Source organism: Ictalurus punctatus, chromosome 13 (assembly GCF_001660625.3).
Source record: "Ictalurus punctatus breed USDA103 chromosome 13, Coco_2.0, whole genome shotgun sequence".
Classification (NCBI taxonomy): Eukaryota; Metazoa; Chordata; class Actinopteri; order Siluriformes; family Ictaluridae; genus Ictalurus; species Ictalurus punctatus.
Window position 1 is genome coordinate 25,797,999 of NC_030428.2, and position 144,179 is coordinate 25,942,177.

General features: G+C 37.7%; 2 long non-coding RNA genes across 2 annotated transcripts; one reads left to right on the forward strand and one right to left on the reverse strand.

Annotated features, from left to right (window-relative positions):
• Nucleotides 1-40,894: 40,894 nt before the first annotated feature.
• On the reverse strand, nt 40,895-43,674 carry LOC124628846 (uncharacterized). Its single transcript, XR_006983572.2, has 4 exons — nt 43,607-43,674; nt 43,321-43,373; nt 41,441-41,499; nt 40,895-40,933 (listed from the first exon to the last, which is right to left on the reverse strand). It is a non-coding gene; the product is annotated as an uncharacterized LOC124628846 (long non-coding RNA).
• Nucleotides 43,675-49,434: 5,760 nt separating this feature from the next.
• On the forward strand, nt 49,435-116,454 carry LOC124628832 (uncharacterized). The gene is made up of 4 exons (XR_006983547.2): nt 49,435-49,457; nt 70,544-70,749; nt 114,447-114,720; nt 116,147-116,454. It is a non-coding gene; the product is annotated as an uncharacterized LOC124628832 (long non-coding RNA).
• Nucleotides 116,455-144,179: the final 27,725 nt, after the last annotated feature.

The window sequence follows — 144,179 nt, forward strand, 5'->3', positions numbered from 1 at the left end:
TCTCTGTCTTGTTTCCTCAGGCTCAACGAGAGATGGTAGGCGGCAGCTCAGTGCCAAGACAGAGCTCTTGAACTACAGAGAATGTTGTTAGTGCTCTCTAGGCAACCTGACTTGGGTAGACTGAGAGGTCTGTATACGCATAGTAAAAGAAAGGGAAGCTTGTGCTTCGCCCGGATCATCTCACAATCTGTACTGTACATCTACGCACATTTTTGGCTAACTATGCCAGCTTGCCTTTAGGAATTTGGCTGTTGTAACTGACCTCTTACGATATCGATGTTTCAGCTTCCTGAGAAACAGGATCATGTTAACTTTCTTCATTTCCACTCCATAGGTGTCAGACACCATTTTTTTAGTATAACCAGGACATATTCCACAAGATTTCTCTAGTTTTCATCTATTTCTAAGTAGCAATGTGTAAAACAGGTAGAAGTAGCCATGTAGATCAGCCAGGTAAGTGTGATTCCGTGATTGGTCAGACATTTTTGTTCCACTGATATAACATTCACAAATATGTACATAAAAAGCATTTTAAATACAGTTTCCTTCACATGTGAAAGTTCCAGATAAAGCACTTAGCATTAATAATACTGTAGCAACAGCACTAAACTGCATTTTGGCCTGTCCCATCTCACTATAACGACATATTTCATACCCTCAACAATTTTTTTTCCTGCATTAATCTGTGAATCTATTTAACATCTCATGCTTGAAACATCCTTTTCTAAAAACTCTCCATTATAGGTTATGAAAACTATACATTTCAGTTCATTTAGTTACACGTGTCAGCTGAACACATTCACCCGTATGAGCAGGAAGCTACATCATCATAGAGTATTTTGGATTTGCTCAAAAAAAAAAAAATCCTACAAGATTATAACGATGGTTTAAATGAACTTGAACTAGACATAATTCATTGTATTTCAAGGGTGGCATCTACCACCATGTGCTACTGATATAACCACACCCTTTTCTCCACTGTAAAAATATACTTATATCTCCTTCAGACATAATGAATTGAGATTTTACAGCTGATATTAAAATATCATTTTTGTATTAGTTTGTTCTAAATTATTTACAGACAAATGCATCCCTATAATGCATGGAGGTGAGGGTTCAAATCCCGTCTCCGGCCTGTGCGCGGAGTTTGCATGTTCTCCCCGTGCTTTGGAGGTTTCCTCCGGGTACTCCTGTTTCCTCCCCCAAAAGTCCAAAGACATGCATTGTAGGCTGATAGGCATTTCTGTGTGTGTGAATGGGTGCGTGATTGTGCCCTGCGATGTGTTCGAACCCCATCCAGGGTGTCCCCCACTTCGTGCCCTGAGTTCCCTGGGATAGGCTCCAGGCTCCCCCTGCGACCCTGTGTAGGGTAAGCGGTATAGAAAATGAATGGATGGATAGATATCCCAAAAAAGTGACAATCTGACCCTATTATTTCCAAATTATTTTTGTTCTCCTTCACTCAGGTCGATGAAAAACTTTCTTGTTTCCAAGATGCCTTTGAGAACTGATTTTCACTCTGTTCACAGACACTGATAGAAATAATACGGTGTTTTCAATTTTGTGCTTTTTATTCGATTTTATTTTTTACTGAAGATAAATAATTCTGCATGAGCGATGTTTTGGAGGCTGCCATAAAAAAAAAATTTGCAAGGCACTTACGAGCATTAGAGCAGTCGAGGAGAGCTTGAGGAGACGATGGATGTTTCAATCTGCGTTTTTTTTTGTGTGTGTGGAAATATCAATTTAATGAAGGTCATCCCTGAGCCGACGCCGTTAAGAAAGAGTGCTGACAAATGGCGCAGTCACCGCAGCATTTTGTGCCATGTCAGTGATGAGGCATGCTGCAGCTGATGGCCTTCCTCAACCATCAGTCTATATTACACCATCTGCCATCAGCTAAGACAGAGTTAGCCATACATCAAATAGAGGATTTAGAGAAAGACATCAAGAATATAACTCCATTTATAACGTTCGGTTACACGGAGCTGGTGCATGGGGTTGGGGGGCGGAGTGCAAATCGTCTAGAAGTGCTTTTCATCTTCAGTGATTTTCTTCAGAGGTGTATATAGCATTGACCAACTATAGACTGACAACTGTGATGAGGAGTCGTTTTGATTTCAGGCTAGACTGAGACGGCCTGGGGAAGAAAAAAAAAAAAAAAAAAAAAAAATCAACCCTCAGCACCAGTAGATGTCCTCAGCACACTGAGAGTACAGTATATGCACCTTTTTTGTGTGATACTATATATTCAAGCATAGAAACCATTTGAACAGTTAAACCTTAATCACAATTTGATTACTTGCTACATTTTTGCATCATTGATGATGGAGAGATTTGAGTCAAACATTTAAATAGCACTTTCTATGAAGCTCATATCCATAAATCATTATAACTATGCTTATAATTCCTAGTAAGCATATATATAACCTCTAATTAAGCCTAAAAAAAAATCTTTATATAATTCATTGATAAATCATGATAACCTGTTATGGCTGCTTGTGATCTTAACTGGTGTCATCACTTAAACTAATGTAAACGTTACATTATTCCTCATTATAAATTGTAAGACAGTACTAACATAGTTTTTTTGTAATGTGATATAATGAATTACTTTAAGTGATTAATTAGAACAATAAATGCAGACACATTATTGAAGTTTGAAAGCTTTGAAGTAAAAATAATGGAAGGTTCTTACAATGGCTATAAAAGGTGAAGCAAAAGAATGGTACTAAGATAAATCATGTCAGATCTCTTTTCTCATCATTAATGTAGTATTGCAATGTAAACAAACGACAAATAGTCAAATAGTCATAGGGGAAGAAAAAAAAAATCCTTACAATTAGGGATGCACCGATACCACCTTTTTTCAGACCAAGTACAAGTACCGATATGAGTGCTTCACACTTTTCGGAATGCCCCACGTCTGAAGCATGTCATCAGGCGCACATGCTATGGCTTGGCCAGTGCGCGAACCCCTAAACTGCGTTGCTTGTAAAACGACTCTCTGGGGAGTGAAATCCTCATCAATCCACTGTGCTGGTAAACTTCTAAGAGACATTGGGCTGACACTGCTAGTCCAAATATTATTGGTGAAGCTGAAGTCCGAAATGTCCTGCAACAGGTTCCTGATGTGATTTTTCACCAAGTCATGCAGCTTTGGTAATGCGGTACCTGTAATGTGGTGACGGCTGGGAATCTCATACTTCAGCTCAAGTACACCAAGAAGACGACGAAATCCTGTATTATCTACAACTGACAACGGTTGGTCATCAAGAGCAATGAACTGGTTAAGAACTTGCCTGTGGGTTGTCTCTGGACATCTTCTCTCGCTTCTCCTGCGTTTGCTAGCATTAGCAAACTCTTTGCACTCGGCATTATGTTTGTTCTTTAGATGTTTAAACAAATTGCTTGTGTTAAATGAGCTATTTTGTACCCCTCCTCTTGACAGTTTAGCAGAGCAGAGTTTGCAGTCTGCTCTACTTTTATCATCATCACTTATCTTAAAATATCTCCAAATTGCTGACATTGCTCCTCTCGACTACCTGCTCAACTGACGAGAGTTTAGGCTGTGTCACGTTGTCATAAAGTGGTATTGGTGCGGTTGTATCTGGGTAGTTTTACAAGTACGAGTATGAGTACATGAGCACAGTATCGGGCCGACATCTGAGTACTGGTATCGGTGCATCCCTCCTTACAATAATCTGGTTGAATAAGTATTTTTTGTTTTTTGTTGAAGCAGCCATTGATTTTATTACACCACTCAGTCTTTTTGAGTAAGAGTCTATCAGGGTGGCACATCTTGACTTGGCAATATTTTCCCACTCTTTTTTACAAAAACATTCTAGAGCCATCACATTGTAAGGGTATCTCCTGTGCACAGCTCGCTTCAGGTCACCCCACAGATTTTTAGTTGGATTCAGGTCTGGGCTTTGGCTGGCTCATGCAAAAACGTTGGTCTTCTTTTGGTTAAGCAGTTCCTTTGTTGATTTGGATGTATGATTTGGGTCGTTGTCATGCTGAAAAGTGAAATCCCGTTTCATCTTCAGCTTACTAGCAGAGAATTGAAGGTTTTGCACTAAAATCTGCTGGTATTTCTAACTTTTCATGATTCCCTCCACCTCGATAAAAGCCCCAGTTCTGGCTGAAGAAAAGCAGCCCTAAAGCACGATGCTGCCGCCACCATGCTTCACTGTAGGTATGGTGTTCTTTTGGTGATGTGCTTTTTTTTTTTGCACCGAACAAACCTTTTGGAATTATATTATACCTTTTAATCTGTCTTATCAGATCACACATTTTGCCACATGGTTTGGGGTGATTTAGTTGGGCTTGGATGTTTTTTGTGAGAAAGAGCTTCCATCTAGCCACCCTACCCCATAGCCCAGACATGTGAAGAATATGAGAGATTGTTGTCACATACAGAGAGTAATCAGTACTTGTCAGATATTCCTGCAGTTCCTTTAAAGTTGCAATAGATCTCATGACAGCCTCCCTGGTAAGATTTTGTCTTGTCCTTTTGTAAATTTTGGAGGGACATCCTGTTCTTGATGATGTCACTGTGATGCTCCATTTTCTCCACTTCTTGATGATGGCCTTCACGGTGTTCCATCGTATATCTAATGTTTTGGAATTTTTTTTTGTTCGATTCCTTTTGACAGTGAGACCCTGTACAGCAGTGGTCCCTAACCCTCTTCCTTGAGAGCTACCCTCCTGCAGGTTTAACTTTCAACCAACATCTAACACACCGGTTTTAGTTGATCAAGACCTTTTAAGGCAATGATTAGATGGTCAGGTGGGCACGATTGAAGTTGGAGCTAAAGTCTTCAGGAAGATAGATCTCCAGGAACAGGGTTGATGACCACTGCTGTATAGGCTTTGTCAGCTCTTTGCAGACCATGGCTTCAGCAGTCTGATGAAACCAAGAAGATGTCAAGAAAATAATACAGATACATCTGATGTTTGCGGGTAATCCGAATAATTTCACTGATGACAGCTGCATAATGATTACTTTTGAACATGAGATTAAATGTGATTGGTTCATTCTGAACACAGCCATGTCACCCAGTTATAAAAGGGTGTGCACACTTATGCAACCAGGTTAATGTAACTTTTTTTTATTTTTCCTATTTTCTCCCTAAAATGTTTCTGATTGTTTTTCAGTTAATTTTTATGCATCGGAATTTTATATCGAATGTGCGAAAGGTTCTCACGGGCTCTATCTTAGTTTAATTAATTAATTTATTTATTTTTAACATCACAAAAATTTGCCATTTTAACAGGGGTGTGTAAACTTTTTATTTATTACAGATGCTTTATAATTATGTACAGGTCATTATTAGTTAGAAAGGTTGTGCTCATGCTTGAAATATAATGAATAGTGGCACAAATTAGCCTTTTTTAACAAACATTAAAGCTTTATGAGGCATTCAAGTTTAAAAATTTCATTACAAGACATTATTAGCAACTTACAAAAAGCACAGTTATAATGATTTATGAATATGACTACTCCATACAACTTTTTTTTCTCTCTTTTTGCCTGTAGCTAGACATCAAAATGCTTCCAATTCTCTGGTTTTGCTTTTTTTCCCCCCCACACCTTTCCACCACCACACATGCCAGTATATTCTTATGTTAAATCTGGGTTTTGTATCTCAGATAAAATCCAAGACCTGATCAATATCTACAGGGCAAGATAGACTAGAAAGAAGACTAAATTACTTATTTGCACGGCTTTGATGCCAAACAAATGAATCTTTGGGATCGATACAGGATCAGGTGATGAGTAGGGGGCGACACTCCTAGACTCTGTGGCGTATCTGGGTTTCTGCCTTAAACAGTAGCACATTCATCATGGAGTCCGTAGAGAATACCCTCTGTCCTGCTGAGTCTCATTTTTTCTCTCCAGTTTTGGTTCATGTGGGGGTAATAGAGCAAGATATTGCTTCAGAGCACTCCAAAAAAAGTAATAACTATTCTACTATATGACTAGCACCAGCATAGCACCATTTACAGAGTCCTAAAAACTCATTTGTATTGATAGCACTCTCATATTTTTTCTACTATTACCAACTTTCCATACACTTTAAGCCTTTTCCTTTTTACCCTAGGCTCACACTAGGAAGTGACAGGCGAGCAATCATTATATTTATTTATTTTAAACGTATTTAGAGCAAAGATTTCAGCAACAAGTGACATACGAACTCAGATTTTCTCAATTCTAGACGAATTGACCAAACCTATTAAGTGTGTAGTCAGATGTCTTTTAATTTCCCCACTCATGACTTTAGTTCCTACCTGCAGTTAATTCCCATTCACTGTCTGATGCACAAATTAGACGAAAAACTTACAACCATGATTTCATCTTATCCTGTCTCCTATAACATGGCATTACATGTGTCTAGAAATGTTTTGAAAAAAAGAAGAAAAAAAAAAAGAAGCTTGGAAATGAGTAACAGAGATCATTGCTTCCTCTGGGAAGCATACATACAGTACCCTCCACTAATATTGGCACCCTTGGTAAATATGAGCAAATAGGTTGTGAAAAACTGTCTTTATTGTTTAACCTTTTGATCTTTTGTTCATGCTATCATGGATATCAAACAATTGCAAACAATATTGTTAGGTATAAGTGTGCAACAATTATTGGCATCCTTTTAGTCAATATTTTTTGCTGCCTCCCTTTGCCAAGATAACAGCTCTGAGTCTTCTCCTATAATACCTGATGAGGTTGGAGAATACATGGCGAGGGATCTGAGAGCGTTCCTCCGTACAGAATCTCTCCAGATCCTTCACATTTTGAGGTCCACGTTGGTGGACTCTCCTCTTCAGTTCACCCCACAGGTTTTCTATGGGGTTCAGGTCAGGGGACTGGGATAGCCATGGCAGGAGCTTGATTTTGTGGTCAGTAAACCATTTTTGTGTTGATTTTGATGGATGTTTTGGATCATTGTCCTGCTGGAAGATCCAACCACGGCCCATTTGACGCTTTCTGGCAGAGGCAGTCAGGTTTTCATTTAATAGCTGTTGATATTTGATAGAGTCCATGATGCCATGTATCCTAACAAAATGTCCAGGTCATATGGCTGAAAAACAGACCCAAAACATTAAAGATCCACCTCCATATTTACCTGTGGGCATGAGGTACTTTTCCATATGGCTACCTCTCTGTGTGCACCAAAACCACCTCTGGTGTTTATTACCAAAAAGCTCTAAAGCTCACAGAACCTGATCCCATTTGAAGTTCCAGTAGTGTTGGCAAACTGAAGATGCTCGAGTTTGTTTTTGGATGAGAGTAGAGGCTTTTTTCTTGAAACCCTTCCAAACACCTTGTGGTGATGTAGGTGACTTCGGATTGTAGTTTTGGAGACTTTCTGACCCCAAGACGCAACTACCTTCTGCAGTTCTCCAGCTGTGATCCTTGGAGATTTTTTATCCACTCGAACTGTCCTCTTCACAGTACATTGACACGATATAGACACACGTCCAATTCCAGGTTGATTCATAACATTTCCACTTGACTGGAACTTCTTAATTATTGCCCTGATGGTGGAAATGGGCATTTTCAATGCTTTTGGTGTATTCTTATAGACACTTCCCATTTTGTGAAGCTCAACAACCTTTTGCCGCACATCATAGCTATACTCCTTGGTCTTACCCATTATTATGAATGACTAAGGGAATTTTGCCTATGTGTTACCTCATATTTATACTCCTGTGAAACTGGAAGTCATGGCTGAACACTTTCCTGTTCCTAGTCACCCAGGTGTACTAAAAAAAATGTAAAATATCAATGCAAATATACTTCAAATATATTTTTCCTCATATGAATTAATAAAGGTGTAAATAATTGTTGAAGAGCAGAGTAGTTTTGTGATTTTTTTTTTTTTTTAACAAATGCTCAAAAGTTTAAACAATAAAGACAATTTTCATGGCCTTCTTTGTTCATATTTACCAAGGGTTGTTATTATTAGTAGAGGGAATTGTAGCTAACAGCTATCATGTTCGTCAGAGAATGAAGCTAATACAAAGCCTAGCATGTAACCAAACAATTGTAAATCAAAACAATTTTAAAACAGATTAGCACATTGTTTAGTTTGTGTTTAACTAGTTGTTTATTTTATTTTATTTATTTATTTATTTAAAAAAAATCTCGAACTCTAAGGTTACACACACCTTGTCAATATGTCAAGATTTTGTGCATCTATATTTGAACACTGTGGCCAAAAGGAAATTGAGAATTGTTTGTTTTTAGGCTATTCTCTTATAGCAATAAATTGACAGCTCTTATGCAGCCAGGTTGGGATGATGAGCTGTAACCATGCTAATTGCATTCTCTCAGGCTAGTTTTGTTAATTCAATCTCTTTAGCGATTACAAACAAAATGGAATAAGAGTTCCACCGGCTATGGTTAATTTCCTTTGCATTTGTTTCTTGCATATATAAATGATTTAAAACCTATCACTAACCTTTTTTTCCCCCCTATTTTAAGAGCACAACAAAATGGCATTGTGGATAGCTCATTACCAACACAAACCTATTAATAGAAATGTATATATTGCAGAAAGCAACAGATATGAAAAGCTAATACCTAGGTTATGATTATATTTTTAACCTTAAAGAATGGATCCAGAACTCTTTTTAGGGTTTCAGAAAAGGTTCCACCAACAGAGCTTTGCATACATATTCACCACCTTGAACTTTTCCACATTTTGTAGTGTTGGAACTGGAACTGAAGTGGACTTAATTGGGAAGCAATGAATCTACACAAAATAGCCCATAATACTGAAGTCTGAAAAAAAAATCAATATCGTGTGCAAAACTATTTACAAAAAAAAAAAAAAAGGGAAAAGGGAAAAGCTGATTGCATAATTGTTCACTCCATAAATTAGGTCTGGTGCAACAAGTTTCCATTTGAGATGACATAATTAAAAGAGTCTATCTGTGTACAACTAAACCTCTTAGAATGCATTTTTTTTTTTTTACAATTTTTATTATAAGATCATACCCAAATAAACAATGCGTTGAAGACCAAAGACCTATGAAAACAACTCCTGAGTAAAAGGTTCTGGAAAAGTGGTCCAAGTAAAAGTTGGTTAACAAAAGCACCAAATTTTAACATAGGACAGAACATCATTGAATCCTTTATTAAAATATGAAAAATGCATGAATATCATACGCTGCCTAGAGGAGGTGGTCCTCAAAAAGTTAGTGAGGAGGTAGACAGGGGATTAGTCAGAGAAGTAGCAGAGTTCATTTCAGTTCCAGATTACTACAAATTGTAGAAAAGGCCAGAAAAGGTCAGGGGGGTAAATACTTACTCAAAGCGCTGAAAAAGTCCTTTAGAAAGCTACATTCTTGGAAAAAAGAGTTCTTGAAGTTGTTCTTTGGATAGTTAATCATATAGCATTTAAAACGTCCATTTTTGGGTTATACATAGAAGGCATCCTCAGAGGGATAAATCTTTATTTAAAAAAAAAAAAAATAATTCTGGAATTTGTACTCTGTGCTATCATATGCTGATGAGATTATATGCCAAAGCCTGAAACTGACCCACAGAACCTGTTATAGATTTTTTTCAAAGAGTATGTAAGTCAACTAAACTAAAATTTTTGTTGTCATTCCTATATACAAGTCGCATACATGGGAACAAAATATTGCTTCTTAAGGAAATGTGAGACGAGAGCAACAATGTAGAATTGATACACAGGACAGTGCATGCTAACTGGACAGGACAACAGATGTCACAAATTCTGAGACAGATGGATGTAATTGCGAGTAAAATCTTTATTTGCAGTCCAAATTGACAGGCAGAGTCTTAGTTAAAACAGCCACACGTCAGATGAGCAGGCAAACAAAGCAATATAGGGAAACTGGATCAAAAACACAGGAAAAGCCTGGGTTTCAGAGTGGTGCAACAGAAAAGCTTTTGCCCAATCAGCAGGAGATCACTGATGATTCCACAGCCATCTGTGCCCTGGAGTCCAGGAGAGCAAAACTGTCTGTGCTGTCTGGGTGGGAGGGGCATACTCTCTCTAATCTGTCAATCATGATGACACTAGTCAATGGTGGGTGTGTGTGAGCTCATGTATGTGGAAGAGGGTGGATAGCACTCTCCTCTGAGTGTGTTATGCTGCCATGTGAAAATAAATAAATAAATAAATAAATAAATAAATAAATAATGATAATAATAATAACAATTATTATTATTATTATTGTTATTATTATTATTATTATTATTATTATTATTATTATTATTATTTTATAACCTTCCAACTACAAGTGACCTTGGAACTCAGATTTTCTCAATTCTATGCAACTTGGGAATGATGTAAAGCACAGTCTGCAGACTTTTATACATAAAATGTATGCGTAAGGTCTCAGTAAAGGTATGTGTTAGCCTTCACAGTCCCTTCGCTTGCTGTTGTATGATAGGGGACAGCGGGGTGGTATATTAGAATTGGCCAAGACCACATTATGGACAAAATGGGGTTGGAAAAACAAATAAACAAACAAACAAGCATAGGAAAAGCAAGTGATCAAAACCAGGAAGAAGTACAGGAAATGCCGTGACCCTGAAGAAAGGACAAGCGGTATAGAAGATGGATGGATGGAAGTACAGGAAATGATGTTCCAAACTGTATTCCAAACTGTAAATAATGACAAAACCTCACAAAACACAGCGTGAAAGTTGTATAGTCTGGGTTGGGTTCAGATCAGGATGGAGAGCACTGCCTCCTAGATCAGGGGTGGAAGGTATCAACACAATTGTCTGTAAATTGTAGACTCGATTTTAAAAAGTGTCTCTCAAAAGCAAAAGTGTCCCATAGAAGTGTTTTAAAGTGTAGTTGTCAGTGACGGGTTCTATATCTAAACCGTGAGGCCCTAAACAATCCTTGAAGCTTTTCTTAAACATTAAGTGTTATGTTCTCTGTGCTATTTTAAGTGTCATGTTGTTTACTTAATAAAATACAGTACCTTGTTCAATTCTTAGTAAAATGGCATTTGGAAATTCACAGATTTAGACTGAGATAGAGACAGAATGTCCCGCCACCCATCCCAAAGTCACCTACAGTAGGCATTCATGACTGAAGGCCAGAACATTTTTTTGTCATTATTTATGCCATCAGGGGTATTCCTGAGGACGAGATGTGATAAGACCCCCTACGGTATGAACTGCAGGCAACCTTTTCTGCTCCAACACTGCTGAACATATAGGGCTGAGTGCTATCGTTTGTCTTCTGATGAAAGCTGCTGACCCTTTGCTCGGCTCCACGAGGCTGCCACCTGTAATGCTAGGACCTGTTCTGTGCTTTTATTACTGGACATTGTATAACATGTTTCTTTTAAAATATTAACAACAGTGACTGTGTTCTCATTTTGGGGTCACAGAGATATTGAACATTTCCTTCTGGAGCAATGAGAATGAGCTTTTTTGCACCCTCATAACTGAAGTTGAATGAAATTGAAATCCGGGGAATCTTAATGAGGTGGGCAGTCAATATGCTGGCTGAACATTTCTCACACTGATGCTTTTACTGTCCTGCAAAACCACAGGCATGATATGTTAACTGATAACACTTCCATCTACTAATGCTCGGTCTCGCGGGTTCAATGATCTGTTTCCATTAGAAATGAATGCATTTTGAATGGCAAAGCTCATAATTCCATAGTACCAATCTGAAGGAGGCTTAATAAAGCTCCCATTTGTCGTGCATGCATTATTAGGTTAGAATCAGCAAAGCGAGAGTTGAGACTATAATATCACTCCCTCTACATCCATTTAACATAGTTCGCGGTGGCTAGCAACTCCAAGATGACATCAGAGATGGCATCTCAAGTCGAGTCAAATCAAGTGGCTTTTATTGTCATTTCAACCATATACAGTACACAGTGAAACAAAAAAGCGTTTATGGTGCTACATAAAACAATACACTGACCACATGAGACAACACATAACTAAATAAGACCTACACATTCTACACGTGTGTGTGTGTGTGTGTGTGTGTGTGTGTGTGTGTGTGTGTGTGTGTGAATCCAGTCTCAGAGTTTTGTGGAGTCTGATGGCTTAGGGGAAGAAACTGTTACACAGCCTGGCCATGAGGGCCCGGACGCTTCGATACCTTTTTCCAGATGGCAGGAGGGTGAAGAGATTGTGTGAGGGGTGTGTGAGCGAATGCAGGAGAGAGACCCATATGATCTGCTCAGATGCCCTCACTGTCTGCTGCAGGGTCTTGCGATCCCTCCAATATGGTGCAATTTCTGAACCAGGCAGTGATTAAGCTGCTCAGGATGCTCTCAATAGTTCCTCTGTAGAACCTGGTGAGGATGAGGGGTATATGATTGGCTTTTTTCAGCCTTCACAAAAAGTAAATACGCTACTGAGCTTTCTTAGTTATGGAGCTGGTGTTGAGGGACCCGGTGAGGTTCTCTGCCAGGTGAACACCAAAGAATTTGGTGCTCTTGACGATCTCCATGGAGGAGCTGTCGATGTTCACTGGAGAGTGCTTCCTCCATGCTCTTCTGAAGTCAACAACCATCTCTTTTGTTTGTTCCACATTCAGAGAGCTGTTGTTGGCTCTGCACCAGTCTGTTAGCCACTACATCTCCTCTCTGTATGCTGACTCGTTGTTCTTGCTGTTGAGACCCACCACGGTTGTGTCATCAGTGAACTTGATGATGTGATTGGACCTGTTTATTGCTGCACAGTCATGAGTCAGCAGCGTGAGCAGTGGTGGACTAAGATCACAGCCCTAGGGGGCCCCAGTGCTCAGTGTGCTGGTGCTGGAGATGTTGTTCCTGATCCTGAGTGACTGAGGTCTCCCAGTCAGGAAGTCCAGGAATCAGTTGCAGAGGAAGGTGTTCAAGACCAGCAGGTTCAGCTTTCCAATCAGGTGCCGAGGAAAGATTTTGTTGAATGCTTAACTGAAGTCTATGAACAGCATTCAAACGTAAGTGTCCTTTTTGCCCAGGTGGTTGAAAGTCAGATGTAGGGTGGTGGCGAAGGCATCATGTGTTGAGTGGTTGGTACCATATGCGAATTGCAGGGGGTCCAGTGAGGGGGGCAGCAGGGTCTTGATGTGCCTCTTGATGAGCCTCTCGAAGCATTTTGGCATTTTTAAAGCTCTACTCAAGACACACGTTTTTAAACTTGCATTTGACTGCTGATGTCTGTTTATTATTATTTTATAATTATTAATATTATTATTAACATTGTTGTTGTTCTTATTAACTTTTATATGTTTTATTTTTCTGTGTACTGCTTATTTTGTGTACAGCGCCTTGAGAAGCTGCTTTTAAAGGCAATTTATAAAATAAAGTTTATTATTATTATTATTATTTCATGATGATGGGTGTGAGTGCAACAGGACGGTAGTCATTGATGCAGGACAATGAACACTTCTTTAGCATGGGGACAATGGTGTTGCCATTGAAGCACACTGGAACAACAGCCATGCTCAGATAGATGTTTAAGATATCAGCGAGAACATCTGCCAGCTGGTCTGCACATCCTCTGAGGAGTGAGCCAGGAATGTTTTCTGGTCTAGCAGATTTCCCTGGTTTGACTCTCCGTAGAGTTTCTCACATCAGCCATGGTTAGACACAGCACCTAGTCATTGGTAGGAGGGGTGGTCTTCCTCAGCGTCACATCATTTTGGACCTCAAACCAAATGTAGGAGTTGTTCAGCACATCTGGAAGGGAGGCATCACTGTCACAAGTGGGTGATGTCCTGTAGTTACTGATGGCCTGAATGCCCCGCATTCAGGTCCGTAGAACTGCATGCACCTCCATGGCTTCTGGTTCGAGCATGTGGTGATGGTCTTGGAGATAGTGATGTCATCAATGCACTTGCTGATTTAGCTGGTCACTGATGCCATGTATTCCTCAAAGTTGGTGGAGTCGCTGTCAGTTGTAGCTTCCCTGAGCATGTGCCAGTCAGTGTCAGGTCAGAAGAGCCAGGTTCAGGTTTTCACCTTCTTCAAAACCGGTCTGACGAGCAGTCTGTATGCTGGGATTAGCATAACAGAGATGTTGTCTGAGTAGCTGAGGTGGGGGCAGGGCTCCGCCTGGTACACGCTGGAGATCCATCCATCCATTTTCTATACTACTTATCCTACTGGGTCATGGGGAACCTGGAGCCTATTTCAGGGAGCATGGGGCACAAGGCAGGGTACACCTTGGATGGGGTGCCAACTCATCGCAGGGCACACTCACATGCATGTCTTTGGATTGGGGGAGGAAACCAGAGTACACAGAGGAAACCCTTGCAGCACAGGGAGAACATGTAAACTCCAGACACACAGGGCCACAGCGGGAATCAAATCCCAAACCCTGAAGGTGTGAGGCGAACATACAAACCACTAAGTGCGACAAAAAAAACCAAAAAACATATAATTTCCAGACTTTTATATCAAAAATGTTGCGTAGTGTATTTTACATTAATTTCCCCATATTTTCAATTATTCCTGACAATCAAAAAAATTATTTTGATTGTTTGATTGCATGTAAATTGATGTATGATATTTATAAAGAAAACAGAAAAAAGCATGGTATGGCATTTTCCCCCCATCATTTCCATCTCCTCCTACACCGTCTTTTATTTTCTCTATTGATTAGTCTCAGTAATGTAGCACAAGCCCACATTGATCCCAAGAACTGCTTTCTATTTCCACCATTTGCAAGCTTTTAGATCTGTATTTTTCCTTTCATACATAAAAGCTGGTTTTGCATTGCTCCTTGTCATATTATCCATTATAGCAGACCGTTAACAAAGACAGATTACTTCTGAAAGTCTCTAGGTTTATACCGCTAGAGTATCATGTTTCTAGTAAAAGCATATTGTTTTATAGATGTGAGGAGAAAAAGTAATTTGGAGTAAGACAACTCCAGTTGGTGTAACTCTGGCACAATAGCCGAGCGTTTCTGGAGTAAAACATACTTAGTACAACAGTACAGATGCTCACTAATGGCTTTCTGGATTTACTGTAGTCTCAGTGGGAGTCATGTGTCTGAGGCCAAGTCATAGAATCCACCTTTTATTTTATACTTCATTACTTGTTTTTATACCGCACCTTATTTCACCTTCATTTCAACTTTCCTGACTTTCTCAGCCTCTTGTATTCCTATACACAAGGCTAAATTGCATGAACCTTGTAAAAAGTAAATGCCAATTATCTGCTTATTTGTTTAATACACAACTATTACATTCTTCTTCTTCTTCTTCTTCTTCTTATTTATGTAAATGGAAAAAAAGTTAGATGCGAGATATAGTTGGGTATAGTTTAGATGTGGCATTTGCACAAAATATGTGCCAGTCACATTAACATACAGTATTGTAGGTGTCACATAATTGTGATGCCAGTGTAGGCTTTTTATTTTACAATGTAAAAAAACAGCAAAACGATCTTTAATAATGATGAACTTGAAGCACACGGCATGAAGCAGACAGACACTAAGCAATGAAACACGGAAACATCGGGACTTAAATAACAAAACTAATCAAGGTGAAACTGAAAACAGTTCTGCACCTTGCTATCTAAGTGAACTGCTTCGCCCCTACAACCTGACACGCTCTCTCAGGTCCTCTGGGCTCGGACTCCTCTCTGTCCCTAGATCTCGTCTCTCCACTATGGGTGTCAGGTCTTTCAATGTTGTAGAATCCAAAATCTGGAATTCACTCCCTCTGACTCTTCGCAGCATCACATCCATCTCCGAGTTCAAATCCCAACTTAAAACATATCTGTTCTCTCCGTGTAATTTGTCCTAATGTGTTGCTATGCATTTTTCTCTCACTGACTGTTCTATCTGTATGGTGTTTTTTCATTTTCTGTGTCTGATCATTGTTTTTCATATTTTATGTTTGTCCAAGATTGTCCATTGTTTATGTTTTATTGTATTGATATTGTAAAGCGTCCTTGAGCTCTGGAAAGGTGCTATATAAATTACATTATTATTATTATTATTATTATTATTATTATTATTATTATTATTATTATTATATAATAGGAGTAACAAGGTAGTACCAGTGGATTCTGGGAAATGGAGTCTCTGGAAACTGATTTCATCACTGTAACTGGTGCTGACGTGACAAAAGGCCAGAGTGAAATATAACGACAGTTTTGCTTCAGGCTGCTTGTACAGGGATCCTAGAGAGATACTTTAACTCAGTTAACACACCATGTGTCTGAAATGGCCGACTCCCTACTAACTATACACTGTATTCCCTACGCTATATCATTAAGACATTCATATGTTGGTGTGCATGGTTAGATTCCCAATTGTCCTAGACATTCTGAACTACTTCTTATTTCAGACATGGATAACTGTTGATAACTCTCTAACTAGTGCACTATAAAGTGAATCAGATGATCTAGAGGAATTCCAAGACTAAGCTAACAAGAAAAGAACTGTGTTGGAACAAATTTATGAATAGATTTAGTGAACGTAACGTAATTTTTAAGAACAAACTGGATAACTGTTGTGTATGAAAGACATCATGTGTCTGAAACAGCAGGATAAATGAACACATCTTGTAAATCTGGGATTCATAAAAGAGTAAGTGTAGCAAAATCAGCCATATGGTACAAAACCAACTGTTTAAGAAGCAGGATCTCACGTGTGATATTAGCCACAAAATGAGGGAGCAGGGAATACTTTCAGTCATGAAGCAAATGGTGTTAAACAGATTAAAACTCTCAAGAGGGTTTACCACAAAACACTCATAAGCCTTAAGAAGAGAAAGGCCTGGTTGAAAGGAATATATAACAAGCCTGTAGAGTTTTACAACAAACTCGTTGGTGATTGCAGCAAATGTTATAGCATTTAACCTTTGTAAACCCTTATTGTTTTGGGGGAAAAAATCACATTAAATATAAGACAACATGAAATACATAAACATAAACCATCAAAATGTCTTAAATCTTAGACATCAATTTAAGCCTTAAAAAGGTTTCTTAGAGGACAGGCTCTCTTCAATTAGTAACAGGGTTGATATTCCAAATATTTCAGGTATACTTTTCCTGGTTCGCTCTGTGGCCGTCGGACAAGCTAGGCTTGGTAACTCCACAAGCCTTCACTATGACAAATCCCAGGGAAGAGAGACGTCAGTTGATCTGTGGTGTCTGATCTGATCTGTGCAGAGGTGGAAGAGGAATTCTGTATTAGGACAGTATCTATGTGCAAGCAGGGAGCTTGGACTAATTGGGACCATACAACTGCCAGTAAGATCACGGGAAAGAGCTTTAGAAGTCAGAACCAGCTAGACTCACGTTTATAATCCAGTCAATGTATGATGCCCTCCCAAGCCCATCCAACCTGCATTGCTGGGGTCTAACCAACACCCCAGCATGTCCACTGTACCTGAGAAGAGGTTCCTTGGAGCACGTCTTGAGCTGCTGCCAGAAAATCTTGGGATAGGGGAGGTACAGGTGGTGCCAAGATTGGGTGTTGAAGGCAGTAGCTGACACTATCTGCACTGAAATAGAACAGAGCAAACATCTGCTCAAAAGGCACAACATCGCCTTTTGTCAGGGTGGGAGAAAAACCTCAGGCAGAGATCATGGATTCAACTGTGCTGCAAGCCTAAGATCATGACTGGCAGCTGAAGGGAACGGACCCAGGGAAGCAGCTGAAGTTTCCAGACCACACTGCAAGGATGACACTGTTTGACCAGATTTGGTCTTAACATCTGAGTGTTCTGAGCAATTGATTATGTTGGAATGCAGTGTCCCCCGGGAAGACCGTATAGAGGAGGTTCATCACTGATGATGTGTCCAAGTCGCACCATCTGGTGTTTCAAGAGACTAGGAAAACTTATTTTTCATAATCTACAATGGATGACCAATGGAAAAGGATGCTTCAAGCATAACATCCATGTTAAATGGATTCACACATTAATTCATTAATGCAAAATAATCAGATTTTTTGAAGTATTTAATAATTATATTTCAGTGTGAAGTGAAGTTAAAGTGGTCAGGGACAGTTTCCTAAGTGCTATAGATTTTTTAGGTTTTTATGAATGTTTTAAGTTATTCATCTAAAACATGCACTTTGCATTTAGTTTGCATACAGACTGGTAAATGTAATAGACACAAATGACACCATAGTCATACAGTAGGAACCATCCACATGCACAAGATGGCTGAAGATTAACATTGAAGTTAAAGTTAACACAAAAAAATATCTTGTTGCTGTAAATTAAATTTCTTTGTTGTCTTCCTTTTGCCCTAAGGATACGCACAAGTGCAATTTTTTTGCACTTGACTATACAGTAGATGTTGCGACTGGGATTTTTAATTTTCTACCGTTGTCTCCTGACACTCCCTGTAATAATGTGCCACTCTGTATGTGTGCAAAATTAGCCTAAGATCTCATATCCTTTTTTTTTTTTTTTTGAGTCAAGCTCAGAGGACTTTTTCGCTTTCGTGGTGCTGACCTGATAGGACTAAAATGACAATTTTAACATAAGAAGTCATCTTGCCTGAGCCTCCTGTGATGAGACACGATATTCACTCTTCCTTTTTTCATGATGGGCTTTGAGGAGAATCAAGAGAAATGTCCCATCACCACAGGAAGAGAATCCACTTACTGCTGTCACAATGACATTCAACACTCAGATATCGGCTGTACACTGCAAGACTGAAATAAATCCAGAGAAATCTGATGGGGAGCATAAAAAAAGAACCAAAAATGGTTGAAGTTCTAACTCGTTTGTCTGGGTGATGGAAAAAGTCTCAAATGGGATTATAGGAGAATATAGTTACATGGTCCTGTGTGCATATGTGCCTTAAGAAAGTCTATAAATGTTTTTCAGTAGTGGTGTAACACAACTCCACTATCTCTATCTGCAGGTGGACTTAAAGCCGGAGTGGGTGTGGCCTAAACTGGAAGTTTATTTATTTATTTTTATTTTTTTCAATTAAATAGCGATTTTACCAAAAAATGGAAAAGGGTCAAAATGGTAGCAACATTAGCATGATGTGTGAATTCTGGTCCTGACAGTTCCTCAACCTCAGCTGTATTGTGCCAGTTCATAACTGGTCTCAACAGCTCTGAATGGTAGCTACTCTTTCTTTTTTTAATCCTGCTTGTGCAGTTTATTATTTATTGTTGTATCTGTGTGCAACATTTAACAAGCTTAGGTGTTTCTATTTACCTATATATATATATATATATATATATATATATATATATATATATATATATATATATATATATATATATATATATATAAGAAAAACTATTAGCCTAATTTGAACCACTGCAACCCTGATCAGGCAGTTACTAAGGATGAATAAATAAATGCTGTAAATACTGCATTCTTTGCCCACAAGCTTTGCCCTGCTCGCTTGCTCTTGCGTGAATATAAAAACCTCACCTAACTTTTTTTGTTATTGTTGTTGAATCCTACAGAATCCCAGTCCCACTGCACACCACTAGTCTCAACCAGAGTTTTGGACTAGTTTGGCATCTATGTTTGAGTTTATGGACTACAAAAAATTAAGTTGCACCAAATAGCATAGTTATAGCTTAAAACCTATACCTGCCTATAAATAAATAAAAACTAAACAAAACTAAACAGTAATTCTTTATTAGTAGTAGTTTTTATTTTATTTTGTGAGAAACAATGATTTCTCTTTGTGGGAAGTTCTTTTGTCACCAGGCATGGCCACACCACTGAAATATTCTCATTGTAAAGGCAAGAGTTGATATGGATTTTGTAAAAATGAGACAAACCTTGAGTAATGTTAGACTGAAAAAGATTTAGGATTACCTTTATACCCTGACTTACAATCGAGTGTATGCTCAGCTTGTGCAGCCACCCAGGAACAACAAACAGCTTAGTGAGTTCAGAATGTCACCAAAATGTACAAAATGCAATGCAATTTCCATAATTATATATATATATTAATCAGAAGAGATTCCGCTCCCAAATTTTAAGTAATTACACACAAAAACAAATTAAAAAAAAAAAAGAAACCCTCCTCTGGGCATTCTGAATTTGTCTGGGTGGTGATTTGAAACCAGCATTTTGCAGAATTATAAGAATGCTTTTGTCTTCTTTTCTCCTTCCATCCTTGCTACATTAAAAATGTGAGAAATTGTGTGTAATTTTGATTCATGACTGAAGGCAATTTTCCAAAAAAAAAAAAAAAAAAAGCCATTCAGGTGTTCTTCTTAAAGCATTCATATCTGTTGAATAAGCTGTCTTTTTCTCAAATCTTTCTGCAAAAGATAAATGCCAGATTTGATTTGAGGGGATTAAAATGGACACTATGAAACAGCCAGAGTATATATAACCAAGGTGTAACACAAGTGAACTTTGCAATGAGTGTATGTAAACCCTGTGCTTTTATTGTCCTGAAACAGGAAGAACAATCCAGGTGAACAACTGAACTAAAATACTTGTGATGGTGACTTCTGTTGGCACGCGCACACACACACACACACACACACACACACACCCCTGCACTTTCAAAAATATAGCTACCAAATTGTACCTTTCCTTGTCCCTGGGGTGGTACCATCAAGGATACTACTTCTGTATGTTTAGCATATATATTTTATCTGGAAATGTGAATATAGAGATAGATAGAGTGTACATTATTGATCCCTAAGGGGAAAATTAGGTAACAAAGTGCAACAGACTGAGAAAAAGAACAAGAAAGGTCAGGAAAGTATAAACGAAATAGTGGAATTTGCACAAGCAGGAAAAAAACAAAGCAAACAAAAACACAAAAATCCATAAAAACAAGTATAACATGACACATTGCTGCAAGAGGCTGCTACTCATGCAGCGCCAGAAATAAGAATGAGTATTCTTTTAAAAATATCAAAAGGTATAACTCTACTAATGTATATTATTCTAAAAGGGTAATATACCACATGCACATTCCCAGGGAAAATATACAGTACCTACTAGTTTAAAAAGATGGTAACACCCTAGTGCCAACTAAATAACAGATTATTACATTTATTACTGTGTGTGGGGCAATTTAGCACAGCCAATCCACCCACTGGCATGTTTCTGGGAAGTGGGAGGAAACCAGGCTCCTGATTGGCCCTTTGCATACATGATTGGATACCTCTGATATTCAGTACCTGCTTTATCCTGGTCAGGGTCATAGTGGATTTTGGGGACCCTGATCGTGAGGCAGGACTACACCCTGGATGCGATGCCAGTCCATCACAAGGCACCACTAACACACACATTCACACACTTATTAACTAGGGGGGATTTAGCATAGACTATACACCTACTGACATGTTTTGGGGAGGTGAAGAAACCTGGAGAACTGGGCAGAAACCCATGCTGCCACATGGGGGAACTCAAGCTCTGGATCTTAAAGAGGATGCTGGAACTGTGAGGCAGCAATGCTACCCAGTTCTCCAACATAACAGCAGTAACCAGACATTTTTTATTTGGGACTCGAGTGATCCTTTGAAGAAATTATTCACAAACCTTTCTAAGGAGTGTGTGTGTTAAGATTTCACTGATAACACAGCCTCAGAATGAAATTATTGGACCAATGCAGCTGTTACCCTCTCAGTACCAAGCTCGGGAAGAGCTCACACAGATACAGAGTTCAGTGAAAGCTTCTTAGTTTAATGCTGATACACAGTGCATCCGGAAAGTATTCACAGCGCTTCACTTTTTCCACATTTTCTTATGTTACAGCCTTATTCCAAGATGGATTAAATTCATTATTTTCCTCAAAATTCTACAAACAATACCCCATAATGACAATGTGAAAGAAGTTTGTTTGAAATCTTTGCAAATTTATTAAAATTAAAAAACAAAAAAAAAGCACATGTACATAAGTATTCACAGCCTTTGCTCAATACTTTGTACTCAAAGACATTCAAAGACATTCACAGAGTTGTCCTGTAGCCACTCATTTGTTATCTTGGCTGTCTGTCTAGGGTCGTTGTCCTGTTGGAAGAGGAACCTTCACCCCAATCTGAGGTCCAAAGCGCTCTGGAGCAGGTTTTCATCAAGGATGTCTCTGTAAATTGCTGCATTCACCTTTCTCTCGATCCTGACTAGTCTCCCAGTTCCTGCGGCTGAAAAACATCCCCACAGCATGATGCTTCCACCACCATGCTTCACTGTAGGGATGGTATTGGCCAGGTGATGACTGGTGCCTGGTTTCCTCCAGACATGATGCTTGCCATTCAGGCCAAAGAGTTCAATCTTTGTTTCATCAGACCAGAAAACTTTGTTTCTCATGGTCTGAGAGTCCTTCAAGGGCCTTTTGGCAAACTCCAGGAGGGCTGTCATGTGCCTTTTACTGAGGAGTGGCTTCCGTCTGGCCAATCTACCATACAAGCATGATTGGTGGAGCGCTGGAGAGATGGTTGTTCTTCTGGAAGGTTCTCTTTTCTCCACAGAGACACGCTGGAGCTCTGTCAGAGTGACCATTGGGTTTTTGGTCACCTCCATGACTAAGGCCCTTCTTCTATGAACACTCAGTTTGGCCAGGTGGCCAGCTTTCGGAAGAGTCCTGGTGGTTCCAAACTTCTTCCATTTATGGATGCTGGAGGTCATTGTGCTCATTGGGACATTCAATGCTGCAGAAATCTTTCTGTACCCTTCCTCAGATCTGTGCCTCGATACAATTCTGTCTCGGTGGTCTACAGACAATTCCTTGGACTTCATGGCTTGGTTTGTGTTCTGACATGCATTGTTAACTGTGGGACCTTATATAGACAGGTGTGTGCCTTTCCAAATCATGTCCAATCAACTGAATTTACCACAGGTGGACTTCAATCGTTGCAGAAACATCAAGGATGATCAGTGGAAACAGGATGCACCTGACCTCAAATCTGAGTGTCATGGCAAAAGCTGTGAATACTTATGTACATGTGCTTTTTTTGTTTTTTATTTTTAATAAATTTGCAAATACTTCAAACAAACTTATGTGTATCTAATATGTGTACGTGTTAAGGTGAGATGAGAAGAGGCCCCCTAAGGGCTACTTGATAGCAGTATTGTCTCTTTTCACAGATTGGCAGTGCTTGATATGGCTGGCGTGAATCCACTGGGGTTGTGAATCCATCAGGACAGCAGTATGTGTAATGGCCACCACACGTGTAGGAAGGCCAAAGGCTGCTTCCACAACCTTTCGTGGATTCACACTTTTGATGAGAAGTCAGTCACCTGGAAGGAAAGGGTGAGTAGGCTCTTCTGTGGGTAAAGGGAGAGAAGCTGGCACATCACCATGCATACTAGTTAATTTTTCAATGAGAGCCTGAGTATAGTTGCTGACAATCATGTGCGGATCTCCTGTAAAACAAACACCTGGGTTATTACCCTTTGTTCATGGAGTGGCAAATGGTCTGCGCATAATGATCTCAAAAGGAGACAATTTTGTTTTCTGATTAGGTGCCATACGAATTTTGCATAAGACAGCAGGCAAAGGATCAACCCAATTGCTGGAGGGATTCTCTTAATGAGGTGGTTCTTGGGGACACTAGGTGGTGGTTATGCATCATGATTGGCGGTTTTTCCTTGTACATTTACTCTAGCACAGGTCAGATATGCATCAAGAAGTAATTTAACAGTTTTGCGAGTGTCTCAAATACAAAACCTTGATGTTATAGCTGAGATCAACCATCTTCCAGCGGCATGAGAAACAGTGTGAAAATGACGCACGAGAAATGGAAGAGCAAGGTGGCCAGCAGGGCAGCATACTAAACCATTGGTGGGCAAGGGGGAACAACTTCTGAGGACCAAACGTAAGGTCATCTGGAGAGGCCTGAGTTTGTGAAAAAGCAACAACAATGTCACGAGAATTTAGAGTATGAGAAAACGTGAAAACTAGAGAGATTATGCTGGACAAAGTGGCTGGGCAAGCCATCTTTGGCTGCCCATTTCGCCACTTCATCAGCAAGTGAATTATCGCCAGCCTTATCTTTGTTAGATAAGGCTCACAGTATTTCACTCGCTGATGAAGTGGCGAAGTGGGCTGCCAAAGAGGGCTTGCCCAGCCCCTTTGTCCAGCATAATGTCGCTCGTTTTCACATATTTTCTCTGCATTAAGTAGCCTTATGTCACACACGAGACAAAGAGGATTAGGTAAATAAGTTATCTGTGTTAGAGGAGTCATAACCTTTAACCTTAACAATAGCAAGCCTGTCAGCTAAGAGCGAGGCTTCTAAAAAATGAAAAACAAGTGTGGCGTGCAATATAGATTTTCCATCAGCAGCATGTATACCATGAGCATGCCATGTCATTCCAAAATCATGTGTCATGCCAAAAGCATAGCGTGAGTCAGTGTAAATTGTAACAGTCTTACCCTTAAAGAGATCACAAGCACGAGTGAGAGCAACAAGTTCTGCAGTCTGAGCAGAAAGAAAGGGAATGGAGTGAGCCTCTTGAACAATTTTTGGTAATGAACAAACAGATTAGCCACAGAAAAATGTGGAGTTGTTGGGTTTAGAACACGAGCCATCAACATATACTTCCTCCCTTCTGTCAGGAGCGTGCTGTGATAAATAATGGAGTGATGAGGAGTCATGTATGTAGGTTAAGCAGTCATGCTCCAGCCTGGCTTCAGATGCGGGCTCCTCCGAGCAGGCCCTCAGAAGTCTGTGGAGCAGGACAGACGGGCTGTTAGCCATCGTCACAGATTTGATGGTCAGGTTATTAGTGGCTCAAAGGATGGCTTCATAACCTGATCTGCACTGTGCAGTCATGTGTTGAGTCTGAATGTTATTCAGGATAGATAAGACCTGATAAGATGCATGTATAGGGGGCCTATTAATTCCATTCAGTAAAGATTTTTATTGTGACACGAGCACCGCCATTATGTGCAAGGAGAAGCATGGTGAAATGGTAAAATAAGAGCAGGAGTGAGAGTTGAACTGAGGAGGAATGTGTTAACTTCGGGTATCTTAAAATGTTAAAAGTTCAGTTTAGACCCGTGTCACAATAACAAGCCACATTACGTTGCTTCTAAAAGTCCATTTGTCTTTGACTGTTATAGAAGGCAATGAAACGAGTTTTCCTTCATGTTTGTGTGTGTGTGGAGCAGGACGATAGGCCTGTTAGCGCTTAGCAAGTGGAGTTGAATACTCCTGTGTTTTTTTAAATGTTTCACATACAGTTTTGTTTTGCTTGTTCAAACGAACTCAAAATGTAATGGATGCCATTGCTTATTGTGTGAGAAGAGTTGGCTGATTTATCGGATGGGGTCGTGTATTGTCCGTCTTCTCAATCGGATCTCTGTTAGCCAGGATTTCAGCCTTGCTGGATCAAGCTACAGCGTTAAGTAGCACTGAGCAAAGAGACATTACCCTGCTATCTGCTGGACATCATTCAGCACCTCATCCACGATATAAGAGTGGTGATGTACATTATGCTTCCCATTTTCAACTGAACACTCAATAGCAAATCATTGTGTTTCCTTTGTAAGTGATAAAGACCGAACTGTTGTTTGAAAAACCTTATTCATGGAGCCATGTCCAGTGACTTTTTCTGAAAAGGATTCATATACTCTCTTATTATATGTGTTCATGAACATTCTGCCACGTGATTGGACTAAATACCTAACCCACCCCTAACCACTGAGCCACCACTGTCCTTATGGCATCTAGCAGTCTAAAAACACTACAGACAACACAAGATTTGATTTAAAATAAAGTGATAAAAGATGCTTTCATAAATATTACATAAACATCTAATTTCAGAAAGCTTCACCAGAGACATATATATTATTTATGGTTAAATAACAACAGTTTTGAACTTCCAATATACAAGTCAATGTGAATTAGTTCTCCTTACATTTATTTACAGAAAGTGCCACCAAATAAACGGTTAGACATTGTTCTTTAATACAAGAAATTACACTTTCTAAGAACATTTAATATTAGTTTACATTCAAATGTTCATACATTAGAATATTCATCATATAAGTTCTTGTGAATGAATGGTTACTACAGAAACAATAATGTATTAGAATGAGGGCATTGATATAAACCTACTGTCAGAACGGCTCTTATGAAAAATTAATCAACACGTTTTGATCAATCAAATACAAGAATTTACAACAGCGCTGTGGTATAAACCACAGAACTAGGTTTAGAGGAATCTTAGAACTCTTAATACAACATCTTATTTGGATATTCAGTATTTTGTGCTGTTGATAAACTGGATACTTTAAAGATTCATCTCTAAATATCAGCGCGGCAAGATTCTACAAAATTGGCAAGCTAACACATTTCATAATCCCTGGCCATTTTCCCCTCGTCTCCATTATCAGTCCTGGAAGTGTGTGTGTGTGTGTGTGTGTGTGTGTGTGTGTGTTCAGCTTGGCCACCATTATTGGGGACTTGCCAGTACACTTACACTGACTGGCCAATTCAGAGAAGCTGTGTAAGTATGCCCCTGCTGAAAGAAACCATTTATCTCTGATTATCGCTGATTATCACCGTCAGTCTTCCCCTGCAGGATGGAAAGTGCACCTGTCTTACCCATCCAAATTATGTTGTCATTTTGGCAAATGCTGCCCTACAGCGAGGCTGTCATAGCACAAAGAGGACACCAGTCCCACTCATCTTTCACACAATGTCTCTATCTAATTAATCTGTTCTTTTCTTAAGTGGTGGCTCATGTGTATTGGCATAATGACACTGCTGTGTTGATTTTCAGCTCAGAAATCTTGACCTAAAAAGGTTTATGTTTACAATGAATGGACTCGGCTTTTAAAAGCAAGGTCCTTCAAGAGTTCAGTGGCTATTGTCATGAAATCCCTGGAGTTTGATGCAAGTGCAGAAGTGATTTTAATAAAAAAAAAAAATAACCAAAAAACAAAGACTGGAAAAGCATCCAGATCTAGAAAAACTAAAGCAAAGAACTAGTGAGGTGTCGTTCATCAATAATTCGTTCACTTTGAACAAATCTTTAGTATGACTCTGGAACAATGAGTTGTCTCAGAGAGTGATTCGTTTCCAGACATACAGACACACACGCGCATACAGACACACACACGCACACGCGCACGCACACACACACACACACACACACACACACACACACACACACATTTTAATTATAATCTGCTGACATTAATGAAATGACTTGAAAAAAAGATTTGTTCATTTTGCTGAACAAGATTCAAAGATCCGAGTCAGTAAAATTATCTGAGGCGAGGCAAGGCAAAGAAAAGAAAAGAAAAGAAAAAAAAATGAAAACTTTTTCAACATGACCACAAAACCCACTCATACTACAAACTATACACACAATACAATACAACCAAGGACGGAGAACACAGAACTTAAATAAGGTAACTAATTAGGGGAACACAAAACAGGTGTGCACAATCAAGGAAGGAAGTGGGGCAGACAATAAAAGAATTTCAAACAGTGTGAGTAAAGGTGCCCTCTGGTGGTCCAGAGGGGAATTGTGCATGGTGGATTTGACAGCTACACTGATCAGACATGACATTCAAACCACCTATGTTATATTGTGTTAGTCTCCGTTTGTGGAACTTGGAGGCCATTTCTATACCATAAGCCCTTTTTCATGGTGCTTAATCCATTCCAGGACATTCCAGATGGGCTAGCCTTTGCACCCCACTTGCATCCAGTTCACCGGTTGTCCTTCTTTGGACCCCTTTTGGTAGGTAATAATTGCTGCACACTGGGAACACCCCACAAGACCTGTCATTTTGGAAATGCTCAGAACCAGTTGTCTAGCTCTCACAATTTGGCCCTTGTCAAAGTCACTCAAATTCTTATTCTTGCCCATTTTTCCTGCTTCTAACGTATCAACTTTGAGAACTGAATGTTCACTTGATGCTAATATATCCCACCCCTTGACAGGCAGCATTGTAATGAGATAATGTCATTCACCACTTGTCAGTGGTGTTATGGCTGATCAGTGTACATATAGAACCATGACAATTCAAAGAATTGCTCTCAAAGTTCTCAAAAGTAAGAAAATGTGAGAAGTGTGATCTAAATGATGTCGCATATACCTTGAAAGGTCGCGGTTTTCAATTCTACTGCTTATTATTCTTCTCAAACTAGGATAATCCGTAATCATATGAAAACCAAATATTACACACAAAACTAGAACAGGGGTTTCCAAACTACGGGTCGCGATCTCACATGGTTACTTGATTTACAAATATGGTTATGGAAGAAACTCAATATGTATTTAGGTTTTTTCCCATTTATTTTACAAATTGATATCAGAAAAAATGATTAACTATTATTACTATTAAAATTTATTAACAAATTTTACAAGTTGATATTAGAAAATTATTAACTATAAAAGCTGATTTTGTGTGCTACCACTTTGAAACGTATTGGGAATCACATTCAAACAAGCCATGTTTAAATAAAGAGTGCAGTGTGCATGCTAGTTTAGTCTTTTTCACAATCCTGACATTCTGCACTAAGCTTAGGAATTCAGCAATAAAAATGGACTAATTCACCTGTCCATCTACAGTGCTGTTTTTGTGTATATCTCGCACTAAATAGTTTTAGATCTTCAATTGAAATACAACATAAAACAAAGGCAACCTGAGTAAACACACAATACAGTTTATGCCAGATGTAACGGGACCCCTGTCTTCCAAACAGTTCCACTTTCCACTCATCAGTTCACAGAACATTCTCCCAAATGGTTTGAGGATGATCAAGGTGTGTTTTGGCAAAATTCAGATGAGCCTTAATGTTCTTCTGGGTTCGCAGTGGTTTTCACCTCGCCACTCTTCCATGGATGCCATTTTTGCCCAGTGTCTTTCTGATAGTGGAGTCATGAACAGTGACTTTTATTGATGTAAGAAAGGTCTGTAGGTCGAATGATGTTGTCCTTGGCTCTTTTGTGACTTTTGGAAGGGTTTTTTTCCATTTGGAGATAATGGCTCTCACTGTGGTTCTTTGGAGTCCCAGAGCCTTTGAAATGGCTTTGTAACCCTTCCCAGACTGATGTATTTCAATCACCTTCTTCCTCATCATTTCTGGAATTTCTTTCAACTAGTGTGTTACTCAGTAATACCTCTTAACCAACTTCATGCTGTTGAAAAAGTTCTATTTAAGTGTTGATTTGATTGAACAGGGTTTGCAGTAATCAGGCCTGGTTGCATCTAGTCCAGCTGAACCCCATTATGAATGCAGTTTCATAGATTTGGGGAATTAGTAACTACGGGGGCAAATACATTTTCACACAGTCCCAGTAGGTATTTGGTAACTTTTTTGCTTTATTATCATTTAAAAACTGCATTTTGTGTTTACTGAGGTTGGGTTTGATTTATCTTAGATTTTCACATTACTTTTACATTACTGTATCTCCTTTAAACAAACTAGTATTGTGTCTCAAATTGCATACTTATGTATTATTCTACACTGTTATTGAGTACAGCATATGCCTTCTCAACCCCCCCAACACATTTTAAAATTTTCACCGTTCACACCTACGTTACTGACATAATAAAATGTTCAAATGTTACAGTAGTCCCAGATTTATACATCTGGTATTAAATTAAATAAACAATAAAAAATTTGGGCTCATTTGCCCCAAAAGGTTGGGAACCCCAGAACTACAATTTGGGTTTAAGGGACATGAATGCAAAATAGAACATTGCAATGAGACAATGTATAATCAAGGTATACAGTACGTAGACAAACAAATCAAGGACTTAACACAGAACAGGTAAACACAGTAGGGCAACAATTAATGATAGGACTAAAACAGGAAAAAACAAACACATGACAATGTTATTGTCACTTATTTTATAGCAGCTGTAAAGTGTCATCCAGTCACCAGACTTACTTTTTTCTCTAGTGAAATTAAAAATATGAAAAATAATAATAAAAAAATGCAGTGCCATATTATAAAAAATAACTTATCTATTAAAACTTGAATACCAAATCAACATCTCCTTACAGAAAGCTTTAGCATGATTAAACACATTTTAAATCTGTTAATGTGAATCGTCCACCATACAAGTCCCTGTGAATGAGCTGTTGCTATAGAAACAATAACGTAATAGAATGAGTGCACTGACACAACCTTATAAATTAAATCGACACCTTCTGACCAATTAAATTAAAGAACTCAACAGCACTGTGGTATAAAATGTGACAGAAATTATGAAGTAAATGTTCCCCAGAGAAGCCATGAAATACATTTATTTATTTAAACAATCTTTATAAATAGTTATTTTCAAAGATAGATCACCACAAAGTGTTCTGCAAAAGGTATATACTTTTGCTGATCGTAAAGTGAAGGCCCTCAGCTATAGGCTTTGGTTTGTTTTTGGCTGAACTGTAAATCACTTTTCAATAAAAGCATCTGCCAGATGTAATAAACGCAATGTGGATTCAGCCTTATACAAGCTGTCACGTAATGGAGGATGAGAACGGATGCAAGTGCAGACAAGAGCTTTATTAGAGGAGAGATAGGCAGACAAATCCAAATCGAAAGGCAAAAGCGTGGTAATCAAACCAGCGAGAGGTCAGGCGATCGGCAAACAACATGAACTAGATTGATACAAGACTCAAGAAAGGCTAGGCTATAAACAAGCTCAAAACCATGGAACCAAAAACGAGGAACAAAGGCATGGTACAGTGTAGACACACGTTATACTTCAGGATGAACAATGAGACAAGAAGGGTTTAATTACTAACCGGAATCAATCGGATAACACACCACAGCTGAGAACAATCAGTATGTTTACATGGACAAGAATACTCCGATATGAACCCGATTAAGACGATACTCTGATTAAGAAACTAGCATGTAAACAGAGATTATTGATGACCTTAATCTGACTAAAGTCATACTTGAAGTAAACACAGATGGAATTAAGACGTGTGGAGTATTCCTGTTTTAGTCGCATTATCGACGTGCGTTACAGACATGTACACACCTTAATCACACTATTAACGTCGTGTGAGAGTTTTCACCGCATTGTGCGACAGGACTCGTACACACACGGCAGTGCTAACCGTTTTACAGTAAACGAGATCACGGCTGCGTCCCAAACCGCGTACTTACCTGCTATATAGTAGCTGAAATACATGCATCTCAGCTACTATATAGTAGGTAAGTATGCGGTTTGGGACGCAGCCCACGGCTTCAAGCAGTCGTCTATTTGCACGTACAGCACGACAAATAATTAACCGCACTTGAAGCTTTCGTAAAATTAAAAATTAAATCTGAACACAGTACCATAACGAAGACGAACTGTATGTCGATACGTGAAATTCTGGAGGGAACGTCGGACGGCGTGGCGCGGTGACGTAACGAAATGTGCCGCTAATCGATCTATGTTCTATAACACGTAAAACAGGAACATGAAAGGAGTATTCTAAAAGCGACTCATGTAAACACCTTAATCAGAATATTTTGTTATTCAAAATAAGGTCAATAATTAGATTACTGCTGTCCATGTAAACTTAGTCGATGATGACACATAAGGGAAACAAGCAATGACAATACAGGGGCGGAGACAAGACAGACATCATAACAGAACACACGTGTCAACAGGTAAACAAAGTCAATGTCAAGTGCAAACCCGGAAGTGCGCCGTCTGAGAGTAGCAGGTGCAAATAATCATGATTTTATTCAACATCCATATAGCATTCGAAATACACACTATCCCTTTAGCAAAATGGTTTGTTATTCTTTCAGTCATTAATATAAAAAGGTCTGTGAAAAAGTAAATTAGCAACAACAGTGAGTGAGAGGAAGTGCATATGGAGGGAAAAAAGGTGTTTCCAGTGCACGAGGTATTTCCAGAGAGTTCACATCCAGCTTCGAATGATATGTAAGGAATAAAACATGGTATGGAGTGTTACAGGGAAAATAACCCGCTCGTTGATGTGATCCGAACTGAAGCAAAGCGAAGTTACCGTTAACTTTGAAGCACCCAAAGTGTGTTATTTTCCTTCAACAGCATGTGTTATTCCTTACTTAATGCAGGTAAGAGCACTAAATCCACTTTCACAAAGGCAACCATCACTTTCAGTGCATGCAAAGAAATCTGTGGCTGCTCCGTTTCTGCGTCTTTTCCTGTTCATTTTCTTGACTTCCTTTATTCCGATGAGTCAGAATCACTTTGTTGCTGAGGAACTAGTCTATTTGTCCATTTTTACTGCCGAACACCTAAGCTTGTTCAGCACATCAGGATAGCGTAAAAGAGTAAAATAGTACACGCACTCTAAATTTCAAATGTGACCTGTATGAATGAGTACCCAATATACCCGATATCCAGCCTCATAGTTACAGCAATATGTGTAATCAGTTTAAATCAAACTAATTAAACAAACGAGGAGATTTGTAAATTATGGGATGGAGACCCATGATTTGAAAACCTCTGCTCTAGGGAAACCTTCTAATATTCTATGTAGAACCATGCAACAAAGTGTTTCCCTGACAGATAGGGTTCCTTCAGGAAGCTAAAATATCTATATCTATATGAAGAACCCATTAGAAAAAGAAAGAAAGGAAGAAAAGAAAAGCTACAAGAGGCTTACCTTTGATCTAACCTTGGTTGGCTTGTGAACATTTGTACAGAATTGAAAATGGTGATATGTTCGCTGGAAAGACCACATGGCTTTATTAAGTGCATGATCTTGGGTCATTTCTGGTGCCGTGATCTGATGACATCCAATTATGTTTCAATCGTTAAGGCTCAGAACCCACTCTGAGCAGGAAGTGAATCTTGGAACGGTCTTCTTGAAGCTATAAAAAGGAGAAGAACCCATGTTTCCACTAACATGACAGAAGCACAGGGTAAATTGAAAGTTTCATTTTTTAAAATTATTATTAAACAAAATAAAGTATGTAAATTCAGAACTCATTTATTTATTTTTTTTAATCTTCCACATGTTATGTGGCAACAACAGATGGCAATTTGTCTGCAAAAGAGGAGAATAAATTGCAACAAAAATAACTGAAATGAGGAAAAACTAGCAGCAATAAGATAATGAATGTCATCGTGGAAGACGGACCGTTAGCTCGAGAAGGTGCTCCGGGTGAAAAGGGCTCAGAGATACTGACATGATGTGTGAGGTGTCAGGAAAATAAAGGATAAGAAGCAGACAGAGAGATTCTGTCACTCATCACACACATGACTAATGAGCAGGATTGTGCATGTATTCAACACTGTGCCTATTATACGCACATCCTTACATCCCTCCTACAACATAATACTAATATTAACCCTTAAATGCATGCATGTTTCGCCAATCGTTATTACATATTCAGGTCGTTAGCGACCCGGAGTTTATATCTAACGCGGATGGATCTCTAACCTGCCCCAGTAGTATCAAACTGCCCTAATGTTTTATCAACAATGACAAAATAATAAAACGCTGCATATTTCATTACATTTTGACATTTGTCAATAAACATATGAAAATATATACACCATTAAAATGACGCTCTTATAATTCACACACTAAAATAGTGAAAGTATTGTAGCATTTTCATAAAGTCGTTACAGTCACTATAACAGAATTTAAATCATTACAATATTTAATAGTATAATAGTATAATTTCCATGGTTAAAAACTGGGACTGTTCCAGGGCTGAGCCCAGATTCTTCTCCATACATTTTTTTCCCCAGCTCAGCTAGTAGCCTTCAATAAAGTTTTGTTTTATGGACCGTGAGGTAACTTAGCTGTCAATGTATGACATGATCAGAAACAGTTGGATTTATCGTAAAACCTGCCTTGGGTGTTGCCACTGTTTGTAGAACTACTGGACCGATAAAATATAAGACTCTGTTATCCGCATTCATGCAGCAGAGCTCCATATATATATATATATATATATATATATATATATATATATATATATATATATATATATATATATATCAGCATAACGAATGTCAATCATCATAAAGTCCTAATTTACAACTCCATACATTTTAAATTTCATTAAAATACTATCTACCTCTTTTGAGTGACCATCAGTTAAAATAATGATGCTACTGTATTTGACAGAAGCTGATGCTCCATTGATCTGGTTGCCTTTCTAGGTGTTGCACAATTGTGGTGCAGCGTGATACTTACTAGGTCCACTGGGGCAGGAATCACGGTGCTCCATGTCCAAGAGAGGAGCAATGACAGCACTGCTGAATTGAGTTATTTTGCGAATACTCCACAGTCGCCAGATCTTGTTTCAAATCAAATACTCAAAAAAAGAAAGTAATACATTTTCACAAGCAAAAGGAAAGTGTAAGCTCAGACAGACAGCTACATCTATGATGTACAGAATAATTCCATTCAGGATTGAGACGAGGAAAGGGGGATTATGATTATAATTACGTCTGTATATCAGAAATGCATGCGCACCATGGTGATGTTGTTTCCCATGCAATGGATAGAAAAAAAAAAGTCTCACTTTTTCCAATGCCTGGCTCAGTCACAAAGCTGGCTCCATTTTTGTCTTGACAGGTCCTTTGTTAAACGAAGAGATTTTTGCACAATTTCTTGTCAGGAATTGATGATGAAGCATCATATAGTATATATAGTATGTTTGTATGAATGATCAGACTCCTGGTCTGCCAGTCGATGACGAGAAACTAGTCTTAGCTGACTATATCACTTCTTGCTGTAAGGCTCCGGATGCATGTGTGTTGAGTTGTGTTATAAATTTTGCCATGACACTTTTCTGAATGCAGTGACTTGTGAAATCTCCATGGTGTAACTCAAAGGGTATGCAATGGCATAGATACATAACGTAGGTTTTAGCCCTAACACCGTGGTCTCAGAGCTGAGACATTTATCAATCTCGCACTGTCTTTTTCCATCACTCCTGAACAAAATCCTATGAAGCTTAAACCTCTCTACCAATGGAAAAGCGAGCATCATGTTCTTTTCCAGGAGAAAACCATGACCTCAGACTTGAAGGTGCTGATTTTAACCCAGATTTTAAGTGCTTCACACTTAACAGTGATGGTCATGTGTTTGTGCATTCCTATTTATGGAGCCACTTCTCCTGCACGTCTTTAAATAGGCGACGTTCTACACCACCTGTGGCTGTGAGGTCACACCAAAAAACAGTTACAGTACAGGGTTAAAATGTTCAATACACCATAATTCATGACTGAAGGCTGGGTATGTATAGGTGAAGCTGAACATGGACGGATGTAATCGTGCTAACCCAGCTGGCTTTGTACAAAACATCAACAGTAAAATGAGAACTATCCACAAAAACGTGAGCAATAATACGCAACACTCATGAACAGCATAATTGGACCCGGAATCAGGTTGTCAACATTTGTTTGTAACACTGGATATGCTCAACGCTCGTGCACAGCCTGAGAGACTCTGGGAATTGGAATTGGATGTCTGACCACAGAAAACAAAACATAATACATGATCCTCAATCATTCTGTAGTAATCATGAATGAAATATGCACCGTGGGAAAGTATCCGTATGTGGAATTTGTCCTTGCACTCAGTAGAAAATAAGATTCCACTCTGATTATCCAGCTGGTTTGTGCTTTGTTTCTCTGTCAGAAGCTCATTTCTGTCATTCTTACAGGTGGGAGAAACAAAAGCCCCTGTGTTTTATGTATAAAAGCAGCCAGGCATGGAAAAGCTAACAAAGCCACTTTTCTGTATTTTGTCATCACTTCACTTTTCAATATTGAATTGCATAACACATGAGGTTATAACACATATGATCCTGCCTTATGTAGCGATAACGGGTCTCGCTTTAAGATTTATGCGTAAATCCTTCGTATGAGCATTTACTCAAAATACTCCTGTAAATTCCAAAAAAAAAAAAAACTTTCGTATCCTACTTGTGCTCCTGAGTGTGTGCACAATAAAAGTCTAACCCATGTAAACCACAATTTGATTGGCTACGAATCTTATAATTTGCGATGAGTTACTCATTGTTATTTACAGATAAGATTGTCAAGTATAAATCACTTAATTATTGCAAATACAAACACAAATTAAATATAGCTTAGCCCTATTGTTTCATATAGGCCTTAATGGCATATACAATTAAATATTACATACTATATTTATTAAATTAAACAAAAGAGAAAAGACAGCAAGTCAACCTGAATCAAATAAGACAAATATGGCTAGTTCTTCAAGTAAGATAAGAACTGGAAGTATAAAAGGAGTATGTGTTGGTATAAAGGAGGAAAAGGAAACAGGTGGGAGTGATCAGTGAAGAATGTGACTTGATTATGTGAGGTACTGGGGCTGCTGGGAAGTGTAGTTCTGCACTGTATTCGGCACTACCATGATGGGGGCAGAGGGACGTCCTTAGCTGAGCAACAAGGCAGAGCGATGTCCTCAGTGGGGCATCCAGGTTTGTCAGAAGCCTCCTTAAAAGATTTTCTCAGGGGGTGCATGTCTTCGTGCCATTCCAATGTTGCACTGACCCGTTCTTTCTTTCCCTGTAGTTCCCATATCAGGCGGTTCTTTTCCAGGAGATCGTCTTGATTGAGAGAGGAAGCAGATAAAAGTGCAGACTGGTGTCTTTTAGAGTGAATGACATGAAAACAAAGACTATGAACATGAAATAAAACAAACAAACAAGCACTAGATATGCATGGCAAGAACATGAACACAGTGTGGGCTAACTTATATACAATGCGGCTGCAAAAGACAAATGCTACAGTAGACAATGAGATTATACTACCATGATGTTACTGTAATTATGTCAGGGGTGTAACTTCTCATAAATGTTTTATTTTATCTGAAAGGTAAAATCTGAAGAAGAATCATCTAAAAACAGTAGATTGTCAGAATTAAAAAAAATGCAAGAGGGTCACACCTATAAGTGCATTAATATTCATGTTCAAACTGAATCTTTTAATTGCATGCGAGTCTTCTTCAATCAAACAAGTTGCGTTGGCTAACCGCGCAATGTCCGCAGCTAAGCTAAGAAAACCTGACTTAGCTAGCTAACTGATCTAAACATTGTTCTGTAAGGTCATTTATCATCAGATATAATACTTAAAGGAATGCTAGCAAATACAGTAAGATGCATGAAATCCATCTGGGGGCCGGATACGAGCCATAATTGGGCCAATCCTGGCCCGCAGGAGTGTATATGTACCTCAGGTTTAAGTGTTCTCAACATATGAAATCAGAGTTTCTGTGCCAGCTCAGACAGTGGTGCGAAGAACATTGCATAACGTCAACGTCTATGGATGGCATCCAAAAAAAACAACAACAACAAAAAAAACTTTGCATGCGCTTTGGCACAAAACTGCAAGATTAGACTTTGATAAAGAACCTGGATAGAAGCCTGATGAATATTGGGAGCACATTCTTTGGTCAGATGAGACAGAGATAAATTTGTTCAGCTCAGATGGGGTCCAGTATGTTTGGTGTGAACCTGAGCAGGACTACCACAGTGAATGCATAGTTCTGGCAGTGAAGCACGGTGGTGGGAGTGTGATGATATGGGGCTGCATGAGTGCAAAAAGGTGTTGGGGAGATTACATTTATAGAGGGAATCATAAATGCCTATGGATGTACCAAAATACTGGCTGAGAAGATGTCTCCCAGTCTCCAGAAGCTTGGCAGAACAGGAATATTCAATCAATCAATCATTTTATTTCTATAGCACATTTAAAAAAAACACATGTTGACCAAAGTGCTTCACATAATAGCATAAGCAGATCATATACATGTAAATGTAAAAAATACAATAAAATATAGTAAATAAATAAAACATAAAATAAACACCCACATTAATCACAGTTGAAAGCAAGTGGAAAAAAAACATGAGTCTTCAAATAAGATTTTACAAGATCACCCCAATCTCCATTTGACATAAGACAGGACTTGATGATTGTTAAATGTGAACTCTGCAAAGACCTTAATAGTCTAGACTCTAGACGGTGTATAATGCTGAAGGAGATCTGTAATATATGGAGGAGCCATGCCACGCAATCCCTTAAAAGTAAATAATAAAATCTTAAACTGGATCCTAAATTTAACTGGAAGCCAATGAAAAGATGATAACAGCGGAGATATGTTGCTGTGTTTTTTTTTTTGTCCCAGTCAGCAGTATGGCGGCAGCATTCAGGACTAACTGCCGACATGACCGTGAAGTAAGAGAAATGCCACAGGACAACGAATTGCAGTAATCCAATTTGGAGGAAATAAAAGCAACTTCCATGTCCTTAAAAGATACACAGGGTTTCAATTTTGCAATGTTTCTTAATTGAAAGATTTTTAACCCAACAAACATTGGTTATCATGTACTTGGTAGAGCCGGGTGGCTCAAACACCATCACTTCAGTTTTTGACTCATTTAGGTGAAGAAAATACATCGCCATTCACTCTTTGATTTCATTTATATAGCAGGTAAGGGAGTTTAACACAGAGTTGTCCCCGGACTTTAAAGGAAGATAAAGCTAGGTATCAACAGCATAACAGTGCTAGGAAATATTATGCTTTTGACAGATTTGGGCCAATGGAAGCAAGTATAAAGAAAATAATACTGGGCCCAAGATAGAGCCTTGGGGAACCCCACACGTAATGGGAGCCAGGGAGGATGAGAAGTCACCTGATTCAACAGAAAATATCCTATCTTTAAGATAAGAAGAGAATCATTTAAGAGCGTTCCCCTGAATTCCTGACCACTGACTTAAGCAGCTCAAAAAGTTTTTGTGGTCTATGGTGTCGAACGCAGAACTGAGATCGAGGAGAAGTAAGATTGTCTGACTACATGAATCAACAGCCAGCCATAGGTCGTTAAATGCTTTTAAGGTGAGGAAAAGGTGCTAGTTCTAAGAGTAACAATTTAATTATTAAAAAAAACTCTGAGAAACATTCACAAGCTTCAGAGGATATATCCGGAAAAGTACTTATAACAGGATTTACCAAGGTATTTATTGTGCTAAATAATACTTGGGGCTTACTAGAATTCATTTGAATAATATCTGAAAAATAGCTAGTCTTGGCTATTTTTCCAGACTGTTGATATTTAATCATCCTCTCTTTTAACATGTCGTAAGACACTTGAAGTCTATCCTTCTTCCATTTCCTCTCTGCTTTCCTCCACGTTTGCCGAAGCCCGCGAGTACAATCATTTAGCCATGGCTGAGGTCTAGATTTAGGTATTACATTTCTAAAAGGAGTGACGTTGTCCATAACGGCCATGCATGTAGAATTAAAAATTAAAACCATATAATTTATGCCCAAATTAAAAGGTGGTGACGAGATTGTATTAATCAGAGGGGAAGATTTATATGCCTCAGAGAATTTGCTACCTGTTGAGGGATTTACGGAAAGAACACGTTTGCCTAGCGGTTTTGAATTAATTAAACAATTAGAAAAGGAAGAGGAGAAAGTCACGGGTTTATGATCAGAGAGACAAAAATCATCTATGTCCATGTTAGAAACAGGGACACCCAGAGACAAGCACAAATCCAGCCTATGACATTGCTTGTGAGTGGAATGCAAAACAGAATGAGTTAAGTTAAAAGAGTCAATTAAATGTAAGAGCTCTTTAACCATAGGCTTGTTTGGGAAGCACACATGAATGTTAAAATCACCCAGAAGTAACAATCAGATTTAGATACAACAACAACTAGAAACTCAGAAATTCTTGAATAAAAATTTTGCTGTAATTTGGAGGACGATATATGACTGCACAGGTGACAGGGAAACCCAAGTCTATGTTAACAAACAGCATTTAAATTGTTTCTTGAATATTGTTGGAAGTAATGCAATTACTGTATGCTGATACAATTTTGAATCATTTGACATTTAAGGGATATTGCAAAGGGGTGGACTCACTTCTGCTGTATACTATACTACACACCATTTATTATTTATTGCAGCTTTTTTCCAAGGTGTTTATTCAAGGTGTCTCTTTACTCAAAAATCTGGCGTTCTTGGCTATGTTAAAGAGTGGACAGTTCAAACTGCGTGATTAATTCTGACGTGTAACTTGGCCTTGACCCTTCTCCAGGATCTTACTCTTTACCCTTGGGATTCTTGTGCATTGCAGCTGGGTCATGCTTTTGATCTCTCTTGGAGATTTTAACTGGAACTTCCCTGAGGATACTGCTGCAGAAAAAAAAAGATGAAGAAATTTTAGAAATGTCCAGAATGCTGTACCTCACTGTAGATGCTTTGAAAAATAACTGTTCTAATAAAACTGTCTGTATATTTTAAGATATTTTTAATACAACTTCACATGCTGACTGACTAAATGCATTTCGCCCAAATTTATTCCCTATAATGATTTTTAAAAAGTGTATAATAAAAGCTATTTGTCTCTATTAATGTTGACACATGGGACAATTTCCTTATTGTGGTTGATCTGGTGCGTCTCTCCTGGCTCTCTTCAGCCAGCATAATACTCTCCTACACACATATGCAAAAACATGTCAAAGGGTATTCACACTGTAAGCAGCCAAAGCTTACAAAACCTGAATCAGGCAAAAACGTCGATAAGAAATCCATCATAACTTCAGGACCTCGGAGCACTTGCCGAGCTTTGACTTTTCTCCTGAGAGCCCAGCGTCCTCTGTAGGTGCTCGTTCTCTCTGGTGTGCTCTTGCACGACTTCAACCTTCACTCCGACTCTTACCTAGCACAGTCATCACACTCAGTCAGGTAGGGGAGACCGAGGATGGTTGTAACACCGGCCGGTTGTAACACTTCCGATTTCTCCAATCAGGAACAAGTTACAAATCACTATTGGATGAAAATTATGACAAAAATAAAACACAAGGGAGACAACTGTGGGAAAATAAGGGTTTAATAAGGAAAAAGGGCACACAGGTTAAGAGCATAAGTTACTAACACTCACTAACTTTGTAACACACACACACTAGATATGTAAACACGCTAGACAAATGAGGTTAAGATGATTAAAAGAAATAAACAGAGTTCATACACTTACCCATAGTAAAAAGCAAAGGAGGATTTAAAAAGAGATGGGTGAGGTCCTCACTTGTTGACAGTCAGATTAATAATGACCTAAGGAGGTGAATTTTTTTATTTTTATTTTATTTTTATTTATCTATTTATTTTTAAAGGGGACCAAAACCAGTTGGAAATTAGGGAATCAAAAATAATAAAAGCAAACTTAATGGGCCGTGAAAATAAGAAAAACCAAAACACAATGGGCTTCAGAAAATACCTAAAAACACACACAAAGGTATTGGTAAAAAAACCCCGAAAAATTTGACTCAATGGGGACTGGAAAAAAAACAAAAAATTAGACCTATTGGACAAGAGTGAGCTAGGGGCATACATAGGAGATAGCAAACTGTATAAAAGAGAAGCCCCAACTGAGGGGACATCAGATCGCTTTGGGACGTCTCACTGATGGGATCTCATGGTGGTTGGTAATAAACTTGGACCCTTGCTTCTCTCACCTGCTGTGTTCTTGTGTATTTCTTCATCCACAAATTGGTCTAGCTGATGTAAGTATTCACTTTAAGTGATAGTAGCTAATATTAGTCGTTTTTAAAGCCAACATACCTGATTCACTTCACACATGCTCAGTTTAGTCCTTATTCCACATGTAAGGAAGTAGAGCCCTGTGGCAGACACAGCTGAATTTAGAAGGGGGGGAACCCCTAATTCTAAGGTAAGAAAGTAACTTTTTTTTTACTTCATTTATTTTTGTGATGCCAGTGCCTTTGTAGTTAAACTCATCAAAGTTTAATTATGGTTATTGTGTGTCTGTGCAGATATTGTCATATATCAAGGAGGTAAGCTTGGACTTCATTTCCCAGCAGCCACTGCACCAGACCACATCATTGTCACATGACCACCTGCACCTGTATCACGTTTCTGTTTAACGAGCACTCCTATATATAGCCACTGTTTGTACTGCTTCCTTGTTTTATGTATTGTTTTTCTTGACCTGTGTCCTGTTTTGTTTCATAGTTTATGGTTAGCCTTAGCCACAGTATTTTGCCAAGTTGTCTTAGGTTTGTTTATTTGTTTGTTAAACTGTTTGAAGATCTGCACTTGTTTCCGTATCCAACTTTGTAACGTGACAGCTATTTTTCATGCAAGTTGTTACTAATGCTAATGTTTTGGCTGTTAGCTGTAAGGTGAGCTAGTTCATGGCCACAAGACTCTGTATTAGTTGTAACATAAATGAAACATGTTACAACCTATCCCAAGCAAATCCTTAGTTGTATTGATGTTTTATTTGAATTGCTAGGTCTTGAAACAGAAAGACACACTGATGTGGGTCTCTCTGTGTTTTGAAAAGAGCATCAGATTATGTAAAAGAGCTGGGGAAAGTCTGTAAAATCTGTGGCAAAATTGTATGGCATTTGCCATGTAACCCTGTATAGATTCTATAAAAAGAGGAAGATGTTAGAAGAGAAGGGATCAAGGGAGCTTCCAAGTGTAGGCTACCACAGTGCAAAGAAGGTCTTCACTGATGAACAAGTTAGTATTAGTAACAACTTGCATGAAAAATAGCTGTCACGTTACAAAGTTGGATACGGAAACAAGTGCAGATCTTCAAAAGAAAGAACTTAGAGAATATCTGATGAGGGCAGCTGATGCATTTTCTGGACTGTGTCCATGAGATGAAGAGTAGGATTAGGGATTATATAGGAGAACGTTAGAAGAAAATGATCAAATTATAGTGGTGCCAATGTAATACATACAGATGGATAGATGCGGGAAATATTGGAAATGATTACAGGTGCGAGATTACAGGTGAGAGATCTTACGTATCAGCTTGCTGTGAAATGTGGGTGCAAATATCTAAAGACATTGGATGAATCTTCAAAGGCAGGAACAGACTGGTTTTCAGTCTACATGAAAAGAAACCCAACTCTGTCCATTAGGAACCCTGAGGCCACAAGCCTGGCACAGGCTACCAGTTTTAATTAGCACAATGTGGCAGTGTTGTTCAATTATTGAAGGTGGTGCACATTTGCTTTTTATTAAGTTTTGTTACACACACACCAACTATGTTGAAAAGTCAAACAAGGGTTGAATAAAAAGCTTTCAAAGTCCATTTTTTGTCATAATCCTTATTTCACAATGCGACATATCACCCCGGTGGATATCATAATGTTATACCCCAGGGTATGTTACAACTAACCCAGTTTACAGGGTAAATTTTAACATTTCACTCCTTGTGTTTGAATCTAAACCACGCCTTTTCTGTGTGTGCTGTGAAGACAACAGATATGCCATTTAAAAGCAGGCACTTGTAATTAGTTTGAGTCGCACTGGCTTAAAAGAACTTAAAAGATACAGACAGAAATGTCAAAAAACATCACAACCATCCCTGGTCTCCCCTATAAGTATACCCGACTATGTGTGTGTCTGTGTATTTACATCACTGTATGTATATATATATATGTTTAAATGTGTATTAATCTCACATTTGCTTCATGAATGTAGCATTTGTGGAGTTTTATGACTGTCTTTCAGCATCCTGAGGAAACATAGACATTACAAACAATGGCATTGGTGGTTAAATTGTAATGCTTATTATTATCCATATGACAAATAATGAGTAATACCTACATGCTACATAATGCAAAGCGCTATAAGAGATGACCTATGATGTAATGTAATGTATGAAATCATAATTAATCATAAACAAAGCATATTGTGGTGAAACAAACCCTCTGCCTCTCCATGCACAGTTCTTTTTCCTTTACTTACTTTTGCTTCAGGTCACGACCGGCTTCTTCCTTGTTCTTGCTGTTGGTCTCCTCCACCTCAGACTCGAGCTGAAATAAAAAACAATCATTAATAATAAAAGTAGCTGTAATAGTACCAGTCATTTCGAACAAATTACAGCCACAAAGCTATTCAGTCTATATTATGTCACTTATTATATTAAGTCAGTTATTTTATATTTGGCAGACTTAATAATAGAAGAAAAGTAAATACTAATTGATGAGCGTGCTGAAAGCAAAAGTTTGTACACCCTATCAGTCACTTGTTCGCCCTCCGCTGACCCGTTACTCAATTCTATCGTTCCAGTGTTTGACAGTGTAGATGCTATATAAAATCCTACATACTGTTAAACTCCTCCCCTTTTTGACAATCAGATTCTTCTCTTGAATTCCATTCCGCAGTCGCTCGATTTCCGTTTCATCGTTTTTGTATTAGCAGTTTTTTTCTTTCTTCACTCAGTAGTCTATTGATCGTGACCAAATCCTCCTCATTCTGTTCTTTGCTCTTCTCATTCATTTCAAATGTGTCTTGGAGGAGGATTTCCTGCAGGGACAGTACGGGGACAACCTTTTTATTTATTTTTTGCAAAGTCAGGTTAGCTTATTCAATTTTATTTATATCAAAATGCTTTAGTAATCAATTATTGACAACTAGGGGTGTGATCAAGTTGCTGCATAAGGTGTATACTGTTAGATTATACCAGAATAGATAACAATATCCTGAGAAAAATGTTATTCTCAGGTGTTCCCTAAAGTAGGCAACGAGAGTTTTGTAAAACATTACTGCCTCTTTTTAAAGAACAAATCAAAAGCAAGTAGAAATATTCTAAACACCTTGTTTATGGAACGTCTAACATGCACCTGAATCTGATCATGATGTTCTAGCATACACAGTAAATTACTGAAAATCAGGATACTGAATTGCACAGATAACTAATTAAAAATGATTTGGCATGTACAAACATGTACTGCATTGCAACATAAATAACGAATTACTCCCAAAAGAATGCTGCTACGTATGTGTGAATGACTGAATGTTCGCCAAAAAGCTCTTGTAATGGTAGCATGAGTCTCACCTCGTCATGTACAATCTTGTTTTGCTCCTCCTTGTCCTGTGCAAGATCCTCAGATTTTTTGTTTGGCTTTCTTACATTGGTCCTGCGGGCTCTGCACTTCCTTCTTTACCTTATTGATGGTATGTGGTCCATTATCTCATTTTTTATTTTACAGACGTGCAACAAACTACAGCGCATATTAATGACACTGTGTGGGTGTTCCAAATGAGTTTAAAATGTGGCAGGTGTTTATACCTTGTACACATTTCCTCAAGATGCAACACTATAGAAAAACAGCACTTTGTGTTCAATTGATTGCCGTTTCCCACACGCAGCTGGTTGTAAAAGCTACACTGATTGGAAAGAGGCCTTTCACAGTTCTAGGTATAGACATTCAGGGCTCCTGCTGAAAACTGCCTTTATCTCCTCATTGTCTATCCACTCTGCTAATCTTGTCCTTTTTCAGCGTAAAAAAAAAAAATACTGAAACAGAACTATTCGACATGACCACATGCAAACTACTGTTCTGAAAATGGTGTAAACAAAATGCTAAATAATTATAGCCAGATGCATAATTACCTGCCATTATCTACAATATTTCTCACCTATTGCTGTCATTACAAATGAGTTTTAAATCATTTTGTTCTTTGAAAATATAACGTCGTGACCACATACCATATATCGAAGCATAATATTTGATTAGGTTATTGTTATACCATTTTTTTTTTCTTTCATATTACTCCACAAATCTCCAAAAAAAAAAAAAAAACACTACTTCTCCAAGAGTCTCTTTTCAAATTCATGGCCCCTTTCTCCTCCGGGAGCTGTTTCTCATATTTGTGGCTGATTTCCTTGAGCTTAGAGTCAACTTTCTGCTTCATCTCCTTCTGGATCTCCTCAGAGTTCAGCAGCTCGGCCTGTTACTGTAGGGAGAAGGTGGAGAAGAAGATGCAAGCTAAAGTGTAAACACTCCAAATGTACTAATCCCGATGAATCTCTATTCCCCCATATAGTACATTTAACTAGTAAGAATACTAGGAAAAGAAATTAGGGGGATTCAGCACTGACACCTATTGTATTACATCAGCCCACAAATCATAAATTGACCATTATCTACTGTCCTAGTCTCACTAATGAGGCCTTACAGCTAAATGATCGGGAACTGAAATCTCATAGTCTAACCTGGATTTGGCTTATCAAAGTCTCGATCTCCTGGAGGAAATTCTGTCTGACTTTGTTAAGCTTTGTCCTGCAGTCCATATGATACTCATTTAGCTTGTCCATCTGGTCTTCTGCCTCTGGTGTACTGTGGTCCTGCATGGTTTAACACAGAAAAATATCAGAAACTTTGAGCGTTTTATCCAGCAACTGTGTTACTATAAAATATAACGAGATAGCCTTTGTTAGTTGCACAGACATTACTAAGTAGAGGAAACCCATGGAGAGAACATGCAAAACACCACACAGACCGTCACATGACCTCAGGACTGAACCAGGGACCCTGGAGCTCTACACCACTGTGGAAGTTACTACTATAAAGTTAAGCTCATTCTATCAGTTTCAAAGAATATATAGGTAATTGCACATCCTTGGCCTGGGTACGGATGAACCACTCAATACAGTATAGTGTGTTTTTTTGTTTTTTTTTACCATGCTCAACACTAGTCGGTGATCCTCCAGATGAGGAGGGAGCAATCCCCCGAGGTCAGGAGGAACTGATTATCAGGTGTAATGACCATCTGGACACACGATAAAACATTACTGTCTTGGAAAAAATAAATAAATTACTGCCTTGGAAAAAATGGGGAATTGGAAAAAATGGAAAAGTTCATTGAAAGCAACAAGAACAGATACAGTGGTGCTTGAAAGTTTGTGGACCCTTTAGAATTTTTTACATTTCTCCATAAATATGACCTAAAACATCATCAGATTTTCACACAAGTTCTCAAAGTAGACAAAGAAAACCCAATTAAACAAATGAGACAAAAATATTATACTTATAAATATAATTTATTTATTAAGAAAAATGCTACAATATTACATTTCTGTAAGTGGTTAAGGTCTGGTGATTGACTTGGCCGGTCTAAAAACTTCCATGTTTCCCCCCTGATGAAGTCCTTTGTTGAGTTGCCAGTGTGTTTTGGGTCATTGTCTTGCTGCATGATAACATTCATCCTGATTAATGGCGATGCATTTCTCTGTCCACTGGCAGACAAAATGTTCCTGTAAACATCTGAATTCATTCATCATGAGTTACATCATCAACAAAGATCAGTGAGAATGTTCCAGAAGCAGCCATGACACTACCTCCACCATGTTTCACAGATGAGCTTGTATGTTTTGGATCATGAGAAGATCCTTTCTTTCTCATCACTTTGGTAGAGGTTAATTTTGGTTCCAGAACTTTTTGGGGCTCATCACTGTATTTCTTTATATATTCCAGTCTGGCTTTCAGATTCTTACTGATGATGAGTGGGTTGCCTCATGTGGTATGAGCTCTATATTTCTGCTCTTAATGTATTTGAACGGTGGACTGTGATACCTTCACCCCTGCCATGTGGAGGTTATTGGTGATATCACTGACTGTTGTTTTGGGGTTTTTCTTTACAGCGCTCACAATGTTTCTGTCATCAGCTGTTATTGTTGTTTTCCTTGGCTGACCCATTCGGTGTCTGTTGCTCAGTACACCAGTGGTTTCATTCTTTTTCAGGACATTCCAATTTGTTGTCCTGTCTATGCCCAATGTTTGTGCAATGCCTCTGATTGCTTTCCCCTCTTTTCTCAGCTTCAAAATGGCTTGCTTTTCTACCATCGACAGCTCTTTGGTCTCCATGTTGGCATTATCCTTTATAACAACACATGTAGTCTTCACAGGCGAAACTGAAGGCTAAAACCTTAGAAGAGTAAATGTTTAGAGCAATTTATTGTTTAAACAATCAATCTAACAGGACACACCTGGGTAAGAAGGAGCACCTGTCAGTCATATGCTCCAAGATTCTTTGCTCACCTACAAATTGGGTGGTCTGATACAAAATGTGCTAGGTTCTATATTGTTTAGCACATTTACATATGAATACCATGAAATAAAAGCTGAACTTTGAACCCAAATGTCTTCAGCAAAAATAAATAAATAAATAAATAAATAAAATATTGGTCTTGAGGTTCCAAATGTTTTGGAGGGGACTGTGCTAGTTTAGCTAGTTTTGTGGGACATTGACTAGCTTTTAAGCTTAAACATGGTGCTTTACTAAATTATTTTAATTAAATGCTAAAATTAACAATGAGAACAATAATGGAACAAACAATTCAAGTAGAAATTAAGCTACATGGGTTATGCTACATGGGTTTGCTTGTATCTTTCTCATTTGTAAGTCGCTTTGGATAAAAGCGTCTGCTAAGTGAATAAATGTAATGTAATGTAATGTGGGTTATATGGGTTACTTGGCTAGGCTAACATTACCAAGCATTGCTTAAACTTTTTTATACTTAATGTGTTATTTATTTATTTTCCTTAGTCTGATAATCTCGAGAATTTACTCCGTAGCTGTGAGCTGAGCAGGCCGTTGAGAATCTGCTGGCAGCTGAAAACACATGCCTCCATCTGTTTACTGTGGTGCTAATACTGTTCAGAATGAGCTATTAGTACAGAGACAGGAAGTGATTCACCTCAACAACATGGTCTCATGGTTACCAAGTGACACACTAGTTAACCAGGTGAATGTTAGAGTTAGTTAACTGGAGTTAGTTATTATTATAAATATTTTTAATGTACTCATTCATTTATTTATTTTTTTATTCGATTTTTTGGTACGGAGCAGTGAAGCAATGATTCAAATTACATTTACATTTATAGCATTTGGCAGACGCCTTTATCGAGCATGACGTACATTTATCTCATTTATACATCTGAGCAGTTGAGGGTTAAGGGCCTTGCTCAAGGGTCCAACACTAGACATCCAGTAAATAGAAGAAATTTATAAATAGAGGAAATTCTTGCCAAAAGACCTAAAGGCTTAAGACTGCCAAAATATGCGAACAATAAAATGCCTGGTCTAGTCTTGTCTTACATGCAACATAGTTTCACACTTGCCATTTGGAACTACTTGCACTCAGTATAAAGAGATACAAAAAATTAAGGTAGGCAGAGGGATTTTCTACCATTTCCTACAAATTAATTACTATGAAATTGGATGATTTCCCAGGTCGGCAGAATTTATTCGTATTCATATGAATTTCTGATGAGATCATTTTCTCCCTACCATACTGCTGTCAAATAGTCACTCTAGACTGCCAATAAGTTTTACTGGAGCAAAATAGCAAAAAAGCCGCCAAATCCCACTAAAACGCCTGCTGTCTGGTCATGTCTCACACGTTCCAATTTGTAACACTCAGCCCAAATCAAATCATCTAAAAAGATACACAGGTTAAAGTTAGTATTAGACTCTGATTTATAACTTGTACTATTTTTCCTTTTTCTTCCTTTTTTTTTTTAAAAAAATATATATGAATAAATATACTGTATATCTATTACTTATGTGAGAAGGACGAGGGACGGGTAGCGCAACGAGAGTGACATCTCTAAAAGTCTCGCGAGTCATACTCACTTCACGTCTGATCTCGCTTCCCCGTGGTGGTTTTAAAACGTGAGTAAGCTGATCAGTTCTTTATGGCAACATCCCCTGCAAATCCTAGGTTGTGTAATTTTGCATATAAGGCTTCAGGGGTGTGCTGGTGATGACTATATTTCCTCTTTGAGAGTGTCGCTGAACTGTTAGCCAGGTAAGTGTTTGGTTGTTTTATTCCGATGTGCAGTTTAAATGTATGTTTTACAGAGATTATTCGTTGAATTGTAGGGTAAAATGGTCAGGTGCTTAGTGTGTGCTTAGTGTGTATAGTATGCACTAAATTAATTGTTTTATAGACATTTTAAACTAAGTAGTCTATTGTTTGTTATAGTTCCGCTTCCTGGTGGATGAGATAGCCAATTTGCATAATCCTTTTTGTAACTCCAATTTAACTACAAGTAAGGTGTGTGTGTGTGTGTGTGTGTGTGTGTGTGATTTGTATCATTTGATTGCTATGAGTGTTGTATTTTAATTCATTATTGTATATTAATGGGGTCATGTGATGTTTATTTAAAAAGACTGTGTAATTTTAGGTGCCTGATGAAGCTGCTATTTAGGACAGCCACTGTTTCTACCCATCTTGAAATGTGATTTATATATTATATGTAAGTTCGTACAAGTCTGTGATCCTTTATGTAGAAGCGGGAAGTAAATATCCTCTGTGAGGTAGCCCCCTCTGCGGTACAGGAGGTAGATTTGTGGAGTTTACTAGGGCATTGCGCTGAGTTTTCTTTTCTTTGATTTGATTGTTGATTCTTTTGTTTCTGATGAATTTTCTTTTTTTAATGATTTTCTTTTTTTTTAAATGTTATTTACATGAATTGTGTTGGGGTTGTGATTTGGATTTGGTTATTTTATAAATTTGACTTTGGTTTGAAGTTGTCTTTGCCCCTGATGGAACCACCTAAACGAATCTCCCTATTTGACTGTGAACTAGCACCGGGAGATTAACGATACCTCTTGGTGGATCATTGGTGTTTCGAATTGTGTGTTGTATCATGTCAAATAAAAATTGTTAATATTTTGGTACTCTGGCGTTCAGTTCATATGTTTGAGTTGCCTGTGTGGGGAAAATTTGGGCTCTCCTACCAATAAAAATAGGAGTGGCATAGTCTTACACGCGTAATGTGTTAGGTTTGTGGTAAAGGGACATATAGGTGTGTGTGTGCTAAAAATGCTAACTAGGTTCAGTTCATGCCATGGCGCAAAGGGGCTGAGTGAACAGGAAAGAAGTCCTTTCAGTTCAGTTTGAACTAAGCCAGGAGGTTATTATGGGCACATGAAGGAAAAAAAATAGAAATCCCAAATGCATCTGACTATCTGTGTTTAATAGTTTGCCCTAATCATTGTAATTATGCTACTGACGAAACCTTGTGATATAACACACATATCTAATAGCTTCATCGTTGAGCTAGTTATCAAAATTACATTTTTTACATAGCCTTCGCATCTATTATCGGTGAGAACCAGACACTCTATGAAAAAGTACAAGTCTGGACTGCGAGACGAGTTTGACACCTTCAGGCAAGGTTTGATTGCAGACGTACTCAATGCACCGAGAGATGCTGTGCCGGTCTGAAAGCACCACCTTTCATTCATCAGACAAGTTGCAGAGCTCTTAAATCAGCCTGATGCCTTTTGATAGTCACCTCTATGCATTACAAAAAAATAAAGACAACTCCAATTCCAAAAAAGTTGGGACAGTATGGAAAATGCAAAAAACAAACAAAAAAAGTCATTTGAAAATTCGATTCATCCTGTACTATATTGAAAACATATTATTTACACATTATATGATGTTTTCATTTGTGAATTTAATTTATTTTGGAAAATATACACTCTTTTCAAATGTGATGCCTGCAACCCACTCCAAAAAAGTTGGGACAGACGACTATTTATCACTGTGTAACATCACCTTTTATTGTAATAACACTTGTTAAAGGTTTATTTTACTTTATTCATCCATTATGCATTTCTTCAGCTGTGCAACCGTACAAGGCCTTCGTTGCCTTATTTTGCACTTCATAATGCACTACACATTCTCAATCTGAGACAGGTCAGGAATGCAGGCAGGCCATGCTCGCACCTGCACTCTCTGCTTATGCAACTGTGTGTTTGTAATCCAGGCAGAATGTGGTTCGTTGTTGTCCCGATTGAAAATGCAGGGACGTCCCTGGAAAAGACGACGTCGGGATGGCGGCATATGTTGCTCGAAAATGTATACATATCTTTCTGCATTAATGCTGCCCTCACAGATGTGCAAGTTACCCATGCCATGGGCACTGACACACCTCTATTCCATGACAGACACTGGATTTTGGACCTGACGCTAATAACAGCTTGGACGGTCCTTTTCCTCTTTGGCCCAGAAAACATGATGGCTGTTTTGTCCAAAAACTATTTGAAATTTCGACTCGTCGGCCCACAAACCACGATTCCACTGTGCTACTGTCCATCTCAGACGAGCCCGAGCTCAGAGTAGTCTACGGTGCTTCTGGACAGTGTTGATGTACGGCTTCGGCGTTGCATAGTAAAGTCTTAACCTGTATCTGTGGATGCAGCGGCGAATGGTGTCGACTAACAAAGGTTTACCAAAGAATTCCCGAGCCCATGTCAGGATATCCATTACAGACTCATGACGGTTTTTAAGACAGTGATCTCTGAGGGATCGGAGATCACACGCATTCAGAAGTGGTTTTCAGCCTTCCCCTTTACTCACCGGAGATTTGACCGGATTCCTTGAATCTTTTAATTATATTGTGCACTGTAGAAGGTGAAATACCCCAAATCCTACCGATTTGTCTTTGGGGAATGTCGTTCTCAGAGTGTTGGATTATTCGCTGATGCATCTGTTGGCAGATTGGCGAGCCTCGACCCATCCTTGCTCATGAAAGATTAGGTCTTTTTTGGAGGCTCCTTATATACTCTGATTGGACGGTTGCCTCACCTGTTTCACATCATCTTCTTATTTCAATGTGTCACATTGCTATTAGTCCCAAATTGCCCTGTCCCAACTTTTTTGGAAATCATTCCTCTTTGCTTTTAGTAGCATTTTCCATATGGTCCTAGCTTTTCTGGAATTGGGGTTGTAAATAAGTAAAATCAGGATGGAAAATATAACATATGGAAGACAGCAATGACATGCATTTGTACTTTTACAGCACTGTGTTGTGCTGGAGGGACACGTGATAACGATGCCAGTAAATTAAACCCGGAGTAGACAGAGAACATAGAGCAACACAGCATGTGTGCATGTCGAATATATATGCCTCTCACTGTGCTGCAGGCTTTATGTTTCTGCTTCCCGAGTCTCTAAAGCAGCCAGTTGGTGTTGCCTCTCCAAGCCAAGCATCAAGTCCTGTGGATCTGTGTGAGAAGAAAGCAGAGCAGAGGGAACGCTGTCTGCTATGTGTTTCTCATACCAAATAATCCGCCTGGAGTCACACATAAAAAAAGACTACAGAAATTCAGTGTGTGTGGGTATGTGTATGTCTAGGAGAAGGGGGGGAGGAATAATGGTACTCCTCACCATCTTTCCTCAAATATTTAAGCTTTGCATTCCATGGCTTGGAATTTTAACAAGAAAACTTTAAATAATTAAAAAAAAAAAAAAAAAAAAAAGAGCAGGGGATGTAGAATCAGTTGGTGGAAAAGCATAAGGTTCTGATTTCAAACTAAAAGTTTAGGTGTAGAAAATCATGCGCAAATGATTTTAAAAAAGAAATACAATTATAAAAAGTTCCCATATTGACAGAGTCTACGGAGCACGTTTTGTAAATTTATCTTAACGCAGTTCCTACCTACTGTTAAAGTGTACAATACAGGACAGTGATCATACAGCATCATTTAACAGGGTCGAGAATGGAGATTCGATGTACAGATTAATACAACTGAAGGGAAAGTATTAAATTTAAGTGAACAAATCCATTTCCACCGTTTGAACACACAAATATCTTGAAATTAATCATCACTATCTCAAAACAAGGAGAAACTTTCTCAAAATATTGAGAAACCTCACGTGCAAATGATTATAAACAACGAATGCAGTTTTAATCTAGTTGATACGGATGATCAAGAGGAACCAACTTTTGCAAACACAACTTGAGCAGAATGTTTCACAGTGGTAAGTTTTTATTTTCTAATTCTCTTACCTTTCAGGTACAATGTAAATTCTAATGGCCCACCAGCAGACCGTTGTGTTGTTAAGTGCAAAATTCTGCTATATACACAGTTTCTTTGTGTACGTAGGTGCTCATCCGATATATCTTTGGAAAGCTAGGATTCTTGTGAATCGATTGAACAACAGCAGCTACAATCAGCGTCTCTGTCAGTCCACCAACATACAAACAAACATTAAAAAAAACTGAGGCAACTTAGCGAACATTAGTCAGCACGTTAGCAGAGGTCTACAACTAAGCCATAACACAAAACTCTGCATTTGAACAGCAGATACTTCATAAAATAATCAAACACACTTACAGGTTCTGATTCAGAAGCACAAGATTGTCCGAGCAAAGAGAGAATCACCACACTTCTCAGGAGTAGCCTTTGTGTGTAGCCTGCCTTGTACTCGCCCAGGTTCAGGAAGCTGTCCTCCGTAAAATGTGCTGTGCACAAGCAAACGTTTGGGATTGTACTGCTCAGGAACAGCATTATAAATAAACAGTAACCACTGATTCCTAATTTCATCCATTTTTTGGAAGGTTAAACAAGGGGTTTTTGCTTTCACACTGAAACACACAGTGTCTCCTCGACATGTCGCCTGAATACATTGACACCTCACCTTCTTTCTTCACGCCTGCCTTTGGGCGGGATTATGCTAATAGATTACATAGTAATGTAGACGTTTGGTTTGGCAGGTCTGGAGCAGTGTTCTCTGTTAGATAAAATAAATCCCTTTGGGGAGACTATGAGCTTTGTGACTTTGCAGATCTTATACATGCACAAACAGACACATTACAAACAAAAGGAAAACATTAAAAATCATGATACGACTCCTTTAATACGCTGTTATACTGACAGGGTCTATGGAGCATATTTTGCAAATTCACCTTAATGCAGTTCCTACCTACTGTAAAATTGCTAAATACAGGGCAGTGATCATGCAGCATGATTTAACAGGGTCCAGAATGGAGAATTTATGTACAAATTAATACAACTGAAGGGCACGTATTCAATTTAAATGAGCAAACCCATTTCCACCATTTGAACACAATTTCAAGTATCCTGAAATTATGCATCCCAAGCTGAAAATAATGAGAAACATTTCTGCAAATTATGACTTAATATTATGTTCCTATTAGAGATTTGCTTCACGTTCACATGTCCAATACTAGCATTTAAAATCCTGCAAAAAGGTTTTCTTCCACATGGTTTTAAAACATCTGTCATCAGCTTTAAATGCTATTTGAAATCAGACCTCATTTAAATATTGTTTCCTCTCCTACTTATTTACATTATTTACACATTATATGTCTTTGTAAGTCACTCAGTTCATCAGATTGCATTCACACATTAGCCTCTTTATTATGGATCTAATGATGGCGTGTTTAGTTTGTTTGAAGCAATCCCTGTTGTATTTTTCCTCTCGCCTATCTTTATATATGTGAGAACATGGCGTAATACTCGGTCCAAGAGCGCCTGAGTGAGGTAGTCTTGGTCCATTTTTATATGAACTCTAGAGCAGTGAGAAAGTGAGCCAACTCCAAATCGAATCATCTGCAGGAAGTGAATAAAATATCTCATGCATTTTGGGTTGCAGTGTTTGTTTAGTGGATGTAATTGATCTACCAAAGGACTGAGCTGTAGTGCTGTAGAAATGCCTTGTGCTGAACAAATAAAAATAGAAAATAAATGCTGTGTGAGATGCACAAATGTTTTAAACTAGTTATTTATATAACCATACAATTTATACATATTTATCTAGCACCAACCTTGTTCCCCATGGTTGGTGGATTCACTCCAGTTTCCACCCTAGACCAAAAACATGCGTTGTAGGTTGATTGACATCTCTAAATTGTCTGTACTGTGTGAATGGGTGTGTGAGTGTGTGTGCCATTGTGCCTGTGATGGGTTGGCACCCCATCCACCCGAAGCCCTGTGTCCCGAGTCCCCAGGATTTCAGGCTCCAGGCACCTCTTTACCCTGTGTAGGATAAGTGGTACAGAAAATGGAGGGATGGATGCATGAATGGTTTCCTTTCTAGTACAGTGTGAACCCAAACCATGAACCAAACGAATCATTTTAACACTGATTCAGACTGGGCAGATGGACTAATAGGTGGGAAAGTAGTAAATCAGGATACTGGCATTTTTATTCACATTTGCACCTCTTGTTAATAGTTGAAGTAGATGTGAGTTGCAGAATCACATCGCATCAGGTACAAGATAACAGTCCAAACAGCTGCAAAGAATCAATTTATGCGGGTGACAAATGCACCCTGTAATCTCACCACACACTCCAACATTCACACTACTACTAAATTCATTTCAGACACTTTTGGGTCATATTCATAAAGAACCCAGATATACTGAGCTGTTTTCTGTTTTTTTTGGCTATGGATGCGTTCCTATTTCCAGAAAGACCATTTAATGAATGGGCCAGTGGGAAAAGCAACTTTGCTGACACAGCTCTCCAATATATGTGAGTCTATGGCTTTGCAGAATCTCTGCACCAGCCCTCTATCTTAAGATACAAAACGCCTTTAAAGATAATCTCAAAGCAGCCTGACCTCATGCAAAATTCATAGCAAAACAAGTATTTGCTTAGATTTTGCATGAAAAAGTCATAAGAAAAGCTACAAACTGCTAACCCTGTCCATTATACTAGCCTTAAACAGGTGGACTTTGATCTCATGAAATAAACTGCACAAATTCAATAGAGATATGGTTAGTGCAAACCAGAAGAGGGTACAAATACTAACTGTGGCTTTTGATACAAACTGAGACTTTGTAAACATGAACCAGGTTTACAAGAGACACTTATAGATGCTTAATGCATATCATAATCCATAAATATGATTAGACAAAGTCAGGAAACAGGCTCAGAACGTACATAAATAAGGACACTGAGCAAGGCTTTGCAAAACCAATGATAAACCATGTACTGGTGCCAACTACGTTCATTGGAAAGTAGCTAAAGACTGCTAAGTAGCCAAAAAAAAGTGCTAAATGTCCCTAGATGATGTCATGCTTTAATTAGCATATTCATGATGTCATTGCATCATATTTGCATTCTGCCTAATGTCAGGCCTTTACATCTGTTTGCTTCTCTCCTGCTCTCTGTGCTCACATGCTGTATTTTAATACAGCCGAATTCCCAATAAAGCTGTTCCCATTTACATATTTTTCTGTTACATATTTGTCAAACAACAGAGTATGAAATAATGACTGAAATATGGTCCATTAAGACTACAAGTCAACCAGTAGTCACTTCCAAGTCATTTCCAAGCTGCTGCTCTGCACTGCTAAATCCCTGATTTTAGAATGTTATCTGACACACGCTGTAAGTTAAAGGCAACTTTTTTGGCAAGATTTACATGTAAAAATGATCAGTCAGAGAGAAAGTTAGAAGCAACAGAATGCCTTTTTTTATTTTTACTTAAATATATTACTGACCATCACACACATATGTGCTTGTTAAACAAACCATTCCTTATTTATTCCCCATTTACTGTTATAAAAAGCTCCACTCTTCTAGGAAGTCTTTCCACTAGATTTTGGAGCATGGCTATAGGAATTTGTGTTCATTCATCTACAAGAGCTTTAGTAATATCAGGCACTGATAATGAGTGATGAGGTCTGGGGTGAAGTCGGTGTTCCAGTTCATCTCAAAGGTGTTCATTGGGGTTGAGGTCAGGGCTCTGTGCAGTTCTTCCAGTCCAAAGTTGGCAACCCATATCTTCATGGAGCTCGCTTTGTGCACAGGGACATTCTCATGCTGGAACAGGTTTGGGTCTCTTGGTCCCAGTGAAAGGAAATTGTAATGCTACAGCATACATAGACATTGTAGATAATTCTGTGTTTCCAACTTTGTAGCAACATTTTGAAGAACCAAATATGGGTATGAAGGTCAGGTGTTCACATACTTTTGACCATATAGCGTATGTATCATGCATGCCTTGTATTACTTGGTATATACTTATTAAATAATATGGCTAGATATGATATGAAATGATACGAAATGATATGGCCAGAGCCATATCACCCTGCAGTTCTCGCCTGGTTTCCCACTGAGCCTGGGTTGAGCCTAGCCAGTACCAGGATGGGAGACCTCCTGGGGAAAACTAGGATTGCTGCTGGAAGTGGTATTCCTAAGGCAAGCAGGTGGTGCTCACCATGTGTTCTGTGTGGGTCTTAATGCCCCAGTATAGAGATGTGGGACACTATACTGAAAACAAAAAATAGGATGAGACGTTAAAGCAAGCTCCTGACTCTCTGTGGTCATTATAAATCCCACACTTCTCATAAAGAGTAGGGGTATAACCCTGGTGTCCTTGCGAAATTCCCCCAATGGCAGTTATCTCTCATGGCCCCCTAATAAACTCCATCCCTGAATTGGCTACGTCATTCTCCACCAATATCTGGTGTACGGTGAGCGTTCTGGCGCACTATAGCTGCCGTCGCATCATCCAGGTGGATGCTTCACACTGGTGGTGGTTGAAGAGATTTCCCCCCATACAATATAAAGCGCTTTGAATGCCTAGAAAAGTGCTATATAAATCTAAGGAATAATAATAATAATAATAATAATAATAATAATAATAATAATAATAATAATAATAATAATTATTATTATTATTATTATTATTATTATTATTATTATTATTATTAATAATAATAATAGCTGCAGGAAAATAAACTAAAACATACTATTTTGCAACGACTTTACCTGACGATGGCAAATCTTGAGCATATGTAAATATGACGTGCAAACATTTTTTATTTTTTTTGTGCTTTTTACCCTAGTCTTGGTTCAGCAGATTTGCAGAGCAGTTGACTCAGCACAAGAGTCAACACACTTTCCCTCCTAATTCTTATAGCCTGCAAAATACATCCCACCTTGATTGTATTGTCACGGCAGCCCATGGGGTGTTGTTAACTGCGGCACTCAAAATGTGTTCTGATGACAAGTAGAATAAGTGCTGAGTGTGGAAGAAAGCGAGGAAGAAAACGGAAGAGCAGAGCATCGAGAAGTGATGGGAGACAGAGAGGGAGTGGCTGACATTGAAACTGATCATCTGTAACTGAACTGGGACTCGACATAAGTCTTTTCTGTCTTGACAGAGTGCCTAGAGCGATGTGACCAGGTCTGTATTTGAATAACTTATGCCCTTCTGCTGCATGGAATACACCCTATATACCCTCATGGCCCTTTCTCTTTCTTCCTAACTTTCTAGCTTTCTCACTTTCTTGCTCTTTCTGTCTGTCTCTCTGAGGGACATATAGGCAGAGGGCTGGATGGTAAGAGGTCCACATGGTGTCGCGAATGCCTGAAGAAATCAGCCATTTAAAATGACCTGTCATTTTTGAGGTTTGAACAGAAACTCTCTTGTCTAATAGAGTTTCCCGTTTTCTTCTTTTTTTTTCCAGATGAGTATGAGTGCATGGTTTTTTTTTTTTTTTTTGGCACTCTATTATACCGATACTGATATCAGAACCATCATGGGACATTTTATTTCGCTCTGTTTATGTTGGTTGTGCTTGTCTGCTGATATCAGCGAGCTCGTCAGGCTGAATTTATGTTTAAGGTATAACCTGTTACGGTAGTTTAACAGTACCTCAATATACAGTGCCCTCCACTAATATTGGCACCCTCGGCTGTGAAAATTTGTCTTCATTGTTGAACCTTTTGATGTTTTATACTCTGCTCTCATGGATATCAAACAGTTGCAAACACAACACAGGTTTATCCAAAAAAAAAATAATCTTTGTTAAATATAGGTGTGTAACAATTATTGGAACCCATTTAGTCAATATTTTGTGCTACCTCACGTTGCTCCTTGAGGTTGGCGAATACATGGCAAGGGATCTGAGACCATTCCTTCATATAGAATCTTTCCAGACCTTTAAAATTTCGAGGTCCACGCTGGTGGACTCTCCTCTTCAGTTCACCCCACAGGTTTTCTATAGGTTTCAGGTCAGGGGACTGGGATGGCCATGTCAGGACCTTGATTTTGTGGTCAGTAAACCATTTTTGTGTTGATATGTTAAAGGTAGCACCATGAAGTTGATTATTTTCCCTAAGGTTAGTGTTCCTGAAGAGTTTTATTCCTCTTATACTACAGCAGTTTGCCAGTGATTCAAATGTTTTATTTTATTAAAGAATGACACACCATTTTTTTTTATTTACCATTTATTCAGTAGTTGCACTTCATTATAGCAACTATAAAATGAGAGTTGTTCTCTCACTTTCTCTTGAAGCTAACATGACAAAAAAAAAAAATATGCAGCTTGCTGCCGAGAAAACAGAAAGTGCAATATCCTCCATCCTCAAGACTTTCCAGTGTTGGAAAACCTAAAGTTTTTCTAAAGATGAATTGTTTTTCTTGTAATAAACAATGTACAGTGCAGGGCCGGAAAAATAGCTCAGGGTAAAAATGCCACCGAGAATGTATATGAATATTTCAATTGTAACAACAACAACAAAAATCAACCCATAGTTAATTCCTGTTTTTAAAAAAAAAAAAAATAAAAAAAAAAAATAAAAAATAAATAAATAAATAAATAAATTATTAGGAACATTTGATATACAATATATACTAAATATAAAGAGCAATCTAGGTTGATTCAAGCGATATTTCTGAAATCTCTACGAGTGTTGTTAATGCACAGAAAAGATGGAGCAGTTTTTGATTAAAAAGAATAAAATCAGCCATTCAAACCCGGACACACCATCAAACACGCCAACAGAAGAAAAACCAAAGACATCCAAATCCACTGTGAAAATATCTACTAACGAGTCATGGACTGGCTCGATGCAGAAACTCATGCTAATGGCGATCTGGCTATCTACTGCAAGGCCTGTAGGTCACTGCCAGCAGTGCCAGCTGCAACAGCTTTGTCTCGTCATAAAATATACGAAATAATTAAAAGTTATGGAAGATGTTTCTTTAACTAATACAGTGGTGGTTTGGCAGTTACGGCTCTGGGTTACTGATCGGAAGGTCGGGGGTTCAAGCCCCAGCACTGCCAAGCTGCTACTGCTGGGCCCTTGAGCAAGGCTCTTAACCCTCTCTGGTCCAGGGGGCGCTGTATCACGTCTGACCCTGCGCTCCGACCCCAACTTCCTGACATGTTGGGGTATGTGAAGAAAAGAATTTCACTGTGCATATGTATGTGATCGATAAATACTCATTAACATTATAACAAATGCCACTGAAAATCATCTCCACAGGGCCCCTTAATAAAAAAAAATAAGTGAATTTCTGACCCTGGTACAGAGTCTATAGTGTACTGTATGTAAACCAGTACTGGCCTTGATCACATTTTATCACTATCTGAAAAGTCTGTTCTGCTAACGGTGGCTTTGGTGTGTAAAATTTGAGACATATTGCACCCAGATAATACTCCCTAAGTGGCTCTGCTTCAGTGGACCCAGAAATGATAGGGTCAGGGCTGTATCATCGGGAGTGCCGCTATCCGGAAAAGTGGGATTTGAGGCCGAGAGAGCAGCACAGATTTACTGCCTGCTAGAACATTTAGAAGAGAATTAAATAAACTCATGGAATAAAAAAAATGAATAAAGTAACTGAAAGAAAATATTCTTTGTGCTCAGTGAGTAAAGCAGCCCACAGAAAATGCCCATGTGTCAGCCTTTATAACTGTATTTTAGAGCTCAGTTAACCTGTTGGAAGCCAAATACTCACTGTGGTTTTAAATGATGTTTAATCCACTTGAGTTGTAATTGCCGTACTGCAGCGGTAACCCATGCTGAGGACCGAGAGGCAATGAATCACAGTCTTGTATTGACTCTGAACCCGTACCCACTACACCATTTCACATCATCATCACGAAACAGATTGGATTGCTGTAAAAATGGATTCGGTCTAATTCAGGTTCTATAAGCGATAGATTATTCTTTCTCAGCTTTTCTCAACACTGCTAAGAACAAATAATGTCGATCAGATGTGCATTGATGAGCCTATCGATTCTGATGGTTTATCCCTAAGAGATATGTTTTACTGAAGTGTGTAATGTATTGTGAACCTCTCATTTCTGCGCTGTTGGTTTGAACACCTCATTTTACACCTTTTAAACGGGGAAATTATAACGCAGCAAACTAGTGGCGATGTATTAAACGTTGAAATGATTCTAATCGCAACATGCAGTCGCATGTGTAAATACGCACCTGTAAATAAATCTCAGTATTGGCTATAAAATTGCTCATCATCGTGGTTTCCCTCAATCATTCTTACAAAATAAGAGTCACGGTTAGACATCATGCAAAATAGTTTATACACTAATACTACAGTCATGTTGGTATGAATACACACCAAATATATATATATATATTTATATGCTTCGATTAATGAGAAGATGTCACGAGGCTTTCATGTGTCAAAGGTAAATGTGGATAAATAAAATAATTCAATGCATGCACTGTATTAAATAATAATAAAATATAGGCACATGTAAAGAACATCATCTGTAAAGTTAAGATGCTTTCAAAATAATATACTGCAAATAAATAAATAAATAAATAAATAAATAAATAAATAAATAAATAAATAAATAAATAAAGCAGAAAACTAACTTAAGTAAATATTTTACGTGGTCACCCTTTGCCTTTAAAATGGTGTCAGTTCAGTCAGGGTCACTGTCAAACAATTTTATCAAGAGATCAGCCGATACGTTTTGCCTTAAGTACTTTTCCGAGAACCGGACACAGTTCTTCTGCAAACTTTGGCTGTCACACTCACGTCTATTTTCTGCCACGAACAATAAACGATCATTTATTTCTTACACACAGTATGTCAGGTATTCTAATGTATTATGCATGATTTATAAAGTACAAACATTTGTTTTATATAGTGTTATGATTGTAATGTTACATTAGATTAAACATTTACACAGGCTTTGCTATAACGCATTATAACGTCCATGTCCACGTGACATGTTTTTATAAACACGTTATAACGTGGTATCTAATCTGACACTATAACATCATATGCTGATGCTTTATGACGTTCAATGCATGTGATTTATTCTATGAGATATACCTATGCGTCTACAGTGTTGTTACAAACAAATATCACAATGCCGAATGTCATCTAAGTGGTACGTATTTAAGAAGAAACATTTACATGGACATATGTTGTACTGTATAAAAAAATATGTCTGTTATTATGCATTATAACATTCATGTCTACAATGTTATAAAGTCATTTGCTGCTGGTTTACAATGTGCGATGCACGTGAATGAGCATTTATACATGCCCATACCGGACATTATCATATTTTATATATTAATCATAATAACAGAGACTTGGTTATTAGATTAGTGTGCTCAAACAGACACTATAATGCATCATGTAGCCTAATTTTATGATGTTGTCTAACCATCATATGCTGATGTTTTATAAAGTGATATATGTGCATGTAACAATATACAGTTACACAGGCTTATGCCATACTTTATAACTCCAAAGCCTTTGTTATAATGCACTCTACCTACAGTCTTACCTACAGTGTCGGTATAAACTATGTACGCTGTCTTCATGAAGTCGTATGCTGACAGTTGATTATTATTATGTTTTATTCCTTACTTATATTATTTATTATCATGTAAAAATGTATCGTGATCTCAGCATGGACCTGATTAAAGTATCAGATGGCGTTTGCATGTTGTGGAGCTAGATTTTATACCGGATCAGATCATGAGGACCATCACAAGACTTTTGTAAGAGACAAAAATGACAAGGTTGTGGTCGCCGGAGCCATTCAATAACAGCCGGATCAAACTAAAAAGACATCCTTCAGCAGCTAATAAATGGCTGGAGTAATGATTTCCAGGAATTTTGTCAATTCCATGCTGATGATTGTGTGTGTGTGGTCTGCATTTATGGCCAGCTTCTGTATTGATTCAGGCATTTTAGTGCTACTCAGTGAAAATAGCAATGAGGTGCTAGAAGGTCTGTAGAAAATACTGCAGGTTTCAGAGTTCTTGACTGCTGGATGTGAACCTTATTACTGCTGAAACATGATAAATGTAGTACATATAATAATACACTGAGCAGGATTATTTGTACACCGTTTCGTTGTAGGCTTCTAACTTCAAGTGCAAGCTAGAAAACCGCGAAAAAGTGTTGTTGTTTTTTACGAAGAAATGTTATCTTCATAATGTTATGAAGAATTATTATTAATACGTTTGAACAGATTTGTATGGATACTAAGTTATTTGTGTATCTTTCAATTTGTGCGTTACTGCACCAAAGAACTTGTGATAGCTTTTCATGGTTCAAGTATCTGTTGTTTTTTTTGTTGTTGTTGTTGTTTTGTTTTGTTTTGCTTTCTATTTGAGAAACGAAAACCTTAAAAATGAGACATTATATGTATGGCTGAATAAATGCTTGGTGCTTGGACATATCGTCGTTGTTTATTTGCTTATTCATTCTTTTCTTTCTTCCCAAAACATTTTCACTCATGAACGTATTCATATCATGTTACAAACCGCCCGTAAGGTGTCATACACATTGTTATAAGCGTTTATGAAAATGCATCACACATTATCGCAAAGTTTATTATGCATTATGAATCGTTAACATCATGAAGTGCTCATAACATGTTATATAATAAGACCGTTAAGAAGGAAACCAAGCCGTTATAAGCTGGCGGAAGAATTTCTTCGGTATTGACAATGTGTTATAAACAATGCTTATAATGCATTCTGTTAACCATTTATAAATGCATTATAAACATTCCAATAACCTGTAATCCCTTTTCATGAATAATCACAGCAATGTAAATAACGCTTTATGAATGCATTGTACCAGGTAATGAATAAACAGTATTCATAGGTCATAAGACATATGGCCTACATAGACAGTTTTACACAGTTTTGAACACATTCATATCATGTTATTATAGCTAAGATATTAGATTTCATACCAGCAGTGTGTTTTGATAATAAAGCTGAGCATTCCAGTCTTTTAAAGCCCGAATTACTCACTTACGCTTCTTTGTTTTATCTCGGCGAGAAGGGACAGAGTGACAGAATGTTCAGCCGTCTATGTCGAAGGGTTAAAGTGAATAAATAGATGAAAGATTGAGTTCTCCTATAGCTATAACCTAACCTTGCGTATTCTGAGAGAATCAGCGTGTTTTTTTTGTTTGTTTGTTTTTTTTACCGTTGAAACATAGCGAGATTTTAATAGTACTATTCCTGTAAGTAAGCGTCGCTCGCCTACAGATCGCACTGATGTAGTTTAAAAAAGAAAGCAAGAAGACAAAAGGAAGCGAGCTTGTGCTGTACCACCCCCACTATCCTCCCACAGTTTCACCATTCTGCTCCAGGCTGTTCCTGATCCTTTCAGGCTATTAGTGGGTTTACAGAGAGCAATCGAAGAGCTTCTTCTGCGCTCCTTCATCTCAACGAGGAACTCTCACAGGGACCAATCAACTCTCTAGTAATCCAGGGGTCTAATCAGAAAGACTTCTGTCTCAGGAGGTGATCATTGAGTGGATTATGCACAAACAGCTGGTCAAAGCTTTCTTATACTCTTTTACACTGTGTACATGCAGCTGAGTTAGAAGCCTTAGTAGTGAAAAATCTCATTTACAAAACACGAGGAAGTAAAATATCTCTGAACTGAGTTTTTTTTTCCTCCTACTTAAAAAAAAAAAAAAAACAACACTTTTGCATATGACTTCATTACATTAGGTTGTATAATGCATTATAACAGCATTGTAGCACTCATTTTATAATAACCAAGGCTCTGGTATTATAAATATTATTATAAATTGACGTATTTACATGCATAGCAGTTCATAAACCGTCGGCATGTAGGTTCATAACATTAGGTTACATAATGTATTATAATACATGTTTATAACAATGTTTACAGCATTTACAACATTGCGGACATGAATATTATAGGCTCAGGTTTCATATAGCATGACATAATTCTGTATAATGGTTTATCGTTACATGTGCAACACTTTTCCAACTATTCCTTCATAACATTACACAATAATGTTAATAATAATAGCTCAGGTGTTAGTATAGTACATAATAATGTCTTTTTTGTGTGTGTATTTGTGTGTGTGCGTGTTTGGAGCACTCTCGATTGCTTTTATAGTGCTCTACTCAACAGGGTTTGTGGCTGTTTGTCACTGGGTTGTGAAGAGTTGCTGCAGTGAATATCTTTGTTGTGCAGCCAGATTTGATGTAAAGTGTGTGCAATTATTGTCCATTGATGACTCTTTACTGATTAGACAACAAAATTTTCACGATTTGTCTGGAGGCAATCTGTCACTTGGCAGTGGTCAGCAAGTATTTTTCATTCTCTCTCTGTCTCTCTCTCTCTCTCTCTCTCTCTCTCTCTTTCTCTCTCTCTCTCTCTCTCTTTCTCTCCTGGATGAACAAATGGCACAACAGAGGCAAACAGATATTTGATCTATAAATTGAATCGTTGTCTCTGCGACCGTCCGATGAAGTGGAATTACGCGTCTTTGACTGGTTTATTGCACATCTTGAGAAACAGTTGGTGTAATATTGCTATCAGCATGATAACTGACCTATGTCGATCAGTCCCAGGATCATTTGTTCAGATTTGAGTTGTTATTTCATTTCAAATCCTTATCTTGTAGTTTCTCTACACTGACCAACCTAGGTGCTGATGAAGAAGAAGTGGTTATGGGTCAAAACCTGTCCTTTAGGTTAAAGCAATGCTTTTTTATTATCATGGGAAATGCTATTGAAGTAGGATGCATCAGTGGCAGAGCCAGGAATTCATTTCAGAGAGCTGAGGAAATGAGCTAAATAAAATCAGTTGTGCAACTAAATCGATATACACTACGCATCCAGGAATTTGTAGGTTGATGTAGACAGTTTTTTGATGTGTTAATTCTTTAACACATAATCTGCCCTCAACCAATTTCGCCATATTAATAACATCAGGAAATTAAATGCCTTTCTGACATTTACACTGAAAATGATTCAAATATCATGCTAATATTGGATACATTACATATGATCTCATAAAAGCGGATCTACTCTTGTTTTCCTCCTCCTGTAGTAAACCTCCAGCACTTCGTCAGCTGTCACTTTGATATCCCAGAGTTCAGAGTGGAGCTAGCTGCCTAGTAGCTTTCAAACAGACACAGGACAATACATGATTCTGATTGGCTAATCCTGTTTCACACTGCAGCAGCTATTGACCAATCAAATGTGATTAATCATTTGGTAATATATAAAACCATAATGATGAAGGTGGACCTTTGATGACATGTATATCCTCGGCTGTGCTGTATGACTGTCATGTTAACTATAAAAAAATAAGACTTTTAAATTGTCGCAACATATTTAGCACAAAATCATTCTCAGATACACTTCTGGAATATATTTGTATCAAGCACACACACACCTATTAGTGTAAAAAAAAAACAACAACAACCTTTTTTTGTATTTGGACATTCTTAGTTTGTTATTTAATATACTTCCAGTGATATATATCCACTTCAAACTTACACTTGTACATATAAAGATCAGCAAACCGTATCTATAAGCATACACAGTGATACGTTACAAAAAATCTAACGGCTATGGATAAATTATTTGGATACGATATTTAAAATGAAATAGCACCTGGTGTCATAATAAAAGACACTGCTATTGACTGGGAAGATTTTATACAAGTTACAATCATACTGAAGTTGAAGGACCCTCCTAAAGTTCTCAGGAACAACCTTACGTAGTAACACTTGGATCGAAAAATGCTACACAGCCATAGCTTTAAAACTTTAAACATCCCTGCCAGTAGAATCGGTTCAATAACATGCAGGTGGAAAGTTCATCGAACCTCTATTAATCATTCCTAGAAGGTGTGCCGTGCAAGATTTCACAACATGCTCTCAGGCTAATGTTGAGGAAAGTAAGAGAGCAGCCAGCAGTCGCTCGAACAGAGCTGCAGGACAACCTGAAAGCAGCAGGAACAACAGTTACACATAATAATAAGCTACAATGCAATCATCTTAGTTCCTACACCCTATGCCAAACTCCTCTTTTGCACACAGGCATTTAGGCATATCGAATTCAGCACACTGGGAGAAAGGTTTGCATACTGGGTATGATTCCAAGAAGTCCATACTCACAGTTAAGCACAGTACGGAGATGGGAGCACCATATAGGGCTGTTGCTTTGACAACAGTACTCGGGTAGTACACATTATCTAAGGAAACATGAATGCAGTGATTCACCGGGGCATTTTAATAGAGAAACTTGGGAGTTTAACAAAACGATGACTCCAAACATCCAGAGAACATCATTCATGACTGGTTTCTAAAAAGACGTAGGTTTTCTGAAGGTGGTCTACCCAATTTCCTGGCTTAATTTATGGAGGCGTTTGAAATTGCTAGTCCATCAGTGGTAACCTTGTACAATTTGCCCAAAGGAATGAGCCAGAACTGCGGTGCTTACCGTAGACGTCTCAAAGCTGTAATTGCAACTAATTATTGATTTTGGTCATTTGTGGTGTTACAACGCATTTTCCGTCTCAGTTTCTTCTTTTAATCCTATCTTCGCTTAAGTGTCATGTATTGCGCGAGGCAGCAGATGAAAGCGCAGACTTTATTAAAGAAACGTGCAGTAAAAAACAAACAAGAACTAGAAGAGAGAGTATACAAATAATACCCGGGGCTGTGAAGACACGACGACACACGAAGATGACAACAACAGAAGCTTGACAAAGAAACACACAAAAGCAAGAACTTAAATAGGGGTGCTGATTAGGGCTAACACAAAACAGGGGTGAGTACTCCATGACAGGGTCATGTGACATGCTGGGGCTGGTGAGTGATGTACTGTAGCCCAGCGCTGATTTCGACATCACCCTGACATTATGCTTCTGAATACCTCCTTTTTTCTCTCTCATATTTATAAGGACAATCTCAGAAGAAAAGATTATGCAGAATATATATATTTTTAAAGTGTCTGAATGCGTATTTCTCTTCACTGTGGTTACGGTTCACGTTGTGCTACGACCTCTAGACGAGTTAATTCCTGTTATCACTATATTATGCTATGAGCGGCTAATCCTTCCACCACGTTGGTTCCTCTATGAAGTGGAACCTCGACACGAAAAGAAGAACAATTATATTATGCTATTAAACTTAAAAAGAGTTGTTCACTCACGTTCTCTTCTAGTTAAAAGGGCAAAAAAAGAGTGTCATGTTACTGAGAAACCGGAAATCCTTTACCATGTTAGAAATCTTACTCACTGTTACGACGCACTGACACTGGAGACTCCTTCCATAAATGTTACATAAACGCCTCCTCAAAGAAAACTTCCCCATATTAACGATTACATGCCCCGCCCCCCCACGACTTTTTTTTTTTACACACTTTTTACATTTTTACACATTGATTATTACCCCTAGATGATCTGACGCCTCCACTGTACAAGTGCATTAATATAAACTGCCAGCACTACTGTCTGAGCTGCGGTTATTCCACAACGTTGTGGTATAAGTGCTATCATTAACCTTTCTACCACATTCTTTTATAATAGCCTCATTTGTCTGCCATTAATGTACTACTCATCGTTTTACTCAGAGGTGTATATACTGTGTCTATACAGTATCTCAGCTAAGTGAGCGATGACACCAAATTTAACACACCTGCTCCCCATTCACACCTGAGACCTTGTAACACTAACAAGTCACATGACACCGGGGAGGGAAAATGACTAATTGGGCCCAATTTGGACATTTTCACTTAGGGGTGTACTCACTTTTGTTGCCAGTGGTTTAGACATTAATGGCTGTGTGTTGAGTTATTTTGAGGGGACAGCACATTTACACTGTTATACACGCTGTACACTCACTACTTTACATTGTAGCAAAGTGTCATTTCTTCAGTGTTGTCACATGACAAGATATAATCAAATATTTACAAAAATGTGAGGGGTGTACTCACTTTTGTGAGATACTATATATATATATAGATATATACATGCATACGTAAAAACATACATTAAAGTTTGGAAACACACAGAAATCTAAGTGTAATTTTGTAACGAGGAGGATTTCATTATTTATAGTGTCAGTATAGCCACAGGCGTGCTCTTAGCAAGCTCTGGGCGTAAGCTTTGATGCAACCTGCCGAATGTTTCATCACTACCGGGCTGAGAAACAACAAACAGAGTAGAAAAGGAAATGATTAGACCATGCATAAATCTGTTTAACATGTCCTTAGACAGGTTTTTTTTTTACTCAGATACTAGCGTAAGAGACTCATTTCCTGTACAATAGCTCACAGTGCAGGTTTAGTATGATTAGTCGCCAGTCCTTTGATTTCCGTGAAGGAATCGAGTCGGATTGCCACAGAGTTGGTAATGAAATGCTTGTGTTACTGACAGCTACTCCGTCCGAACAAGGCATCTCTCATCAGGGTGCATCTCCCACTTTCTGTGTTCTGCACTACCACTTCCTTCTTATTTCATTTACTTGCCTTCCACTTTTTTTTTTTTTTTAGATGAATATCACTATTCTACATTTAAATCGAGTACATTAAAGGGGTCATATGATGCTTTGTGATGTTTTTCTTTTCCTTTAGTGTGTAATGTATCTGTTTTTGCATATACAAAGCTCATAGTCTCCCACAAAGGGATTTATTCTATCTACACTGCTCCAGACCTGCCTAAAACGCCTCGATCCTAGTCCAGATATTACTTCCGTAAAGTGCTACGTCACAATTTGAAATATCTGCATAATGCCACCATAATTTTAACGTTTTTAATTTATTTAATGTATTTTATGTCGTCACGTCAGCACATAATGTTGTTGCAGTGAAAAAGACAAATTAAACCGTTATAACGTCGTATCTGAAAGGTAACAGAGTCACAAAATAAAAACTTACCACTGTGAAACGTTCTGCTCAAGTCATGCTTGCAAAGTTGGTTCTGATTGATCTGCTCGATCGTCCGCATTTTCAGAATCTGACTCGGGATCGGACCGATACGGTAAAACCGACGACATTATTATTTTATTATATTATTATTAACTGTGTTTATGATTGCTTTAGAAGCCTTGGAAGTGGAAGCACACGATTATGGCAAGAGGCGTTACATTTCCAACACACGCTTGAGGTTTTTGGCCAATCACAACACAATGGGTCAGCTGACCAATCAAAGCGCTCTGGACTGTTCGGAAGGAGGGGCTTTGGAGAAACCGGAACTCAATCAGAGCGTTTCAGACACACTGGGAATAGAGGTACTGCAATAACATACAGTAAGTGAAAAATAATTTGTAAAGCATGTTAACCTATTCTATTACACCCTTAAACCAAATAATGAGCTTTTAAAATCATCACACGACCCCATTACATTTAATGCTTTATAATGCCTGACATAATGGTTTATAAAAATTCTTATAATTGCATGCAAAGCACTTTACATACCATTAATATATAACTTCATAATATTAGGTTACATAATATATTATAACGCATTACAATGTTGCATCATAATGCCTGACATAAGTCTATGTAAATGCTCAGTCACACGTATCACATTAAAAAGCATCAGCATATGAAACGATATCATCGGTTATACATTATACATTATAATGTCTGTTTCTAACAACACTGTAGACATTAATGATGTAAAAGCAAAGGCTCTGCTTTTCTAAATCATACATAATGCGTCATGATGCCTGACATAACTCTGGTTTAATGCTCAACATACTGTATGACTTCAGGGACATAACGCATTATGATATCTGTTTATAACCAAATTGTAGACACTAATGTTCTGATGCAGTATAACCCAAGCTCAGACATAACCCTGTAGAAATAATCATAGTTTACAACCCATCTATATGACTTCTTAACATTCGATAACATAAAGCATTATACTATTTGTTAATTTCAATAATTTTAGACACTGATGTTGTTTTTTTATTATTTATTTATTTAAATTCTTTGGTATTATAAATCATACTGAATACATTATAATTCCTGGCATAGTCTAGTATAAATGTTCAGGTTATAAACCACCAGCATATGACATTCTAGACATTCTGGACAAAGATGTTATAACGCATTATAATACAGGCTCTGGATTTATATTGCATGACATAAACATTATAATGCGTTATGTAATCTGGCATATGTTTATGCTTTTAGTTATCCATTATAAAATCGTTGTTCACTACACGGGATATGAACACACTATTAATACAGGGTTCATGAGAAGTGTTGCGAAATAAAAATTTCATCAGGAACACAGACGTTATTGTCATCACCCTGGTGCAGAGTCTTGTAAGGTCTTAGGCAAACAGTAATGTTGCTGAATATGAAATATCTGTGAAACGATAAACAAACTCCAAATATCCTACAAAAAATGGATACGTCACAGGGATGTTATTGACAATTTATAGATAAGAGCTTTGATGATAAATAGCCAGAGTTTCACAGAAGAGAGTATGGAGAAGCCCAGCGATGCCTATCGCCATGGTAACTAGCCTGTTATCTGAGGTGATTTTGGACAAACCACATAAAACAAGTAAGAATGAGCTTACATGGTGATGTACAGCTTTAATAAACAATTTGCTGGTTTGGTATTTATTGAGCATAAATCATTTGTTTTAAGTTCAAGACAAATCCTGAGACCGAAATGCTCCTTCACTAGACGCTAATATTGTGCAGATTGTAAAATTGCATCAGGATTAAGTAACTGAGCAATGGGAGCATTTTTATGAAACCTGTAGTGATAAAGCTTTAGAGTCCATGTATAATTCCTGGTAATTGGGTAATAGTGTAAACATAAAATACAATAATAAAGTGCTTGATGATTATAATGATTGCGGAAAGAAAATGTAAAAATTTCATCTTGCACCACGAAATTAACCACTTAATTTATGTACCACTAATTAGCAATAACAAGATGAAGAGAAAAGAGAAAGAGAGAGAAATTAGGTCTGTGCAGGTTCACGTACATTGTGTTCATATTTATTTATTTATTTATTTTTTATTAAATGGAAATGAGGATAGAAGGGAACAGCTTATTTATGTTTTTATTTTTAATTTTTCTTGGCACACACTAAACGTTTCATATAATAATAATAATAATAATAATAATAATAATAATAATAAAAAGAAGAAGAAGAAGAAGAAGAAGAAGAAGAAGAAGAAGAAGAAGAATAATGAAATGCCCAATGAAGTATATTTCTGGAGCGTTCTATTTTCAGAAAATGTATGATAAAGCAAAACTGTATCATCTTATTCAGAATTAAAATGTTGGGCGATTTAAAATATTCTGAAATTGCACTAGCTGTACAATCCTGGTTATTTATTTTTTTTAAGCCACCAGTTTGTCCTCCGTTACCGTCACCCTCTTGCCATATTCGAAAAGTACAATAGTGATCCATATTAGCATTAGATCAGGAACTAATTATAAAATTTTAATGTACCTCCTCTTTATTAACCCTAGCCACAAAATGATGTCTCTTGTGTGGTGTGACGACAAAACTGCAGTTTGTGATCTCTGTAATCTCTGCACTGATAACATTGTACACCGTATGCTGCAGCAGTGAAGCGAGGGTTTCAGCGTCTAATTTTTTATTTTTGCTGCACTGCTTGAGCTGCTCACGATAAATTAAAGCTCCAGTACACTGTTGAAAGATTTAAATGAACTTGAGTTGACAAAAAAGTATATATTGCATATAAAAATATATTTATAGAGTAGTGTATTTCATATCCAGTTAATGTTAATATATAAAAAAGGTTATGTTATATATGGCCACACTGTAAAACCGGATAAGTTCATTTAACTCAAATGTTTTGAGTTAAATGAACTCATCCGGTTTTACAGTGCAGTTAGATGTTCAGTGATGAAGTAGAAATGCTTGCGTTTGCGGAGAGTGAATGTGAGACTAACAGGAGATATTTTATAATTCAGTCAATGTTAATATGAATTAATAACATTCAATAATTTAATAATCTTACTTGAATCTTCAGAATTGAGTTCATGTGTTCATGTTGATTAGAGTTATGTGTTAATGTTGATGAGACCAGTGACTGTGGAGCAACTTGTTGAAATGGAGAGAATAAAGTTTTTATTTGCATTTCTTTCAGAATTGTGGAATTAATTATTATTCATTTAAAAGAAGGCATAAAAGGCAGAACGATCGGTATCGGTATCGGCCGATATCACTCTGAATAATCGCTTATCTGTATCGGCTGAGAGATTTAGTATCGGTACATCTCTAATACTTGACATATGCGAAGTGTCTTTATCTTCTGCCTATATGATACCAGGTGTCAGAATACCAGATAATTATTTGCAGCTTCTGGACTTCTGTGACTGACTTTTCTGCTGCTGATGACCCCCATATGAATAACCTAAAGCTTTGCACTTCCAGTGAAAATGAACCGAAATGGATTGATTTGAACAACGATGTGCTGTATAGCTGCTGGACACTGTAGAGGAACTTGTCTTTTTCATTCGTTTTGTTTGGAACAGGGAAAATGCCAAGACATTCTCATTTAGCAATCTCAGTCAGTGTTACTCACCCAGACAATAAGCTCCTTGTTCTATATTTTTGAATTCATTTGCATCAGAATGGCAAACCTGGTGTCTGGTCTCTTCAGTTTATTCGACAACCCTTGCCTTCCCACTGGCACAGCAAGCCTGGTGTTAACTTGTTTAGGAGACATAAACAAGGTTAATATACTGTAGCTATGATTCACAAAGTGATTGTTGGCAATGTATGCACAGGTAGTGTATTCCACCAAACAGATGGATACAGATGGCAGCCGAGTCCTCGTGTCTTTCTTTTTTTTTTTTTTTCCAAAGGACAAGAACAGTCTGGACTCATCTCCTTCATTGGTACTCATTTCATATTACGGCCGTCATCTGTGCAATTGGCGGTGTAATGACAGCAGTGCTTGTGCTGGTAGAAGAATCAAAAGATGTCTAATTGAAGTGTAATGGTCCTGCAATCCATCAGCCCACGGCGGTGCGCAAGGACCTCAATGCTTCTCTGCTCTGCCGTTCTTTACCCTCCAGGTTTCCCAAGGCATCGGTGCCCTTAAGACACCAGTGTCAAGGTGTCTGTATATGCAAATCCACCTGAGAGGTGTCTCCTGAGTTGGCTTTAGTTCTCTCAGATTTCAGAAAGTTTTTTTTTTCTTTTGTCAAAGCCTGTAGGAGTTTTGCAAGTTTTGCTTAATTAAAAAAAAAAAAAAAAATTAAAAATTAAAAATCTTGAAAAGCTATTATTTCTTATCTCTTATTTCCTTTATTCAGACACGAGGCAAGCTGGCCATTCAGATTTCCTTGGGGATTAAGTTTGTTCTTTCAACTGCAGCATTAAACACACCTGCTTTTGTTTTCCTTTTAATTCACAACTAAGCTTTGACGGTTTCTAAGAAATTCTTTGAAATGAAAATAGGGACATTCTTGAGATACATTAACATTTTTATGATAAGAAATATAAATGATAGAACGAAAAGAAAAGCAAGGAAAGGCGCAAGGGGACGTCAATGACAGGAACCAAGGAAGATGGAAGAGAGAATGTAAGGGAGAGAGAAAAAATAAGGGGGGGGGGGGGTGGTGGAAGACAAGAAAGGAAAAGGGTGGGGAAAGGGAGGGAGTGGAGAAAAGCAGAAAGAGGAAGAATAAAGGAGAAATGAAAGAGCAGAGAAAGAGAGGGAGGGTGTGTGAGGAAGAAATAAAAGAACAGATGAATAGGTAGAATAAAGTAGGCAGGGTAAGGGAAGAAGGTAGATACAAGAACAATCGTGTTCAGAGAGCAGTAGGGAAATGAGAAAGAAAGAGAAAGAAAGAAAGAAAGAAAGAAAGAAAGAGGAATGGAAAAGAGAGACAGAGAGAGGGGGAGATATTGGAGAAAGGAAAAAGAAACAGGGAATGAAAGGGGTGAGAAAGAGGATGAGTGAACAGGAGAAAAGCACAAAGGGAAAGGAAGGAAGAAAAGAAAAGAACGTGATGAGAGGGAGTGAAAAAGTGAAATCTCGGATTTTGCTGGAACTCGTCCGTTTCACTCCCTGAGCTCCGCTACTCCACACCTCTGTACAGCCAAACTTTGATACTCTAGGGTCTCGTCTCGATTACTTCGAAACATAAAAACCAGTGTGAAAGACGTGACACGTTTCACTGCCGAGTTCTTGCGTCCGAGAGGAATCGTTTTCGTGGACGTGACAAACGTGTTGAAAAACGAGCCAACTCTTCATTATCGCTTTAGTTTTTTTTTTTAAATAAATGGAGGCATGCTTGTGATGATGACTCGGGGCGCAGGTGCAGATGACTCCTTTCACATGTATTTCACTTTCAATTAATGTCCTGAAGAATCATTTCTCAGGAACACCACAACTGCTCTGTTCATAACAACACATCCTCCACCGGTGCTCCACTCTCTAACACACACCATGCCAGAGAGACAGCCTCTCACTGCCGGCCTCAGAGGACAGGGAGTCTCACACACTGACTACGTTTACACGGACAGCAGTAATCTAATTATTGACCTTATTCTGAATAAGACAGTATTCTGATTAAGGTGTTTACATGAGTCGCTTTTAGAATACTCCTTTCATGTTCCTGTTTTACGTGTTATAGAACATAGATCGATTAACAGCACACGTCATTACGTCCCCGCGCCACGCCGTCTGACGTCCCTCCAGAATTTCACGTATCGACGTACAGTTGGTCTTCGTTATGGAACCGCATACAGGTTTGGGTGTTTTTATTTTTAATTTTACGAAAGCTTCGAGTGCGGTTAATTATTTGTCGTGCTGTACGTGCTAATAGACGACTGATTGAAGCAGTGGGCTGCGTCCCAAACCGTGTACTTACCGTCTATATAGTAGCTGAGATGCATGTATTTAACCTACTATATAGCAGGTAAGTACGCGGTTTGGGACGCGGCCGTGCTCTCTTGTTTGGCGTCAAACGGTCGAGCGCTGCCGTGTGTACGCGTCCTGTCGTACAATGCGGTGAAAACTCTCACACGACGTTAATAGTGTGATTAAGGTGTGTACACGTCTGTAACGCACTTCAATAATGCGACTAAAACAGGAATACTCCACACGTCTTAATTCCATTTGTGTTTACTCCGAGTATGACTTTAATCGGATTAAGTACATCAATAATCTCTGTTTACATGCTAGTTTCTTAATCAGAGTATCGTCTTAATCGGGTTCATATCGGATCATTGTCGTCCATGTAAACGTACTGACTGTCACCCGCTTCAACTGTTTACAGCTTGTACTATATCTCACTTCTAACAGTAACTTCACTTTTAATTAAAAAAAGGGAAAAGAGAAAGAGTAGAACGTCAGAAACATATTTAATTGAATTTATGATGGCAGTGAGCTATCATAATGCTCCACAGAGAGAAAGAGAAAGAGAGAGAGAGAGAGAGAGAGAGAGAGAGAGAGAGAGAGAGAGAGAGAGAGAAAAAGCAAAAATAATCAAGAAAAAAAAACTGCAAAAAACACAAAAGAGTATTGGCATGAAATTTAATTAAATTCGAACTACTAACTGATTCTCTATCTGATTCTAAATCACACTCCTTTCTCATGCTCCGATGAACTGTTATTTATTCGCAATGACGAGACTGTTGATTTAAATTTAATCACATTTAAGTGTTTTCTTTTTCCACTAAGTTGTGAAATAAAACATGAAATGAAAACATCTCAGAAAGATGAGCGACAGTTTAAAGAGACTAGCACAAATTCGCGATATCAGTTCTGCCGTTATTAGAAGTTTATTTATAACATTTGCTTTCTTATCCCATTAGTCAAAACTTTATTAGTTCACAAGAACATTCTACCCCCGAGATATGATTTGCATTTTGATATTGATATTGTATCTTATATTTTTGTGGAGTGTGTATGTGTGTGTGTGCATGTGTGTGTGTGTGTGTGTGTGTGTGTGTGTGTATTTTTCTAATAGATTGTGGAGAAAAAAAAAGAAAATATGCTAATGCCTCACTTTGAGGAAAAAAAACAGCGACCACACGTCCACCATCCTGAACTCACCCCAGGCCTCTGTGCTGCATAATGGCTGCACTGCATATGGCACCGCAGCCTCCAGCCTACAGAGGAATGAAGACAAATTATTCAGACATCAGTTCCAGGAGCCTGGCGACTTCCATAAGGCCGAGCAGGAAAGCGCTGGCTCAGCAAAGACGAATCCATAGAAGTCATTAAATGTTAATGAATGTTAAGGGAAAAGGCAGACAGGCTGTTCTCTTTAGAGCCCTCTGCCCCAGTCCACTAGTCCACTGTCTACTACATGCTCTGTTAGCTTTCCAGATGTTGCTCACATTGAATATCCTTCCCTTTCTGAAAACAAGGATTAACTGGGTCAAGGAGAGGTGAGTTTCTGTCGAGGAACATTCATTTTTGTTGAGCTGTGGTGACTCAGGACAGAGCGCGGCAGCATAGCCCGAGCATGATGTCATGCTTTAATAGGAATGTTGAACACCATCCCGAAGTTCATCTCATTCTATGAGCATGCGAGATAAGGAGTAATTGCCTGTTTGCTTATCAGGAGCCTGAATGAGCTGAGAAGCGATGTCTGCTGGGAGCCTTTTCCATGGATGGGCAGTGAAGCAGAGTGGCGCTACACTACAGACGGCTGCCAGACCACTGAGAGCCAGAGATAAATAAGGCTCAAGAGCGGCCTGTGTGCGTGCGTGTGTGTGTGTGTGCGTGTGTGTGTGTGTGTGTGTGTAGAGCTTGATATACATATACACCAAAAATGAAGGTTTTGACCTTGAACCTAAGTGCATTTTGCTTATATGTTATCCAGTGACACGAAGTTTGTGATATTGCATGTTGCATAAGTATTCAGCTTCCCCCGTCACCGCCCCCCAACCCCCCACCCCCACAGTAGTGTGGCAATCTGGAGCTGAAGTGGACTTAACTGGGATTACGTGTCATGAATCTAAACAAAATATCCCATAATATTATTTAATAATATAATTTGCAAATAACTATAGTTTTCAAAGGAAGAAAGATGAGAGAAGAAGGGAGTGAGACGAAAGACAAGGGCAGGGAAAAGGGAAAGGGAAGAGAAAATAAAAGGGAGATAAATAATTATGAGAAAAGCAAAAATGGGTGAAAGAGAAAGGATGGAAGAAAGGAAAATAATGGGGCAGAGAAAAAAAATAAGGGGGGATATGGAGAAAAGAGGAAGAATAAAGGAATGGGCAGAGAGAGAGAGAGAATGAATGAAAATAAAAGAGATGAGTAAATAGATTGAAATTGAAAGAGTAAATAGAAAGAAGTTGGGAGGGATGGATACAAGAGCAATCTTATTTGAAAGTGATAAAGAAATGAGAAAAAAGAAAGAAAGAAAGAAAAAGACAGACAGAAAGAAAGAAAGAAAGAAAGAAAGTGGAGAGACAAAGACCGGGAAAGGAAGAGGAAGAGAATATGAGTAAGGCAAAACGAAGGAATAAAAGAAAGTAAAATGATGGGGAAAGATAAAAAAACAAACAAAAAAAAAACAACAGAAAAATAAGAGAGGGACAAAGAGGAGGAGTAGAGAAATGGGAAAAAATTGCAGAAAAAGAAGAAGAATGAGAGAGAGAGAGAGAGAGAGAGAGAGAGAGAGAGAGAGAGAGAGAGAGAGAGAGAGAGAGAGAGAGAGAATGGTGCTACACTACAGACTGCTGCCAGAACACTGAGAGCCAGAGATAAAAAAGGTTTATATACACATTTTGGCATTAAAAAAAAGTAAAAAAAAAAGTATTCACCCCCTAAATGAGTTCTGGTGTAACCAGTCATGAGATCTCCATGCACCAAAGAGGGGATTAGTCAGACTAGCAACTAAGATAGCCATTTTGTGTATATCCGTGATGTAATCCTAATTATGTTCATTTCCCATCCAGCTTGTAACACTAAAAAATACGGAAAAGTTCAAGGGGTGTGAATACTTATGCAAGGCGCTGTAGCAATGGCTCATGTACAGCTGTGAAAGCTTTCGGGTTGAGTCTTTGTCTCCTGTCTTTTGGTGTCTCTGAGACTTCAGTGCCAATGAAGAAAAAAGTTTGGAGATGTCAAAGCCAAATGCCTAGCGTTCTTTTATAGGCACACAACTATGTACAGTGCTGCTTGAAAGTTTGTGAACCCTTCTGTATTTCTGCATAAATACGACCTAAAACATCAGATTATGACACAATACCTCAAAGAGAACCCAATTAAAACAAATCAGACAAAAATATTATACACGGTCATTTATGTATTGAGGAAAATGATCCAATATTACATATCTGTGAGTGGCAAAAGTATGTGAACCTTTGCGTTCACTATCTGGTCTGACCCCCTTGTGCAGCAATAACTGCAACTAAACGTATAGAATATATAGAGAAATTCTAAAGGGTTCACAAACTTTCGAGCACCACTGTATACTCTTTGCTTAGTAAAGATAGTGAGTGGGTGTTTATTGGCCTACTCTCAAATCAATAGTTTAGTAATCCTATGAAAAAGACATGAGCTACTGTATGTTTTCTGAAAATGAGTCACAATTAGAGTTAAACCTCACCAGGTGTTCGAGTAATTGTCCACTGATTACATTCCTGAGCATGTCCTGCTGTTCATTTTTGACCCTTATACCCTCAAAGTACAGTTACGTGTCTCTAATAAATCGCCAACAATTTCATTACTTACACAATAGCAAGAAATAAATAAGGATGTACGTACATATACAGTACATAAACAATTACTGGATAACCTGAAGCTTGAACACAGCTGTGCTTCATGTCACAACTCATTGATTTTGAAGTTAAAAAACAAACAAACAAACAAAAAAACACTTATTTAATGACCTAGAAAATGTTTGAAGGGTTTATTTGATTTGAATCCAGTGGCCTCTGGAGTACAGTGTGCATGAGGAGTGTAAGTAGATTTATAGGATCTTGTTGTTGTTGTTGTTGCCAAAAAGCCTACATTTGAATCTCTTCAGAATGAAGACTATATGTATACAACAAAGCAATACATCCAGTGTATAGTAACATCTAAACAGAAACCTGACTATGTTAAAATCCCAAACACTGAAACATATGTACATGGGCCATGCCTACATGCTAACTGCCTTTAATGGGATGCAGTTTATTTACCGCAGTATTTCTAATGCGAGTTTAAATAAATAACCCAACTGCCTCTTGAAGTTGTTCAGGTAATGGTGCATGCTGATCTAACAGCTTGTTTTCTATGCAACATTTAGCAAATGACTTGGCAAATGATGTAAATTATAATGTGTACAGCTGGGCACTCACAGCCTAAACAAACAAACAAACAAACAAACAAACAAATAAATGACCATTGACAATTTGACACTGATATTGGATTGATTTGATATTGAATTTCATAGATTTTGATTGCTTTTTACTGTATACAATGTCAATTTAAAAAAAAGAAAAAGAAAAAAAAAGTTCAATTAAAAGAATTGTCAAATTTTATTGTTGTAATTATGTTCCATGACAAACAAAACTCAATAAAGATTAAGTTGGATGATTAGATATCTCATTTAATCTAAAATGCTACTACACATCACAGTAACTATAATTGTTTTTAAAATATTTTTTTTTTCTTTCTTTTTTTTTTAATCACATCATTATTTTATTATTTAAACTGAATGAAAAATGAACTCTATAAAGGTTTGGCTCAGATTTGTAGCCTCACGTTCCTGTTCTTGGCTGACAAGAATAAAGCCAGATGTGATCTTCTGCTCTTCAGAGCTTGATGTCTTCTGCATACTGAGATGCTTTTCTGTTCACCACGTTTGTAAAGAGTGTTTAATTATGTTCCTGAATCCTTCCTGTCAGCTCAAACAGGACGTTCTCTTCAACTGACACTAACTGGATGTTTTTTTTTTTTTTTTTATTGCACCATTCTGTGTAAACTCCAGAGACTGTTGCGTGTGAAAATCCCAGGAGATCAGCCAGGTTCTGAAATATAAAAAAAACTTGCCCATATGACACAACAACAATCCCGCGATCAGAGTCACTGAGATCAAGATTTTCCCCATTCTGATGTTTGATATGAACATTATCTGAAGCTCTTGACCTGTACCTGCATGATTGTATGCCTTGTGCTTCTGCCACGTGATTGGTTGATCGGATAACTGCACGTCCGCATGTGCATGTGTTCCTAATAAAATGGTCAGTGCGTGTATATGAAATATTCTACAGTATGCTTAATAACGAGATGGGGTTACTATACAGACATGCAGACCTGCGTGGAAACATAGCTGACAATTTCCTCTTCTGAGAAATGGATTTAGGTAACGAATCATATTTGCTTGGTCTTAATTACAGTGTCAGCCAGGAAGTAATTAACATCGGCAAGCGTTATTACAATAAAATCGGCTAAAAAGTGTAAAAAAGTGGTCATCGTTCAATACGTTCATTTATTTATTTATTTATTTATTTATTTATTTATTTATTTATGCTGTATCAGAGTGACTTGTACAAGCTTCAGGATTTGAGTTAAATGCTTCGGATTACTCAACATAATGCCATGAAAGTACCTTAAATCTCTTTATGTAAAGAGGATTTAGGGAAATGCCTTAGTTAGCAAGCAGCAAACAAATAATTAATCGAAGGGATGCTACTTGAGAACAATTCAAACATTGGCAACTTAACCTGTAACATCTCCCTGTTAAGCGCGTTGCTTGTGGAAATATTTGCTAATACTTTCTATGATGGCTGCATTTGCATGTATGGCATTTGGCAGACACCCGTATCCAACTTACATTCATCTCATTTATACATTTGAGGGTTAAGAGGAATAAAATTGATGTATTTATAAAGCATTTTACACGTTGTTCTAATTACTTCTGAAAATGCATCCCGCCTTATAGCAATGCATAATTATACTTTTAATATATTAGGAAGTGTAAACAGCAAAGACCATAAAAAAATAAATAAATAAATAAGATGGGTTGATATGCTTGTATGTTTCATACCACATTCACTAGACACTTTACTGTAAACGGTCTTTGTATTTAAAAATATTTGTTAGCATTTTCTATGAAGGTGACATCTACGGACTACGGACACATTCATAATATGTTATGATGCTTCCATTGGGCTTTATACACAAATTAATTATGAACATGTACTGTACTGTTCTGTACTTTAAGCCGAACATTGGCAACACGTTCCATGATGATCAAATCTATAATAAACGATGAACTCGTTCATATCATGTTATAATGCATTTATAAGACATTATAGACATGTTTACAGTTAATTACGGACACGCACTGTACTGTACTTTAGGCCAAACTTTGGTAACACTTTTTATGAAAGTGTCAAATCTATAATAATCTATGAACTCGTTCATATCATGTTATGATGCGTTCGTAAAGAATCATGCACACTGTTCAAATACATTATGAAAATCCATTACACGTTCTAGCTATCTTTATTATGCATTACGAATTGTTAACATGATGGATTATACAGTACGGTGTGTTCATAACACATTATATCATCAAGCCCTACGTTGCATAGGGCATTATGTGAAGATATAATGGTGATATAATGTGTTATAAGCACTACTTACAATGCATTCTTGAAACATTTTATAAATGCATTATAAGCAATGCAGCAAACTGCAATACCTTTTCATGAGCAGCTATAATGATGTTTATAATGCCTTATGAAGGCATTATACTGTTTGTAACTGTCATAAATGTGTTCATTATACATATAGCCTTCATAGAAAATGTTGACCATACTTTATAATGTATCATGAATTCGTAGTGCATTATAATGCATAAGTCAAATTCCTAGTCTCAGTTTTTTTTAAGTAACTGAATGTATATATTACAAATACTTGTAATTCATTATGTTAAGAGCTCGTAATGCATAATAACGTTTGCTATAAAGGGTAGGGCGTATTCGCAAGTAGTTATAGTAGATGTATAACGCCTAGGTGCCACAGTGGTATGGCAGGTAGCGTTCCAGTGTCCCCAGTTTGACTCTGACCAGGATAAACCAGTTACTGAAGATGAATAATGGCCAGTGGAATCGTAACATGTTATTAAGGTGCTCATAGTGCATTATAGATGTGGTATTAACAAATATGCTTATATATGAGAAAACAACAGCTTACAGGAAATGCTTACAGCAGCCAAGCATGTTGATCTATCTTATTATTCATTGTCTTGTTGTTTGTTATATTATTGTACTGGAATTCTTAACCAGGGACATTATCTCAAGTGGAAAATAGTTTATCCTCCATCATTAGCTGCTGCTAAAAGGACACGGTTTCAGCCGTGCCAAGCTTTAATTTTTTGCCTGGATGACACATGACAGGGCTCCTCTGGAGACTCGCAGATCATTATTATTATGATAATGGACTCCACTCTTGTTTGGTCAAAAGAAAATAAAAGCACAAAACAGATTAATTATGGTTCCAATTAGGAGTAATTAAGAGAAGAACAGGCAGAAGGGGAAGCTATTAACAAGCGTTACATAGACATACTGCAGTACCGTTCGCATTCCCTGTACTGCCATTATTCAAAAACAGGACCTGCGAGCACCTCGGCTTTCTGTTCGTCCCACTGGGACACTGCAAATCCCCCCGGCAGTGGAAACCATTTGTAGGGGCTGCTGAAGGAACTACGGCGGTTGTTTCAGGGAATTCAATGGAAAATCCAGCGTGTAAGCCAAGCTCTGAGAAGACTGCCTTCTATTTTAACAAGCGTGTTCAGCAGCGATAATCTGGAACACTCTCAGAATGGCAAATTTGCAAAAAAAATAAATAAAATAAATAAATAAAATGAACAAGCCAAGTCTTTAAAAAATTCATATGAAAGGGTTAACAGATATAGCTTTTCCGACTTCATTCATGTTAAATCCTGTGAATCGCTTGTGCTTGCTTAATTTCTTGAGATTTGTTTGCAGAATATTTCAAGCTGTCTTTATATTGTTCAGTTTGCACACGTGGACACCATTTGTATTAGTATTATTATTATTTTTTTTTTAAAAAAATAGCATTAAAATTCATAACCTCATTAAATAACATTAAATAAATTATTTAAAATAAAATGGAACGTGGCACCTAGAGGAAACCGACCAGTGGCCAGGTAAAGAAGAGATTAGACAGCTAAGCAAACCAAAGGCTAAGGCTAACTCTAAACATGTTGCTACCACCACCATGCTTCACTGTGGGCGATGAGCAGTGTTTGGTGTCCACTAAATCTAATCGTTTGCGTCATTTACAGCTGCAGATTTAATTCCTTATATATTTTTTTATTCCTTTTCCTTAGGGGTGTCAGTCATTTCACCACATATGTGTATGACAAGTATATGATATGTATCACTACTTTTTGAGAAAAAAAATGTATAGTATATTACCAGCAATTCTTTTTTTGCTTTTTATTATTATTAATTTAATTTTACAAAGGTTGAAGGTAATTCTGAAGGACTCTATATAATAATAATAATAAAAAAAAAGAGTTCATATGTAGTTTATTATTAGATATCCCCTATTTATCCTTGTATTTATCCTTGTTTTGTCTCAAGGACGTTTTTTTCCTCACAACTGTCACCTTTGGCTTGTTATTATGAGGTCTAGACTTCTGTAAAGCTGTGTTGTGAGAGTGAGTATTTATTGTTAACAGCTCTGTACAGTTTTGAAGCATAGGAGACAGGCCATTTCGATTAGTTTGCTAGATTTGGATCTGAGTGGTTCTTTGATGGAGCGGCAGTCTGATTGCATCTTTGCATTTTTTAACCTTTTTTTTTTTTTTCTTTCGTAATCGTAAACTTGCATTGTATGCCCCAGTTTCCCAGCTGCTTGTATTACATTGTTTACCCAATTTCACATCTTGGCTGATGGTTTAATCGAGATGAGACAAACATGATCAGCATATTCAAACAGCCATAAAAAAAAAAAATTCTGCAAACTCTGGAATGGATTATAATGACTCGGTGGTTAAAATAATTAACTGTTGTACGATCATGTTCGCTTCCTCCACACATTTACAGAGCTGACTGAACTTTTTGTTTCTGTTTACTTCCATTTGTGCTGGGTGAAATGTTTAATTTCTTGAAAAAAGGTTCATGTTTCTTGTGGATGTGCGGCCATTTATCAACAGATATGAGAGTTGTGCTGAAGTGGGGGAAAAAAAAAGCGAAAAAAAAAAAAAAAAAAAAAAAAATTCAGGGCCAGAAGTGATTTAAAGTTTAGGTGTGTGTGTGTACGCATGTGCTCAGTGACAACCGGCTGTGTGCGTGAAAAATATCAGTCCAGATGGAAAATCTAGGGGGCATGTCACTCTGTGTAGACACGACTACATTTACATTTATTCACTTAGTAGATACTTGTATCCAGAGCGACTTACAAATGAGGAAACAAGCAAAAACTGTCATGAATCTGCATGAATCTACAGTTTGGGCTAGAAAGAAATCAGCCCCAGCTTTGCACCTTGATTCTCTTCATACAATTCTGTGTATTATTTTATGAGCATTGGTGGTGCTGTTGCAAAAATCCCAAATAATCTACCTTAAAGCATTTCTTAACAGAAAATAATCTGATGTGGATGCCCAGACTATGGAAGCCCGTTTCCGACACGGAGAAAAAGAAATTTCAAGAAGTAATTGCGAGTTTAAATCTTGCAATTCATTTTTTTTCCCTTTACAATCATGAGTTCAAATCTCACAATTCTGCTTTTTTCTTCTTGCAATTTAGACGCCCACTTGCCAGTTATTCAGTTACAAAGAATGCACTGACAAATCATCAATCGTTCTCTATAAATAGACTGTATACAGTAAGAACAACGCTCATCAGCTAGTCAAGACATGGAAAACCAGACACTAGCGCATGCTCGTTACCTGAAGTTAATCACATTTCAGGTACTATGTCAAAAAAAAAAAAAGTCAGGATTGTGAGCTGTACAGTTGTAGTTGCGAGAAAATAAGTGAAAATTGTGCAATATGAACTCGCAATTGTGAGAGAAAAAAAGTCAGAATTGTGAGATAACTCAAAATTCAGCGGAAAAAAAAGTCAGAATTGAGAGATGTAAACTCAAAATTGCTAAACATAAAGTCAGAATTGCCAGAAGTAAACTTGTAGTTGCAGGGAAAAAAAAGTCAGAATTGTGATATAACTCAAAATGCAGAGAAAAACGGTCAGAATTGAGAAATATAATCTCAAAATTGCAAAAAAAAAAAAAAAAAAAAGTCAGAATTGCCAGAAGTAAACTCGTAATTGCAAGAAAAAAAGGTCAGAATTGTGAGATGTAACCTTAAAATTCGGAGAAAAAGGTCAGAATTGAGCGATGTAAACTCAAAATTCAGAGAAAAAGGTCAGAACTGAGAGATGTAATCCCAAAATTCTGAGAAAAGGGTCAGAACTGAGAGATGTAAACTCAAAATTCGGAGAAAAAGGTCAGAATTGAGAGATGTAATCTCAAAATTCTGAGAAAAGGGTCAGAACTGAGAGATGTAAACTCAAAATTCGTAGAAAAAGGTCAGAATTGAGAGATGTAATCTCAAAATTCTGAGAAAAGGGTCAGAACTGAGAGACGTAATCTCATAATTGCAAGAAAGAAAATCAGAATTGCCAGAAGTAAACTCATAATTGCATGAAAAGAGTCAGAATTCAGGGATGTAAACTTGAAATTGGGAGAAAGAAAAGTTATGACTGTGAGAAATAAATTGGCAAAGTCGCAATGACCTTTTCCCCCCTCCATTGTGGAAACGGGCTTCCATACAAAACTGAAACCTTATTGATGTCTTTTTATTATCAAAAGATGGACAAGCTTAGCCATACTAAAAACGCAGCCCTCGGTGATACATTTTCCAAACGCAAACCTCTAAAGGACTTGAATCTGTCAGGAAGATTTCCCTGTCTCATCAGTCTAGTTCATCTCACTCCCTAACACGGTATAAGCTAATCGTTGAAATGCTTCTGCTAGGCAAATGTTATAACACATTATAATGGCATTGTTGCACCTACACTGGTCTGTTAGAATAAATGTCCTGAAAAGTTGTTTTTCGTGTTTTCTGTAACTGAAATTCACAGGCATGAAGCAGGTGTTTATCTACTCGGCATATCCTAATATGACTCGAGTTAAAGTACATCAGCAGATTTGCAAACTAACAATCAGTCAAGATAAAGCTGGATAAGCTTTTTTTCAATCCAGGGCGAGGTAAACATTTTTTATCTTGTTTAATTTATTTTTCTCTCTTCCCTCACTCTAAGTGCATAGACATTGTGCAAACATTTACATGTTCATTTCCGTATTTAATCTCGTTTAATGCCGTGCCAACCTTGTATTCAAATGAGATCATTGGGGTAATGTCACATGTTGCTCTGTGAATACAGATTCATTACATGGGTTGTTTCAGTAATCATAATCATTCAAGCTGTTTACATCACCTCCAGGCTCGGCATTGTAATTTACCTTCATTATGTTCTACTATTTTTTCCTAAACTTAATCACCATATGTATAACCAGCAGCTCAATTGTGGATAAAAATGTTACTTTTATTCAGCTCTTCACAGGAGTATACATATGCGGTCCCCTCTGAAAGTAGCGGAACGGCAAGGTCAATGCTTTTTGTTTTTGCTATACACTGATGACATTTGGGTTTGAGATCAAGGAATTCAGCTTTCATTTACTGCTATTGGGCATAGCCAATACGATAATTTGGAATATCCTGAAAAAAAAGAAAGAAACCAGCCAATGAATAACACAATGTTTTTTTGTGTTTTTTTTTTTTTTTTTTTTTTAGGTCCCTTTTATGTGTCTATCTCAGCCAGTGGCAGCTTTCGTATAAATTTGTACACATACATGATATGCTAGGTCAGATACATCAAACATCAAACATTATCACGGCCCAATTTTAGGCATGGAAGAAGTACAACTTCATGGTGACAGGTATGAGCCAACAGCCAATCAGGGAGGAGAAAGAATAAAAGAGAGAGCAGTGAGTCAGAGTGAGAATCAATAGAACACTGTAAGAGGAAAATAGACTGAGGATATGGATACAGGTGAGGTATTTATTTGTTTTCTAATTTGGTGACAAGTTAGTGAATTGTTGAATGCTATACCACGAGGTGTTAATTGTTATTGTTGAATGCTATACCACTCTACATCCGGGACATCTGTCCGCCCGTGGTGTGTATATTTATCGCGGTGTCTTTTAGGTAACTTTCTATAACTACTACATGATGGTGTAAATAAAAATAAATTTAAAAAATAAAGATACATATTTTTGAGACATAATACCTGACAAGAAACGTCATAATATCTGATATTACAGAAAAAACAAGGCTTAATATTTTGAGAAAAAATGTAATAATACTATGACAAAATATTACATAGGTACAATGGGGGAAATACGTATTGGACACGTTAACATTTTTTTTCAGTAAATATATTTCCAATGAGGTTATTCACATGAAATTTTCACCAGACGTCAGTATTAACTCAAGAAAACCAGAAATATAAAGAATTCACAACATTAAAGTCCATAAATGAAGTTATGTGTAATAAAGTGGAATGACACGGGAAAAAAGTATTGAACACGTTAAGAAAAAGCAGTTCTCCAAGGCAGGTAAGGCAAGGAACCAGCTGCAATCTGTAAGTAATTATACCCCCTATCTGTGCAAATTAATATCAGCTGGGTTAGTAAATTGATGGTCTATAAAAAGACTTTTTCTTAGCGTGTTCAATACTTTTTTCCTGTGACATTCCATTTTATTACACATTTATGGACGTCAATCTTGTGACTTCTTTATATTTCCAGATTTCTTGAGTTAATACTGATGTCTGGTGAAAATTTCATGTGAATAGCCGCATTGGAAATATATTTACTGAAAGAAATGTTGACGCATCCAAAACTTATTTCCTACCACTGTATATGATTTGTGTGTTAATTTTAGGGACCTGGCGGATTTGGTGAAGTTTCTTTTTCTGAAGGGGGAATCACAGGCAGTGTTCACCTTCAACATTATTGATAGTTACATCTGCGTGCCCTTGAAAGAATGCTATAGCATATGGACTTGCATGATACACCTAAGCCTTATGATGAGTCCATATTCCTTAATGCGTCAGGGCCAGCTGTTGTTCTGCAGATGTAACCATAACTGGAGACTAACACAAGGTGCTTCTTTTCATCTGGGGCATGTGTTTGCCCTCGGTGTGTGTATTTATTGCTGCGTCTTTTAGTTCGCTTTCTAGCACTGTTACACAATGACATTTTAGTTCAGTTAGTAATAAAAACACAGGATTTTAAGAAAAAAGTCATAATATATCGAGACGATAATTATAATACTATGACAAAAAAGGTACATATAATTGTATCTTGTGTGTTAAATTGAGGGATGTTGAGGATTTGGTCAATTATTTTATTGAAGGAGAAATCACAGGCAGCGGTCACCTTCAAGGTCATGGATGGGTGTGTAGGTTACGTCTGCGTGTCATTCAAAGAGGGTATGTAGATGAATGGTAATCCCACAATGCATTGTAACATATGGACTCATACAATAAAATTAAGCCTTATAGCAAGTCCATATACCATAACACATCCGTCACTTACTGGATCGAGTTTGGCAGAGTCATATCCCTCACTTACTTCAATTTCTCCTTCAACAAAAAAGACAATTTCCGCCAAGTTAACCTTGTACGTTTTTTCAAAATAAAACACAATGTCTTGCACAGAAGCTTTCATACTAATCATAACCTGGTGCTGAAGCGCCAGAAGATTGTTGCTCTGATATGCACCATTCTGTCTTCATATTTGACGACTTTAATCTCAAAATATTCAGACTTTTTCCTTGTAGTACTATAGCTTTTATTCTTGGAATATTACAATTTTTATTTTCTTGTAATGTTATGACTGTGTAACTATATTTTAGAAACATTGCGAAGTTTTTGTTCTTGTAATATCACACATGGCTTTTTTTTTTTCTTCTTTTAAAAAAAAAAAAAAAAAAAAAAATGTGGCTAACAGCTTAGAAATCAAAATACACAAGTTAAATCATAAAATACACCAGGGAGCACGTTGAACTTTGCGATCTTATAAATCTCTATTATTAATCGCTCCTCATCCGTTCACCACAGAGAAGCATTTATAGCTTAATTAAGCTTAATTAAGTACTATCGACATTAAGTAGAGTTCATTTCATTGTAAAGTCATTAAACTACTTATGTACTGTAGCTTGTTATACTGCATAGGTCAAGTGGACCATTTTGGTTTGTTATTCACACAATCAGATTTGATATTAATGACTTTCGAATCAGATTTAGGATCATTCATATCAGTATTTCCCCATTACACGATTTAATATTTTAACAATATAATATGCCTAGAGAGTAACCAGAATCTCATCCACCTACACGTTTGGCACGTTTAATGTCTCTACAAGTAGCCAAGGTATTACTTCAAATAAATTTCACAGTAGCAATACTGTAACATTTGAAATCATATAGCTTGTAAGAAATAAGCTATTGTCGTACCACTAATAAACAACACACACAATCATTATATCTATAATATTACTCTTTTTTTAAACTCCATTGTGTTATGCATTTGAAGCACAATTGAGTAAATGTTACTGGCTGATAACGAGACCTTTCTCTCTCTGACCCTGACCTGAGAACAACATGATTGCCGGCTGACGGGACAAATTACTAATGTTGGAGTCTACGAAGAAGAAATGCAAAATGAAGTTCCAGTTCTCCTCGTCGAGGTCAGCGGGTCCCTCATCATACAGTTTACCTGTGTGAGCTTTTACATTTCAATTAGTGTCATCATGTCAGAAGGACCTACTGTAATGGCATGGTCGTTCCAACTCTCACATTTTATGAAACTGAAAGAAAAATAGCTGTTTTTTTTTTTTTCTCTCATTCTAACACAACTGAATTTATTTCTTATTGGAGTAATCCTGACTACTGTGTAGGACTAGTCAACTTTAGACAGCTTCCCAGGTCATTCTCATAAGGATTCTATAATTAATGAGCTTTTTTTTTTTTTTGCCCTTATATCAAACGTGTCAAGAATGACATGCTAAAAAGAAATAAATGACACAAAATAAACATTTAAATAATAATAATAATAATAATAATAATAATAATAATAATAATAATAATAATAATAATAATAATAATAATAATAATAATAATAAAACGAGATCATAGCGTTGAATCATTGATGGGGGTGTTTTGTGGCTGGTGCTCCATAGGATTTTGTGAAGATGCATAACATCATGGATATCATAAAGTGATCGGAATTATTTTGTTCACCGTATACCTTTGCACGCATTAGAATTTTTCCAATTTTCCATTTACAATTTCACACATATTGCACCTAATATACAGATGTGCATATATCGAAACTAAAATACAAATAGAAAAAATATTGCACCCTAAGCGGAAATGGTAGGCTCGGTTGTAATTTACATTACAGTGGCGGTAGAAATGGCAGCTGGATGCGATTTGCACGCACCATCTCGACTTCTAGCTTTGAACCCTGCTGAAAACATGCGGTGTAAATCACAGATGACGTTAAAGGAGTTCGCAACGTTCTTCTTGCTTCTCTACAAGTGTCCCTAACCGAGCCAGACAAAACAAGAAGAGACTCCGAAATGTTAATCTCTCGAGAACGGGCTTCACATAAATGGGAATTGTGAAGGTGCTGAGCTTATTAAACCCACAAAAAACAACAACAAAAAATCATTACATGTTATGAGGGTATCAATATTTCTGTTATTGACAGGACCATTACACCTCTAGCTTGACCCTTGGACAGTATGCAGTCTTGATAGATTAAAAAAAAAGAAGCATCCAAATAAATAAATTGAAATGAAAACGTAAATTGGCTAACACAGTGTAAATTAGCTCTCTCATTCATCCCTCTCTGTAAATTACAATACCCCCCCCCCCATGCAGGGAGGCTTTGGGGATGACACATTGCCCTAATCTGACATTAGCCTGCTTTGTTGGACATGAGACGCCACAGGAGCAGGGTGGGATTGTTGAGTTGTGAATAATTCAGTATGGCACCACAGCAAATGCACACATGAGAAACGGCCCATCAGATGACACCAGGAATCATCAGTGAGCTGCATTATGGGATGGATTTTCAAGTCTTGAGAGTAATGTGTATTGTTTTCAATGATAGCGTAATCGCTAACAGGGTGTACCTTCCTGTCTCGCGGCAAAAAATGTTCTACATTCCATACATGCATTTCAGGGTTCGTACAGTACAAGGTGTTTGAAGTGCTTGAATTTGGCTTTTTGATATTGACGTACTGGAACACCTGGAAAATAGCCATTTCTTTTATCTAGCGGTACTTAAAAAAGTGCTTGAATTTTATATATAAATATATAAAAAGGAGATGAATACAAAATGGCTAAATAACTTTAAAGTGTTTATTTTCAATAGAACACGAATACAATCCTTTCACTTAAAATATGTCTCCCTGCTGCAGCCCTTCCCCTTCCTCCTGCTGTTCACTTGCTCATTTTGACAGAGACAGCTTCTCAGACCATTTTAGCGACTTTTTTTTTTTTTGTTCTCTTCCAAAAAGCACCTAGCTACCCTGTTCAGTGAGGGGCAGAGACGAGCAGCACGTTCAGTGTGAGAGAAAACGTAAGAAAGATATTCCGTTGCTTCTATCTGTCCCTCCTTTTGCAAATATAGGCAAAATCACAGCACAGCCGTTGTCTTTAATTTATGTGTGTGGTGATTTTGTCAGACGACGTCGCGGTTACAAAAAAAAAAAAAAAAAAAGTAGGCAGAATGCAAATACGAAGCAATGATGTCATGGGTATGTAAATTAGTGCATGATGTCATCTAGGGACTTTTAGAGACTTTTTGAGTGCTCTTGTCACTCACCTGGAGTACAGGGTGTCCCAGAAGTCTCCATACATAGGTGCAATAGCTAAACGTAACTTTACTTACAAAACGTCCTCTACATGATCGTGATTTCTTTGTAAACACACATGGAGTCGTGGCTCCCAAATTTGCCAGCAGTGTCGTGTTGTGTGTGTGTGTGTGTGTGTGTGTGTGTGTGTGTGTGTGTGTGTGTGTGTGTGTGTGTGTGTGTGTGTGTGTGTGGTGTACTTGACATGTTTCCTGTTAAAGTCCATCTCAACCTTATGACAGCTTCCCAATCCAGCCATGAGAATGATTTCAGTAGGTTTTTCAAAGTCAAAGTTATTCTTAAATCCTATCTGAATTTATTTTTTAACTAATTATGGGAAATTTTGGATGATATTTTGTTAAAAAAAAAAAAAAAAAGTTAATTTCCCCAGTGTGTGGAGAATTTTGGGAAACCCTGTATACTGACGTTATGGTGAAGATGAAGGAATGTCTGAGAAATGCAATTTTTTTTTAAATTACTATTATTATTAACTTTTTATTTTTTATTTTTATTTTGGAATTTAAAAAGAAGACATAAAGAGTATTTTTGAATGACATCTCTTGTATAGTCCTTGAAAGCAAAAACAAATAATGCTTGAAAAGTCCTTGAAAGTCCTGGAATTTCATTATGAAGCATCTGTACAAACCCTGACATTTCTATTTTCCGTGTGATATCTCTTAGCATTCCTTTCATGCGATTCAAAGTTAGGCTGAGCTACTTCTTTAGTGTCCTTGTTCTCTTTTTCCTTCAGATATCTGCTGGAGAATCTGGAAGCGAAGCCGATTTCTTTTAATTCTCTGCCCTAGAGATGAACCTTCCCCTCTGATTCATGCTCATGACCATTAAATCCTTTTCACATTGTTAAATTGTTAAACTCCTAGCCACAAATCGTTCCTGCTTCTGTACATGCAAAGAGTATTAATAAAACACCTAGGAGAATAATCAAAAATGATGTTTGTTTATTTATTTATTTATTTATTTATTTATTTATTTATTTATTTAACTTGGGGGATATTTTCAATGTCATATAAGATGGCTTTTGTAAAAGGATGATATATTCTGAAAGACATTTCAGCACATGCTATACTGTACATATGAGAATAAAATTTTCCCCAATATTAGATGCAATGTTAAATGCCATTTTTAGTGTTAAATTTTTGACAGATATACTGGATAATATTCTATTACATGGCAAATACTATATCTCAATGATGATAAAATGTTCTACAATGTAGACATTGTACTACAATATTCTACAATGACTTCTAATTGACAAAAACTCTCAAGGTCACTATATGAGCAGCACAAAAGACCCGACACATAAAAAAAAATAAAAACACCTTATGTCCAAATAGATTCAATAATTGAACAATACTGTGGTATAAGTAAGGAATAAAACACTTCAGGGTGTGCTGTTATAGGAGATTATACAACCGTTAGTTCTGGTCCACTAATTTGATTGGTCGAACAGCTTTCCAAGAGTGCTTATATTCCCTGTAACCATACTGGAACGTTTCACTGTGTTTATCACTCGGCACGTCTGTGTTTGCTAGGTAAAATTCCCCTTCCTAATTCAAAACCGTTACTACAGTACAGTTAGCGACAGCCTCAGTGGACATCAGTGGATCATTTTCAGGAATATAACTTTTGGTTGAGATTATCAAAGCTTGTCAGATGAAGATGAACAGGAAAAAAAGTTCACCGATTTTACCCGGAGGCACCTTTAACAAGAATGTACAAATCAATGTGAGCTAGCTAGCTAGCCATGTAGCCGACGTGCTATAAAGTGACTGTGGCTTCTTTAAACTCTATTTCCAGTAGCGGAGCAAAAATAAACAGAACATTTGTCCATATTGTGTCCGAAATGTCACTTAATCCATATTAAATTCTTGTTTATACGTGTAGAAGTGTTGTGTAAAAGCAATACTGCACTCACAGTCATGCGGTTATTCTGAATATCAGCATGGCTGTTACTACTTACCTTCGGCTCGTGCCTGAGGCGAATCAAAGCTGTGCCGATATTCAAATTAAATCCATCCATCTTCTATACTGCTTATCCTTCCTTCAGGGTCACGGGGAAACCTGGAGCCTATCCCAGTAAGCATGGGGCACAAGGCGGGGTACACCCTGGACAGGGTGCCAATCCATCGCAGGGCACAATCACATACACACTCACACACCCATTCATACACTACGGACACTTTAGACACGCCAATCAGCCTACCATGCATGTCTTTGGACTGGGGGAGGAAACCGGAGTACCCGGAGGAAACCCCCGCAGCACGGGGAGAACATGCAAACTCCGCAAACACAGGGCCACGGTGGGAATCGAACCCGCGACCCTGGAGGTGTGAGGCGAACGTGCTAAACACTACGCCTCACACCTACACTATTTATTTATTTTAAAACTTGCAGTCTTTGCTGCAATTATGTGTCACAAAAGTGTATTATCTGTCTACATAAATTTCAATGCAAGTTTTTTAGCGCTTAACGGATGTCCGGATTATTCTAGTAAAAAAAAAAAAACACCCAAAAAACAACGATTCAATTGGAATATATGTCGCACTTTTAAGGTTTCACTTGACTCACCGTTGTTTATGAGAACCAGTGAATAAAAGTACACATTTTCCTATTTATTTGCATCAGTGACTGCATCTTTCATTTCAAACAGCAATGCACTTCAGGGATTTATTGCAAATTAAATCCAATGTATCCAATTAACATCTGTTTCCAGACACTGCATTTATTCAATCAGAGATTAATAACAAATATGTTTGTCTCGATGTTTGTGTCTCTTTTTTCTTTTTTTTTCTTTTTTTTTTTTTTAAGTGTTCACTTCAGTTTGTTTATTGATCCTCTTAGTAGTGACAGATTAATGAAACTCGTATTTTTTTTTTTAAGGATGTCACAGATTGCGTGTACAACCTGAATTCCAAAAAAGTTGGGACGCAGATATGAAAACAGAATGCGATGATTTGCAAGTCTCCTTAACCCGTATGTTTTTCACAATAAAACAAAAACAAACAAAAAAAAACATATCAAATGTTTAAACTAAGGAAATGTACCATTTTAAGGAAAAAAAAAAAAAGGTAATTTTGAATTTGTTGGTGGCAACAGGTCTCAAAAAGGTTGGGACGGGGGCAACAAAAGGCTGGAAAAGTAAGCGTTACTAACACATATAACATATATGTATATATATATATATATATATATATATATATATATATATATATATATATATATATATATATATATATATATATATATATATATATATATATATATATATATATATTACATTTATTTACATTTTACACAGCATCCCAACATTTTTGGAATTGGGGTTGTATGCTGTTTACTTTAACGCTTCATAATTCAACCTTTATAAAGCAGCTTAGCAACACTGACTCCTGAAATTAATTAAAAGCCTAAAGCACGCAACAGTGTGTGTTTGCATTTAGGAGAGAGGGTTATGTTTTTATAATACACATGATGATTAGTAAACAAATAAACATGACTAGTTTTGACTCTTAATATCTGAGTTCAGTTGAGATTGTGTAAATGTTTTCGATTGAAATGAGTCGATTTAAAATCAGGATTGTCCTTCCAAATGATGCACTGCACTTTCTGCACTGTGTCTATGTCAACATTTAATATATTTTGCAGCTATATCCTAATCATGTTTACAGTGGGTCCAAATGAAAAGTAGCACTGACAGATGTATGTGACAATTTGGACACCCAGTCTTTGTTTCTATTATTTTTAATTGTATATATATATATATGTATATTCTTTTTTTCTGTGTTTTTAAGTTCTTCCAATACAACTGTGCGTGAACATTCACAGGTTGTGTTTACTTCTTTTTGCTTCCAAAAGCAGATAAATATGGCATTTGGCCAAGGCGTGCCCACACTTTTGCATACAAGTCAAATAAAGTGAATTCAAATCCATAATTACTGGAAGCTTTTATAAACAAAATTGAACAAACACAAATCCCATATGGATCATGTTTCATGTTCTTTAACACTATATAATAGATGTTTTTTGTTAGTTAGGTAGTGCGATTCATTTTGTACAAAACCCTGATTTCGAAAATACAAGTGAAAATGCGTTTGAATGAGGACTAGTTTATAAACAAACAAACAAATAAATGAATAAGTAACCTTGACTTCCCTCTAACAAGACTTCAGCATATATGTACCGTTTGTATGCGTTTGAGGAAGATTATAAAGCGCCTCTTTAAGATACTCTGGAATAGGGAGTCTGCCGAATTCTATTCTGTAAATGTAAATATAAATGCTTAAAGCAGTATTATCTTTTAATAGAGGACAAGCTGTTTGATTTTTTTTTTTTTTTTTAAATTGAATGTTTTAAAATTGAATTTAATTTCTCCAGAGTGAAAATAATCGAGTCGTGAAGTGTAAGGTTCGTTATATGAAACCGCTTTTACCTTTTCTCTTCAAGGGTACTTCCGGACACTTGCTGTTCCTGTCTATAAAGCCTCTCCTCAGCTCCTATACGAACTGTAGCGGTAAACGCTTAATATTTTTCTCCGAATCATTTTAAGTAACGTCGATAAAATTCACGTTATATTTATTGACCCCAAAAATAGCAGTGTAGATCTACAATATCCCTTTCTTAACTTTCAATTTCACACATACCTCTGGTGAGACATGTTTCTAATGCAAAGCATTACTGTTCACATCCTTTCTTCAATCTGCACTCACTGAAAAGTAGATTTCAAGATAACATCCTCACATCAACCACATTTTATTTTATTATAGATTACATTTGGCATCATTTAGATGTAGGCACTTTTTCCTTTTCTGGAACATTCCACTATCAGATTGTGAATAAACAAAATAGACGGATCATTTTGAATGATAATCAGTCCCTTTGCTCTCGTTTTTTATAGGGAGAATAAACTATTTTTTATATGCCACATGTCTTTCTGGAGCCGGTGTACGTTGTGAGAATCACTTTCTTCATATGACATTTCATGAGAGTTGTTTCTGTGGGGCAGCCGTTCTCTTCAGCTGGCATTGTGTGTGACATTTTGTCTTTTTACTTAAACTACTTAATCTCATATTAAATATTAATGTGACCTTTTCAACTAGGCTACAGTCAGTTTCCATTCAGCATGGATGGCATTTCCCTGGAACCCGAACCCAACGTGTGACCTTATTTATAGCTTTTGGGCTTCGGTGTGTGAACTTATTGTGCACCACTTATTTAACAGCGAGAATGTGTTATTGTTATTATAATAGCACAGTGCTGTTGTGTACTCGATTCTGATTGGCCAGGAGGTGTTTAATTTGCTGTAACAGCAGGTCTGACAGCAGTTCTGGCTGCAAATCAAAACGTTAACGTTCTGTTAATGAGCTCGTTCTACTAAGTTATCTTGTCCATTTTGTCACATACCGTGCATCCGGAAAGTATTCACAACGCTTCACTTTTCCCACATGTTGTTATGTTACAGCCTTATTCCAAAATGGATTAAATTCTTTATTTTCCTCAACATTCTACAAACAATATATATATATATAACATAATGACAACGTGAAAGAAGTTTGTTTGAAATCTTTGCAAATTTATTAAAAATAAAAAACAACAAAAAAAGCACACGTACATAAGTATTCACAGCTTTTGCTCAATACTTTGGGCATAGATTTGGTTTGGACATTGGGGGGTTGATGTGTGAAAGGGTATGCTTCATGATATGTTAATTAAATTAAAAGAATAAATAATTTGGGGGGAAATCAGTTTTGTTATATCTCTACTGCCATTACATACTGTAATTATCCTCTGCTTATCCATCCATCCATCCATCCGTCCATCCATCCATCCATCATCCACAAGCATTTATGATCAAATGCTTGTTTCATTAAAGCAAATAACACAGGACATGATAACAGTCCAAATAAATTCACACTGTAACTGACTAAAACTTATACACATCATTTAGTGTCAACAACCTTGCTGCTGCTAATAATGGGAACTATTACAGTTAAAACTTGTTATATTGATAGTTATGGCTAAATTGCAATGAATTAGATACAATTAGATACAAGGTAGCTGCAATATATGTGGAGTGTCATTAACTAGATTACACCATATTATCCTACCTGTGCCTCTCTGATATAATAGTTAGTTACAGTATAATAATTACCAACTTGCACAACAGAGGTAGGGGGCCCACAGAACTGCGTGCAGGGAAGTTATGAAATTTGGCACACAGATAGAGGACAGTCTCAGCATTAAGCAGAGCAATTTCAGAGTCTCTATCTCAAACCCTCTGGTGCCACCAACAGCTCAAAGTTGCACACACGTTTATGCGAATAACTTTTGAACTGTAAGGGCTAGAAACAAGATTCTTTTCCCTCTGATTTTCCATCATGAAAGTTTTTCAGTTTCTGAAGAACATACTTTTTCGAACTGCTCTTAGGTGGTTTGTCCGATTTTCACCAAAATTGAATCCTGGCAAAAATGTATTAAAGCTTTCTGATAGGTTTTTGGTCAATGACTTCGACGAAGAACATGCCAAAATGGATGTGCGGCTGTATCTCTGCAACGGTTTGGCATATTAAGACCAAACTTGGTAGCTGTCATCTTAAGCATGACCTGAGGATACCTGCACAGTTTCAGTGGTCATGAGATATGAAAAATGGCTGGTTGACCAAAAAACACGAGACTTGTCTCATTAGATTTGCTATAGCATATCGATTCGAATGATTTTCCCATGTCCACCATTTTGAGCTTCGACCATTTTGAATTTTGTAGTAAAATGCTATATTTTATGAACACATTGGCGTATCGTTACTTGTCATTGGCACCATGCCCTGAAGGTACTCAAGATGTTTCGAGACAATTCCACCTTGTGGTCAAAAAGTATAATGAAACGTCCAAAATGCTAAAAGCGTTTGAATAATTTAGCTTATTGTAATGACAGTGGTCTTGATAGATTCAGAGTCTTGCTGAGAACAATGATAGCAATTATGCCATAGTCGATCGAACTTGCTGTCTGCCATTTTGAATTTTGTTGAAAACCTACTTTTTCAAACTCCTCCTAGACCGCTGGCCCAATTCTCACCAAATTCGATTCAGATCATCTTCAGTCCATGCCAGCCAACAATTATAAAAGGCTTTTAAATAGACCGAACCATTCCCATTTAACTCATCAACGAACTGAATCTGAGGCTGTATCGCTACAACACTTTGGGATATTCACACCAAACTTTGTGTGTGGCATTGACACTCAACCCTGACCACACCACCTCAATTTGGCAACAGCGCCACCTTATTGTTCAAACATGATAAGAAATTGAATCACATAACAATTGATTGTATTCATGACTTTACAACCATTTTGCCTAAAATCATATACAAACATCTAAAATTGCTCTTTTTTACAGTTGGTCCTGATGCTCCCTGCCCTGCTTGTTTAGCTCCTCATTTAGCCTCTTTCGTGCTTGGCCCCTTAACTGCTGCTTGCAGCTATATTTATTATTGTTGTTGGTGGTCTAGAACATCACTCATTCATATCTGAACCGTGATTCACAGATTGGGAATTCATTAGTGTAAGGTACGTTCTAACAGACGTAACTTCCACATTCTTCAGTAACACATTTCCTTTATAAATAATGTACAGTGATTGGATAAAGACTTTAATCACTGCTAAATTTTTAATGTGGTAAATGTGTTTCCATAACAGCAGCTTTGACAGTAGCACAGCTGCAAAACATGCTTATATGGAGTAAACATGCTCTCTGACGAATTACATGGTGATGTCTTTCTTAAAGGAGATGATTTCACTTTTATCTAAGGAGTTTCCAATGGCAGTGCTCTGGAACAGTTAGAGGTAAAGCTGTAGGTTAAGTTTTCATGTTTACGAGTTTACACTTTGCAGTTTCTATAACGTAAGTGATAGCAGGAACTATATTGTCCTATATCGTCTTAGATGTAATTATCCATGAATAAAAATGATGACAGTTGTCCATTAATAACTATATAACTATCACTATATATTATACTATATATAGTATAATATGTTATATTATAACCTCTCTCTCTCTCTCTCTCTCTTACTCATATATTTGTGTATATATATATATATATATATATATATATATATATATATATATATATATATATATATATATATATATATATATGAGAGAGAGAGAGGAATAAAACACATCAGAGGTGCTGTTAAAGGAAAAGAATCAACAACATCAGGTGGCCCGCTTCATCACACCACCCTATCATTAATTATTTTCCTAAAACTGCATGGTCCTGTCATCTTGTACAACATCAAGAAAATCAGACCCTACCTCACCGAACAGGCTGCACAGATACTAGTCCAGGCTCTTGTTATCTCAAAACTGCACTACTGCAAGTCACTACTCTCGGGCCTCCCGGCCAGCTCCATCAAGCCCCTTCAGATGATTCAGAATTCAGCAGCACGCCTTCAACCAGCCCAAGAGAACCCATGTCACACCCCTCTTCATCTCCCTCCACTGGCTTCATGTAACCGCCCGCATCAAATTCAAGGCCTTGATGCTCACCTACAAGACCTTGTCTGGAACAGCTCCCCCCTACCTCAACTCTCTCCTGAAGGCTTATGTTCCCTCACGCAATCTGCGATCAATCAACGACCGACGCTTAGTAGTGCCTACTCAGCGTGGCTCAAGGTCCCTCTCAAAAACATTCAAACTAACTGTTCCTCGGTGGTGGAATGAACTTCCAACCTCAATCCGGACCGCAGAATCTCTCAGCATCTTCTAAAAATCTTCTAAAGACCCACCTCTTCTGTGAACACCTAACCAACTCGTAAAATAAATACATAAATAAATAAATAAATAAATAAATAAATAAATTGCACTTACACCTCTACTCTGCGCACTTTGCTTCTTCTGGAACTCAATTAATTGATCTTGTATAGTAGCACTACTTGTATTGTTCTCTGCTTGATATATCGCTTTGCTTGTATTTTCTCATTTGTAAGTCGCTTTGGATAAAAGTGTCCGTTAAATGAATAAATGTAATGTAAATGTAAATGTATAACAGCATGTCCCAAAGTTTTTTATTCCTTACATGAACACAATGCATTCATCTAACACATTTTGAAATGCATTATAAACAGTCCTATAAATTGAAATGTCTCTTCTTAAAAAATCATTAAAAAAAAAAAAAAATCATCATACATTTCATAATAGCAATGCCTAATGAATGCATTAAAACAAGTATTTTCACCTTGGGCGTTCCTTTAAAGGAATAACGCTTTATAGTGACTAGCCAAAATGACCAGGTAAATATTCTCTTAGATTATTATTCTAACCTTTACACCTTCCAATTGGACATCATCTCCATGTTTAATATTTGTCAGTATATTTTGCACCATTTCAGTTTTCTTTGTACTTTTCTTGCATAAGCTTCTCTCTTGTACTCAGTGTGCAAAGAAAGATTCAAAATATCCAACCTTCCTGCAGTGTAGACTCTGCGCCTGACATGCTGTTCCATCCTTGAATGTTAAATATTGAAAGAATTTGTGAGTCATCTGTCTCCGGACTCGTGGATAATGCTGCAGTAAGACTTGTCCAAATGCCAGTGTGCTGTGACACTTCACTGGCTCAAACTGACTTCCTTTACACACCACATGCCATGGAACAGGAATTTCCCAGATGAATGAAACATGTAAGGTATCAGAAAGAGAAAGATGTACTCTGGTGGTTTAAGCGAAACGTCTCAACCAAGTGTATTACTGCAGGCCTGCATTTTGACACAAAATTGCGTGAATATTAAACATAAATATAATAACATTGATTCATTATTAGTATTGTCCCTTTTAAACCGCAACAAGATTTTTAACTTTTTTTTTTTTCCTGCATGAAGGACATCCGAGGAGACATAATTGGAGACAGTGCTGAATTTTTGGGGGATAAAATTATAAATAGACTTTTCACTACAGATTTTCACTAGAGAGCATCAAATAAACCGAAACATACGGAATATTAGATTAATTTGATCAATCTAAATAGCAAAAACATTACACGTGATGAGAAAATGGAATGACTTTAATTCCATGACTTCGATCTGGAGGCTGTTTCAAAAGAAATTAAATGAAGCAGAATAAAAATAATAAAAAAAAATATTAGGATGTACTGGATTAAGTGCTATTTAATAGGCCGCTGTATATTGAGGCCATGTTGTTAAATTTAACCAAATTTGCAGTGATTAATGTGGTAATTACATCTTGACCTGTTCATGCAGCAATCTATTGGCAATATAGATTGCAACTAGGTGTTTATTTCCATTCTTGTCATCTCCTCATTCATGTAGTGTCATCATATTTGTGTGTGTGTGTGTGTGTGTGTGTGTGTGTGTGTGTGTGTGGTTTTTAACTGTCTCCTGATTTTATGTTAGATCATATTACATTTGACAGCAAATAATAAAAAAAAAAAACATTTTCTATTTCAAATTTTCTGGTCTTAAAGGCAGGTCTTTGTGTTTAAGGCAATGGTCTAGATGTTACTGAAAAATAGGCATTGTCTCATAGGCCAGGGGTTCCCAAACTCCAGGGCAAGGCCCCCCAAATGTCTTTAACATTTGACCGAGGCCCCCCTTTTGCAAGATGTCTTTAAAACACATTAAAAATACAGATTTCTGAATATATCCCCCTTTTTAAATTTTTTTTTTATTAATAATTACATCTTACATCTTTACATTACATTAAATTAGGACTTGATTATGTGTGTTTGTGTGTGTGTGTGTGTGTGTGTGTGTGATTGTCAGAGTGAAAAAGAGAAAACATACTAGTGGCAGGGATGGGCTTGGTGGCTCTGACCAAATTGTTGAGTCCCCCCCCCCCCCCCCCCCCAACGGGCACCCCCTGGAGGCATCCCCCACTTTGAAAACCACTGTCATAGGCTACTACTCAAGAAAGTTCTGGCAAACTTGGACGCATGAACTACACACCCATAATTCACATAATCTGCTTGCATGTATGTATAACGTACATAATCATATCCTACACTTCATTTATTTCTTTTGACCATTTCTGCTGTGTTTCAAAGGTCTATAATAGACTCTCATAGTGAATGCTGTCAACTATTAAGTGAAATATCCGCCATATTACTGCACACGACATGAAATGAACATATTGTCGCTTCAAAGCCAGCAATGTGGGTTAAATAATAAAGGCACATCATCATGAATTAATTCAAACATGTCCTTCAAACCTGGACTGTGGTGGCTCAGCGCTTAGCAGAATGCTTCAATTCTTTCCTCAGTGAAGTGTTAGCTAGCATGATGATAAGTCATGGTAGCTAATATTTAAACAAACAAATAAAACTGGAAGCCATTTTGGAAAATGGTTTTTCCTGAATTTATATTGGTGTTTTTTTTTTTTTTTTTTTAGTTTATTATTACTTTATTTTCCTCAAATATTTAATATGTATACCCTTCCAACATTATGCATTTGTGTAATCACTGTACTGAAACTTTTATTTCAGACAGATTTTACTGTAATTACTTCATTATTCATAGTACATATGAAGTAAGGGGAAAATACCAGATTAACAAGGAAGTATGAAATGTAAATAAAAAAGAGAGAGAGAGAGAGAGAAAGGAAATGTTTGTAGTAAAAAAAAAATGGAATAAAAAAATGTAAAATAGTTCGGTAGTTCAGCTAGCAGATATCTAAATCTGTTGTGAATGCATGTGCAGGCTTTATTAGACAGACAAATCAAACAAATCCGATGAGCAAAGTTATACTCAAAAATGATAATGAGTAAACAGTCTGTTGATAAAATTTGAATAAACTGGGCTAAGCTAAAAGGAATAATTGTGAAAACAAGGCACGGTCTAGATCTACATATAGCCTTTATCCTGTGTGCACATTACAATGTCATGACCTCAGTTTAGCATCTTGTTGCTTCATTAACTTTTGTGAAGCATGAAAAAAAATAAATAGAATATTAAATAATAGGATGTGCTGGATCAAGTGATATTTTATAGGTTGCTGAATAATGGTGGTGGAAACCATTCTGTTCAATTAAAGCAAATTTGCGGTGATTAATGTGATCATTACGATTAGCAATGTATTCGCAATATAGAAGACTCCTATTAGATGTATATTTCAGTACTTGCCATCTTCTCATTCATGTTATAGTCTTTTTAAATTTTGAACTTTTAAATTGACTCACGTTTATGTTACATCATATTACATTTTAACATCGAAGACATAAAATTGCTGCCTGTGTCTTCGGTCTGCATTTTCTATCCCATTTTTTTGTCTTATAGGCAAGTGTCTTCTCAGACACTTCAGGGACTTCTACTCAAGAAAAATCTGGGAACCTCAGAGGGATGAACTATCCATCCATACATTTTCATCCATACAGCTTATCCTATACAGGATCATGGGGACCCTGTAGAGCCTACCCCAGGGGACTCAGGGCACAAGACGGGGGACAACCTGGACAGGGTGCTAACCAATCACAGTGCACAAGTGCACACACATCCATCCATCTTCTACCGTTTACTCCTTTTCAGGGTCACGGGGGAACCTGGAGCCTATCCCAGGGAGCATCGGGCACAAGGCGGGGAACACCCTGGACAGGGTGCCAATCCATTGCAGGGCACAATCACATACACACTCACACACCCATTCATACACTATGGACACTTTAGACACGCCAATCAGCCTACCAAGCATGAGGAAACCGGAGTACCCGGAGGAAACCCCCGCAGCACGGGGAGAACATGCAAACTCCGCACACACAGGGCCACGGTGGGACTCGAACCCCGGACCCTGGAGGTGTGAGGCGAATGTGCTAACCGCTAACTAACCACTAACCACATTCACACACTATGGGGAATTTAGTGATGCCAATCAGCCTACGAAGCAACCTTTGGAATGGGGAGGAACATGCAAACTCCGCACACACAGGGCGGAGGTGGGAATCGAACCCCCAAGCCTGAAGGTGTGAGGCAAATGTGCTATCGACAAATCCACAGGCATGAACTGTAATTATTATGAACGGAATATGATGCTCAGAAAATCCACTTTAGCGCTTATGTAACCCGACTCTGAATATGCATAACTTTCCCCGTGTAGATTTAAATTGCCAGTTTTGGATACAGAGACTGTGGCTTGTTTGGCTGTTTCATGAGAAGTGTATTTTGCTTGGCCCTTTGAGTTATACATCAGTGCCACGTCTTTAAACAAGTAATACTTAGGACTGATGCAAACTTCGCTTATTCTGTAGAAAGATCTTTCTTCGTCCTTGTTCACTTCAGTGTATTCGTTAAAGTGTTTATACACAACACATTCAGTGTCACTGTATAGTATGTAAGGCTTCATTAAAAAAGGCCTTTCATTCATGTATATGATGAGTGAAGAAAAGTCTTCTTTCATCATATACATAGCATGTGGTAGAAATAAAGAAAAGAAGGTAAGATGTATGTGGAATAACCCTGAATAAGCCTGCTTTCTACTCTGGTTCATATATTAATAATTGAGGATTTGTACAACGGATGTTCTGAAAGGGCAGTTTTAGAAAAATAAAAACATATAGATGTACAATATGGGCTATGCATTCATTGATGTGATTTAAAAAAAAAAAAAACATATATATATATATATATATATATATATATATATATATATATATATATATATATATATATATATATATATATATATATATATATATATATATATATATATATATATATATATATATATATATATATATATATATACACAAATGCTGAAGCTCCTTTTCCTACCTGTTACGAAATATTATTTCACCACATTTTCTCCTAATGAAAACCATCCAGTAAAATATTGATTAGTTCTCTCCGTCCAACACTTTTGTTTTAAATGAATGAAAGGTAGTGGTACAGAGAGATTGTCTTTGTATGTATATATAAAGGAGAGCAGACATATTCAATCCTTTTAGATATGCTTTCTCTATTAGAAATGAAGTAGATGACTAATGCCGGGAGATTCAGTGCGGTGCGGACACAGTGCATTAGGCTGGCATTGTATGCTGTTTTCATGGCTTTGCTTAGGAAGATTTTTCAGGTTTGAGCTTGGTTGAGTATCCTTATAATTTCGTGAGGGTCATTCAGAGTGCAGGACTGAACATCTCAGCAATGGTAGCGAGTGTCATAAACCCAAGCAGCCCAATTTCACTACATTTTGCGAACAAATTTCAAGGAAAAAAATGTGATGTGTTATGATTTTGTACGATTTTATTAGAATTACGTCGTGAGAAAAAGTATGAATGGCAACCCCACTATATACAAACTGAGTCATGTGAATTGTTAGGAATTTATCTGACCATGAACCAAAGATAATAACACAAAAATGTGTTTCAGTGTGCTGGTCTACATGCTATTCAAAACTGACTTAAGTATGTGCTTAACCCATCTCTGAATACGCAAAACTTTCCCTGAACAATCCTGTGTGGATTCGGGGCTTATCCTGGGAACAAACTCCATCACACCTAGGGTCCATTTAGCTCAGCAAATGTTACTGAACAAGCCATTGGAAATCCACATGGGACATTGGGATGACAGGCTAAACTCCACACATACTCCACAAGCTCGGGATTAAATTGCTGATCCTGGACTTGTGAGGTCACAACTAGCATGCCTCCTAAAATTGTTACATAATTTAAGACACTTAGGAGCTCTTTGGTTGTCCTTGAGGAGGATCCGTTAAAGAGGTGTTTCCCTATCACAAACAGTTCCAAGTTTTCAATTTCAAAACCCTTGACTGTCTTAAGAAGCTTTATCCTGGTCAGGCTCGTGGTGGATCCAGAGCTTAACGTGGGAATACTGGGCATGAGGTGGGAACACACCCTGGATCAGGGTCAATTCTGAGGCATGTTTCTGTGAAGTGGAGGAAACTCAGACATACCCTGGGAGAGGCAAGTGACAGGTGATTTGTGAAAAGAAAGAGCTCACTGTACATCTCGGACTAATAGCTGAAAGCCTTGTACAAACAACTGTGGCATTACTAAGGCAAGGGTTCAACAGAGCAGCGATGAATACTCCATATATGCATCATTCAAATTTTGTTTAGCATAGCGTAGGATTAATAGCGTTAATAAATCACCGTTCTTTATATAGATAGTCGTTCAGCTGTGTGATATTATATACAGAAAGCAGTTATTCTTCATATTCTTGAGAATGAAAAAGTCTCTATCTCACTATACTGTACACACTGTACCCTTCAGGGCTCCCGTACAAAACTGTTATGAAAAAAAAAAAAGTAAATTAGAACAAATACTTGATGGTTACGTAAAGAAAGCTTTTACGTGTAAAGGTATATTTGTTTGGTTGGGTTGCTAAAGAGGCCTGGGAAGAATATAGACAGAGATGGTGGAATTGCTGTTGAGTCTGGGGGACATGGTATGGTTCAGGATGACGTGATCCTCACAGAGACCAGGATGTGTGTGATGGCCATCATTTCTGATATTTTTTTACATTACCAGAGACAGCAGCAGCAGCAGCAGCAACAGTGGTACTAAAGCATCTTTTGTGCCTCTTTCAAACTAAATCAGTATCAGGGTTGTTATGGAGCTGAGGAAATGCACGTTTCATGATCTACCTAAAGCAAGTTTCATTGAAGAGGGTGAAATCAAACTGCCATGAATTACAATAGGAAAATTTCTAATTGTAATTCTATTGATGCATATTCCATATAAACAACAACAACAACAACAACAACAACAACAATAATAATAATAATAATAATAATAATAATAATAATAATAATAATAATAATAATAATAATAATAATTTAGATTTTAGATGGTATGTTGGCTTATAGACATGGGATTAATACTACTACTATTACTACTACTGCTACTGATAATAATAATAACAATTAAGATAATAAGGAGTAAGCGGTAGAACATGGATGGATGGATGGATAATAATAATAATAATAATAATAATAATAATAATAATAATAATAATAATAATAATAATAATAATAATAATTATTATTATTATTATTATTATTAATCCCATGTCTAATCCACATACCATTTTAAATCAGACTTAAAATCCCATACAAACATACATAGTTTGGAGCCTATTCTAATGTATTTATTTATTTATTTATTTATTTATTTATTTATTTATTTATTTGGCCTATGGGAAACCTGCTAAAATTCGATATCCCAGGCTGACCCTGCCTGTCTAAGATTTGAGATGTAGCTCTAGTTCATTCTCATTCTCAGTATTATTCACCATTGCAACTGCACCCGTAGACCGCCCAGTACCTTGTATGCGAATACGCTGTATAAATTCATGGTGATCCCTTGCTGTGTGTTAATTAAGTGTTTTTGCTAGTGTTTTTTTTTTTTTTTTTTGGTGTTGCTTATTAAATAAATAAAAACCAACACAAAACTTTAGTTTCTATATTAAGAAATAATATTGTATTCCATTTTACACAGTTGTTACTTATCGGACTGCGTGTGCATGAGAGAGATCGCTTGGATAAAGACAGTCGTATCATTGTGCACTTTTTTGTGCAGTGAATGTTTGTACTGAATGTACTGCTTGAGTTTCCATGAACTCACTGTAAATGTTCCTAGTCATTTTTATTTTTTTTTCCTTCTGTGCTTTTGGTCCTTTTACAGTAGAGTTTAGTGGGGAGAAAAAAGATCAACATGTGGCCCTTTGGTAGGCCTACTCGTACAACATGTTCCTGTAACCTTGGAGAACGACGGAGGTTAATATTTAACCTGAATCGATTGAAGTTGGACTGAAATGGAGAGACATATTCAGGCGTGACTGTAGGTTTGGTCCTTTGGAACTCGTGCTTTACTGTGTAACATGTTCGCCGAGGTTAAATTCATCTCACAGGTCTAACATGAGCTTCTACACGATTACTACACTCTGAAACAGCACTGATGCAATAAAGAGTAACATCTAAGTGCAAAACACTGCAGCTGTTTTCTTTTTTTTTGCTATTAAAAATTCATATCATAGCCGATGTTAAATTGCCCCTGTCCAAATAATTGTATATACAGCGAGGAGTAACTGCAATCTTTCCACGTGTCGTCCCGTCTGATTAAATTAGAATTCATTGAAAATTATCACATGCGCTGAACAGGCCGGCTTTTTCATTGATTTGCCCCGAAATCAAATATTCCCTGACCCAAGCACATGGCTGAGTGAATGAAGCAGTCGTGTTTGCATAATGGCTTTTAAATTGGGTCACAGTGACGAACTGAATGTTAAGTTCTGTTTGATCGACGGCTGGAAACACATGAGGAGAGACACGAGGCAAGAGAAAACTTTTTCCTTTTTTTTTTCTTCTTTTTTTCCAGTTGTACTCATTACCGGTCCTTTGATGTCTCTGCAACATCGAATGACAAACAGATTAAAACAGCTAAACACAAACAAACAAACAAATGGATGGATAAATGAATGAATGAATGAATGAAAGAACGAACAAATAGATATATAAATAACAGCTAACAAACAAACAAACAAATAAATAACAGCTAAGCAAACAAAAAAACAAATACAGATAAACAAAAAAAAATTGACGAAATAAATAAGCGAATGAATAAATAATTACAGTACAGATATGTAAACAACAACCGACTAACCAACGAAATAAAAAAGGGAAAAAAATGTATAAGTAAATAGATTAATAAATAAATAAATAAACAAATGCTAAGCAAACGACAGATAATTAAAAGAGCGAAGCAATCAAACAAACAAACAAACAATTAATTAATTAATTAATTAATGATTCCTAAGCAAACAAACAAACAACAACAACAACAAAACAAACAAATAAATAAATACATGGATCTAAAAAGTCTCCACACCCCAGTTAAGATGGAAGGTTTTTGTGATGCAAAAATAAATAAATAAATAAATAAATAAAATCATGTCAGAAACATTTCTACCTTTATTGTAAAATTTTAAACTGTTAATTAAAGTGAAAAACAATACAAATCTTTTTAGGAGGGAAATGTACTATAACCTGGTCGTATAAGTGTGCACAGCCCTAAACAAATACTTACAGTAGTTGAATCATCTTTAGATTTTATCATCGCAGTCAATCTTTTTGGGGAAGAGTCGATTAGTTTGGAGCATCTTGACGTAGCAGTATTTTGCCATTCATCCTTGCAAAAGCATTCTAACTCTGTCAAGTTGCCTGGTTATCTTCTGTTCACAGCCCTCTTCAGGTCACCCCAGAGATCCTGGACTCTGGCTGGGCCGTTTGAAGAACTTTAACTTGTTTTGGCGAAGCCATTCGGTTGTTGATCTGGAGGATTGCTTTTGGTCAGCGTCACGCTGGAAGGTGAAAGCCTTAAGATTTTGCACCAATATTGACTGGCATTTGTAGCTATTCATTATTTCTGCCACCCTGATTAAAACCCCAGTTCCAGCTAAAGAAAAACAGCCTAAAAGTATGATACTTCCACCACCGTGCTTCCCCATGAGGATGGTGTTCTTTTTGTGATGTGCTGTGGTTTTTTGGGAAACATATCTTTTGTTATTATGGCCAAAAAGTTACATTTTGGTCTCATCAGACCTTGACACATTATTCCACATGGATTTGGGAGATTATATTGTGCGATGGCTTTGGGATATTTTTTTTATTATTTATTTTTTGGTTAAAGGCTTCCACTTGCCACCCTACCCCTTCACCCAGAGATATGAAGAATTCCGGATATTGTTGTCACATGTAGGGAGCAACCAGTACTCAGTACTTGCCAGAAATTGCTGTAATTCTTTTAATGTTGCTGTAGGCCTCTTGGCAGTTTTCTCGTGTTTTCTCTTCAATTTTAGAGGGACGTCCTGTTCGTGATTATTATCTTTACAGTGTCCCATGGTATAGCCAATGCCTTGAAAATTTTTTGTAACCTTCTCCTCATTTTTCAATTTTCAACAATGAGATCCCTGCTTTGTAAGCTCTTTGTGGCCCATGGCTTTTCCAGTTGGATGTTACCAAGAAGATGCCAGGAGAATCCTATAGGAACAGCTGGACTTTATTTGGGGTTAATCAGTCACTTTAATTGATGGCAGGTGTACACTAATTAGTATTTAACATGCATTTGAATGTGATTGGTTGATTCTGAACACTACCACATCCCCAATTATAAAATAGCATACACGCTTAGTATCCATGCAAGTTGGGGATTGGAAGTTTTTTGCATTGTATATTAAAATAAAAGCACATGCCCTAGTTGAGAAAAATAAATGAATCATGTCTAAAGTGTAAATTTCACATATGATGTAGCTTTTCTGTTTTAGCATAAAATCAGATGGTGTGTTGTTGGCCGGACTCTACATTGTATGCTGAACATTTAGCATCAAAAGAGTACTTTGGAAGAAACAGTAACACAAGGGTGCAATTACATTTGGTATGGCAAAGCACACACGCCAATGGCATTTCCCAATATGTTGCAATGGACTTTGAGCTGTGGGATTATTTTGACCAGCAGGTGAAGCACCGAAATAAGACTCCATCTTAAACTCCAGCTGTATTTCACCCAGTCAGTGGCCTAAAATTGATCTCGTGACACTGTGGGAATCTTTAGTAGAAACGACCGGCCCTGTTATTAAGTCAAGCTGAGGCGTAATCGAGCATTATGACACATGCAACTTGTTTTTGTTTTTTTGTTTTTTCCCCCAGGCGGCTTGGTTTATAATTTAAAAAAGGCATTTATTGGTGCAGATATAGACAATTATAGCTGATAAAAAAGAAGTTAGTGTGTGAAACATTGTGAAATACTATAGTGAAAATATTTTGACAGAAAAAAATCTGCAATGAACCATGAATGTTGTGTCATGTGGCTTCATTTATGTGTCTTTCCTACAACAGCCAACACATCAGCAGGAAAAGCACGACGATGTGTTGAAATCTTCCTGCCACTCAGTGGAAACATGTACCGCATCCACTCCCCCTAACAGCTGCTTTCGTGTTATTTTTCTCTCTTTGTACACTGTAAAACATTTCAGGTGGTTAAACTTCGAAACGAAAGTTCACCTGCTGCCTTAGAAATGTGAGTCAACTCAACTTGAAGAAAACCTTTGTTTCAACTCAAAAACTTACATTTGACAAGTTTTCCAAGTCAAGACAATGGGTTACTTATGTTTAATTTTTGAAAACTTATCAACTTGAGTTCAATATTCAAAACTTGTCCTTGAGAAGAGAAGAAATAAGGCTGTGTAGCTGCAGATGGGTCAGAGTGCCCATACTGACCCTTGTCCACTGCCAAAACTGCCAACATTAGATATGTGAACATCAGAAATGGACCATGGAGCAATGGAAGGTGGTGCGGTTTGATTCCCGGCCCGCATGACTCTACATACCGAAGTGTCCTTGGGCGAGACACTGACCCCCAAGTTGCTCCCGATGGCAAGTTAGTGCCTTGCATGGCAGCTCTGCTACCATTGGTGTGTGAGTGTGGGTGTGAATGGGTGAATGAGACACAGTGTAAAGCGCTTTGGATAAAAGCGCTATATAAGTGCAGACCATTTACCATTTTATCCTTGACGGAGCTTATGAAAGCCTCACATTGGATTGGATTTGAATGGATTGGAGAAGTATGGGTAGGTGAAGTTTGTTCATGTTAGCAAACAGGATTTTAGGCTTACTGCTTCGCCTACTAATGGAGGGATAATAGGAAGCATGCACAGCCTTAAGGGCATCCATATATTTGTTTACATTTATTCATTTGGCAGACACTTTTATTCAAAGTGACTTTTAATTGAGCCGAGCAGATAAGGGTCAGGCGACAGTGGGATTCAAACACACAAACATCTGAACAGTAGTTCATAGTGCTAACCATTAAGCCATCACTACCCCACTGTGTACATATTTCTGACAGGCTAGGATAATATAATTATAACGGCCCAAGATGCACAGTTTTTATATTTGCAGTTTGCAAAGTGTTAATATTTTGTAATAAGTGATGAAATTCTTAATGGCATTAATGATCTCCCCCCACCACCCCCCCCCCCCCCCCCCCCCCCCCGATTTTCTCCCTAATTTATTCTTGGCCAATTCCCACCCACCAATCAGGTCTCCCCATCAAACAGCAGCTACAAAGGTGAAGGCAAAAAATGTGAAAGCAGCTAATCGCATTTCTTCAAACTGTTGCTCATGCTGCATGACTGGGAGGCATAACACACTTAAAGGAAAACGCTATCTGCCCCTTCAGCATACATGGCCTCAGAGATCTCCACTATTGGCGAGTGTCGCTGGTGAGAGAGAGCACAGCCAATTTTTGCTCTCTGGACTCCCGGCCATGGATGGCATTGGCACAGATTTAAACTTGCGATCTCCGGAACATAGGGTGAGTGCTTTTTTTTTTCCTTTTCTTTTTTTTTTTTTTACCAACTGTGTCAGTCTTTTTTTTTTGCTACATCTTGTGAAGTGGCATCCTTATGTAAACTCTTATGTTAGTTTTTTTTTTTTTTTATCACAAATGCAAATAAGCTGCCATTTAAAAGGTCTGCAAACAATTTTCAGTATAACTGGCATTATCTATGTTTATATCACATGGTTTGAAGGCATGAATCAGTTTGCACAGAGCTGAAGGATGCTAGTTCAAACACTCCTGACAAAAAAAATGAGAGCTCTAATAAACTTGGATCTCCCGTAGGTGTTACCTTGTTACCTTTTCTGAACATTTGTGTATCAGTATTTATGCCTTGAAATTGTTATTTTTATTGACTATCCCACTCTTGCAAACCAGAATTAGTCTCTACCTTTTTAGACTATGATTCCTTACAGTTTTTCCAAGTATTTATATTTACTGTTATACACTATATGGCCAAATGTATTTGGAAACCAGACCATCACACGCATGTGTGGTTCTTCCCCAAACTGCCACAATGTTGGAAGCACAGAATTGTATTTCTCTTCACTGGAACTAAGAGGCCCAAACCTGTACCAGCATGCCAGTGTGCTAACATGGTTTGCCAAGGTTAGTTTCAATAGAAGAACTCAAGTGTTTTGCACAAAGCCCTGACCTCAACCCCACTGAACACCTTTAGGATAAACTGGAACACCGACTGCACCCCAGACCTTCTCGCCCAACATCATGCCTGACCTCACTAATGCTGTGTAGCTGAATGAACACAAATCCCCAAGGCCACGCTCCAAAATCTAGTGGAAAGCCTTTCCAGAACAGCAGAGTTTATTATAACAGCAAAGTGGGGCCAACTCCATGTTAATGTCCATGTTTCTGGAATGGGCACATATGGGTGTGATGGTCAGGTGTCATACTTTTGGGAATATAATGTCTATTTTTAAAATGTTTTGATCAGGATGTGACAATCCAAAACCCCATATGCTATGTGATTCATCCTTATTTAATTATGTAGTCAATATGGTCAAATTGAACACTGCTTCATATTCTCAGCACATTTATTACTGGTTGCCTTTTATACTATAATATAACTGTAATATATATATATATATATATATATATATATATATATATATATATATATATATATATATATATATATATATATATATATAATTTGGTGTTACTCTGAACAGGATGAGCTTCCTTTTGAGTATGGCTCTATTCTTTTTAGACATCAGAAATTGCAAAGGCCCATTTTCACTCCCAAAATCCAAAAAGGATTTGGGGCTGTTTTGGGAGTCTTATTGATGTTGCAATTGCATTACATACAGTTTTAATATTGCTATAAAATTCAGTTGGTAAATATCCATCCATCCATCATCTATCTACCGCTTATCCTTTTCAGGGTCAAAGGGAACCTGGAGCCTATCCCAAGGAGCATTGGGCACAAGATGGGGTACACCCTGGACAGGGTGCCAGTCCATTGCAGGGCACAATCACATACACACTCACACACCCATTCATACACACCAATCAGCCTACCATGCATGTCTTTGGACTGGGGGAGGAAACCAGAGTACCCAGAGGAAACCCCTGCAACACGGGGAGAACATGCAAACTCCACACACACAGGGCCACAGTGGGACTCGAACCCTGGACCCTGGAGCTGTGAGGTGAACATGCTAACCACTACGCCACCGTGAGCCCAATTTAAGGGTTTAAGGGTAAAAAAAAAAAAAAAAAAAAAAACCCAAAAAACAGTTGTGGGTGCTAAAACATGTAGCACAATTGACAAAGAAATATTGTCTCTCCCAATATCATCCTGTCTATATCAGTCTATCACCTTAAAGATGAAGATGTCCCTGCCATTGTGTGTGGGCGTGCATGCGTTTTATGTGTGTGTGTGTGTTATTACTTCTGGATGAAAAAAATGTCACTCTTGACTTTTCTTTAAACAAATGTTCTCATGTATTCAAATGTTCTTTATTGCAAACATTGGGGCCTTTCTTCTCAGAGTCAGCAGTTTAAATCATAGGAAAGAGAAAAGTTGCTCTCTCAGATCAAAAGTAGATCAAAGCATTTCAATGACATGATGACAAAATGTACAATGTAATCGCATTAAAAGATGTGAATTTCCATTGAAATAGCATTATATTTGAAACTGGAATATTATGCGCACACATTATTCGCATAATATGAAGAATATTTTTACTTATGTAATTTTATTCTCAGATGCAGGAAATTTGTGTCACTTTAGAGTCACGCAGTTTGTCTTTGGAAAAAAAGTAAAGCTGAAAACCATCATTATTAAGCGATTGATCGACTCCACTTGTTCATTGGAAGGGGATTTTTCTTAGCGGATAAATGAATGAGTTGACTTTGAGGTAGTGTTCACAATCAGGGTTGCCAGGTCTGCGCAACAAAACCGTCTCAATGATCAGCAAAACCAAACCACCTTGTATTAAACCCCATAATCATGACTACAATCAAATAAAGCCTATTCTAATATTTATTAAGTAACATTAACTACAAAGTTACTCATGGATCCACAATGTCACCACAAACTAAAAAAAATAAAAAGTATGATGTGTCATTCTTTAGTATATTAAAAAAAGTAACACTTTGTATGATCATATCTATAACAAATTACGAAAACATTCATATGCTATAATGCATTCATGAGGAATTATACATATGTTTTTTTTTTTTTATATATTTGTTATACTTTATATATTTTTGTTATGCATTTAGAATTTTTAACATGATGTATTATCTGTACATAAGACATAATGGAAAGATGTAATGGTGATACAATGTGCTATAAGCACTGTTTTAAATGCCTTATAAACATTGTTACAATGTATGATGCCTTTATAATTTATAACAATTCTAATGATGCATGAAATGTTAGGAATGTAACATAACATGTTATAAGTCAGTAATAAGTTATTATACATATGACCGTCATAGAAAGTATCACCCAAAAAAAAAAAAACCCAACAAAACAAACAAACAAACAAAAATGGTTGCAGGCCATGTAGTACAGGCATATAGTAACAATAACATCTGTAATTTTATTTTCATACTATATATATATATATATATATATATATATATATATATATATATATATATATATATATATATATATATATATATATATATATATATATATATATCATGTTATTTTCACATTTTTGCTTTACCATAGTTACCTTATCCCTACCTGCTAATTCATTACATTTTTACGAAGGTTTCATACATATTAGTTTGTTGATACGCTTTGTTCTTTGGTTTCACACATCATATAATTAAACCAACTAATAAAATACATTCCCTTTCTGCATTTGGGTCGATTAGGAGATTCAGAGTCGAATTGTTTCCTCACTGCAATTAATCCACTCTGCAGTTCAACTGGGAATGAGACTCAAATGCTGTCAAACTGGTGGTTTTGATCCACAACTGAGCACAAGTGCTTTATTTTCACCTGCCTAAAGACCCACAAAGAGAGGGAAAAACACACCAGTGTTCAATTCAGATGGATTAAATGCTGCATACTGTACGTGACTTACCATACTGTTTGTCATTGACACAGCTTAAATATTTATAAGACATTGATATAGAAGGAGTAACGGACAGGATAGCGCTGGCGCCCAAAGTGACAATTTAGTTCCTGTTATCACTTGGTTAATAAAGATGATAAACAGACATCCCCTAACCCGCATCTCCTTTGTTTCTCTCACGCTTAAAAAATGCAGCTTGTCTGTGCTGGGAAATTTACAGAGCAAGATGGCTGACACCCGTGACTCCTTCCATAAATGTTACATAAAATGTTTCCTTCATTACATCAACACCAACGATTATACATATTTCTTTGATAAACAACACAAAAAGCTTATTATTCTTTAGCTCAGACGACCGAATCGTGGCCCAAATCGTACAGTGTGAACCCGGCTTTAGATTATGTGGAACTAGATAACGTTTGGCTGAGCCATGCTGTTATACAAAATTATTCCTTCTGACCAATCAGATTTGAGAATTCAGCTGCTCTGTGGTGTAACATTAATAGAATATAATACATACAAACCAGGACCAGGGCCAAGACCATGAATCCCTGTTCACAGCTAAGAAATGGTATACCCCATTGCAGGGGTGTTTACAAGTCTATTTTATGTATGTTTCACCAGTACAAAATGAAAGAAACAAACTTCAAAAACGCCCTTAATGGAAAAGTCACATGAACTTTCCACGTAAATAATGATAGGATACTATTGCTTCAAAATGTGTAGTGTAATTTTACTAAGGATTGTTGGGAAGCACAGTTATTTGTAGTGAACTATTACTACCGAGATGATAGCCTCTAACCACTGGAAAATATGAAAATACATACACATCTCCACCACCTTCTCCACATTACAGAAGGGGCAGAGCAATTACAGGGCGCTTTTTTACTTTTGCAAACTATACCAGAGATGTTGGGTTTGAAATACTCTGGTTGTTCCAGTTGAGAGTTACGTCACTGTTTAATAACATGAAGTAAAATGTGGTACGATGTGTTGAAATTCTCCCTTTGTTTAACGTGTTTGATTTGAACACCTCTTCAGAAATTTCAACACACACACTCCCTCATTCACACACCTAACGCTCTTATCATGTTGAGTCTGCTAATTACAATGGTATAGAAATTATACTGGATTTATAACCATTACACTGATTTAATTGGTGCAAATTTAGAAATTATTTTAGTCCTGCATGACATGAATTCTATAGGATATGACATAGAAATTGCATTATACACTCATGATATATTTGTCATATATCAAGGAGGTAACTCTTGACTTCAGTTCCCATCAGCCACTGCACTGTACTACATCAATGCCACATGACCACCTGCACCTGAATCACGTTTCTGTTAATGAGCGCTCTCATATATAGAGCCACTGTTTGCACTGCTTCCTTGTCTTATGTTTGTCTTAGACTACCGTTGTCCATGTTACCGTGTTTTGGTCCTGTAAGTTTATGTGTAGTCTGTGCCACAGTGTTTTGCATTAGTCTTATTATCTTTTGTGTTTTGATGGTTTATATAATGAAACGTTTATATAATAAAACGATTGCTTCCGCATCTACCTTTGAAACGTGACACTATTTAGTGCACTCTATGCAGTGCACACCGATTGACATTCTTTCCCTGTAAAATAAGTCACGGTGTATATGTGAGATTAAAATGTCAACCAAATTACAATTATTCTTACGAGTACAGCTGTTGTTGTTGTTGTTGTTGATTTTTAAATGCCACTATGGCTCCAAACAGTTTACATGAAACTTCATAGTGTTTGCAGAAAAAATATGCCTTTGTATAAATATATATGATGCTGTCCATATAGTCTATATACTGTATAGTATATAGTAGGCATGGGCACATACATATGAGACACAGAATACTGTAGATTTATTTATTTACACATGCAGATAAGGGACAGTGTACTGTACATCTTTGCTACTTTGCTACTCAGCGAAGTCCTCGGTGTATCTGGAGGTCAGATATATCTTCTGAGGTGGAAAAAAAGAGCAGAGGTTGATATTATATGGAGAAACATCGTTTCTGTTTCTGGTGCCTATGTGTCTCCTGATTATTCTGTCCCAAACAAGCTGCCAGCTGGGCCGAGCGTGAGCCGTAATTGCCCTCTAGCCGTTGGTGCTTGTGCTCGGCTCAGGCTCTCGTGCAGGTTGCACTGTTTTCGTTCGGCGAGCTGTCGTGCCTGTCACCGGGGTCGCTGTCTGCGGTACTGAAATCTTGTCCTCTGTGGTCCAGGTGCTGTTTCTGTTCAACATTACATACACCAAAGAACCAAGCGTAGCACTGCATTATCATAAATATGAGGAGTTACATTTCCCCACCAGTCACAATTCAGTATTTATATTAGATTAGTAGAGGATTTAAAAGTTTACTAAGGTTCCAGAAATGGGGAGTTAGACGCTATCAGATTATCAGACCTGTGTATCTCTCTCTCTCTCTCTCTCTCTCTCTCTCTCTCTTAATATATATATATATATATATATATATATATATATATATATATATATATATATATATATATATATATATATATATATATATATATATATTTTTTTTTATTTTATTTTTTTTTTAAAGCAACAAAAGTTTCTATAAACTGTGAGAATGGAAATCAATGCTATATGGTGGCCAAGTCATATATCTTGAGGAAATTTACTTGGCAGTGGCTTAGGAAAAAGTTTTTAAAAGTAAAGAAAGTTAAATATCTCATAGCTTTTGCAGTAACAAACAGCATTCAACCATAAACACTGACTTTTAATGAGTCAATTTATTAATCCAGTACACCTAACCGATAATTAGCAACTCATAATATAGCGGAGTTACTGTTACCGCCCCGACGTTATTTATTTTTCTTTCAGTTCTGGTTCCCAAAGTGTTTTGTTCCTCTTATATTACAGCGATTCCCCAACACTAATACATTTCACTCCATTAAAGAATGGCACATCAAACCTTTTCTCATTAAGTCATGAGAGATGAAATGATTTCCTTTTCTAACACCATACCGAAACCTTAAGCATCAGCTGATATTGTTTTACTTTATTTTATTGTTTTGTTTTGTTTTTTTTTAACTGAAACACTTCACAGTTAATCTATTTCACACAAAATATGGTAATAAATACAGTGAAGTATAAATGCACAGTAAGTAAATCAATCCCAACAAAATAAAGAAATAGAAACAGTCAAGTGTATTTATTTATAAAGATTTCCAGTTCCAAAATTAAAATTCTTATTCAAATCTAATTCCGATCTTTGCCATTTGTTAGAGTATCCGATATCTGATATGTTCTCTCAGATATCGGATCTCAGATGCAGCATTTTTTTTTTGCCGATTTTGATCCGATACTGAGACTGGATCTCAGATATAACAACATATATAGGACGACAGATATAAATACGTATCTTATAGTCTGATAGTCAGTGCAACTTAAAAAAATAAATAAATAAATAAAAAGAGAAATATTATTTTGGTGTAAAAACAAAACAAGCAAACATTTTAAATAAATTTCTCTGAACTGCTCTCTAAATGGTTGCATAATGAATAATAGTTTTGGTAGCTAAGAATGCAAATAATTGTGGCATTACAGTGAAATTAAAAGAGTAAATTCATGTCCAATTACGAGGTCCAATTTTTCCTAATAGCCCAAAAACCTTTCAGGCATTTCAGGCGAAATTTTGTTAAGTTGTCTTTTGAACTAAATAATGAACAAGCACCTTGTTATTTTGCACCACACACACCGACTTGCTTAATAGCTCGAAACTCTCATTCTACATTAGTTCCTGTGTCAGCGGTTACTTTTGCAAACTTTCTAATATTAATAAAACAGCTGCGATATTTATTCCCAAACAGAAGAGCAACCAAGAGAGCAGAACACATATAACTAGAATGTGACACTACATTTTACAGCTTTTCAGTGGATTAATCTCATAACACCTGAGCTTATTATTCAGTTATTTTTTATTAAATCACATAACTCAGTAACGAGAGTGAATTAGGAAAGTTGTCTAGTTATAAGAGTGAAGAAAGTAAATCTGGACCCGCTGAAGAGTCCTGGGAGCTGAAGGATTTGAGATGAGTTTTATTTCCCCTGTTGGCAACTGACAAAGTTCTGCATCTAAATATAAAATATAATCCAAAGCGTATTTACCCTGCAGAGATGTAAACAATGCGGGAGTCTGTCATTTCCGATGCCGTGGTGCACATTAGATGATTGTTTTGAACACATTGATTATCCTACCTGCTTTATTACCTACTTAATTTTCTTTTTAGATATTCTTATAGAGCTGTTTCATCATGTAATCACGGTGAAGGATGTGAGGAATTAACAAAAGCTGTAACTACAGTCATTGGAGAAGTCTTTGATTCCTGCAATGAGTGCAAGTGGCATGGATCGGCTTGCCATTTTAGTCAAATTTGAAGGAGAAAACAAATTCAATTCTATATGACTGGTTTCATAACTAAACCTTTATTGAAGGTTGTTAACATTTTACTAAAAAATAAATAAATAAATAAATCATAATCATTGACAAATTGCTGTGGTGTAAGTTGAATAAACCACATCAGGGTGTGCTGTTATTGGAAAGTACTTCACTTGAGTGGGAACAGAAACTCAGCTTCTCATCACACCACCATGTTGTTGATTATTTTCCTATAACTGCACACCCCCAAAGTGTTTCATTTACTGTACTTTCCATCCTGTCCGAAGTGATCTAAAACAACAGAACTAGTCGAACATCCTTATGCTAGGCTGTACGTTTACACAGAACCACTTTAAACATGATTTACCCTTAGATTAATCACAGCTTTCTGATTCCCACACAGACACGGACTAACTCCGAGACACACATTAGGATGGATTCAAAGAATCGATGCGCTTTATTCACACACATTCAGTTTCCGCAGAGAAAAGTACAGCGGTGTGTCACGTATCAACGTTGCAGCAACGACTTAAGTCCTCACTACAACGACTTGTTATTTCGTTATTTAATTAAATAGCACCCTTTTGGTTTATCACTGCACGGAAAACAATACGGAACTGTACAGTTCCCCAAAAGAAACCTTTTCCCTCCCTTCTGTTATAACAGACATCCTCAGAGGAGCAATAATCCCACAATATATTGTCTGGGTGTAGCTCAAACACTTCAGGCCAAGTCATTTCTCTGAGTGAGCAAATGACCTCAATTGGCCTGCAGATCATTTACTGACAGGAAATCCTCTGTACACAGCAAGCAACGACAAAGCCAATTCTGCAGCTTTCCAAACCCACTGCAGTGCAGCTGAAAGACCTGGACAATTACTCTAAAAAACTATACTAAATGTCATTTTAAGCTTCCTTAACCCTTTCTATACGACTGAGATGTCCCAAATACCTGCAAGCTTATTATTTTTGATCTACAATTGACCGATAAAATGCAATGAACACAATTTGGGGCATTTTTGCTCTTGGCGTTCTTGGTTTCATAACCTAGGAACTGTTTCTCACTCATAAATATGATGCACATCATGAGAACCAGAAGAACTTACCTTCAGGCATCAGGGTGCCTTCACTGTGCATTGAAGTATCAATATGTAATCCTGTTTTAACAATACACAAATGTAAAGCATTGTGTCCAAATTGCACTACTCATACTTATGTCTCAGTATTGATTCACACGGGAGGGTTTTTGTTTTTGTTTTTGCAGCTGTGGGATGGAACTCGGTGTGCAAGTGCTAGAGAATCAACGTCACCAGCATCACAGATTCGTCAAAACGTCCTGGAAGGGAAAAAAGCAGCCAAAGCAGCAGCATGGAAGACCGGGGCTGCGTCCGAAATCACATACTACTTGACTATACAGTAGGCCAAAAGCAGTACGCCGGAGGGGAAGTATGTCCGAATTCTCAATAGGCGAGAAACAGTAGGCGAGAAATACCCAGAGATTACAAAAATTCCCATAATGCAACGGGACTGGTGCGGACGAGCTCTAAAAAAAAAAAAAAAAAAAAAAAAAAACATTGGAAGACAGCGCGTTGGCTCTAAACAGGACTTGTTTAACAATACCTGAATAAATTGTTAACTTGTTGAAGGTTCAAACAAGAAAATAGTTGTCACAGCGTTTGAAATCTTTTTTGTGAGCTCCATCATGCTTTAGCTAACGGCACCGACACACACACACTTCCAGGTCAGGGAGCTGTCAATCCAAATCTCACTAGCCAACGAGAGCAAACCGCTGTGAAGCCCCGCCCACACGAGGGGTTTGTGCCAGAATGCCGAATGTAAACGAAAACTCTGGCATGGCAGCGCATTCATAAACCACGATTAACGAAAAGGAAGCTTAGAAAACAAAGAATGTGGTTACGCTTGTATCCTATGTTACATTTTTACCCCTGAATTCTCTGCTGTCACTTTCAGACTGTTTTTCTTCTTCTTCTTCTTCTTCTTCTTCTTCTTCTTCTTCTTTCTCATTGTATATTTTGTTCATTTCTTGAAAAGTTACATCCAATACTTTTGGCACAAATTCAATTCCATATTTTCCCACTTTGCATCCAGTATTGCCGGGATGAGCTCCAGAGCCACCGAGATATAACAAAACCAGGAGAAAGAGCTTACTCAAGATGACTGAATGGATGACTCTCTAAGACTACTTTTATTTAGCTATTTTGTCAAAAGTTGGAAAAGTGTGAATCCTCCGTGTCACTTCAAACACGGTCAGACAATGCACGCACTAGCTTTACTAGCTTTATGGTAGCGCGTGTAAAGACGCGGGAGATTTCGGCAGACACATGCCCAGCTCTCAAGAAGACAGATGTGGATAAAGTTCTTTTAGTGCTAAGAGTATAACCTCACCAGAGGTGAAAAAAGCACAAAAACCCTGTACCTGAGTGAAAGTCGGGATACCTTCGGTAACATGCCGTTACCTTTGTACTCGCGTTAAAGTATAAAAGTACCCGCTTTTAACTGTACTGAAGTATCAATTGTAAAAACACTGCTGTTTTAGTTAAGAGTGCAAATTTGATCGATTTTAACTCTACTGTAATTTTATCCTAGTCAAGTTTTATTTACTTTCTTCGCTCTATTTTTAGATGAGTACCGTTTAAAAAATAGCACATTTGAGCGGTAATGCATGCCATTGGATGCCACTGTAAATCGACAGCCATCTTTGCTTCAGTGTGAAAGTGTGGCGTATTCAGATATTGCAGCCTATCCAGTTTTCTGCTACATCAGAGTGCTAAGTAACCTGCTGCAGAAAGCGATGGCGCGACGGCAGGACATTTTATTTTGAAACGTAATAGAGTAAATATCGAAAAATTCAAATGCAAGTGCAAAAACGGAAGTACAGAGAATGCGCTTAAGCCCGGTAACGAATGACATGCGATAGACATTACTGTCTACCACTGAACATCGCACCATGATACTCAGCTTTAACTTTCAATTCCAACCGATTTCATATATTACGAATAGATGAAAGTAAATTCACTGCGTTACGAATTATTCCACAAGAAAATATTCAAACGAACCATATCAAAGAATTTTTCCAGTATGAAACCAAGATGATACAATATTTTCTCACACTAATTATGTACCCTTTCACAACACTAAGCCGTAGAACATCCATGCAGACAGACAGAACGAGGCCCCGCACGTACGTAAAAAAATACCATAGGATTTAAAAAATCTTTTAAAGACGCATTACAAACTGATCTCGCGAATCGTAATACTTCTAATGAGCCCGGCCGATGTTGTTTGACTCCATTCAGAAGAAGATATACAGTAAGAAGGGCTTTGAACCGAAACTAACTTCAGCTTTTTGTAACTCCTCATAAACGCTGGCTTGTGAAATGTTTACAGCTTTGCAATCGTGAGAAAGAACGCGTAGAAAAAACGAGTCGGACGCTTTAATGGACCATTTCATGCAGCTTGTGTGGCTCCGCCTAGACTCATACATGATACGAACAGCTTTCTTTAACATCTTGGACGAAATAGATCAATGTTTAGACAAAAATCAAAGCTTGTGATGTATATGTTTTCTTTTAAGGGGGCAATTTAGAGGATAATTGCACAACTCCAACAGACACATCACTAAAAAAAAAAAAAAAGACGGATTGCTTCGTGGAAACATGTTTACAGCAGAGGCGTAAAGATAAGACGAGTTTTAAATAAAGCAGTCTCATTAATCTTGTTAATCTCCATAGAACTGAACACAGAGGCAAGAGAAAGGAAACAACAACAACAACAACAAAAACTCTTGATTATTGATGTATTATGAATAAATGTATAAATGAGGTTTATGTCACATTTATGGAAGGAGTCTCCAGTGTCAGCGCTTTGGAACAGTTAATAGGTTTTCCACTATGGGAAAGTCTTCAGGACGGAGGAGTTTCATGCAGTCTCATGGACAACCCACAACATTAAACAGTGAAGATGTATGGCATGTCATTCATGATGATGTTAAACATTGCAATAATGACTCTTGATCGGTCACATATACAGTAGAGCACAGTGAAATTGTTTTCTTTGCATACCCCAGCCTGTCAGGAAGCTGGGGTCAGAGTGCAGGGTCAGCCATGATACGGCGCCCCCTGGAGCAGAGAGGGTTAAGGGCCTTGCTCAGGGGCCCAACGGTGGCAGTTTGGCAATGCTGGGGCTTGAACCCCAACCTTCCGATCAGTCACCCAGAGCCTTAACCGCTAAGCAACCACTGCCCCAATCACTGGCAAATCACTGTTGTGTAAGTGGACGTAAGAACGCACTTCGGGCCATGCTGTCATCGAAAAATATTCAACATCAGGGTTGTATCCTGTCCGCTTCATGTCAGGCCGCATCACAGAACCCAGGTATGGGGTACTTTTCCGATAACAGCACAGCCTATTATGTGTTATTCCTTACAACGTACATATTGTAATGTGAAACGTGGGGTGCAGAAGGAGAACTTGTCACTGTCCTTTCCTGAAAAAACACACAAAGACACCTTCCTTTCATTGCAGTAGAGATAATAATAATAATAATAATAATAATAATAATAATAATAATAATAATAATAATAAATAGGATAGTACTGCATACATCCACAGTGTTGTTTATTACTGTTCGGATAGCTTAAAACAGGAAATATGAGTGCTTAGGCTATGACCATGTATGGAAAAAAAAAAAAAAAACAAGGAAAAAACCCTGCACATATACCAGTTACTCATATTCAAGTGCAGATTGCATAGCCATCGTTACAACATGCATGAGCAAATGACTGCAATTAGCCATGAATGTTTTAGTGTTCTGTGTGTGTGGACGTACTTATAGAAAAAAAAATAAAAATTCAGAAGACCAAGGAAGGGGAAATATTAACAAATGAAACAGATGTATTTCAGACCTATTCTGTATGGCAGCCTACTAGTAAACCCTCATTGGACCTCACCAGCACGAGACAGTTTCCCTGGTGATGGTGAAAATAAATAAACAAATAAAATGAACTAGAATGAGTTAATTAGCCTTAAACATGTATCAGGTGGAAGCAATAGAGGCCTGGGGGTTTTCATTACTTTTCTTAATTATTTGATAATGTTTGTAGTACCATCAGGTGTCTCCTAATCCCAATTAATAGGCTCATTGATTTTCTGTCAGAGCTGCAGGTGAACAGTTAAAGCTCTGTCTCCTGGCTTTCTGCCTTTATCGTGATCAGAGTTAGTCAGTAAAGAGTTAGTCACTCAAATGCACATGAAAGAAAACGGTTTACGGGTACGGTTGTAATCAGCTGTTCTGAAGATGAATAGTTCATGTGAGTCTTTTACATACAGTGCGCAATTTGTTATTCACTCGTTTGGCTCTACTTCTTATCTCTTTTTGCGTCTTCATTTATTTGTCTGTTTTCCTTCCTTCCTTAATTCCTTCCGCCCTCCCTCCCTTCCTATTTTATTCCTTCGGTACTTCCTTCCTTAATTCCTTCCTCCATCCATCCCTTCCTTCTTTCCTGCTTCATTCCTTCCATACTTCCTTCATTAATTCCTTCTGCCCTCTCCTCCTCCCTTCCTTTCTTCTTCCCTACTTCATTCCTTCTGTACTTCTTTCCTTAATTCTTTCCTCCATCCCTTCCTTTCTTCCTATTTTATTCCTTCCCTCCTTCATTCCCTAATTGCTTCCTCCCTCCATCCCTCCTTTCTTTCCTACTTCATTACTTCCATACGTCCGTCCTCCCTCAATCCCTCCCTCCATTTCGTTATTCCTACTTCATTCCTTCTGTAATTCCTTCCTTAATTCCTTCCTCCCTCCCTCCTTCCATCACTCCCTTCCTTTTTTCCTACTTCATTCCTTCTGTAATTCCTTCCTTAATTCCTTCCTCCCTCCCTCCTTCCATCACTCCCTTCCTTTTTTCCTACTTCATTCCTTCTGTAATTCCTTCCTTAATTCCTTCCTCCCTTCCTCCTTCCATCACTCCCTTCCTTTTTTCCTACTTCATTCCTTCTGTGCTTCCTCGCTCCCCTCATTTCTTCCTGTTTCATTCCTTCCTTAATTCTTCCCTCCCTCCGTCCCTTCCTTCCTTGACTCTGCAATTCCTTCCTCCCTCGCTCCCTACTTTATCCATTCCATACTTCCTTCCTTAATTCCTCCCTAACTCCCTCCTTCCATCCCTCCCTCCCTTCCTTCCTACTTTATTCTTTCCGTACTTCCCTCCTAACCCCCTCCCGTCCTTCCTTTCTTTCTATCTCATTCCTTCCTAAGATCCTCCTTCCATCCCTCCCACCCTTCCTTCCTACATTATTCTTTCCGTACTTCCTTAATTCCTTCCCAACCCCCTCCCTTCCTTCTTTTCTTCCTATTGTATTCCATCCTTAATTCTTCCCTCCCTCCCTTCCTTCCTTGTCTCTACACTCCCTTCCTCCCTCCCTCCATTCCTGACTTACTTAATCCAAAACCCCAGTCGTAACTTGTCCAGGCATGAGTGAATTTATTATTCTTTCTGAATTCCAGTGTAAAGGTGTAAAAAAAAAAAAAAAAAAAAAAGGTAAAAGGTAAAAGAATAGCCATGTTTAATGTTTTTTTTTTTTTTTTTTTTTTTCCTGGATTACAGGAAGACTGGCTTTATCCAGCCTGCAGTCAACAGAAATCAGTAACCAATTCAAAATTCAAACCAGTAAAGATGATGTGGTTGGATTTCCAGGCATTTCAGATGAAGTTATGGATGCTCACTGTAACTCTAACCTTCATATCTTTTCATATTGATGTCACAGCCAAAGCTTCAGTCAGGACTCTTTATTCCAGATCCTCACCAGTCATGCTCATGATCACCTGTCTGCCAACAACTAACACCTTAATGGGACTTTTTTGCAAGTATGTACCACTGATGTCAATCTTACTGCACAAAATCTTGCCGCTTGGCAAAGTCTTCTCACTTAGGTTGCATGACACTTATTTAGACAGTTCAAAATCAGAAAAAAAAACAAAAAAAAAACAAAACATTATTCTTCCAATCTTCGGTTGTTCAGAAAGGGTGATCCTGAGCACACTGTGGCCTCAAATTGCTATTGTAGCCTATCCACCTCAAGGTCGTGCATTCTGGGATGTTTTACCATACCATTACCATAGCATTTCTCTCAGCTCACAACAGTCTGTCCATTCTCATCTAACTTCTCAACACGGTTTTAAGATTTCTCCACCTTGGAGAGCAGTTTCAAAAAGTTTCATTTCCAGTCATCCAAATGGCTGTTTTCAAAAATATCTGTATTCATGTTAATGGGTCCTGAGTATCACAGAAATCCAACCAGCACAGACACATCACCCAAATTAGCACAAACCAGAGTGAATGGTTTTATTGAATTTCTTTTTATAAGAGAATTACAGCGCTCATTAAAACCAAAACAAATCTGTCATTCTGACTGTTAGTAATATCTGAAAGTTGTGACTTTGTATTCGATTCCCAACGGCTAATGTGAAAATTGGTTTTTCGCTCATGTTTTTTAAAGTGTTGATATCTTTTCACGCCATATATATATATATTTTTAATAATTTATATATTTCACAACTGAACATTTGGGATGTTTTTTTTTTTTCTCCCCCCTAAAACACATCATAAACTTTTATTTTAATCAGCAAAAACATTCTCATGCTCCTTCAAAAAATACGAGCGTATTCATGTGCCAGAGGATTAAAAGATTCTCCATTTAAGAGTTGGATATTTTCTGGAAGTAGTGTAGATTAATATAAAGACCAAGACTGTAACAGATTTGTTTTTCTTTTCTGTTTTTTTCTTTTTTTACTGAAAGATTCACATTACTAGGGCAAGGACACTTCCCACTCCCAATTCAGATGATTCATTATGAAAAGATTGAAAACAAGCTTGAAAATGGTGCCTTCATAAGATTGTTGGGTTTTACGTGCTTGTGCAAATACCTGTCCTTTTTTTTTCTCTCTCTCTCTTTTCGTTTTTTTTTCTTTTTTTCTTTTTTGCTTTTAAAAGCTCCAGGACTAAAATGGAGGGGAAATGCATTTCCTATGATTAGTGCATCATTTTGTTTTGTTCTGCCATCCTGAAGAGGGATTTGAGAACAGGAGTCCTGTGGCAGTGCTCCAAAGAAACAATGATGCAGATGACATCAAAGAAGACATCACTGAAGTGTGTGTGTGTGTGTGTGTGTGTGTGTGTGTGTGTGTGTAAAAAGATTTGAACTAATCATCATGTAAAAATAAATTTCCTTCGCTAGCCATTAGCACTAATCATAAGGTGACAGTAATGTGTGAGGTGCTTTTTAGACGGTCCAATCAAAACCTGGCTGTGTATCAAAAGGAAGTGAGAGCAAAGAAAAAAGAAAAACACAAATGGGTCAACCATGAAAGCAGGCGATACCGAGGAGAGGGATGATTATGGTTCGGTAATTACACATTGATTCCTTGAATTTTTAAGTGCTCCTAATGTGCGGTGCGATAAAACCCAGAAAAGTCTTGAGGCTTTCTCTCTTAATATTGATCTAAATTGCTAGGTAGGCTAAAAATAATATATGACAGGTGCCTTTTCTTTTGTGAGCATGTGTGCGTGTGTGTGTGCGTGTGTGTGTGTGTGTGTGTGTGTGTGTGTGTGTGTGTGTGTTTTGATCAGATCCCAATAAGAGCTGAGTAGCTCATTTCCACCTGCTCCTCTCTGTCAGTGTCTCGCAGGTTCTCCGGGGTCTAATGGAGGTTGTCAGAGTGCTCTTCCATTCAATAACACTGCTCAGCCCGGCACCCGTATTATCAATAGCGCAAACTTAATAGCAAGTCTCCCTTAGCGGTTGTCATGACAACAGGCAATAATCTGCACAAATGCTAGCGTGTCCATTTCCACTGCAGGGATCAGCCGAGGGGCTTTGGGTCAGGCGAGATGGGCCGTGAAATAATTCGCTGTACGCAGTTAATAAGGAGAAATGAGTACTAACATCATCATACCGCTGTTTCCATGAATGATGCATGCTTTCATCTTTCATCACTTCCTGTTTGGATTACTGCAACGCGCTGTTATTCCGTCTCGAGTAGACTTCATCTTTCTGTCAAGAATATGCCAAAACAGAGAATACAATCCAGCACTTGAGTTCAGGTGTTTATTATCATGAGTTTAATAGCAACTCCAAAGCATGCGTTCAGAGGAGCCAAGGACAAATACTTCTCTTTTAGTCATCAGAAGTGTTATAGAATATTGGACATCTTTCCAATTTCTTCCATAAAGCAGATGGAACTATACACCAACATCCTTCACTATAAACCAGAACACATCTTTTCTTTTCTTTTTTCCTTTTACTTTCGCATTGTATGTAAAGTGAGGTGGTCTGGGAAAACCCACTGGATGTCTCTGTGGCTGAATTGAACAAAATTCAATTTATTCGGCCAATAACCTTAAAAATACTTTGAAAACTCAACTTTAAGAAAGAATCGATACAGTGTATTTCACCAAACTAACATTGAAACGTAAAAAAAAAACAAAAAAAAAAAAAAAAACGTTATGGATGCATCGGTTATTGTGATAAAATGCAATAAAATACCACAGGAGGAGTGAGTTTCTAGCGGGTTGTATTTTCTACGAATCTGGACGTTTGTGTCACGTGATCACACGATCACGCTCAATTCACAACATGGCGTCTGAGTGGTTGAAGGGGCACTGGAGTAGAGAAAAGATACTGGATCTTAATTCAGTTCGGGGCGAAACGCTAATCACAAAATGTACGAGCATCCATTTTTCATTCCGCAACCCGGGAAGTGTTTATTATCTGTGAGAAGGTCACCGATATGCATGCTACGAGACTAAACGTGGCAAGTAGCAGCAGTCGAACATCACAAAATGACGTCTGCGTAGAAAATCGTGGGCATCCAGACGGGACTAAAATGATCAGACAAGCGCTGAGTTTGTTGAACAACAGCGGGTAATTTTCTCACAGGCTGTCATTTTCTCAAAGGAGGCCTGAGAAAAATACTGACATGGCCGATCTGGACGGGAATAAAGTCACGGAGGAGCTCCTGTAAAACAGGAAATGACCCCAGGACATCCATTCCCATTCAGATAGAGTTAAAAAACAACTTTCCCTACAGATGTACAGAAACAAAACACATGCTTCTCCACTTCAACTCTACTTGAGCTGAGCTAACTAATGAGAACTCACTTCCTATTAGTATAAATGTTGAAGCTGGACATCTTTCAGTGGACTTTTGGGGGTAATCAGACTTTTAAAATGCCCGGACATCTGACCCATATAAAAGGAAGACATATTTCCACAGATGTTCAGGGTTTTCCCAGTCTGTCACCCATATAAGATTCTATTTCTTCACCAATATATCCCATCACGCACTCTGCGGTTGGCTAAACGGGAACTCCTCACACTCCTTACCCTCCATGGGGGGTCGAGCTTTTAGCAGCACAGCTTCAAGAGTGTGGAATTCACTTTCCCAGATCCTCTGTGATTCAGATTCACTTTTACCACTTAAACCCCAGGTGAAAAGCCATCCCTTCATGCTACACTACAATGTTTAAACCTTGTACTTGTTGTTTTATACAAGTGTGAATAGCTGCCTAGTCTACCCTAGTTAACTCATCTTTGTTGCACGTTATATTCTTGAGCTTGGCAATGGTCTTATATAAAGCTATATATATATATAAAGCTATATATACAGGCAGATATTTTGATAACACTGCTGGTGTTCAAAGAGTCACATGACACCTACTGTACATAAGCCCATTATAACACATTATAACCATTCAGAAATATTTATACAGATATAATTTCTTGATAAGAAATGAGTCTTGACATAACCCCCAAGTCAAGTGACATAGATGGTTGTACTAGATGGGCCGAGTTACATGGTACTATATGTCAGAATCACATAATAGGGAAACATTTTTGGGATAAATATGGCATTTGAAAAGGTACCTTCATAACATATTTAGAAGACTAGAATCAATTTTTAATCGGGTAATACAGAAGAATTCATGAAAGGCTTTTGGCCAAACCCGTGAGCTGATGAGAAGTTTTATATAGTATATGCCATATATAATAAATGCCTTGGCATAACAGAAATAAGAGTCTTAATTTTCATTATGGGTCAACTGTTTAAGATTTACGATGACTATAATTATTTATCATTATCTTCAAAAGTTATTAGCAAAGGCATAGCCAGATCTTTTACAACAGGGTGGCCGGATTAGATCCAGTGCCCTTATTGGGATGGCAATATACGGTCAGAATATTACAGTAATCTGCATCCTTAGAAAACTGACACGCCTATCTGTATATGGCCTGAGCATAAAAGGTCAGACCACCTACGCAATATTTGTTAGCCGTCTAGCAACCTAAGCTGTGTCTAATAAAGTAGCAAGCATTATGAATTCAATATTATTAGCCAGTAATGAACTGAAGAAATCCAAAGTTATTGTTCAAAGGGGTGGACATGCTTCACACTAGGGTGGCACTGGCCAACCTTGGCCACTTCACCATTAAGGAAGCTTTTTAAGATGTACCAGATATACAAATACCTATATCACAACACATCCACTGGTTTGACTGTATGATTTACAAAAATGAGCTCATTTTATGTATGATATTAGTAAATCAGTGCTTTGTCGTGTATTTTACTGAAATTACAGTAAAGCAATCACTTTAATTACGTCAAAGTTTTCACTCTGAGGCCCTGTTCTTGAAGTCAGAGTTTTTCTGCTGCTTCACCATCCGTACTTACATTCGACTTCATAATTTAGCAGCAATGATCCTGTTTATTCAATTGTCACTTTCATGCCATAACCCCCCCCACCCCACCCCACCCCCCACCCCCGCCGACCCTTCTACTGGGTGCACAGTCAGCAAAAAGCACATTATTACTTCCCTTGTTCTTTCGGAGGAGGTTGCTGTTTGGCCGTCACTCCCTGGCACTGAAAACTCTAAAGGAAATAATAATAAAAAAAAGTACTGGTCTATGTTGAGGATGAAGTAAAGACTCTTTTATGTGAATAAGAGTGAACATGATCTCTTAATGACATGACTATCTTTCTTTAATGAGAAAGTGCTGAGGGCTTGTATCTCTGTCTCACCAATTACATTAAAAAATGTCTGTAGTGTTCAACACGGAGCACGGCGGATCCAACAAGATGCTGATGTCTGTGTGTTGAACCACTTTAATTGTAATTAACCAGGAAATTTTGGAAGGTACATTTGGAAATACCCTTCCTTACTCTGTGCGAGCTCATTTCTACGGCGGTGTACCGGTGTAGTAACTCATTAAATGTCTCAATTACATTCTTATTCCATGTTCAGCAGTATAAACATTTTAGTTTGTAATTAAACACCAAACAGCTTTTTGACAAAATTCTCACACATAAAGGATATGTCTTTACGCTGGCACCCAATATAAAATACAGTCACTTCAGAATTATTGGCACTCTTCATACAAATGAACTGAGTTTCATATGCAAAAAAAAAAGATTACATTTTGAGACTAATAAGGCACAGTACATTTTTATATTAACAAAAAAACAAATTGACCTCATGTAGTGCATTTTCTTCCTGCAAAATACTGGGAAGCAATTGGCTCCCCACAATATATATTAGTCTTTCTTGGAGAGAATAACCCCAATGAAAAGTCTAACAATGTCTGTCAAGTCAGTTTTAACGGGATCGTGGTGCGATCGAGTTACGGACGTCCTCTTAAATTCTTAAATGTACTCTTATAAGCATTTGTATGTTGATGTTGCTGTATGCTTGTAATCATTAATCTTCTTAAAAAGTACATCCATGGAAAAGTCATAACCTCTACATCATAGAAATTATTTTACTTAGTATACTTCATGGTCACCACAGTCATCACAAGAGCCAGTGTTATACCAGGTACACCAATGCATCAGAGATCCACCACCAGATTATACAGTGGGTTTGAGAGCTTTTCTTTGAATACTGTTGCCTTTTTTGCAAACACAGTGTTCATGGTCGAAAAGCTTGGATTTTGTCTCATTTGACCAAAACACATGATTCCAATTATAGTTTTAATGATGTATGGTGAAGTTCAGCAGCTTCATCTTGTGGCTTCCTTTCATTATTTCAATATAATTCCACAGTCCAATTAATATGCAGTCAACATGGCTTAGGCACGTAGGCCTATTTTTTTTTTTACAATTCCCAACCTGTCTTTTATATCAAATAACCTACACTAGCTTCAGCAACGTCCTCATTCTTTCAAAATGCGTCTGAGTGGTATAGTTGTTTATGCCTTATCTTGGCTACATTTTTTTATAGGGCGGATGTGGATCAGGTGGTAGAGCGGGTTGTCCACTAATCGTAGGGTCCGTGCTTCGATTCCCGGCCCGCATGACTCTACATACCGAAGTGTCCTAGGGCGAGACACTGACCCCCAAGTTGCTCCCAATGGCAGGTTAGCGCCTTGCATGGCAGCTCTGCTACCATTGGTGTGTGTGTGTGTGTGTGTGTGTGAATGGGCGAATGAGACGCAGTGTAAAGCGCTTTGGATAAAAGCGCTATATAATTGCAGACCATTTACCATTTTTAATAACTATTAAAATGACGGTTTGGCCAAACCAAGGCCTGTCTGTCCCTTTAACCATCCAGGAAACTATGAGCTCTAACTCTCTTCAGTGACTGGTAGCTCACTACGCTTACATCTCCTACACCTAGAGTATACTGATTGGGGTGATGAGTAAAATATTGCTATCGATATTGCACACTTGGATTTTCTAGAACTCAATTATAAATATTGCATGGTAGCACAACTTGTATCGTTCTTCGCTTGATATATCGCTTTGATTGTATTTCATACATAAATAAATGTAAAGGTAAATGGTACCTGTTAACCTGCATTCATTTTCCTTTCATGTTTCCTTTCCTGCCACAGATTCCAGCTCCTCCAGTGGGACCCCCAGATATCGTCTCTAAAGCAATTGGACATGCCTGATACATTTATTGTGGGATCTGAGTAGAGGGCATCCTTGTAAATTGTCCAAACCACCTCAACATGGAAAAGCAATGGCTCCCAGGTTGTCAAGATCCTAACCCTATCAGGTAGAGAAAGTCCAGCAACCCTGCAGAGGAACCTCATTTCAGCAACCTGTAATCCCAATCTTATTCTTTTAGCCATTACCCACAGCTTGTGGTGATACATGAGGACACGGACTCAATTCAAGTTTATTTGTGTAGCGCTTTTAACAATGGACATTGTCTCAAAGCAGCGTTACAGAAACATCTAAACACAGGATACAGATTTTAAATAAACATAGACTGACTTCTAATTAGGGAGCTTTGTCTGCAAGTTCCTACTTCACCGTTGCAGACTTATACAGCGGACATAACATTGCTGCTTCTGCTGCTGACCAGATCTGTTCATCAATCTCATGGTCATTTCTCCGATTCCTATACTACCTGATAACTCATGGTGACTAGAGGAGGATACGATCCCCATTCTGAGTCTTGGTTCCTTTGAAGAAGCTTCCCTGTACTGTGTTTTCACTATTCCACATTATATATATATACACACTTCTGACACCATAATCGATTAAGTGTACTGTCCATTTCCGAATTCCATTCCCTGGTACTGTGGTCATATTTATCTTCAGTCATGCAATTACAAGCATCGGTTTATAAACACTTACGAGGAGGGCTGTGAATGAAATAATTTGTCTTGTGTTGAAGTTCAGTGTGTTTTAAGAGTAAAGTATTTCATCTAGAACATGGAACGGCACCATGCTCCATGAAATGTAAGATGATGCTCCAAAGACCCAGCTCTATATTACAGCACTGTGACTGCGCATTTAATTTTAATAGACGTTTATATACACAACATCCGGGGTTTAAAAGGAATTAGTCTGTTAGAGGAGCTTACCTGCAGATCTGGAGGCAATTACACCACCGCAAAGCCAACGCAGGACATGAATTTCATTTATTTGATTTTGATGAAATCCGTTTTGTAAAATGCGCCTATATATTGAGTTTTGAAAATGAGGAGCAAGTAGATGATATGCAAATGAAGTTAAATATAAATAATAAAAAAAAGATTAGTTTTATATGAATATTGGGATGTTTTCATCTTTCCTGCTTGATGAAATGGAATAACGCCCCTATTGTCTACTGCATTTTGTGAATGTCTCAGTATTATATAATAATCATAATCATTGATTATTTTTCTATAAAAGCATGCCCTGAAGTGTTTTATTCCTTATATTATACACACACACACACACACACACGCGAACACACATTTATGCACATGTAGCTTTGATTATGAGACACTCAAGCAGTGCCAAGAGAATAATTTCTAGGCATACGTCTGAGTGGAAAAGATTTATTCCACTGGAACAAAGGAAACCAGCAGGAGCATCAGTGGGAGAGCCGGGCTGATGTGTATAATGATATCTCTGGCACAATGATGAAACTGTTATTTGAGGGAGGCTAAACAGCATTTGTATCACATGTCACACAGCTGATAAGGGTTATAAATAATTCCCGAATGTGTCTCTGAGACTCAATTAGTGAAGTGAACATTCCAAGGGATTCCCCACACAAAGAATAGTACAGTAATATTTCAGGTACTGTTGGGAAATTTACTATAATGATTCCTGGATAACTGCCATTACAGAAGAGTCGCAGGAACTTGAGACATGAGAGTCACGTGATTATTTACACATGTAGCTTTTGGACAGTTCACACGGTGGCTAAGTGGTTAGCATGTTCACCTCACACCTCCAGGGTTGGGGTTAGGGGTTCAATTCTCCTCATTTTCTTTCTTTGCTGGCTGTTTTCAAATCTTGGCTCCTCCCTCGGAAATCGATTGGAGACATCGAAATGTGCATGTTTATTCGTTTTGTATATGTGTTTCTTATTATTGTATCATTTATTGTGGAGAAAAGGAGCAATTATACTGATTACGTCATGCACCAAAACAACAACAACAACAAATACTTCCATGTAGGAGGGACTAGTGTATCCTCATACCTTGTTCACTGGTTCATCTGAGGTCGTTTTAAGAATTGGTATCTTTAAAGATGGAGGAAATCGATAATTGGTCGATTTCTAGGTTACAGGCCGAGGGAGGTTGGAATCAGTGTGGCATTAATTAGAGCTTTGGGAAGCACCCATGTAGTTTGTGGTTGTGACATGTCTCGCTGAGGATTCTGGGAGTTCACAGCTCAGTTGCATGTAGGGACACCCATAAAACGCTATAAATGGGGGGGGGAAGTCATTTAAAGTTGACATGATATTGCAATAAAGCTTGTTGAATTGATATAAATACAGTAATCCATGCAAATTTTGTGACTTGAAGTCAATAAAGTTGAGGTTTACATTAGTTAGTCTTCTTGATTTTACAATCAAGAAGATTAATGAATTTACTCAGGAGCACGAGTAGGATATGGATGTTTTTTTTTAATCAAATTTACAGGATTTTCATGAATACCAAATATCTTGTGTGAAAGCTCATATGAACAAATTATGCCTAAATCTATTCATATCCAGCTTGATAAATACTGTAAGGTTTAATGTGTAAAAAGTCTGACCTTTTGACCTTTCTCTATTCTCCATACCATTACACACTTCGTGTATAACGCAATAACATAGGTCTCTCTCTCTCTCTCTTTCTCTCTCTCTCTCTCTCTCTCTCTCTCTCTCTCTCTCTCTTTGTTTTACTATGCAACCGACCACCATATGATTAAAGTTTAATACTAGGCTTTAATGATACATTTATTTTTCCTCTTGATATGTTGTAATAAGAAACCAGTGAGTTGTTGACATCATTGCTGAAAGAAGGAAGCAGATTTGCTTAACGGTGTAGAAAGCACATCCAACTGCTGTCATAATATTGAGGTGGGTGGATACAAACAATGAGCCTTATTGTAAATGTCTACAAGTACAAATGTGTTCCAGACTATGAGCTGGAACGAGTAAACAAGGGAATGCAGAGGACCCTAAAAGCACAGCTAAAAAACAGAAAAAAAGGCTGAATATAACTAGGGCAAGAGTTTGCACTGTGAGCAGACTAGGCTTAATGAGGTACATGTGTGCTAATTAGATTGGGCAATAGTTAAGTAGGCTGGCAAATAGTTGCATAGAAAGTTTGCATTGTTTGCAATCCAAGTTGATTTTCCAGAGTAGAAGCGTTCCAGTGCTTCGGCTTGGAAGAACATGCATACCCAAAAGCAAGTTGTTGTAACGTCAGGTTTGGTGATGCCAGAGAACTTGTAAGGTCGATGTTGCCCAAGTTCCCAACTTGGAATTCCAATTGAAATGCCCGTTCCAATCCACTTTTTCTTGTTGGAGGTCGGGTAGTGTGAAATACATGTCCAAAGTGGAATGCATCATTACCCCCTTTCTAAATAAAGTCTGTAAAAAACCCCAGAAAGCCAGCTTGTGGAATGGCCACATGTATGTAGATGAGGTCACGCTCGTGTCCACGATGTCCGATACTCAGCAGTGCTTCTCAGGATTATACCATTCGAGGTTCATTAGGAGCTGAACATGACCCTTCTGCTTGAGGAAATTGAGTAGGATGTGTACTGTGTTGGCAGAAAGTCCATCCACTTCAACAGTGTATGCAGCGGAAACACATTGGGACATGCTGTTATTGGAAAATAATCTACTTACAGCTGATACGACTCTGCTTTGCATCAGGCTGCATCACAAAACCCTGTTGTGGATTATTTTCCTCTATCTGCACATCCCTAAGTGTTTTATTCCTTACATACTGTATGCTTACATAAGTGCTAAAATGAAATGCCTGCTGCATCGCAAAATATGGATATATGTCAGGCACAATGATGAAATGCAGTCTCTAATTATTACAATTATTTAATCACATGTTTGATTAATGACTGCAAATCTTATCTTGTTTGCCTTTTTGTTGTTTTCTATTGTCTGGACTGATGTCAGTAATCAGAGCAGACGTGACTGCCTTGGATCACAGCTTGCAGCCTTTAGCCAGGTGAACAGCTCTGACTTCTAGCCAACAGATCTGGCTTTAACGAGTGCCCCACTCTCTGATCACACAAGTTTGACCTGAAGCACAAGGTTAGCTGACGGGCTAGATGAGGTATGACAACACTTTTACAGCACAGACCACGTCAGTGTGACAGCCTTTTTCTAAACCGAGCTGCTCGACTCTTTCATCCTTCCCATCCCGTGTCACCTTGTGTCAGCTCACACCACTGCCTTTGCTTTGTAGCCAATGCAAATATTGCACGTTTGATATACACTCAGGTTTGTGTGTGTAAAAACATCCAGAACAAATGTCCAAGCCGATTTACTCACTGAGTTTACGATGGGTTTGATCTTTCATGTGGCTAAAATAGCATAGGTTTTGCATGTTTGCCTTATTTAAAATACAACGTGGGGTGTTTGTGTACATTTTGAAAATACATGATGCAGGCAATGGAAAATTGTTTAATTTTAGCACCTGCAGTTTAATTTACTGCGATCTGAGAGTCACTGAAAGAGATTGCATATGAACATTAATATCACTGAATGGCAGGTATTAAACTTGTGGAAGACATTTCTGTCATTTGAACTATAAAACCAATATTTTATTCAAAATTATACAAAACTAATATTTTTATTAGAGTTCTCATAATTATAACCTGGCATCTCAAGATTGAGAAATGAGAAAGCTTTTAGAAAATTATGACTTTATATTTCCACAGTAAAGTTGGTTTTACAATGTATTAGATATTTGCAGGACATTCATACCTCCAAGGTTGGAGGCTGAAGGTGAACATGGAGGTTCGACCCTTGGCCGGGTTACGTAGATTGCCCAGCCACCAGGTGCTCGCCGATGAACACCACCCCCAGGCCTGGCTCCAGGGGTGGGTGTATGGTGCTTGATAGGGTGCAGCCTACCGACTCTGTAGTCTTACTAGGAGACTTCAATGCACACAGAGGGAACGACGGAGATACTTGGAGGGGGGTGATTGGGAGGAATGGCCTCTCCGATCTGAACCTGAGTGGTGAGTTGTTATTGGACTTCTGTGCTAGTCATGGATTGTCCATATCAAAAACCATGTTCAAGCACAGGGATGCTCATAGGGGTACTTGTTACCACAGCACCTTGGGCAGAATGTCAGTGATTGACTTTATAGTTTATAATAATCTGACCTAAGGCCGTATGCTTTGGACACTTGGGTGAAAAAGGGGGCAGAGCTGTCAATTGATCGTCACTTGGTGGTGAGTTTGATGCGACGAATGGGACACCGGCCAGATACACCCAGGAGACTCAAATGAGCAGTGAGGGTCTGCTGGGAAAGTCTGACTGCTGATGCTATGAGGAAAGATTTCAACTCCCACCTCAAATTTCTCCTGTATCCTGAGTAAGGCCAAGGACACTGAGTCCGAATGGACCTTGTTCAAGACCTCAATTGTGGACGCCATGTCAACAAGCTGTGGCATGAAAGCGGTTGGTTCCTGTCATGGTGGCAACCCCAGGACCCGCCGGTGGACACCGGCAGTGAGGGAAACTGCCAAGTCGAAGAAGGAGGCCTTCCGAGCGATGCTCGCATATAGGTCGATTGAAAGGTAACGGCTGGTCAAGAGGGCGGCCGCAGGGGAGGTCACCAAAGCGAAAGCTTGGGATGAGAGCAGTTTGGAGAGGCCATGGAGAATTACTAGTGAACGGCTTCAAAGTTGTTCGGGCAAACCATTCGGTGCCTGTTCTCAGCAAGGGTGGGGAAACACTGTCCACTACTGGGGAGATGTTGAAAACGCTGAACAATGTTGGGCTGGCATGGCTGACGTGTCTTCAATGTTGTGTGGAAGATGGGTTCAGTTCCACTGGTTTGGCAAACTGGGGTGGTGGTCCCCATCTTCAAGAAAGGGGACCAGAGGGTGTGTTCTAACTACAGGGGGATCACACTTCTCAGCTTCCCTGGTAAAGCCTATGCCAGTGGGCTGGAGAGGAGACTTCATCCTATAGTTGAACTTCAGATTCAGGAGGAACAATGTGGATTTTATCTGGGCTGTGGACAGGTGGACTTGCTCAATGGATGTCTTGTGGGAGGTGTTGAGGGAGTATAGGGTTCCGGGGCCGCTTATGCATGCCATCTGGCCCTTGTATTCCCAAAGCGAGAGCTATGGCCGTATTCTCTGTGTTAAGTCGAAGATGTTCAACGTGGGTGTTGGAGGTGGCATCACTGTTGTATGCAGTTGATGTGCTTCTTGCCCCATCTGACTGTGATCTCCAACACGCCCTTGAGCATTTCTCTGCCGAGTGTGAAGTAGCTGGGATGAGAATCAGCAGCACCAAGTCTGTGACTATGGTTCTCTCTCAGAAAAGAGTGGATTCTCTGCTTCAGGTTAGGGGGGAGCAGCTGCCTTTAGTGGAGGAGTTTAAGTACCTTGAGGTTTTGTTCACCAGTGATGGAAAGGGGGAGCATGAGATTGACAGGAGTATCACTGCAGCATCTGCAGTATTGCGGGCACTGTATTGTTCGATGGTGGTGAAGCGGGAGCTGAGCCCTTGGACAAGGCTTGCGGTTTACATGTCAATGAACCTCCCCATCTTCACCTATGGTCATGAATGTTGGCTAATGACCGAAAGGATGAGATGTTATGCTGTTATGCTATATATTGTTATGCTGTATATTGTGCAACATTTGACTTCTCTCATTACAGAATTGTACAATTTGTATAATTAGTATACTCAGTATCTTATAGCTCTTGGCATTGCATTGCGCTTTAGTCTATTTTCCTATATTGCACTAAAATGAAACCATACTCAGATAACTTTTAAAATAGTATTTGGATAGTATTTCCCTCATATATGAGTCAGGTTTGATAAAATACACTGGTTTGATGTCCAGTTGTGGAGTAAATGTAATTATTTGAGACTCATAAGCCTAACTGCTAGCAACCTAGGTTTTCATAAAACTGAGATAAATTTCCCTGTGTTTTTTTTAAATTTATTTTATATTCCTTCTAAATGAAGAGTAATGCATTGTGCTGTTTTTGTTTTCCTCCACTCATTGTAGATAAAAATGTGACTCTGAAGAAGTGTGTAATGCAGACAAATCGCAGCAATTCAAACTGTATACCGTGGGAGGAATACATCAGGTTCCTGAGCACTATGCTGAAACAAGCTAGTGCTATAAAAAAGCTTTAAAATAGATACAATCTTAGAATAGAACACATTTTATATCTGCTAAACCAATCCAATGGACATCTTAATTCATATCACCATTTTGTCCATCAGATTCAGTTTGATTGCTATGTAACCAGGGGTGGCTTGTGTAAATGAGCTAGAAGGGCTTTCAAAGATTAAAAATAATAATAATATCAGTATTATTTCTGATACTTGTGAAACCAAGCTCACCAGGAACACCAGCAGTTATAAGAAAAACATACACAATGATATGAAGTGAGGCTGTGGGCTAACTGTAATGAGCCCAGCGATGTAGAGTCACACAG